The sequence below is a fragment of the Cavia porcellus genome, unplaced genomic scaffold, assembly GCF_034190915.1.
Source record: "Cavia porcellus strain 051 isolate PalLab524CR breed Dunkin Hartley unplaced genomic scaffold, mCavPor4.1 scaffold_82, whole genome shotgun sequence".
Taxonomy (NCBI): Eukaryota; Metazoa; Chordata; class Mammalia; order Rodentia; family Caviidae; genus Cavia; species Cavia porcellus.
The window spans coordinates 447410-591588 of record NW_026947565.1 but is presented as its reverse complement, the minus strand read 5'-3'; positions in this window follow the sequence as shown (position 1 = coordinate 591588).

The window sequence follows — 144179 nt, the reverse complement described above, 5'->3', positions numbered from 1 at the left end:
AGTCCAACACTGAATTTAGCCCAACACTGAATTTAGATGAAAAGTGGCAGAGTCTGTTAGTCTTTCAAGTTTTAATAGGAGAAACTTACAACATGTAATAGCTGTTACATGAATACCTTCAGAGCTTTTGGAGAGGTCTGAATCACTATGAGTGAGGGCTTCCCTGACTCACAAAGTTAAAAATAGTAAAACAAACAATTTTTAAAATAAATCAACCAATAAAATACAAACACTAAGTCCAAAGGGTTTCACTGGTTTTAAAACCACTTATGGAATGCACAACTATTGAACAGGCTTACTCTGCATTCTGCTTTACTCAGGCCCGGTACATGAGCAAGTGTGAAACCAAAATTCAAAATGTTATGTGAAGTGACCATTTCATTGTTGAAACCATGACCCAATAGACATTTTCTCTTTTGAAACTTCCTACATTATCCATATATGTTCTCAAAGGGAAGGAATACACAGGATTTAGGCTGATTTTTTTTTCAGTATTTTGTGTTCCACCAGATTTATTTGAAGATCTCCTGTCCTGCATCCACTGCCCAATGCAGAAGGCCACACATAGGACAACCAATATGAGGACTTCACTTCTACAGCCTGATTAAATCATCATGAGAATATACTTTTCCTTTCATCATCAAAGATTTTTACATCAGATTAAGCAGCTCTCTTGCTTTCCCATGTTTTTCCCTGGTTTTTGTACCTTGAAATGGGTGTGCACTCTTCTCAGTCTTGATCTCCGTCTTCCCCAATAGTTCCAAACATATTCATCTGGGAAACATGTAAAGATCTTATTCGGGGCTTGTTTCATTGTTGTCAAATATCTGCCCTTGAAATTCAACTTCCACCACTGTCTCTCATATCCAAAGCTATGGGCTTGCAGAGGATTTCTGCTGAGAAATTTCACCGAAAGCTCTTATACTGCAGGTGAATGATGCCAGCAAGTCTTGACTGAATAGCTTAGGGAACAGCACTCAGCCAAATGACAGACATGACAAGGGAAAAGGGTATGCTCAAGGATAGGACATGGCAGAGATCATCTGCCAGGCCCTGGCATATTTCATATCCCATTGAAAGTACATCCATTTGTAGATTGGCAAGCATTTCCATCCACAAATTCTGAGCAGTGAAGCCTTCAGAGAGAATATTGTGGCATACCAGGCCAAGAATATTCATCCTATTTAAATCTTGCCCTACAAGGTCCTCTGTGCCACTGAGGTCTCCATGGCAACGCCCAGCATTGTGACTCAGGTCTCCTACTGCACACTTGTATCCTAGAGCCTAAACTCCAGCTCACAATGGTGCTCTGCTAATCACAGCCCAGTGTGGTTGCCAGGCCACCACAAGCTTGTGGATTTCTGTGAACTGTTTCAGCCCAACTCTGCAGCTTTCCACCTCATACAACCAAAGCCATTCCAATCATGCAGTGTTTGATTAGCCTCTCTATGTTGCCTCAGAATGTTTTTTACAGTTGTAGTGATCAAGAAAATTTGACATATTTTGAGAAGTGGAGGGAAGTAATTGGAAAACCTTTCGGTATGTCTGAGGTCTATGGGGTCCAAACTTGACTACCCCAGTATTTTAAATTTTCACGCCTAGTGCCTAAAATCCACCTCACAGTGATATTCAGCCAATCTCAGCCCGGTGTGGTTGCCTGGCAACCACAAGCCTGTGGATTTCTGTGAACAGTTTCAGCCCAACTCTGCAGCTCTCCACCTCATACAACCACAGCCATTCCAATCATGCAGTATTTGATTAACCTCTCTAAGTTGCCCCCAAAATTTCTTTGAAGTTGTGGTGATCAAGCAAATTTGACATATTTTGACAAGTGGAGGGAAGTAATAGGCTCTGTCTTTAGCTCTGTTTGTGGTACATGGGGTCCTATCTTGACTATCCCAGTCTATTCAATTTTCAAACTTAGAAAGCCAAATGTTTCGGGGCAGGAAAGAAAATGCCACAATGATTTCGGTTCTGCCGAGTTTCTGGTGGCTTGGGAAGCAAACCTGCAAACCATACATGCAATCTCTGCTGGATTACTGCCACCATGGTAGTATCAGTTAGCATTAAAAGCCAGCAACCAGAAGATGAGTCCCCAAATCAAAGTGAATCCTTGCAGTGCATGAATATTTGGAGTGCCTGCTTCAACTATCCAGCTTCCTCGGGGTTCACATGTCTGCAATCGCTATTTCAAGGAGTTCTGCAGCCATTCCAGCATAACCCTGAACACTAAACATGAGATACTAGCTCAATACCAAACCAACATAATATTAGATAGCTTATCATCAGCAGGTTTTCCCAGAATTCAAATGTAACATGGTGAAATGGAAACCCTTAGAAACGGGATGCAATTGCCCCTTTCCCTAAAAATCCCAGGTATTTTCTCATGGCATGGAATATTTAGACTCCACAACTCATGTAGTGAACCCAGGGACCTGGACCAAGTGTGTCTAGTTTTCTGTTGTCCTCTTTTTGGAAACAGCATCTTATGTACTTGTTGAAAGAGGCCTTGAGATAAATTCGTAGCCCAAGATGGAGTGGAACTCCCAAGGATCCATCCACCTCAGCCCCCAGATGGCTGGGATTATAGGCATGAGCCACCATGCCAACCATGTGCACAGAGATTCTTACATAATTTGGTAAATCCCACTACTGGTCTATAGGTAGCTTCTGTGCTTCAGGCTTTAGGAATATGCCTCTCTTTGTTTTGGCTCCCCTTGTTCAGGTGTCCATTTCTATTGTGATAAGCTCCAAGGCCCGAGGCAAGGGGGTGGCTGCCCTTCCTCTGGTGTGTCCTTGGATCATTACTGCCCAGGTGAACAGGGTTCAAATATATTGGACCCTGTGTATTTGAAAAGGAAATGAGTAAAGATTCATGAGTTAATGTGGACATGCCAGGGAACTGAGGGGCCATGATAGAGACAAAACTTCAGGCCATGGGCTGAAGGCTGAGGCTTCTGTACCTCTAGCTTCTTGAATAGTGTTTACATGGGCCTGCTGAGCAATTGTGTACTCTCAAAAGGTATTTCATGGGTTTTGTTTTAATTTATTTTGTTTTTTGCTTTGGTTTTTTACATGAAAGGAACAGTACCGTGGTTTGAAGAAGCTGGAGTGTCTTACCTAAGAGAAATTTGAAAAAAGGGACAATTCAGCAGCCAAGAATTTCTCTAATGCCCTTGGCGTTTTCAAAAAAGTGACATAAAGTTGAGCGTGTCATGTCCATGTCTCTTTACCAAAGATTTTACCTCCTATTTGATAGGAATTACTGTTTCTTTGAAAGTTCAACCTGCACTGAAATAAAGATAATCCCTCCTTTCCTCATTCTGCTTGAAACCACATCCTTTGTTAGTTATATTTTCTTACGCAGCAACACTTGGACATGACTACAGCAAGAGTTTCCCTTTGGTGGAATTTCCATGGAGACACATGAAGTAATACTGCACAACTTCAAGTGAAGTCCACTGTCCCTTGACAATGGCAAGTCTGGCCAAACCTCTAGTAACTGAAAATCTTAGAAAGTCTGAAAGTGAGTGAATGAAAATGGGCCTCTCCACATTTGGACAGGGCCTCTCCTGAAGCACACATTTGTGGAAAAAGTAATTATGAGAGACGAATGAACGCCAAAAATGGAATGGAAATTTTCTTGTTTAGGCCTGGAACGCTATGGCCTGGAGCCCTGTGGTTCTAACTGGATGAGCAAAGTGTGAGCAGAGATCAAAATAAAACACACACCATTTAGGGAACTCGATACTTAACCAGGTGTGCAGAGTAGTGGCAAACTGTACTTGTGTCAATTTGCTCAAATCCTGTCTTCACAAGAAAGTAAATTCCAGCACGACCAGTGACTAGAGGAGGACACATTGCAAAGGACTTGTAAAAAGTCCAACACTGAATTTAGCCCAACACTGAATTTAGATGAAAAGTGGCAGAGTCTGTTAGTCTTTCAAGTTTTAATAGGAGAAACTTACAACATGTAATAGCTGTTACATGAATACCTTCAGAGCTTTTGGAGAGGTCTGAATCACTATGAGTGAGGGCTTCCCTGACTCACAAAGTTAAAAATAGTAAAACAAACAATTTTTAAAATAAATCAACCAATAAAATACAAACACTAAGTCCAAAGGGTTTCACTGGTTTTAAAACCACTTATGGAATGCACAACTATTGAACAGGCTTACTCTGCATTCTGCTTTACTCAGGCCCGGTACATGAGCAAGTGTGAAACCAAAATTCAAAATGTTATGTGAAGTGACCATTTCATTGTTGAAACCATGACCCAATAGACATTTTCTCTTTTGAAACTTCCTACATTATCCATATATGTTCTCAAAGGGAAGGAATACACAGGATTTAGGCTGATTTTTTTTTCAGTATTTTGTGTTCCACCAGATTTATTTGAAGATCTCCTGTCCTGCATCCACTGCCCAATGCAGAAGGCCACACATAGGACAACCAATATGAGGACTTCACTTCTACAGCCTGATTAAATCATCATGAGAATATACTTTTCCTTTCATCATCAAAGATTTTTACATCAGATTAAGCAGCTCTCTTGCTTTCCCATGTTTTTCCCTGGTTTTTGTACCTTGAAATGGGTGTGCACTCTTCTCAGTCTTGATCTCCGTCTTCCCCAATAGTTCCAAACATATTCATCTGGGAAACATGTAAAGATCTTATTCGGGGCTTGTTTCATTGTTGTCAAATATCTGCCCTTGAAATTCAACTTCCACCACTGTCTCTCATATCCAAAGCTATGGGCTTGCAGAGGATTTCTGCTGAGAAATTTCACCGAAAGCTCTTATACTGCAGGTGAATGATGCCAGCAAGTCTTGACTGAATAGCTTAGGGAACAGCACTCAGCCAAATGACAGACATGACAAGGGAAAAGGGTATGCTCAAGGATAGGACATGGCAGAGATCATCTGCCAGGCCCTGGCATATTTCATATCCCATTGAAAGTACATCCATTTGTAGATTGGCAAGCATTTCCATCCACAAATTCTGAGCAGTGAAGCCTTCAGAGAGAATATTGTGGCATACCAGGCCAAGAATATTCATCCTATTTAAATCTTGCCCTACAAGGTCCTCTGTGCCACTGAGGTCTCCATGGCAACGCCCAGCATTGTGACTCAGGTCTCCTACTGCACACTTGTATCCTAGAGCCTAAACTCCAGCTCACAATGGTGCTCTGCTAATCACAGCCCAGTGTGGTTGCCAGGCCACCACAAGCTTGTGGATTTCTGTGAACTGTTTCAGCCCAACTCTGCAGCTTTCCACCTCATACAACCAAAGCCATTCCAATCATGCAGTGTTTGATTAGCCTCTCTATGTTGCCTCAGAATGTTTTTTACAGTTGTAGTGATCAAGAAAATTTGACATATTTTGAGAAGTGGAGGGAAGTAATTGGAAAACCTTTCGGTATGTCTGAGGTCTATGGGGTCCAAACTTGACTACCCCAGTATTTTAAATTTTCACGCCTAGTGCCTAAAATCCACCTCACAGTGATATTCAGCCAATCTCAGCCCGGTGTGGTTGCCTGGCAACCACAAGCCTGTGGATTTCTGTGAACAGTTTCAGCCCAACTCTGCAGCTCTCCACCTCATACAACCACAGCCATTCCAATCATGCAGTATTTGATTAACCTCTCTAAGTTGCCCCCAAAATTTCTTTGAAGTTGTGGTGATCAAGCAAATTTGACATATTTTGACAAGTGGAGGGAAGTAATAGGCTCTGTCTTTAGCTCTGTTTGTGGTACATGGGGTCCTATCTTGACTATCCCAGTCTATTCAATTTTCAAACTTAGAAAGCCAAATGTTTCGGGGCAGGAAAGAAAATGCCACAATGATTTCGGTTCTGCCGAGTTTCTGGTGGCTTGGGAAGCAAACCTGCAAACCATACATGCAATCTCTGCTGGATTACTGCCACCATGGTAGTATCAGTTAGCATTAAAAGCCAGCAACCAGAAGATGAGTCCCCAAATGAAAGTGAATCCTTGCAGTGCATGAATATTTGGAGTGCCTGCTTCAACTATCCAGCTTCCTCGGGGTTCACATGTCTGCAATCGCTATTTCAAGGAGTTCTGCAGCCATTCCAGCATAACCCTGAACACTAAACATGAGATACTAGCTCAATACCAAACCAACATAATATTAGATAGCTTATCATCAGCAGGTTTTCCCAGAATTCAAATGTAACATGGTGAAATGGAAACCCTTAGAAACGGGATGCAATTGCCCCTTTCCCTAAAAATCCCAGGTATTTTCTCATGGCATGGAATATTTAGACTCCACAACTCATGTAGTGAACCCAGGGACCTGGACCAAGTGTGTCTAGTTTTCTGTTGTCCTCTTTTTGGAAACAGCATCTTATGTACTTGTTGAAAGAGGCCTTGAGATAAATTCGTAGCCCAAGATGGAGTGGAACTCCCAAGGATCCATCCACCTCAGCCCCCAGATGGCTGGGATTATAGGCATGAGCCACCATGCCAACCATGTGCACAGAGATTCTTACATAATTTGGTAAATCCCACTACTGGTCTATAGGTAGCTTCTGTGCTTCAGGCTTTAGGAATATGCCTCTCTTTGTTTTGGCTCCCCTTGTTCAGGTGTCCATTTCTATTGTGATAAGCTCCAAGGCCCGAGGCAAGGGGGTGGCTGCCCTTCCTCTGGTGTGTCCTTGGATCATTACTGCCCAGGTGAACAGGGTTCAAATATATTGGACCCTGTGTATTTGAAAAGGAAATGAGTAAAGATTCATGAGTTAATGTGGACATGCCAGGGAACTGAGGGGCCATGATAGAGACAAAACTTCAGGCCATGGGCTGAAGGCTGAGGCTTCTGTACCTCTAGCTTCTTGAATAGTGTTTACATGGGCCTGCTGAGCAATTGTGTACTCTCAAAAGGTATTTCATGGGTTTTGTTTTAATTTATTTTGTTTTTTGCTTTGGTTTTTTACATGAAAGGAACAGTACCGTGGTTTGAAGAAGCTGGAGTGTCTTACCTAAGAGAAATTTGAAAAAAGGGACAATTCAGCAGCCAAGAATTTCTCTAATGCCCTTGGCGTTTTCAAAAAAGTGACATAAAGTTGAGCGTGTCATGTCCATGTCTCTTTACCAAAGATTTTACCTCCTATTTGATAGGAATTACTGTTTCTTTGAAAGTTCAACCTGCACTGAAATAAAGATAATCCCTCCTTTCCTCATTCTGCTTGAAACCACATCCTTTGTTAGTTATATTTTCTTACGCAGCAACACTTGGACATGACTACAGCAAGAGTTTCCCTTTGGTGGAATTTCCATGGAGACACATGAAGTAATACTGCACAACTTCAAGTGAAGTCCACTGTCCCTTGACAATGGCAAGTCTGGCCAAACCTCTAGTAACTGAAAATCTTAGAAAGTCTGAAAGTGAGTGAATGAAAATGGGCCTCTCCACATTTGGACAGGGCCTCTCCTGAAGCACACATTTGTGGAAAAAGTAATTATGAGAGACGAATGAACGCCAAAAATGGAATGGAAATTTTCTTGTTTAGGCCTGGAACGCTATGGCCTGGAGCCCTGTGGTTCTAACTGGATGAGCAAAGTGTGAGCAGAGATCAAAATAAAACACACACCATTTAGGGAACTCGATACTTAACCAGGTGTGCAGAGTAGTGGCAAACTGTACTTGTGTCAATTTGCTCAAATCCTGTCTTCACAAGAAAGTAAATTCCAGCACGACCAGTGACTAGAGGAGGACACATTGCAAAGGACTTGTAAAAAGTCCAACACTGAATTTAGCCCAACACTGAATTTAGATGAAAAGTGGCAGAGTCTGTTAGTCTTTCAAGTTTTAATAGGAGAAACTTACAACATGTAATAGCTGTTACATGAATACCTTCAGAGCTTTTGGAGAGGTCTGAATCACTATGAGTGAGGGCTTCCCTGACTCACAAAGTTAAAAATAGTAAAACAAACAATTTTTAAAATAAATCAACCAATAAAATACAAACACTAAGTCCAAAGGGTTTCACTGGTTTTAAAACCACTTATGGAATGCACAACTATTGAACAGGCTTACTCTGCATTCTGCTTTACTCAGGCCTGGTACATGAGCAAGTGTGAAACCAAAATTCAAAATGTTATGTGAAGTGACCATTTCATTGTTGAAACCATGACCCAATAGACATTTTCTCTTTTGAAACTTCCTACATTATCCATATATGTTCTCAAAGGGAAGGAATACACAGGATTTAGGCTGATTTTTTTTTCAGTATTTTGTGTTCCACCAGATTTATTTGAAGATCTCCTGTCCTGCATCCACTGCCCAATGCAGAAGGCCACACATAGGACAACCAATATGAGGACTTCACTTCTACAGCCTGATTAAATCATCATGAGAATATACTTTTCCTTTCATCATCAAAGATTTTTACATCAGATTAAGCAGCTCTCTTGCTTTCCCATGTTTTTCCCTGGTTTTTGTACCTTGAAATGGGTGTGCACTCTTCTCAGTCTTGATCTCCGTCTTCCCCAATAGTTCCAAACATATTCATCTGGGAAACATGTAAAGATCTTATTCGGGGCTTGTTTCATTGTTGTCAAATATCTGCCCTTGAAATTCAACTTCCACCACTGTCTCTCATATCCAAAGCTATGGGCTTGCAGAGGATTTCTGCTGAGAAATTTCACCGAAAGCTCTTATACTGCAGGTGAATGATGCCAGCAAGTCTTGACTGAATAGCTTAGGGAACAGCACTCAGCCAAATGACAGACATGACAAGGGAAAAGGGTATGCTCAAGGATAGGACATGGCAGAGATCATCTGCCAGGCCCTGGCATATTTCATATCCCATTGAAAGTACATCCATTTGTAGATTGGCAAGCATTTCCATCCACAAATTCTGAGCAGTGAAGCCTTCAGAGAGAATATTGTGGCATACCAGGCCAAGAATATTCATCCTATTTAAATCTTGCCCTACAAGGTCCTCTGTGCCACTGAGGTCTCCATGGCAACGCCCAGCATTGTGACTCAGGTCTCCTACTGCACACTTGTATCCTAGAGCCTAAACTCCAGCTCACAATGGTGCTCTGCTAATCACAGCCCAGTGTGGTTGCCAGGCCACCACAAGCTTGTGGATTTCTGTGAACTGTTTCAGCCCAACTCTGCAGCTTTCCACCTCATACAACCAAAGCCATTCCAATCATGCAGTGTTTGATTAGCCTCTCTATGTTGCCTCAGAATGTTTTTTACAGTTGTAGTGATCAAGAAAATTTGACATATTTTGAGAAGTGGAGGGAAGTAATTGGAAAACCTTTCGGTATGTCTGAGGTCTATGGGGTCCAAACTTGACTACCCCAGTATTTTAAATTTTCACGCCTAGTGCCTAAAATCCACCTCACAGTGATATTCAGCCAATCTCAGCCCGGTGTGGTTGCCTGGCAACCACAAGCCTGTGGATTTCTGTGAACAGTTTCAGCCCAACTCTGCAGCTCTCCACCTCATACAACCACAGCCATTCCAATCATGCAGTATTTGATTAACCTCTCTAAGTTGCCCCCAAAATTTCTTTGAAGTTGTGGTGATCAAGCAAATTTGACATATTTTGACAAGTGGAGGGAAGTAATAGGCTCTGTCTTTAGCTCTGTTTGTGGTACATGGGGTCCTATCTTGACTATCCCAGTCTATTCAATTTTCAAACTTAGAAAGCCAAATGTTTCGGGGCAGGAAAGAAAATGCCACAATGATTTCGGTTCTGCCGAGTTTCTGGTGGCTTGGGAAGCAAACCTGCAAACCATACATGCAATCTCTGCTGGATTACTGCCACCATGGTAGTATCAGTTAGCATTAAAAGCCAGCAACCAGAAGATGAGTCCCCAAATCAAAGTGAATCCTTGCAGTGCATGAATATTTGGAGTGCCTGCTTCAACTATCCAGCTTCCTCGGGGTTCACATGTCTGCAATCGCTATTTCAAGGAGTTCTGCAGCCATTCCAGCATAACCCTGAACACTAAACATGAGATACTAGCTCAATACCAAACCAACATAATATTAGATAGCTTATCATCAGCAGGTTTTCCCAGAATTCAAATGTAACATGGTGAAATGGAAACCCTTAGAAACGGGATGCAATTGCCCCTTTCCCTAAAAATCCCAGGTATTTTCTCATGGCATGGAATATTTAGACTCCACAACTCATGTAGTGAACCCAGGGACCTGGACCAAGTGTGTCTAGTTTTCTGTTGTCCTCTTTTTGGAAACAGCATCTTATGTAGTTGTTGAAAGAGGCCTTGAGATAAATTCGTAGCCCAAGATGGAGTGGAACTCCCAAGGATCCATCCACCTCAGCCCCCAGATGGCTGGGATTATAGGCATGAGCCACCATGCCAACCATGTGCACAGAGATTCTTACATAATTTGTGAAATCCCACTACTGGTCTATAGGTAGCTTCTGTGCTTCAGGCTTTAGGAATATGCCTCTCTTTGTTTTGGCTCCCCTTGTTCAGGTGTCCATTTCTATTGTGATAAGCTCCAAGGCCCGAGGCAAGGGGGTGGCTGCCCTTCCTCTGGTGTGTCCTTGGATCATTACTGCCCAGGTGAACAGGGTTCAAATATATTGGACCCTGTGTATTTGAAAAGGAAATGAGTAAAGATTCATGAGTTAATGTGGACATGCCAGGGAACTGAGGGGCCATGATAGAGACAAAACTTCAGGCCATGGGCTGAAGGCTGAGGCTTCTGTACCTCTAGCTTCTTGAATAGTGTTTACATGGGCCTGCTGAGCAATTGTGTACTCTCAAAAGTTATTTCATGGGTTTTGTTTTAATTTATTTTGTTTTTTGCTTTGGTTTTTTACATGAAAGGAACAGTACCGTGGTTTGAAGAAGCTGGAGTGTCTTACCTAAGAGAAATTTGAAAAAAGGGACAATTCAGCAGCCAAGAATTTCTCTAATGCCCTTGGCGTTTTCAAAAAAGTGACATAAAGTTGAGCGTGTCATGTCCATGTCACTTTACCAAAGATTTTACCTCCTATTTGATAGGAATTACTGTTTCTTTGAAAGGTCAACCTGCACTGAAATAAAGATAATCCCTCCTTTCCTCATTCTTCTTGAAACCATATCCTTTGTTAGTTATATTTTCTTACGCAGCAACACTTGGACATGACTACAGCAAGAGTTTCCCTTTGGTGGATTTTCCATGGAGACACATGAAGTAATACTGCACAACTTCAAGTGAAGTGCACTGTCCCTTGACAATGGCAAGTCTGGGCAAACCTCTAGTAACTGAAAATCTTAGAAAGTCTGAAAGTGAGTGAATGAAAATGGGCCTCTCCACATTTGGACAGGGCCTCTCCTGAAGCACACATTTGTGGAAAAAGTAATTATGAGAGACGAATGAACTCCCAAAACGGAATGGAAATTTTCTGGTTTAGGCCTGGAACGCTATGGCCTGGAGCCCTGTGGTTCTAACTGGATGAGCAAAGTGTGAGCAGAGATCAAAATAAAACACACACCATTTAGGGAACTCGATACTTAACCAGGTGTGCAGAGTAGTGGCAAACTGTACTTGTGTCAATTTGCTCAAATCCTGTCTTCACAAGAAAGTAAATTCCAGCACGACCAGTGACTAGAGGAGGACACATTGCAAAGGACTTGTAAAAAGTCCAACACTGAATTTAGCCCAACACTGAATTTAGAAAAGTGGCAGAGTCTGTTAGTCTTTCAAGTTTTAATAGGAGAAACTTACAACATGTAATAGCTGTTACATGAATACCTTCAGAGCTTTTGGAGAGGTCTGAATCACTATGAGTGAGGGCTTCCCTGGCTCACAAAGTTAAAAATAGTAAAACAAACAATTTTAAAAATAAATCAACCAATAAAATACAAACACTAAGTCCAAAGGGTTTCACTGGTTTTAAAACCACTTATGGAATGCACAACTATTGAACAGGCTAACTCTGCATTCTGCTTTACTCAGGCCCGGTACATGAGCAAGTGTGAAACCAAAATTCAAAATGTTATGTGAAGTGACCATTTCATTGTTGAAACCATGACCCAATAGACATTTTCTCTTTTGAAACTTCCTACATTATCCATATATGTTCTCAAAGGGAAGGAATACACAGGATTTAGGCTGATTTTTTTTTCAGTATTTTGTGTTCCACCAGATTTATTTGAAGATCTCCTGTCCTGCATCCACTGCCCAATGCAGAAGGCCACACATAGGACAACCAATATGAGGACTTCACTTCTACAGCCTGATTAAATCATCATGAGAATATACTTTTCCTTTCATCATCAAAGATTTTTACATCAGATTAAGCAGCTCTCTTGCTTTCCCATGTTTTTCCCTGGTTTTTGTACCTTGAAATGGGTGTGCACTCTTCTCAGTCTTGATCTCCGTCTTCCCCAATAGTTCCAAACATATTCATCTGGGAAACATGTAAAGATCTTATTCGGGGCTTGTTTCATTGTTGTCAAATATCTGCCCTTGAAATTCAACTTCCACCACTGTCTCTCATATCCAAAGCTATGGGCTTGCAGAGGATTTCTGCTGAGAAATTTCACCGAAAGCTCTTATACTGCAGGTGAATGATGCCAGCAAGTCTTGACTGAATAGCTTAGGGAACAGCACTCAGCCAAATGACAGACATGACAAGGGAAAAGGGTATGCTCAAGGATAGGACATGGCAGAGATCATCTGCCAGGCCCTGGCATATTTCATATCCCATTGAAAGTACATCCATTTGTAGATTGGCAAGCATTTCCATCCACAAATTCTGAGCAGTGAAGCCTTCAGAGAGAATATTGTGGCATACCAGGCCAAGAATATTCATCCTATTTAAATCTTGCCCTACAAGGTCCTCTGTGCCACTGAGGTCTCCATGGCAACGCCCAGCATTGTGACTCAGGTCTCCTACTGCACACTTGTATCCTAGAGCCTAAACTCCAGCTCACAATGGTGCTCTGCTAATCACAGCCCAGTGTGGTTGCCAGGCCACCACAAGCTTGTGGATTTCTGTGAACTGTTTCAGCCCAACTCTGCAGCTTTCCACCTCATACAACCAAAGCCATTCCAATCATGCAGTGTTTGATTAGCCTCTCTATGTTGCCTCAGAATGTTTTTTACAGTTGTAGTGATCAAGAAAATTTGACATATTTTGAGAAGTGGAGGGAAGTAATTGGAAAAGCTTTCGGTATGTATGAGGTCTATGGGGTCCAAACTTGACTACCCCAGTATTTTAAATTTTCATGCCTAGTGCCTAAAATCCACCTCACAGTGATATTCAGCCAATCTCAGCCCGGTGTGGTTGCCTGGCAACCACAAGCCTGTGGATTTCTGTGAACAGTTTCAGCCCAACTCTGCAGCTCTCCACCTCATACAACCACAGCCATTCCAATCATGCAGTATTTGATTAACCTCTCTAAGTTGCCCCCAAAATTTCTTTGAAGTTGTGGTGATCAAGCAAATTTGACATATTTTGACAAGTGGAGGGAAGTAATAGGCTCTGTCTTTAGCTCTGTTTGTGGTACATGGGGTCCTAACTTGACTATCCCAGTCTATTCAATTTTCAAACTTAGAAAGCCAAATGTTTCGGGGCAGGAAAGAAAATGCCACAATGATTTCGGTTCTGCCGAGTTTCTGGTGGCTTGGGAAGCAAACCTGCAAACCATACATGCAATCTCTGCTGGATTACTGCCACCATGGTAGTATCAGTTAGCATTAAAAGCCAGCAACCAGAAGATGAGACCCCAAATCAAAGTGAATCCTTGCAGTGCATGAATATTTGGAGTGCCTGCTTCAACTATCCAGCTTCCTCGGGGTTCACATGTCTGCAATCGCTATTTCAAGGAGTTCTGCAGCCATTCCAGCATAACCCTGAACACTAAACATGAGATACTAGCTCAATACCAAACCAACATAATATTAGATAGCTTATCATCAGCAGGTTTTCCCAGAATTCAAATGTAACATGGTGAAATGGAAACCCTTAGAAACGGGATGCAATTGCCCCTTTCCCTAAAAATCCCAGGTATTTTCTCATGGCATGGAATATTTAGACTCCACAACTCATGTAGTGAACCCAGGGACCTGGACCAAGTGTGTCTAGTTTTCTGTTGTCCTCTTTTTGGAAACAGCATCTTATGTAGTTGTTGAAAGAGGCCTTGAGATAAATTCGTAGCCCAAGATGGAGTGGAACTCCCAAGGATCCATCCACCTCAGCCCCCAGATGGCTGGGATTATAGGCATGAGCCACCATGCCAAGCATGTGCACAGAGATTCTTACATAATTTGGTAAATCCCACTACTGGTCTATAGGTAGCTTCTGTGCTTCAGGCTTTAGGAATATGCCTCTCTTTGTTTTGGCTCCCCTTGTTCAGGTGTCCATTTCTATTGTGATAAGCTCCAAGGCCCGAGGCAAGGGGGTGGCTGCCCTTCCTCTGGTGTGTCCTTGGATCATTACTGCCCAGGTGAACAGGGTTCAAATATATTGGACCCTGTGTATTTGAAAAGGAAATGAGTAAAGATTCATGAGTTAATGTGGACATGCCAGGGAACTGAGGGGCCATGATAGAGACAAAACTTCAGGCCATGGGCTGAAGGCTGAGGCTTCTGTACCTCTAGCTTCTTGAATAGTGTTTACATGGGCCTGCTGAGCAATTGTGTACTCTCAAAAGGTATTTCATGGGTTTTGTTTTAATTTATTTTGTTTTTTGCTTTGGTTTTTTACATGAAAGGAACAGTACCGTGGTTTGAAGAAGCTGGAGTGTCTTACCTAAGAGAAATTTGAAAAAAGGGACAATTCAGCAGCCAAGAATTTCTCTAATGCCCTTGGCGTTTTCAAAAAAGTGACATAAAGTTGAGCGTGTCATGTCCATGTCTCTTTACCAAAGATTTTACCTCCTATTTGATAGGAATTACTGTTTCTTTGAAAGTTCAACCTGCACTGAAATAAAGATAATCCCTCCTTTCCTCATTCTGCTTGAAACCACATCCTTTGTTAGTTATATTTTCTTACGCAGCAACACTTGGACATGACTACAACAAGAGTTTCCCTTTGGTGGAATTTCCATGGAGACACATGAAGTAATACTGCACAACTTCAAGTGAAGTCCACTGTCCCTTGACAATGGCAAGTCTGGGCAAACCTCTAGTAACTGAAAATCTTAGAAAGTCTGAAAGTGAGTGAATGAAAATGGGCCTCTCCACATTTGGACAGGGCCTCTCCTGAAGCACACATTTGTGGAAAAAGTAATTATGAGAGACGAATGAACGCCAAAAACGGAATGGAAATTTTCTGGTTTAGGCCTGGAACGCTATGGCCTGGAGCCCTGTGGTTCTAACTGGATGAGCAAAGTGTGAGCAGAGATCAAAATAAAACACACACCATTTAGGGAACTCGATACTTAACCAGGTGTGCAGAGTAGTGGCAAACTGTACTTGTGTCAATTTGCTCAAATCCTGTCTTCACAAGAAAGTAAATTCCAGCACGACCAGTGACTAGAGGAGGACACATTGCAAAGGACTTGTAAAAAGTCCAACACTGAATTTAGCCCAACACTGAATTTAGATGAAAAGTGGCAGAGTCTGTTAGTCTTTCAAGTTTTAATAGGAGAAACTTACAACATGTAATAGCTGTTACATGAATACCTTCAGAGCTTTTGGAGAGGTCTGAATCACTATGAGTGAGGGCTTCCCTGACTCACAAAGTTAAAAATAGTAAAACAAACAATTTGAAAAATAAATCAACCAATAAAATACAAACACTAAGTCCAAAGGGTTTCACTGGTTTTAAAACCACTTATGGAATGCACAACTATTGAACAGGCTTACTCTGCATTCTGCTTTACTCAGGCCCGGTACATGAGCAAGTGTGAAACCAAAATTCAAAATGTTATGTGAAGTGACCATTTCACTGTTGAAACCATGACCCAATAGACATTTTCTCTTTTGAAACTTCCTACATTATCCATATATGTTCTCAAAGGGAAGGAATACACAGGATTTAGGCTGATTTTTTTTTCAGTATTTTGTGTTCCACCAGATTTATTTGAAGATCTCCTGTCCTGCATCCACTGCCCAATGCAGAAGGCCACACATAGGACAACCAATATGAGGACTTCACTTCTACAGCCTGATTAAATCATCATGAGAATATACTTTTCCTTTCATCATCAAAGATTTTTACATCAGATTAAGCAGCTCTCTTGCTTTCCCATGTTTTTCCCTGGTTTTTGTACCTTGAAATGGGTGTGCACTCTTCTCAGTCTTGATCTCCGTCTTCCCCAATAGTTCCAAACATATTCATCTGGGAAACATGTAAAGATCTTATTCGGGGCTTGTTTCATTGTTGTCAAATATCTGCCCTTGAAATTCAACTTCCACCACTGTCTCTCATATCCAAAGCTATGGGCTTGCAGAGGATTTCTGCTGAGAAATTTCACCGAAAGCTCTTATACTGCAGGTGAATGATGCCAGCAAGTCTTGACTGAATAGCTTAGGGAACAGCACTCAGCCAAATGACAGACATGACAAGGGAAAAGGGTATGCTCAAGGATAGGACATGGCAGAGATCATCTGCCAGGCCCTGGCATATTTCATATCCCATTGAAAGTACATCCATTTGTAGATTGGCAAGCATTTCCATCCACAAATTCTGAGCAGTGAAGCCTTCAGAGAGAATATTGTGGCATACCAGGCCAAGAATATTCATCCTATTTAAATCTTGCCCTACAAGGTCCTCTGTGCCACTGAGGTCTCCATGGCAACGCCCAGCATTGTGACTCAGGTCTCCTACTGCACACTTGTATCCTAGAGCCTAAACTCCAGCTCACAATGGTGCTCTGCTAATCACAGCCCAGTGTGGTTGCCAGGCCACCACAAGCTTGTGGATTTCTGTGAACTGTTTCAGCCCAACTCTGCAGCTTTCCACCTCATACAACCAAAGCCATTCCAATCATGCAGTGTTTGATTAGCCTCTCTATGTTGCCTCAGAATGTTTTTTACAGTTGTAGTGATCAAGAAAATTTGACATATTTTGAGAAGTGGAGGGAAGTAATTGGAAAACCTTTCGGTATGTCTGAGGTCTATGGGGTCCAAACTTGACTACCCCAGTATTTTAAATTTTCACGCCTAGTGCCTAAAATCCACCTCACAGTGATATTCAGCCAATCTCAGCCCGGTGTGGTTGCCTGGCAACCACAAGCCTGTGGATTTCTGTGAACAGTTTCAGCCCAACTCTGCAGCTCTCCACCTCATACAACCACAGCCATTCCAATCATGCAGTATTTGATTAACCTCTCTAAGTTGCCCCCAAAATTTCTTTGAAGTTGTGGTGATCAAGCAAATTTGACATATTTTGACAAGTGGAGGGAAGTAATAGGCTCTGCCTTTAGCTCTGTTTGTGGTACATGGGGTCCTAACTTGACTATCCCAGTCTATTCAATTTTCAAACTTAGAAAGCCAAATGTTTCGGGGCAGGAAAGAAAATGCCACAATGATTTCGGTTCTGCCGAGTTTCTGGTGGCTTGGGAAGCAAACCTGCAAACCATACATGCAATCTCTGCTGGATTACTGCCACCATGGTAGTATCAGTTAGCATTAAAAGCCAGCAATCAGAAGATGAGTCCCCAAATGAAAGTGAATCCTTGCAGTGCATGAATATTTGGAGTGCCTGCTTCAACTATCCAGCTTCCTCGGGGTTCACATGTCTGCAATCGCTATTTCAAGGAGTTCTGCAGCCATTCCAGCATAACCCTGAACACTAAACATGAGATACTAGCTCAATACCAAACCAACATAATATTAGATAGCTTATCATCAGCAGGTTTTCCCAGAATTCAAATGTAACATGGTGAAATGGAAACCCTTAGAAACGGGATGCAATTGCCCCTTTCCCTAAAAATCCCAGGTATTTTCTCATGGCATGGAATATTTAGAATCCACAACTCATGTAGTGAACCCAGGGACCTGGACCAAGTGTGTCTAGTTTTCTGTTGTCCTCTTTTTGGAAACAGCATCTTATGTAGTTGTTGAAAGAGGCCTTGAGATAAATTCGTAGCCCAAGATGGAGTGGAACTCCCAAGGATCCATCCACCTCAGCCCCCAGATGGCTGGGATTATAGGCATGAGCCACCATGCCAAGCATGTGCACAGAGATTCTTACATAATTTGGTAAATCCCACTACTGGTCTATAGGTAGCTTCTGTGCTTCAGGCTTTAGGAATATGCCTCTCTTTGTTTTGGCTCCCCTTGTTCAGGTGTCCATTTCTATTGTGATAAGCTCCAAAGCCCGAGGCAAGGGGGTGGCTGCCCTTCCTCTGGTGTGTCCTTGGATCATTACTGCCCAGGTGAACAGGGTTCAAATATATTGGACCCTGTGTATTTGAAAAGGAAATGAGTAAAGATTCATGAGTTAATGTGGACATGCCAGGGAACTGAGGGGCCATGATAGAGACAAAACTTCAGGCCATGGGCTGAAGGCTGAGGCTTCTGTACCTCTAGCTTCTTGAATAGTGTTTACATGGGCCTGCTGAGCAATTGTGTACTCTCAAAAGGTACTTCATGGGTTTTGTTTTAATTTATTTTGTTTTTTGCTTTGGTTTTTTACATGAAAGGAACAGTACCGTGGTTTGAAGAAGCTGGAGTGTCTTACCTAAGAGAAATTTGAAAAAAGGGACAATTCAGCAGCCAAGAATTTCTCTAATGCCCTTGGCGTTTTCAAAAAAGTGACATAAAGTTGAGCGTGTCATGTCCATGTCTCTTTACCAAAGATTTTACCTCCTATTTGATAGGAATTACTGTTTCTTTGAAAGTTCAACCTGCACTGAAATAAAGATAATCCCTCCTTTCCTCATTCTGCTTGAAACCACATCCTTTGTTAGTTATATTTTCTTACGCAGCAACACTTGGACATGACTACAGCAAGAGTTTCCCTTTGGTGGAATTTCCATGGAGACACATGAAGTAATACTGCACAACTTCAAGTGAAGTCCACTGTCCCTTGACAATGGCAAGTCTGGCCAAACCTCTAGTAACTGAAAATCTTAGAAAGTCTGAAAGTGAGTGAATGAAAATGGGCCTCTCCACATTTGGACAGGGCCTCTCCTGAAGCACACATTTGTGGAAAAAGTAATTATGAGAGACGAATGAACGCCAAAAATGGAATGGAAATTTTCTTGTTTAGGCCTGGAACGCTATGGCCTGGAGCCCTGTGGTTCTAACTGGATGAGCAAAGTGTGAGCAGAGATCAAAATAAAACACACACCATTTAGGGAACTCGATACTTAACCAGGTGTGCAGAGTAGTGGCAAACTGTACTTGTGTCAATTTGCTCAAATCCTGTCTTCACAAGAAAGTAAATTCCAGCACGACCAGTGACTAGAGGAGGACACATTGCAAAGGACTTGTAAAAAGTCCAACACTGAATTTAGCCCAACACTGAATTTAGATGAAAAGTGGCAGAGTCTGTTAGTCTTTCAAGTTTTAATAGGAGAAACTTACAACATGTAATAGCTGTTACATGAATACCTTCAGAGCTTTTGGAGAGGTCTGAATCACTATGAGTGAGGGCTTCCCTGACTCACAAAGTTAAAAATAGTAAAACAAACAATTTGAAAAATAAATCAACCAATAAAATACAAACACTAAGTCCAAAGGGTTTCACTGGTTTTAAAACCACTTATGGAATGCACAACTATTGAACAGGCTTACTCTGCATTCTGCTTTACTCAGGCCCGGTACATGAGCAAGTGTGAAACCAAAATTCAAAATGTTATGTGAAGTGACCATTTCATTGTTGAAACCATGACCCAATAGACATTTTCTCTTTTGAAACTTCCTACATTATCCATATATGTTCTCAAAGGGAAGGAATACACAGGATTTAGGCTGATTTTTTTTTCAGTATTTTGTGTTCCACCAGATTTATTTGAAGATCTCCTGTCCTGCATCCACTGCCCAATGCAGAAGGCCACACATAGGACAACCAATATGAGGACTTCACTTCTACAGCCTGATTAAATCATCATGAGAATATACTTTTCCTTTCATCATCAAAGATTTTTACATCAGATTAAGCAGCTCTCTTGCTTTCCCATGTTTTTCCCTGGTTTTTGTACCTTGAAATGTGTGTGCACTCTTCTCAGTCTTGATCTCCGTCTTCCCCAATAGTTCCAAACATATTCATCTGGGAAACATGTAAAGATCTTATTCGGGGCTTGTTTCATTGTTGTCAAATATCTGCCCTTGAAATTCAACTTCCACCACTGTCTCTCATATCCAAAGCTATGGGCTTGCAGAGGATTTCTGCTGAGAAATTTCACCGAAAGCTCTTATACTGCAGGTGAATGATGCCAGCAAGTCTTGACTGAATAGCTTAGGGAACAGCACTCAGCCAAATGACAGACATGACAAGGGAAAAGGGTATGCTCAAGGATAGGACATGGCAGAGATCATCTGCCAGGCCCTGGCATATTTCATATCCCATTGAAAGTACATCCATTTGTAGATTGGCAAGCATTTCCATCCACAAATTCTGAGCAGTGAAGCCTTCAGAGAGAATATTGTGGCATACCAGGCCAAGAATATTCATCCTATTTAAATCTTGCCCTACAAGGTCCTCTGTGCCACTGAGGTCTCCATGGCAACGCCCAGCATTGTGACTCAGGTCTCCTACTGCACACTTGTATCCTAGAGCCTAAACTCCAGCTCACAATGGTGCTCAGCTAATCACAGCCCAGTGTGGTTGCCAGGCCACCACAAGCTTGTGGATTTCTGTGAACTGTTTCAGCCCAACTCTGCAGCTTTCCACCTCATACAACCAAAGCCATTCCAATCATGCAGTGTTTGATTAGCCTCTCTATGTTGCCTCAGAATGTTTTTTACAGTTGTAGTGATCAAGAAAATTTGACATATTTTGAGAAGTGGAGGGAAGTAATTGGAAAACCTTTCGGTATGTCTGAGGTCTATGGGGTCCAAACTTGACTACCCCAGTATTTTAAATTTTCACGCCTAGTGCCTAAAATCCACCTCACAGTGATGTTCAGCCAATCTCAGCCCGGTGTGGTTGCCTGGCAACCACAAGCCTGTGGATTTCTGTGAACAGTTTCAGCCCAACTCTGCAGCTCTCCACCTCATACAACCACAGCCATTCCAATCATGCAGTATTTGATTAACCTCTCTAAGTTGCCCCCCAAAATTTCTTTGAAGTTGTGGTGATCAAGCAAATTTGACATATTTTGACAAGTGGAGGGAAGTAATAGGCTCTGTCTTTAGCTCTGTTTGTGGTACATGGGGTCCTATCTTGACTATCCCAGTCTATTCAATTTTCAAACTTAGAAAGCCAAATGTTTCGGGGCAGGAAAGAAAATGCCACAATGATTTCGGTTCTGCCGAGTTTCTGGTGGCTTGGGAAGCAAACCTGCAAACCATACATGCAATCTCTGCTGGATTACTGCCACCATGGTAGTATCAGTTAGCATTAAAAGCCAGCAACCAGAAGATGAGTCCCCAAATGAAAGTGAATCCTTGCAGTGCATGAATATTTGGAGTGCCTGCTTCAACTATCCAGCTTCCTCGGGGTTCACATGTCTGCAATCGCTATTTCAAGGAGTTCTGCAGCCATTCCAGCATAACCCTGAACACTAAACATGAGATACTAGCTCAATACCAAACCAACATAATATTAGATAGCTTATCATCAGCAGGTTTTCCCAGAATTCAAATGTAACATGGTGAAATGGAAACCCTTAGAAACGGGATGCAATTGCCCCTTTCCCTAAAAATCCCAGGTATTTTCTCATGGCATGGAATATTTAGACTCCACAACTCATGTAGTGAACCCAGGGACCTGGACCAAGTGTGTCTAGTTTTCTGTTGTCCTCTTTTTGGAAACAGCATCTTATGTACTTGTTGAAAGAGGCCTTGAGATAAATTCGTAGCCCAAGATGGAGTGGAACTCCCAAGGATCCATCCACCTCAGCCCCCAGATGGCTGGGATTATAGGCATGAGCCACCATGCCAACCATGTGCACAGAGATTCTTACATAATTTGGTAAATCCCACTACTGGTCTATAGGTAGCTTCTGTGCTTCAGGCTTTAGGAATATGCCTCTCTTTGTTTTGGCTCCCCTTGTTCAGGTGTCCATTTCTATTGTGATAAGCTCCAAGGCCCGAGGCAAGGGGGTGGCTGCCCTTCCTCTGGTGTGTCCTTGGATCATTACTGCCCAGGTGAACAGGGTTCAAATATATTGGACCCTGTGTATTTGAAAAGGAAATGAGTAAAGATTCATGAGTTAATGTGGACATGCCAGGGAACTGAGGGGCCATGATAGAGACAAAACTTCAGGCCATGGGCTGAAGGCTGAGGCTTCTGTACCTCTAGCTTCTTGAATAGTGTTTACATGGGCCTGCTGAGCAATTGTGTACTCTCAAAAGGTATTTCATGGGTTTTGTTTTAATTTATTTTGTTTTTTGCTTTGGTTTTTTACATGAAAGGAACAGTACCGTGGTTTGAAGAAGCTGGAGTGTCTTACCTAAGAGAAATTTGAAAAAAGGGACAATTCAGCAGCCAAGAATTTCTCTAATGCCCTTGGCGTTTTCAAAAAAGTGACATAAAGTTGAGCGTGTCATGTCCATGTCTCTTTACCAAAGATTTTACCTCCTATTTGATAGGAATTACTGTTTCTTTGAAAGTTCAACCTGCACTGAAATAAAGATAATCCCTCCTTTCCTCATTCTGCTTGAAACCACATCCTTTGTTAGTTATATTTTCTTACGCAGCAACACTTGGACATGACTACAGCAAGAGTTTCCCTTTGGTGGAATTTCCATGGAGACACATGAAGTAATACTGCACAACTTCAAGTGAAGTCCACTGTCCCTTGACAATGGCAAGTCTGGCCAAACCTCTAGTAACTGAAAATCTTAGAAAGTCTGAAAGTGAGTGAATGAAAATGGGCCTCTCCACATTTGGACAGGGCCTCTCCTGAAGCACACATTTGTGGAAAAAGTAATTATGAGAGACGAATGAACGCCAAAAATGGAATGGAAATTTTCTTGTTTAGGCCTGGAACGCTATGGCCTGGAGCCCTGTGGTTCTAACTGGATGAGCAAAGTGTGAGCAGAGATCAAAATAAAACACACACCATTTAGGGAACTCGATACTTAACCAGGTGTGCAGAGTAGTGGCAAACTGTACTTGTGTCAATTTGCTCAAATCCTGTCTTCACAAGAAAGTAAATTCCAGCACGACCAGTGACTAGAGGAGGACACATTGCAAAGGACTTGTAAAAAGTCCAACACTGAATTTAGCCCAACACTGAATTTAGATGAAAAGTGGCAGAGTCTGTTAGTCTTTCAAGTTTTAATAGGAGAAACTTACAACATGTAATAGCTGTTACATGAATACCTTCAGAGCTTTTGGAGAGGTCTGAATCACTATGAGTGAGGGCTTCCCTGACTCACAAAGTTAAAAATAGTAAAACAAACAATTTTTAAAATAAATCAACCAATAAAATACAAACACTAAGTCCAAAGGGTTTCACTGGTTTTAAAACCACTTATGGAATGCACAACTATTGAACAGGCTTACTCTGCATTCTGCTTTACTCAGGCCCGGTACATGAGCAAGTGTGAAACCAAAATTCAAAATGTTATGTGAAGTGACCATTTCATTGTTGAAACCATGACCCAATAGACATTTTCTCTTTTGAAACTTCCTACATTATCCATATATGTTCTCAAAGGGAAGGAATACACAGGATTTAGGCTGATTTTTTTTTCAGTATTTTGTGTTCCACCAGATTTATTTGAAGATCTCCTGTCCTGCATCCACTGCCCAATGCAGAAGGCCACACATAGGACAACCAATATGAGGACTTCACTTCTACAGCCTGATTAAATCATCATGAGAATATACTTTTCCTTTCATCATCAAAGATTTTTACATCAGATTAAGCAGCTCTCTTGCTTTCCCATGTTTTTCCCTGGTTTTTGTACCTTGAAATGGGTGTGCACTCTTCTCAGTCTTGATCTCCGTCTTCCCCAATAGTTCCAAACATATTCATCTGGGAAACATGTAAAGATCTTATTCGGGGCTTGTTTCATTGTTGTCAAATATCTGCCCTTGAAATTCAACTTCCACCACTGTCTCTCATATCCAAAGCTATGGGCTTGCAGAGGATTTCTGCTGAGAAATTTCACCGAAAGCTCTTATACTGCAGGTGAATGATGCCAGCAAGTCTTGACTGAATAGCTTAGGGAACAGCACTCAGCCAAATGACAGACATGACAAGGGAAAAGGGTATGCTCAAGGATAGGACATGGCAGAGATCATCTGCCAGGCCCTGGCATATTTCATATCCCATTGAAAGTACATCCATTTGTAGATTGGCAAGCATTTCCATCCACAAATTCTGAGCAGTGAAGCCTTCAGAGAGAATATTGTGGCATACCAGGCCAAGAATATTCATCCTATTTAAATCTTGCCCTACAAGGTCCTCTGTGCCACTGAGGTCTCCATGGCAACGCCCAGCATTGTGACTCAGGTCTCCTACTGCACACTTGTATCCTAGAGCCTAAACTCCAGCTCACAATGGTGCTCTGCTAATCACAGCCCAGTGTGGTTGCCAGGCCACCACAAGCTTGTGGATTTCTGTGAACTGTTTCAGCCCAACTCTGCAGCTTTCCACCTCATACAACCAAAGCCATTCCAATCATGCAGTGTTTGATTAGCCTCTCTATGTTGCCTCAGAATGTTTTTTACAGTTGTAGTGATCAAGAAAATTTGACATATTTTGAGAAGTGGAGGGAAGTAATTGGAAAACCTTTCGGTATGTCTGAGGTCTATGGGGTCCAAACTTGACTACCCCAGTATTTTAAATTTTCACGCCTAGTGCCTAAAATCCACCTCACAGTGATATTCAGCCAATCTCAGCCCGGTGTGGTTGCCTGGCAACCACAAGCCTGTGGATTTCTGTGAACAGTTTCAGCCCAACTCTGCAGCTCTCCACCTCATACAACCACAGCCATTCCAATCATGCAGTATTTGATTAACCTCTCTAAGTTGCCCCCAAAATTTCTTTGAAGTTGTGGTGATCAAGCAAATTTGACATATTTTGACAAGTGGAGGGAAGTAATAGGCTCTGTCTTTAGCTCTGTTTGTGGTACATGGGGTCCTATCTTGACTATCCCAGTCTATTCAATTTTCAAACTTAGAAAGCCAAATGTTTCGGGGCAGGAAAGAAAATGCCACAATGATTTCGGTTCTGCCGAGTTTCTGGTGGCTTGGGAAGCAAACCTGCAAACCATACATGCAATCTCTGCTGGATTACTGCCACCATGGTAGTATCAGTTAGCATTAAAAGCCAGCAACCAGAAGATGAGTCCCCAAATGAAAGTGAATCCTTGCAGTGCATGAATATTTGGAGTGCCTGCTTCAACTATCCAGCTTCCTCGGGGTTCACATGTCTGCAATCGCTATTTCAAGGAGTTCTGCAGCCATTCCAGCATAACCCTGAACACTAAACATGAGATACTAGCTCAATACCAAACCAACATAATATTAGATAGCTTATCATCAGCAGGTTTTCCCAGAATTCAAATGTAACATGGTGAAATGGAAACCCTTAGAAACGGGATGCAATTGCCCCTTTCCCTAAAAATCCCAGGTATTTTCTCATGGCATGGAATATTTAGACTCCACAACTCATGTAGTGAACCCAGGGACCTGGACCAAGTGTGTCTAGTTTTCTGTTGTCCTCTTTTTGGAAACAGCATCTTATGTACTTGTTGAAAGAGGCCTTGAGATAAATTCGTAGCCCAAGATGGAGTGGAACTCCCAAGGATCCATCCACCTCAGCCCCCAGATGGCTGGGATTATAGGCATGAGCCACCATGCCAAGCATGTGCACAGAGATTCTTACATAATTTGGTAAATCCCACTACTGGTCTATAGGTAGCTTCTGTGCTTCAGGCTTTAGGAATATGCCTCTCTTTGTTTTGGCTCCCCTTGTTCAGGTGTCCATTTCTATTGTGATAAGCTCCAAGGCCCGAGGCAAGGGGGTGGCTGCCCTTCCTCTGGTGTGTCCTTGGATCATTACTGCCCAGGTGAACAGGGTTCAAATATATTGGACCCTGTGTATTTGAAAAGGAAATGAGTAAAGATTCATGAGTTAATGTGGACATGCCAGGGAACTGAGGGGCCATGATAGAGACAAAACTTCAGGCCATGGGCTGAAGGCTGAGGCTTCTGTACCTCTAGCTTCTTGAATAGTGTTTACATGGGCCTGCTGAGCAATTGTGTACTCTCAAAAGGTATTTCATGGGTTTTGTTTTAATTTATTTTGTTTTTTGCTTTGGTTTTTTACATGAAAGGAACAGTACCGTGGTTTGAAGAAGCTGGAGTGTCTTACCTAAGAGAAATTTGAAAAAAGGGACAATTCAGCAGCCAAGAATTTCTCTAATGCCCTTGGCGTTTTCAAAAAAGTGACATAAAGTTGAGCGTGTCATGTCCATGTCTCTTTACCAAAGATTTTACCTCCTATTTGATAGGAATTACTGTTTCTTTGAAAGTTCAACCTGCACTGAAATAAAGATAATCCCTCCTTTCCTCATTCTGCTTGAAACCACATCCTTTGTTAGTTATATTTTCTTACGCAGCAACACTTGGACATGACTACAGCAAGAGTTTCCCTTTGGTGGAATTTCCATGGAGACACATGAAGTAATACTGCACAACTTCAAGTGAAGTCCACTGTCCCTTGACAATGGCAAGTCTGGCCAAACCTCTAGTAACTGAAAATCTTAGAAAGTCTGAAAGTGAGTGAATGAAAATGGGCCTCTCCACATTTGGACAGGGCCTCTCCTGAAGCACACATTTGTGGAAAAAGTAATTATGAGAGACGAATGAACGCCAAAAATGGAATGGAAATTTTCTTGTTTAGGCCTGGAACGCTATGGCCTGGAGCCCTGTGGTTCTAACTGGATGAGCAAAGTGTGAGCAGAGATCAAAATAAAACACACACCATTTAGGGAACTCGATACTTAACCAGGTGTGCAGAGTAGTGGCAAACTGTACTTGTGTCAATTTGCTCAAATCCTGTCTTCACAAGAAAGTAAATTCCAGCACGACCAGTGACTAGAGGAGGACACATTGCAAAGGACTTGTAAAAAGTCCAACACTGAATTTAGCCCAACACTGAATTTAGATGAAAAGTGGCAGAGTCTGTTAGTCTTTCAAGTTTTAATAGGAGAAACTTACAACATGTAATAGCTGTTACATGAATACCTTCAGAGCTTTTGGAGAGGTCTGAATCACTATGAGTGAGGGCTTCCCTGACTCACAAAGTTAAAAATAGTAAAACAAACAATTTTTAAAATAAATCAACCAATAAAATACAAACACTAAGTCCAAAGGGTTTCACTGGTTTTAAAACCACTTATGGAATGCACAACTATTGAACAGGCTTACTCTGCATTCTGCTTTACTCAGGCCCGGTACATGAGCAAGTGTGAAACCAAAATTCAAAATGTTATGTGAAGTGACCATTTCATTGTTGAAACCATGACCCAATAGACATTTTCTCTTTTGAAACTTCCTACATTATCCATATATGTTCTCAAAGGGAAGGAATACACAGGATTTAGGCTGATTTTTTTTTCAGTATTTTGTGTTCCACCAGATTTATTTGAAGATCTCCTGTCCTGCATCCACTGCCCAATGCAGAAGGCCACACATAGGACAACCAATATGAGGACTTCACTTCTACAGCCTGATTAAATCATCATGAGAATATACTTTTCCTTTCATCATCAAAGATTTTTACATCAGATTAAGCAGCTCTCTTGCTTTCCCATGTTTTTCCCTGGTTTTTGTACCTTGAAATGGGTGTGCACTCTTCTCAGTCTTGATCTCCGTCTTCCCCAATAGTTCCAAACATATTCATCTGGGAAACATGTAAAGATCTTATTCGGGGCTTGTTTCATTGTTGTCAAATATCTGCCCTTGAAATTCAACTTCCACCACTGTCTCTCATATCCAAAGCTATGGGCTTGCAGAGGATTTCTGCTGAGAAATTTCACCGAAAGCTCTTATACTGCAGGTGAATGATGCCAGCAAGTCTTGACTGAATAGCTTAGGGAACAGCACTCAGCCAAATGACAGACATGACAAGGGAAAAGGGTATGCTCAAGGATAGGACATGGCAGAGATCATCTGCCAGGCCCTGGCATATTTCATATCCCATTGAAAGTACATCCATGTGTAGATTGGCAAGCATTTCCATCCACAAATTCTGAGCAGTGAAGCCTTCAGAGAGAATATTGTGGCATACCAGGCCAAGAATATTCATCCTATTTAAATCTTGCCCTACAAGGTCCTCTGTGCCACTGAGGTCTCCATGGCAACGCCCAGCATTGTGACTCAGGTCTCCTACTGCACACTTGTATCCTAGAGCCTAAACTCCAGCTCACAATGGTGCTCTGCTAATCACAGCCCAGTGTGGTTGCCAGGCCACCACAAGCTTGTGGATTTCTGTGAACTGTTTCAGCCCAACTCTGCAGCTTTCCACCTCATACAACCAAAGCCATTCCAATCATGCAGTGTTTGATTAGCCTCTCTATGTTGCCTCAGAATGTTTTTTACAGTTGTAATGATCAAGAAAATTTGACATATTTTGAGAAGTGGAGGGAAGTAATTGGAAAACCTTTCGGTATGTCTGAGGTCTATGGGGTCCAAACTTGACTACCCCAGTATTTTAAATTTTCACGCCTAGTGCCTAAAATCCACCTCACAGTGATATTCAGCCAATCTCAGCCCGGTGTGGTTGCCTGGCAACCACAAGCCTGTGGATTTCTGTGAACAGTTTCAGCCCAACTCTGCAGCTCTCCACCTCATACAACCACAGCCATTCCAATCATGCAGTATTTGATTAACCTCTCTAAGTTGCCCCCAAAATTTCTTTGAAGTTGTGGTGATCAAGCAAATTTGACATATTTTGACAAGTGGAGGGAAGTAATAGGCTCTGTCTTTAGCTCTGTTTGTGGTACATGGGGTCCTATCTTGACTATCCCAGTCTATTCAATTTTCAAACTTAGAAAGCCAAATGTTTCGGGGCAGGAAAGAAAATGCCACAATGATTTCGGTTCTGCCGAGTTTCTGGTGGCTTGGGAAGCAAACCTGCAAACCATACATGCAATCTCTGCTGGATTACTGCCACCATGGTAGTATCAGTTAGCATTAAAAGCCAGCAACCAGAAGATGAGTCCCCAAATGAAAGTGAATCCTTGCAGTGCATGAATATTTGGAGTGCCTGCTTCAACTATCCAGCTTCCTCGGGGTTCACATGTCTGCAATCGCTATTTCAAGGAGTTCTGCAGCCATTCCAGCATAACCCTGAACACTAAACATGAGATACTAGCTCAATACCAAACCAACATAATATTAGATAGCTTATCATCAGCAGGTTTTCCCAGAATTCAAATGTAACATGGTGAAATGGAAACCCTTAGAAACGGGATGCAATTGCCCCTTTCCCTAAAAATCCCAGGTATTTTCTCATGGCATGGAATATTTAGACTCCACAACTCATGTAGTGAACCCAGGGACCTGGACCAAGTGTGTCTAGTTTTCTGTTGTCCTCTTTTTGGAAACAGCATCTTATGTACTTGTTGAAAGAGGCCTTGAGATAAATTCGTAGCCCAAGATGGAGTGGAACTCCCAAGGATCCATCCACCTCAGCCCCCAGATGGCTGGGATTATAGGCATGAGCCACCATGCCAAGCATGTGCACAGAGATTCTTACATAATTTGGTAAATCCCACTACTGGTCTATAGGTAGCTTCTGTGCTTCAGGCTTTAGGAATATGCCTCTCTTTGTTTTGGCTCCCCTTGTTCAGGTGTCCATTTCTATTGTGATAAGCTCCAAGGCCCGAGGCAAGGGGGTGGCTGCCCTTCCTCTGGTGTGTCCTTGGATCATTACTGCCCAGGTGAACAGGGTTCAAATATATTGGACCCTGTGTATTTGAAAAGGAAATGAGTAAAGATTCATGAGTTAATGTGGACATGCCAGGGAACTGAGGGGCCATGATAGAGACAAAACTTCAGGCCATGGGCTGAAGGCTGAGGCTTCTGTACCTCTAGCTTCTTGAATAGTGTTTACATGGGCCTGCTGAGCAATTGTGTACTCTCAAAAGGTATTTCATGGGTTTTGTTTTAATTTATTTTGTTTTTTGCTTTGGTTTTTTACATGAAAGGAACAGTACCGTGGTTTGAAGAAGCTGGAGTGTCTTACCTAAGAGAAATTTGAAAAAAGGGACAATTCAGCAGCCAAGAATTTCTCTAATGCCCTTGGCGTTTTCAAAAAAGTGACATAAAGTTGAGCGTGTCATGTCCATGTCTCTTTACCAAAGATTTTACCTCCTATTTGATAGGAATTACTGTTTCTTTGAAAGTTCAACCTGCACTGAAATAAAGATAATCCCTCCTTTCCTCATTCTGCTTGAAACCACATCCTTTGTTAGTTATATTTTCTTACGCAGCAACACTTGGACATGACTACAGCAAGAGTTTCCCTTTGGTGGAATTTCCATGGAGACACATGAAGTAATACTGCACAACTTCAAGTGAAGTCCACTGTCCCTTGACAATGGCAAGTCTGGCCAAACCTCTAGTAACTGAAAATCTTAGAAAGTCTGAAAGTGAGTGAATGAAAATGGGCCTCTCCACATTTGGACAGGGCCTCTCCTGAAGCACACATTTGTGGAAAAAGTAATTATGAGAGACGAATGAACGCCAAAAATGGAATGGAAATTTTCTTGTTTAGGCCTGGAACGCTATGGCCTGGAGCCCTGTGGTTCTAACTGGATGAGCAAAGTGTGAGCAGAGATCAAAATAAAACACACACCATTTAGGGAACTCGATACTTAACCAGGTGTGCAGAGTAGTGGCAAACTGTACTTGTGTCAATTTGCTCAAATCCTGTCTTCACAAGAAAGTAAATTCCAGCACGACCAGTGACTAGAGGAGGACACATTGCAAAGGACTTGTAAAAAGTCCAACACTGAATTTAGCCCAACACTGAATTTAGATGAAAAGTGGCAGAGTCTGTTAGTCTTTCAAGTTTTAATAGGAGAAACTTACAACATGTAATAGCTGTTACATGAATACCTTCAGAGCTTTTGGAGAGGTCTGAATCACTATGAGTGAGGGCTTCCCTGACTCACAAAGTTAAAAATAGTAAAACAAACAATTTTTAAAATAAATCAACCAATAAAATACAAACACTAAGTCCAAAGGGTTTCACTGGTTTTAAAACCACTTATGGAATGCACAACTATTGAACAGGCTTACTCTGCATTCTGCTTTACTCAGGCCCGGTACATGAGCAAGTGTGAAACCAAAATTCAAAATGTTATGTGAAGTGACCATTTCATTGTTGAAACCATGACCCAATAGACATTTTCTCTTTTGAAACTTCCTACATTATCCATATATGTTCTCAAAGGGAAGGAATACACAGGATTTAGGCTGATTTTTTTTTCAGTATTTTGTGTTCCACCAGATTTATTTGAAGATCTCCTGTCCTGCATCCACTGCCCAATGCAGAAGGCCACACATAGGACAACCAATATGAGGACTTCACTTCTACAGCCTGATTAAATCATCATGAGAATATACTTTTCCTTTCATCATCAAAGATTTTTACATCAGATTAAGCAGCTCTCTTGCTTTCCCATGTTTTTCCCTGGTTTTTGTACCTTGAAATGGGTGTGCACTCTTCTCAGTCTTGATCTCCGTCTTCCCCAATAGTTCCAAACATATTCATCTGGGAAACATGTAAAGATCTTATTCGGGGCTTGTTTCATTGTTGTCAAATATCTGCCCTTGAAATTCAACTTCCACCACTGTCTCTCATATCCAAAGCTATGGGCTTGCAGAGGATTTCTGCTGAGAAATTTCACCGAAAGCTCTTATACTGCAGGTGAATGATGCCAGCAAGTCTTGACTGAATAGCTTAGGGAACAGCACTCAGCCAAATGACAGACATGACAAGGGAAAAGGGTATGCTCAAGGATAGGACATGGCAGAGATCATCTGCCAGGCCCTGGCATATTTCATATCCCATTGAAAGTACATCCATTTGTAGATTGGCAAGCATTTCCATCCACAAATTCTGAGCAGTGAAGCCTTCAGAGAGAATATTGTGGCATACCAGGCCAAGAATATTCATCCTATTTAAATCTTGCCCTACAAGGTCCTCTGTGCCACTGAGGTCTCCATGGCAACGCCCAGCATTGTGACTCAGGTCTCCTACTGCACACTTGTATCCTAGAGCCTAAACTCCAGCTCACAATGGTGCTCAGCTAATCACAGCCCAGTGTGGTTGCCAGGCCACCACAAGCTTGTGGATTTCTGTGAACTGTTTCAGCCCAACTCTGCAGCTTTCCACCTCATACAACCAAAGCCATTCCAATCATGCAGTGTTTGATTAGCCTCTCTATGTTGCCTCAGAATGTTTTTTACAGTTGTAGTGATCAAGAAAATTTGACATATTTTGAGAAGTGGAGGGAAGTAATTGGAAAACCTTTCGGTATGTCTGAGGTCTATGGGGTCCAAACTTGACTACCCCAGTATTTTAAATTTTCACGCCTAGTGCCTAAAATCCACCTCACAGTGATATTCAGCCAATCTCAGCCCGGTGTGGTTGCCTGGCAACCACAAGCCTGTGGATTTCTGTGAACAGTTTCAGCCCAACTCTGCAGCTCTCCACCTCATACAACCACAGCCATTCCAATCATGCAGTATTTGATTAACCTCTCTAAGTTGCCCCCAAAATTTCTTTGAAGTTGTGGTGATCAAGCAAATTTGACATATTTTGACAAGTGGAGGGAAGTAATAGGCTCTGTCTTTAGCTCTGTTTGTGGTACATGGGGTCCTATCTTGACTATCCCAGTCTATTCAATTTTCAAACTTAGAAAGCCAAATGTTTCGGGGCAGGAAAGAAAATGCCACAATGATTTCGGTTCTGCCGAGTTTCTGGTGGCTTGGGAAGCAAACCTGCAAACCATACATGCAATCTCTGCTGGATTACTGCCACCATGGTAGTATCAGTTAGCATTAAAAGCCAGCAACCAGAAGATGAGTCCCCAAATGAAAGTGAATCCTTGCAGTGCATGAATATTTGGAGTGCCTGCTTCAACTATCCAGCTTCCTCGGGGTTCACATGTCTGCAATCGCTATTTCAAGGAGTTCTGCAGCCATTCCAGCATAACCCTGAACACTAAACATGAGATACTAGCTCAATACCAAACCAACATAATATTAGATAGCTTATCATCAGCAGGTTTTCCCAGAATTCAAATGTAACATGGTGAAATGGAAACCCTTAGAAACGGGATGCAATTGCCCCTTTCCCTAAAAATCCCAGGTATTTTCTCATGGCATGGAATATTTAGACTCCACAACTCATGTAGTGAACCCAGGGACCTGGACCAAGTGTGTCTAGTTTTCTGTTGTCCTCTTTTTGGAAACAGCATCTTATGTACTTGTTGAAAGAGGCCTTGAGATAAATTCGTAGCCCAAGATGGAGTGGAACTCCCAAGGATCCATCCACCTCAGCCCCCAGATGGCTGGGATTATAGGCATGAGCCACCATGCCAAGCATGTGCACAGAGATTCTTACATAATTTGGTAAATCCCACTACTGGTCTATAGGTAGCTTCTGTGCTTCAGGCTTTAGGAATATGCCTCTCTTTGTTTTGGCTCCCCTTGTTCAGGTGTCCATTTCTATTGTGATAAGCTCCAAGGCCCGAGGCAAGGGGGTGGCTGCCCTTCCTCTGGTGTGTCCTTGGATCATTACTGCCCAGGTGAACAGGGTTCAAATATATTGGACCCTGTGTATTTGAAAAGGAAATGAGTAAAGATTCATGAGTTAATGTGGACATGCCAGGGAACTGAGGGGCCATGATAGAGACAAAACTTCAGGCCATGGGCTGAAGGCTGAGGCTTCTGTACCTCTAGCTTCTTGAATAGTGTTTACATGGGCCTGCTGAGCAATTGTGTACTCTCAAAAGGTATTTCATGGGTTTTGTTTTAATTTATTTTGTTTTTTGCTTTGGTTTTTTACATGAAAGGAACAGTACCGTGGTTTGAAGAAGCTGGAGTGTCTTACCTAAGAGAAATTTGAAAAAAGGGACAATTCAGCAGCCAAGAATTTCTCTAATGCCCTTGGCGTTTTCAAAAAAGTGACATAAAGTTGAGCGTGTCATGTCCATGTCTCTTTACCAAAGATTTTACCTCCTATTTGATAGGAATTACTGTTTCTTTGAAAGTTCAACCTGCACTGAAATAAAGATAATCCCTCCTTTCCTCATTCTGCTTGAAACCACATCCTTTGTTAGTTATATTTTCTTACGCAGCAACACTTGGACATGACTACAGCAAGAGTTTCCCTTTGGTGGAATTTCCATGGAGACACATGAAGTAATACTGCACAACTTCAAGTGAAGTCCACTGTCCCTTGACAATGGCAAGTCTGGCCAAACCTCTAGTAACTGAAAATCTTAGAAAGTCTGAAAGTGAGTGAATGAAAATGGGCCTCTCCACATTTGGACAGGGCCTCTCCTGAAGCACACATTTGTGGAAAAAGTAATTATGAGAGACGAATGAACGCCAAAAATGGAATGGAAATTTTCTTGTTTAGGCCTGGAACGCTATGGCCTGGAGCCCTGTGGTTCTAACTGGATGAGCAAAGTGTGAGCAGAGATCAAAATAAAACACACACCATTTAGGGAACTCGATACTTAACCAGGTGTGCAGAGTAGTGGCAAACTGTACTTGTGTCAATTTGCTCAAATCCTGTCTTCACAAGAAAGTAAATTCCAGCACGACCAGTGACTAGAGGAGGACACATTGCAAAGGACTTGTAAAAAGTCCAACACTGAATTTAGCCCAACACTGAATTTAGATGAAAAGTGGCAGAGTCTGTTAGTCTTTCAAGTTTTAATAGGAGAAACTTACAACATGTAATAGCTGTTACATGAATACCTTCAGAGCTTTTGGAGAGGTCTGAATCACTATGAGTGAGGGCTTCCCTGACTCACAAAGTTAAAAATAGTAAAACAAACAATTTTTAAAATAAATCAACCAATAAAATACAAACACTAAGTCCAAAGGGTTTCACTGGTTTTAAAACCACTTATGGAATGCACAACTATTGAACAGGCTTACTCTGCATTCTGCTTTACTCAGGCCCGGTACATGAGCAAGTGTGAAACCAAAATTCAAAATGTTATGTGAAGTGACCATTTCATTGTTGAAACCATGACCCAATAGACATTTTCTCTTTTGAAACTTCCTACATTATCCATATATGTTCTCAAAGGGAAGGAATACACAGGATTTAGGCTGATTTTTTTTTCAGTATTTTGTGTTCCACCAGATTTATTTGAAGATCTCCTGTCCTGCATCCACTGCCCAATGCAGAAGGCCACACATAGGACAACCAATATGAGGACTTCACTTCTACAGCCTGATTAAATCATCATGAGAATATACTTTTCCTTTCATCATCAAAGATTTTTACATCAGATTAAGCAGCTCTCTTGCTTTCCCATGTTTTTCCCTGGTTTTTGTACCTTGAAATGGGTGTGCACTCTTCTCAGTCTTGATCTCCGTCTTCCCCAATAGTTCCAAACATATTCATCTGGGAAACATGTAAAGATCTTATTCGGGGCTTGTTTCATTGTTGTCAAATATCTGCCCTTGAAATTCAACTTCCACCACTGTCTCTCATATCCAAAGCTATGGGCTTGCAGAGGATTTCTGCTGAGAAATTTCACCGAAAGCTCTTATACTGCAGGTGAATGATGCCAGCAAGTCTTGACTGAATAGCTTAGGGAACAGCACTCAGCCAAATGACAGACATGACAAGGGAAAAGGGTATGCTCAAGGATAGGACATGGCAGAGATCATCTGCCAGGCCCTGGCATATTTCATATCCCATTGAAAGTACATCCATTTGTAGATTGGCAAGCATTTCCATCCACAAATTCTGAGCAGTGAAGCCTTCAGAGAGAATATTGTGGCATACCAGGCCAAGAATATTCATCCTATTTAAATCTTGCCCTACAAGGTCCTCTGTGCCACTGAGGTCTCCATGGCAACGCCCAGCATTGTGACTCAGGTCTCCTACTGCACACTTGTATCCTAGAGCCTAAACTCCAGCTCACAATGGTGCTCTGCTAATCACAGCCCAGTGTGGTTGCCAGGCCACCACAAGCTTGTGGATTTCTGTGAACTGTTTCAGCCCAACTCTGCAGCTTTCCACCTCATACAACCAAAGCCATTCCAATCATGCAGTGTTTGATTAGCCTCTCTATGTTGCCTCAGAATGTTTTTTACAGTTGTAGTGATCAAGAAAATTTGACATATTTTGAGAAGTGGAGGGAAGTAATTGGAAAACCTTTCGGTATGTCTGAGGTCTATGGGGTCCAAACTTGACTACCCCAGTATTTTAAATTTTCACGCCTAGTGCCTAAAATCCACCTCACAGTGATATTCAGCCAATCTCAGCCCGGTGTGGTTGCCTGGCAACCACAAGCCTGTGGATTTCTGTGAACAGTTTCAGCCCAACTCTGCAGCTCTCCACCTCATACAACCACAGCCATTCCAATCATGCAGTATTTGATTAACCTCTCTAAGTTGCCCCCAAAATTTCTTTGAAGTTGTGGTGATCAAGCAAATTTGACATATTTTGACAAGTGGAGGGAAGTAATAGGCTCTGTCTTTAGCTCTGTTTGTGGTACATGGGGTCCTATCTTGACTATCCCAGTCTATTCAATTTTCAAACTTAGAAAGCCAAATGTTTCGGGGCAGGAAAGAAAATGCCACAATGATTTCGGTTCTGCCGAGTTTCTGGTGGCTTGGGAAGCAAACCTGCAAACCATACATGCAATCTCTGCTGGATTACTGCCACCATGGTAGTATCAGTTAGCATTAAAAGCCAGCAACCAGAAGATGAGTCCCCAAATGAAAGTGAATCCTTGCAGTGCATGAATATTTGGAGTGCCTGCTTCAACTATCCAGCTTCCTCGGGGTTCACATGTCTGCAATCGCTATTTCAAGGAGTTCTGCAGCCATTCCAGCATAACCCTGAACACTAAACATGAGATACTAGCTCAATACCAAACCAACATAATATTAGATAGCTTATCATCAGCAGGTTTTCCCAGAATTCAAATGTAACATGGTGAAATGGAAACCCTTAGAAACGGGATGCAATTGCCCCTTTCCCTAAAAATCCCAGGTATTTTCTCATGGCATGGAATATTTAGACTCCACAACTCATGTAGTGAACCCAGGGACCTGGACCAAGTGTGTCTAGTTTTCTGTTGTCCTCTTTTTGGAAACAGCATCTTATGTACTTGTTGAAAGAGGCCTTGAGATAAATTCGTAGCCCAAGATGGAGTGGAACTCCCAAGGATCCATCCACCTCAGCCCCCAGATGGCTGGGATTATAGGCATGAGCCACCATGCCAACCATGTGCACAGAGATTCTTACATAATTTGGTAAATCCCACTACTGGTCTATAGGTAGCTTCTGTGCTTCAGGCTTTAGGAATATGCCTCTCTTTGTTTTGGCTCCCCTTGTTCAGGTGTCCATTTCTATTGTGATAAGCTCCAAGGCCCGAGGCAAGGGGGTGGCTGCCCTTCCTCTGGTGTGTCCTTGGATCATTACTGCCCAGGTGAACAGGGTTCAAATATATTGGACCCTGTGTATTTGAAAAGGAAATGAGTAAAGATTCATGAGTTAATGTGGACATGCCAGGGAACTGAGGGGCCATGATAGAGACAAAACTTCAGGCCATGGGCTGAAGGCTGAGGCTTCTGTACCTCTAGCTTCTTGAATAGTGTTTACATGGGCCTGCTGAGCAATTGTGTACTCTCAAAAGGTATTTCATGGGTTTTGTTTTAATTTATTTTGTTTTTTGCTTTGGTTTTTTACATGAAAGGAACAGTACCGTGGTTTGAAGAAGCTGGAGTGTCTTACCTAAGAGAAATTTGAAAAAAGGGACAATTCAGCAGCCAAGAATTTCTCTAATGCCCTTGGCGTTTTCAAAAAAGTGACATAAAGTTGAGCGTGTCATGTCCATGTCTCTTTACCAAAGATTTTACCTCCTATTTGATAGGAATTACTGTTTCTTTGAAAGTTCAACCTGCACTGAAATAAAGATAATCCCTCCTTTCCTCATTCTGCTTGAAACCACATCCTTTGTTAGTTATATTTTCTTACGCAGCAACACTTGGACATGACTACAGCAAGAGTTTCCCTTTGGTGGAATTTCCATGGAGACACATGAAGTAATACTGCACAACTTCAAGTGAAGTCCACTGTCCCTTGACAATGGCAAGTCTGGCCAAACCTCTAGTAACTGAAAATCTTAGAAAGTCTGAAAGTGAGTGAATGAAAATGGGCCTCTCCACATTTGGACAGGGCCTCTCCTGAAGCACACATTTGTGGAAAAAGTAATTATGAGAGACGAATGAACGCCAAAAATGGAATGGAAATTTTCTTGTTTAGGCCTGGAACGCTATGGCCTGGAGCCCTGTGGTTCTAACTGGATGAGCAAAGTGTGAGCAGAGATCAAAATAAAACACACACCATTTAGGGAACTCGATACTTAACCAGGTGTGCAGAGTAGTGGCAAACTGTACTTGTGTCAATTTGCTCAAATCCTGTCTTCACAAGAAAGTAAATTCCAGCACGACCAGTGACTAGAGGAGGACACATTGCAAAGGACTTGTAAAAAGTCCAACACTGAATTTAGCCCAACACTGAATTTAGATGAAAAGTGGCAGAGTCTGTTAGTCTTTCAAGTTTTAATAGGAGAAACTTACAACATGTAATAGCTGTTACATGAATACCTTCAGAGCTTTTGGAGAGGTCTGAATCACTATGAGTGAGGGCTTCCCTGACTCACAAAGTTAAAAATAGTAAAACAAACAATTTTTAAAATAAATCAACCAATAAAATACAAACACTAAGTCCAAAGGGTTTCACTGGTTTTAAAACCACTTATGGAATGCACAACTATTGAACAGGCTTACTCTGCATTCTGCTTTACTCAGGCCCGGTACATGAGCAAGTGTGAAACCAAAATTCAAAATGTTATGTGAAGTGACCATTTCATTGTTGAAACCATGACCCAATAGACATTTTCTCTTTTGAAACTTCCTACATTATCCATATATGTTCTCAAAGGGAAGGAATACACAGGATTTAGGCTGATTTTTTTTTCAGTATTTTGTGTTCCACCAGATTTATTTGAAGATCTCCTGTCCTGCATCCACTGCCCAATGCAGAAGGCCACACATAGGACAACCAATATGAGGACTTCACTTCTACAGCCTGATTAAATCATCATGAGAATATACTTTTCCTTTCATCATCAAAGATTTTTACATCAGATTAAGCAGCTCTCTTGCTTTCCCATGTTTTTCCCTGGTTTTTGTACCTTGAAATGGGTGTGCACTCTTCTCAGTCTTGATCTCCGTCTTCCCCAATAGTTCCAAACATATTCATCTGGGAAACATGTAAAGATCTTATTCGGGGCTTGTTTCATTGTTGTCAAATATCTGCCCTTGAAATTCAACTTCCACCACTGTCTCTCATATCCAAAGCTATGGGCTTGCAGAGGATTTCTGCTGAGAAATTTCACCGAAAGCTCTTATACTGCAGGTGAATGATGCCAGCAAGTCTTGACTGAATAGCTTAGGGAACAGCACTCAGCCAAATGACAGACATGACAAGGGAAAAGGGTATGCTCAAGGATAGGACATGGCAGAGATCATCTGCCAGGCCCTGGCATATTTCATATCCCATTGAAAGTACATCCATTTGTAGATTGGCAAGCATTTCCATCCACAAATTCTGAGCAGTGAAGCCTTCAGAGAGAATATTGTGGCATACCAGGCCAAGAATATTCATCCTATTTAAATCTTGCCCTACAAGGTCCTCTGTGCCACTGAGGTCTCCATGGCAACGCCCAGCATTGTGACTCAGGTCTCCTACTGCACACTTGTATCCTAGAGCCTAAACTCCAGCTCACAATGGTGCTCTGCTAATCACAGCCCAGTGTGGTTGCCAGGCCACCACAAGCTTGTGGATTTCTGTGAACTGTTTCAGCCCAACTCTGCAGCTTTCCACCTCATACAACCAAAGCCATTCCAATCATGCAGTGTTTGATTAGCCTCTCTATGTTGCCTCAGAATGTTTTTTACAGTTGTAGTGATCAAGAAAATTTGACATATTTTGAGAAGTGGAGGGAAGTAATTGGAAAACCTTTCGGTATGTCTGAGGTCTATGGGGTCCAAACTTGACTACCCCAGTATTTTAAATTTTCACGCCTAGTGCCTAAAATCCACCTCACAGTGATATTCAGCCAATCTCAGCCCGGTGTGGTTGCCTGGCAACCACAAGCCTGTGGATTTCTGTGAACAGTTTCAGCCCAACTCTGCAGCTCTCCACCTCATACAACCACAGCCATTCCAATCATGCAGTATTTGATTAACCTCTCTAAGTTGCCCCCAAAATTTCTTTGAAGTTGTGGTGATCAAGCAAATTTGACATATTTTGACAAGTGGAGGGAAGTAATAGGCTCTGTCTTTAGCTCTGTTTGTGGTACATGGGGTCCTATCTTGACTATCCCAGTCTATTCAATTTTCAAACTTAGAAAGCCAAATGTTTCGGGGCAGGAAAGAAAATGCCACAATGATTTCGGTTCTGGCGAGTTTCTGGTGGCTTGGGAAGCAAACCTGCAAACCATACATGCAATCTCTGCTGGATTACTGCCACCATGGTAGTATCAGTTAGCATTAAAAGCCAGCAACCAGAAGATGAGTCCCCAAATCAAAGTGAATCCTTGCAGTGCATGAATATTTGGAGTGCCTGCTTCAACTATCCAGCTTCCTCGGGGTTCACATGTCTGCAATCGCTATTTCAAGGAGTTCTGCAGCCATTCCAGCATAACCCTGAACACTAAACATGAGATACTAGCTCAATACCAAACCAACATAATATTAGATAGCTTATCATCAGCAGGTTTTCCCAGAATTCAAATGTAACATGGTGAAATGGAAACCCTTAGAAACGGGATGCAATTGCCCCTTTCCCTAAAAATCCCAGGTATTTTCTCATGGCATGGAATATTTAGACTCCACAACTCATGTAGTGAACCCAGGGACCTGGACCAAGTGTGTCTAGTTTTCTGTTGTCCTCTTTTTGGAAACAGCATCTTATGTAGTTGTTGAAAGAGGCCTTGAGATAAATTCGTAGCCCAAGATGGAGTGGAACTCCCAAGGATCCATCCACCTCAGCCCCCAGATGGCTGGGATTATAGGCATGAGCCACCATGCCAACCATGTGCACAGAGATTCTTACATAATTTGTGAAATCCCACTACTGGTCTATAGGTAGCTTCTGTGCTTCAGGCTTTAGGAATATGCCTCTCTTTGTTTTGGCTCCCCTTGTTCAGGTGTCCATTTCTATTGTGATAAGCTCCAAGGCCCGAGGCAAGGGGGTGGCTGCCCTTCCTCTGGTGTGTCCTTGGATCATTACTGCCCAGGTGAACAGGGTTCAAATATATTGGACCCTGTGTATTTGAAAAGGAAATGAGTAAAGATTCATGAGTTAATGTGGACATGCCAGGGAACTGAGGGGCCATGATAGAGACAAAACTTCAGGCCATGGGCTGAAGGCTGAGGCTTCTGTACCTCTAGCTTCTTGAATAGTGTTTACATGGGCCTGCTGAGCAATTGTGTACTCTCAAAAGTTATTTCATGGGTTTTGTTTTAATTTATTTTGTTTTTTGCTTTGGTTTTTTACATGAAAGGAACAGTACCGTGGTTTGAAGAAGCTGGAGTGTCTTACCTAAGAGAAATTTGAAAAAAGGGACAATTCAGCAGCCAAGAATTTCTCTAATGCCCTTGGCGTTTTCAAAAAAGTGACATAAAGTTGAGCGTGTCATGTCCATGTCACTTTACCAAAGATTTTACCTCCTATTTGATAGGAATTACTGTTTCTTTGAAAGGTCAACCTGCACTGAAATAAAGATAATCCCTCCTTTCCTCATTCTTCTTGAAACCATATCCTTTGTTAGTTATATTTTCTTACGCAGCAACACTTGGACATGACTACAGCAAGAGTTTCCCTTTGGTGGATTTTCCATGGAGACACATGAAGTAATACTGCACAACTTCAAGTGAAGTGCACTGTCCCTTGACAATGGCAAGTCTGGGCAAACCTCTAGTAACTGAAAATCTTAGAAAGTCTGAAAGTGAGTGAATGAAAATGGGCCTCTCCACATTTGGACAGGGCCTCTCCTGAAGCACACATTTGTGGAAAAAGTAATTATGAGAGACGAATGAACTCCCAAAACGGAATGGAAATTTTCTGGTTTAGGCCTGGAACGCTATGGCCTGGAGCCCTGTGGTTCTAACTGGATGAGCAAAGTGTGAGCAGAGATCAAAATAAAACACACACCATTTAGGGAACTCGATACTTAACCAGGTGTGCAGAGTAGTGGCAAACTGTACTTGTGTCAATTTGCTCAAATCCTGTCTTCACAAGAAAGTAAATTCCAGCACGACCAGTGACTAGAGGAGGACACATTGCAAAGGACTTGTAAAAAGTCCAACACTGAATTTAGCCCAACACTGAATTTAGAAAAGTGGCAGAGTCTGTTAGTCTTTCAAGTTTTAATAGGAGAAACTTACAACATGTAATAGCTGTTACATGAATACCTTCAGAGCTTTTGGAGAGGTCTGAATCACTATGAGTGAGGGCTTCCCTGGCTCACAAAGTTAAAAATAGTAAAACAAACAATTTTAAAAATAAATCAACCAATAAAATACAAACACTAAGTCCAAAGGGTTTCACTGGTTTTAAAACCACTTATGGAATGCACAACTATTGAACAGGCTAACTCTGCATTCTGCTTTACTCAGGCCCGGTACATGAGCAAGTGTGAAACCAAAATTCAAAATGTTATGTGAAGTGACCATTTCATTGTTGAAACCATGACCCAATAGACATTTTCTCTTTTGAAACTTCCTACATTATCCATATATGTTCTCAAAGGGAAGGAATACACAGGATTTAGGCTGATTTTTTTTTCAGTATTTTGTGTTCCACCAGATTTATTTGAAGATCTCCTGTCCTGCATCCACTGCCCAATGCAGAAGGCCACACATAGGACAACCAATATGAGGACTTCACTTCTACAGCCTGATTAAATCATCATGAGAATATACTTTTCCTTTCATCATCAAAGATTTTTACATCAGATTAAGCAGCTCTCTTGCTTTCCCATGTTTTTCCCTGGTTTTTGTACCTTGAAATGGGTGTGCACTCTTCTCAGTCTTGATCTCCGTCTTCCCCAATAGTTCCAAACATATTCATCTGGGAAACATGTAAAGATCTTATTCGGGGCTTGTTTCATTGTTGTCAAATATCTGCCCTTGAAATTCAACTTCCACCACTGTCTCTCATATCCAAAGCTATGGGCTTGCAGAGGATTTCTGCTGAGAAATTTCACCGAAAGCTCTTATACTGCAGGTGAATGATGCCAGCAAGTCTTGACTGAATAGCTTAGGGAACAGCACTCAGCCAAATGACAGACATGACAAGGGAAAAGGGTATGCTCAAGGATAGGACATGGCAGAGATCATCTGCCAGGCCCTGGCATATTTCATATCCCATTGAAAGTACATCCATTTGTAGATTGGCAAGCATTTCCATCCACAAATTCTGAGCAGTGAAGCCTTCAGAGAGAATATTGTGGCATACCAGGCCAAGAATATTCATCCTATTTAAATCTTGCCCTACAAGGTCCTCTGTGCCACTGAGGTCTCCATGGCAACGCCCAGCATTGTGACTCAGGTCTCCTACTGCACACTTGTATCCTAGAGCCTAAACTCCAGCTCACAATGGTGCTCTGCTAATCACAGCCCAGTGTGGTTGCCAGGCCACCACAAGCTTGTGGATTTCTGTGAACTGTTTCAGCCCAACTCTGCAGCTTTCCACCTCATACAACCAAAGCCATTCCAATCATGCAGTGTTTGATTAGCCTCTCTATGTTGCCTCAGAATGTTTTTTACAGTTGTAGTGATCAAGAAAATTTGACATATTTTGAGAAGTGGAGGGAAGTAATTGGAAAAGCTTTCGGTATGTATGAGGTCTATGGGGTCCAAACTTGACTACCCCAGTATTTTAAATTTTCATGCCTAGTGCCTAAAATCCACCTCACAGTGATATTCAGCCAATCTCAGCCCGGTGTGGTTGCCTGGCAACCACAAGCCTGTGGATTTCTGTGAACAGTTTCAGCCCAACTCTGCAGCTCTCCACCTCATACAACCACAGCCATTCCAATCATGCAGTATTTGATTAACCTCTCTAAGTTGCCCCCAAAATTTCTTTGAAGTTGTGGTGATCAAGCAAATTTGACATATTTTGACAAGTGGAGGGAAGTAATAGGCTCTGTCTTTAGCTCTGTTTGTGGTACATGGGGTCCTAACTTGACTATCCCAGTCTATTCAATTTTCAAACTTAGAAAGCCAAATGTTTCGGGGCAGGAAAGAAAATGCCACAATGATTTCGGTTCTGCCGAGTTTCTGGTGGCTTGGGAAGCAAACCTGCAAACCATACATGCAATCTCTGCTGGATTACTGCCACCATGGTAGTATCAGTTAGCATTAAAAGCCAGCAACCAGAAGATGAGACCCCAAATCAAAGTGAATCCTTGCAGTGCATGAATATTTGGAGTGCCTGCTTCAACTATCCAGCTTCCTCGGGGTTCACATGTCTGCAATCGCTATTTCAAGGAGTTCTGCAGCCATTCCAGCATAACCCTGAACACTAAACATGAGATACTAGCTCAATACCAAACCAACATAATATTAGATAGCTTATCATCAGCAGGTTTTCCCAGAATTCAAATGTAACATGGTGAAATGGAAACCCTTAGAAACGGGATGCAATTGCCCCTTTCCCTAAAAATCCCAGGTATTTTCTCATGGCATGGAATATTTAGACTCCACAACTCATGTAGTGAACCCAGGGACCTGGACCAAGTGTGTCTAGTTTTCTGTTGTCCTCTTTTTGGAAACAGCATCTTATGTAGTTGTTGAAAGAGGCCTTGAGATAAATTCGTAGCCCAAGATGGAGTGGAACTCCCAAGGATCCATCCACCTCAGCCCCCAGATGGCTGGGATTATAGGCATGAGCCACCATGCCAAGCATGTGCACAGAGATTCTTACATAATTTGGTAAATCCCACTACTGGTCTATAGGTAGCTTCTGTGCTTCAGGCTTTAGGAATATGCCTCTCTTTGTTTTGGCTCCCCTTGTTCAGGTGTCCATTTCTATTGTGATAAGCTCCAAGGCCCGAGGCAAGGGGGTGGCTGCCCTTCCTCTGGTGTGTCCTTGGATCATTACTGCCCAGGTGAACAGGGTTCAAATATATTGGACCCTGTGTATTTGAAAAGGAAATGAGTAAAGATTCATGAGTTAATGTGGACATGCCAGGGAACTGAGGGGCCATGATAGAGACAAAACTTCAGGCCATGGGCTGAAGGCTGAGGCTTCTGTACCTCTAGCTTCTTGAATAGTGTTTACATGGGCCTGCTGAGCAATTGTGTACTCTCAAAAGGTATTTCATGGGTTTTGTTTTAATTTATTTTGTTTTTTGCTTTGGTTTTTTACATGAAAGGAACAGTACCGTGGTTTGAAGAAGCTGGAGTGTCTTACCTAAGAGAAATTTGAAAAAAGGGACAATTCAGCAGCCAAGAATTTCTCTAATGCCCTTGGCGTTTTCAAAAAAGTGACATAAAGTTGAGCGTGTCATGTCCATGTCTCTTTACCAAAGATTTTACCTCCTATTTGATAGGAATTACTGTTTCTTTGAAAGTTCAACCTGCACTGAAATAAAGATAATCCCTCCTTTCCTCATTCTGCTTGAAACCACATCCTTTGTTAGTTATATTTTCTTACGCAGCAACACTTGGACATGACTACAACAAGAGTTTCCCTTTGGTGGAATTTCCATGGAGACACATGAAGTAATACTGCACAACTTCAAGTGAAGTCCACTGTCCCTTGACAATGGCAAGTCTGGGCAAACCTCTAGTAACTGAAAATCTTAGAAAGTCTGAAAGTGAGTGAATGAAAATGGGCCTCTCCACATTTGGACAGGGCCTCTCCTGAAGCACACATTTGTGGAAAAAGTAATTATGAGAGACGAATGAACGCCAAAAACGGAATGGAAATTTTCTGGTTTAGGCCTGGAACGCTATGGCCTGGAGCCCTGTGGTTCTAACTGGATGAGCAAAGTGTGAGCAGAGATCAAAATAAAACACACACCATTTAGGGAACTCGATACTTAACCAGGTGTGCAGAGTAGTGGCAAACTGTACTTGTGTCAATTTGCTCAAATCCTGTCTTCACAAGAAAGTAAATTCCAGCACGACCAGTGACTAGAGGAGGACACATTGCAAAGGACTTGTAAAAAGTCCAACACTGAATTTAGCCCAACACTGAATTTAGATGAAAAGTGGCAGAGTCTGTTAGTCTTTCAAGTTTTAATAGGAGAAACTTACAACATGTAATAGCTGTTACATGAATACCTTCAGAGCTTTTGGAGAGGTCTGAATCACTATGAGTGAGGGCTTCCCTGACTCACAAAGTTAAAAATAGTAAAACAAACAATTTGAAAAATAAATCAACCAATAAAATACAAACACTAAGTCCAAAGGGTTTCACTGGTTTTAAAACCACTTATGGAATGCACAACTATTGAACAGGCTTACTCTGCATTCTGCTTTACTCAGGCCCGGTACATGAGCAAGTGTGAAAGCAAAATTCAAAATGTTATGTGAAGTGACCATTTCATTGGTGAAACCATGACCCAATAGACATTTTCTCTTTTGAAACTTCCTACATTATCCATATATGTTCTCAAAGGGAAGGAATACACAGGATTTAGGCTGATTTTTTTTTCAGTATTTTGTGTTCCACCAGATTTATTTGAAGATCTCCTGTCCTGCATCCACTGCCCAATGCAGAAGGCCACACATAGGACAACCAATATGAGGACTTCACTTCTACAGCCTGATTAAATCATCATGAGAATATACTTTTCCTTTCATCATCAAAGATTTTTACATCAGATTAAGCAGCTCTCTTGCTTTCCCATGTTTTTCCCTGGTTTTTGTACCTTGAAATGGGTGTGCACTCTTCTCAGTCTTGATCTCCGTCTTCCCCAATAGTTCCAAACATATTCATCTGGGAAACATGTAAAGATCTTATTCGGGGCTTGTTTCATTGTTGTCAAATATCTGCCCTTGAAATTCAACTTCCACCACTGTCTCTCATATCCAAAGCTATGGGCTTGCAGAGGATTTCTGCTGAGAAATTTCACCGAAAGCTCTTATACTGCAGGTGAATGATGCCAGCAAGTCTTGACTGAATAGCTTAGGGAACAGCACTCAGCCAAATGACAGACATGACAAGGGAAAAGGGTATGCTCAAGGATAGGACATGGCAGAGATCATCTGCCAGGCCCTGGCATATTTCATATCCCATTGAAAGTACATCCATTTGTAGATTGGCAAGCATTTCCATCCACAAATTCTGAGCAGTGAAGCCTTCAGAGAGAATATTGTGGCATACCAGGCCAAGAATATTCATCCTATTTAAATCTTGCCCTACAAGGTCCTCTGTGCCACTGAGGTCTCCATGGCAACGCCCAGCATTGTGACTCAGGTCTCCTACTGCACACTTGTATCCTAGAGCCTAAACTCCAGCTCACAATGGTGCTCTGCTAATCACAGCCCAGTGTGGTTGCCAGGCCACCACAAGCTTGTGGATTTCTGTGAACTGTTTCAGCCCAACTCTGCAGCTTTCCACCTCATACAACCAAAGCCATTCCAATCATGCAGTGTTTGATTAGCCTCTCTATGTTGCCTCAGAATGTTTTTTACAGTTGTAGTGATCAAGAAAATTTGACATATTTTGAGAAGTGGAGGGAAGTAATTGGAAAAGCTTTCGGTATGTATGAGGTCTATGGGGTCCAAACTTGACTACCCCAGTATTTTAAATTTTCACGCCTAGTGCCTAAAATCCACCTCACAGTGATATTCAGCCAATCTCAGCCCGGTGTGGTTGCCTGGCAACCACAAGCCTGTGGATTTCTGTGAACAGTTTCAGCCCAACTCTGCAGCTCTCCACCTCATACAACCACAGCCATTCCAATCATGCAGTATTTGATTAACCTCTCTAAGTTGCCCCCAAAATTTCTTTGAAGTTGTGGTGATCAAGCAAATTTGACATATTTTGACAAGTGGAGGGAAGTAATAGGCTCTGTCTTTAGCTCTGTTTGTGGTACATGGGGTCCTAACTTGACTATCCCAGTCTATTCAATTTTCAAACTTAGAAAGCCAAATGTTTCGGGGCAGGAAAGAAAATGCCACAATGATTTCGGTTCTGCCGAGTTTCTGGTGGCTTGGGAAGCAAACCTGCAAACCATACATGCAATCTCTGCTGGATTACTGCCACCATGGTAGTATCAGTTAGCATTAAAAGCCAGCAACCAGAAGATGAGTCCCCAAATGAAAGTGAATCCTTGCAGTGCATGAATATTTGGAGTGCCTGCTTCAACTATCCAGCTTCCTCGGGGTTCACATGTCTGCAATCGCTATTTCAAGGAGTTCTGCAGCCATTCCAGCATAACCCTGAACACTAAACATGAGATACTAGCTCAATACCAAACCAACATAATATTAGATAGCTTATCATCAGCAGGTTTTCCCAGAATTCAAATGTAACATGGTGAAATGGAAACCCTTAGAAACGGGATGCAATTGCCCCTTTCCCTAAAAATCCCAGGTATTTTCTCATGGCATGGAATATTTAGACTCCACAACTCATGTAGTGAACCCAGGGACCTGGACCAAGTGTGTCTAGTTTTCTGTTGTCCTCTTTTTGGAAACAGCATCTTATGTAGTTGTTGAAAGAGGCCTTGAGATAAATTCGTAGCCCAAGATGGAGTGGAACTCCCAAGGATCCATCCACCTCAGCCCCCAGATGGCTGGGATTATAGGCATGAGCCACCATGCCAAGCATGTGCACAGAGATTCTTACATAATTTGGTAAATCCCACTACTGGTCTATAGGTAGCTTCTGTGCTTCAGGCTTTAGGAATATGCCTCTCTTTGTTTTGGCTCCCCTTGTTCAGGTGTCCATTTCTATTGTGATAAGCTCCAAGGCCCGAGGCAAGGGGGTGGCTGCCCTTCCTCTGGTGTGTCCTTGGATCATTACTGCCCAGGTGAACAGGGTTCAAATATATTGGACCCTGTGTATTTGAAAAGGAAATGAGTAAAGATTCATGAGTTAATGTGGACATGCCAGGGAACTGAGGGGCCATGATAGAGACAAAACTTCAGGCCATGGGCTGAAGGCTGAGGCTTCTGTACCTCTAGCTTCTTGAATAGTGTTTACATGGGCCTGCTGAGCAATTGTGTACTCTCAAAAGGTATTTCATGGGTTTTGTTTTAATTTATTTTGTTTTTTGCTTTGGTTTTTTACATGAAAGGAACAGTACCGTGGTTTGAAGAAGCTGGAGTGTCTTACCTAAGAGAAATTTGAAAAAAGGGACAATTCAGCAGCCAAGAATTTCTCTAATGCCCTTGGCGTTTTCAAAAAAGTGACATAAAGTTGAGCGTGTCATGTCCATGTCTCTTTACCAAAGATTTTACCTCCTATTTGATAGGAATTACTGTTTCTTTGAAAGTTCAACCTGCACTGAAATAAAGATAATCCCTCCTTTCCTCATTCTGCTTGAAACCACATCCTTTGTTAGTTATATTTTCTTACGCAGCAACTCTTGGACATGACTACAGCAAGAGTTTCCCTTTGGTGGAATTTCCATGGAGACACATGAAGTAATACTGCACAACTTCAAGTGAAGTGCACTGTCCCTTGACAATGGCAAGTCTGGCCAAACCTCTAGTAACTGAAAATCTTAGAAAGTCTGAAAGTGAGTGAATGAAAATGGGCCTCTCCACATTTGGACAGGGCCTCTCCTGAAGCACACATTTGTGGAAAAAGTAATTATGAGAGACGAATGAACACCAAAAATGGAATGGAAATTTTCTTGTTTAGGCCTGGAACGCTATGGCCTGGAGCCCTGTGGTTCTAACTGGATGAGCAAAGTGTGAGCAGAGATCAAAATAAAACACACACCATTTAGGGAACTCGATACTTAACCAGGTGTCCAGAGTAGTGGCAAACTGTACTTGTGTCAATTTGCTCAAATCCTGTCTTCACAAGAAAGTAAATTCCAGCACGACCAGTGACTAGAGGAGGACACATTGCAAAGGACTTGTAAAAAGTCCAACACTGAATTTAGCCCAACACTGAATTTAGATGAAAAGTGGCAGAGTCTGTTAGTCTTTCAAGTTTTAATAGGAGAAACTTACAACATGTAATAGCTGTTACATGAATACCTTCAGAGCTTTTGGAGAGGTCTGAATCACTATGAGTGAGGGCTTCCCTGACTCACAAAGTTAAAAATAGTAAAACAAACAATTTGAAAAATAAATCAACCAATAAAATACAAACACTAAGTCCAAAGGGTTTCACTGGTTTTAAAACCACTTATGGAATGCACAACTATTGAACAGGCTTACTCTGCATTCTGCTTTACTCAGGCCCGGTACATGAGCAAGTGTGAAACCAAAATTCAAAATGTTATGTGAAGTGACCATTTCATTGTTGAAACCATGACCCAATAGACATTTTCTCTTTTGAAACTTCCTACATTATCCATATATGTTCTCAAAGGGAAGGAATACACAGGATTTAGGCTGATTTTTTTTTCAGTATTTTGTGTTCCACCAGATTTATTTGAAGATCTCCTGTCCTGCATCCACTGCCCAATGCAGAAGGCCACACATAGGACAACCAATATGAGGACTTCACTTCTACAGCCTGATTAAATCATCATGAGAATATACTTTTCCTTTCATCATCAAAGATTTTTACATCAGATTAAGCAGCTCTCTTGCTTTCCCATGTTTTTCCCTGGTTTTTGTACCTTGAAATGGGTGTGCACTCTTCTCAGTCTTGATCTCCGTCTTCCCCAATAGTTCCAAACATATTCATCTGGGAAACATGTAAAGATCTTATTCGGGGCTTGTTTCATTGTTGTCAAATATCTGCCCTTGAAATTCAACTTCCACCACTGTCTCTCATATCCAAAGCTATGGGCTTGCAGAGGATTTCTGCTGAGAAATTTCACCGAAAGCTCTTATACTGCAGGTGAATGATGCCAGCAAGTCTTGACTGAATAGCTTAGGGAACAGCACTCAGCCAAATGACAGACATGACAAGGGAAAAGGGTATGCTCAAGGATAGGACATGGCAGAGATCATCTGCCAGGCCCTGGCATATTTCATATCCCATTGAAAGTACATCCATTTGTAGATTGGCAAGCATTTCCATCCACAAATTCTGAGCAGTGAAGCCTTCAGAGAGAATATTGTGGCATACCAGGCCAAGAATATTCATCCTATTTAAATCTTGCCCTACAAGGTCCTCTGTGCCACTGAGGTCTCCATGGCAACGCCCAGCATTGTGACTCAGGTCTCCTACTGCACACTTGTATCCTAGAGCCTAAACTCCAGCTCACAATGGTGCTCTGCTAATCACAGCCCAGTGTGGTTGCCAGGCCACCACAAGCTTGTGGATTTCTGTGAACTGTTTCAGCCCAACTCTGCAGCTTTCCACCTCATACAACCAAAGCCATTCCAATCATGCAGTGTTTGATTAGCCTCTCTATGTTGCCTCAGAATGTTTTTTACAGTTGTAGTGATCAAGAAAATTTGACATATTTTGAGAAGTGGAGGGAAGTAATTGGAAAAGCTTTCGGTATGTATGAGGTCTATGGGGTCCAAACTTGACTACCCCAGTATTTTAAATTTTCACGCCTAGTGCCTAAAATCCACCTCACAGTGATATTCAGCCAATCTCAGCCCGGTGTGGTTGCCTGGCAACCACAAGCCTGTGGATTTCTGTGAACAGTTTCAGCCCAACTCTGCAGCTCTCCACCTCATACAACCACAGCCATTCCAATCATGCAGTATTTGATTAACCTCTCTAAGTTGCCCCCAAAATTTCTTTGAAGTTGTGGTGATCAAGCAAATTTGACATATTTTGACAAGTGGAGGGAAGTAATAGGCTCTGTCTTTAGCTCTGTTTGTGGTACATGGGGTCCTAACTTGACTATCCCAGTCTATTCAATTTTCAAACTTAGAAAGCCAAATGTTTCGGGGCAGGAAAGAAAATGCCACAATGATTTCGGTTCTGCCGAGTTTCTGGTGGCTTGGGAAGCAAACCTGCAAACCATACATGCAATCTCTGCTGGATTACTGCCACCATGGTAGTATCAGTTAGCATTAAAAGCCAGCAACCAGAAGATGAGACCCCAAATCAAAGTGAATCCTTGCAGTGCATGAATATTTGGAGTGCCTGCTTCAACTATCCAGCTTCCTCGGGGTTCACATGTCTGCAATCGCTATTTCAAGGAGTTCTGCAGCCATTCCAGCATAACCCTGAACACTAAACATGAGATACTAGCTCAATACCAAACCAACATAATATTAGATAGCTTATCATCAGCAGGTTTTCCCAGAATTCAAATGTAACATGGTGAAATGGAAACCCTTAGAAACGGGATGCAATTGCCCCTTTCCCTAAAAATCCCAGGTATTTTCTCATGGCATGGAATATTTAGACTCCACAACTCATGTAGTGAACCCAGGGACCTGGACCAAGTGTGTCTAGTTTTCTGTTGTCCTCTTTTTGGAAACAGCATCTTATGTAGTTGTTGAAAGAGGCCTTGAGATAAATTCGTAGCCCAAGATGGAGTGGAACTCCCAAGGATCCATCCACCTCAGCCCCCAGATGGCTGGGATTATAGGCATGAGCCACCATGCCAAGCATGTGCACAGAGATTCTTACATAATTTGGTAAATCCCACTACTGGTCTATAGGTAGCTTCTGTGCTTCAGGCTTTAGGAATATGCCTCTCTTTGTTTTGGCTCCCCTTGTTCAGGTGTCCATTTCTATTGTGATAAGCTCCAAGGCCCGAGGCAAGGGGGTGGCTGCCCTTCCTCTGGTGTGTCCTTGGATCATTACTGCCCAGGTGAACAGGGTTCAAATATATTGGACCCTGTGTATTTGAAAAGGAAATGAGTAAAGATTCATGAGTTAATGTGGACATGCCAGGGAACTGAGGGGCCATGATAGAGACAAAACTTCAGGCCATGGGCTGAAGGCTGAGGCTTCTGTACCTCTAGCTTCTTGAATAGTGTTTACATGGGCCTGCTGAGCAATTGTGTACTCTCAAAAGGTATTTCATGGGTTTTGTTTTAATTTATTTTGTTTTTTGCTTTGGTTTTTTACATGAAAGGAACAGTACCGTGGTTTGAAGAAGCTGGAGTGTCTTACCTAAGAGAAATTTGAAAAAAGGGACAATTCAGCAGCCAAGAATTTCTCTAATGCCCTTGGCGTTTTCAAAAAAGTGACATAAAGTTGAGCGTGTCATGTCCATGTCTCTTTACCAAAGATTTTACCTCCTATTTGATAGGAATTACTGTTTCTTTGAAAGTTCAACCTGCACTGAAATAAAGATAATCCCTCCTTTCCTCATTCTGCTTGAAACCACATCCTTTGTTAGTTATATTTTCTTACGCAGCAACACTTGGACATGACTACAGCAAGAGTTTCCCTTTGGTGGAATTTCCATGGAGACACATGAAGTAATACTGCACAACTTCAAGTGAAGTCCACTGTCCCTTGACAATGGCAAGTCTGGCCAAACCTCTAGTAACTGAAAATCTTAGAAAGTCTGAAAGTGAGTGAATGAAAATGGGCCTCTCCACATTTGGACAGGGCCTCTCCTGAAGCACACATTTGTGGAAAAAGTAATTATGAGAGACGAATGAACGCCAAAAACGGAATGGAAATTTTCTGGTTTAGGCCTGGAACGCTATGGCCTGGAGCCCTGTGGTTCTAACTGGATGAGCAAAGTGTGAGCAGAGATCAAAATAAAACACACACCATTTAGGGAACTCGATACTTAACCAGGTGTGCAGAGTAGTGGCAAACTGTACTTGTGTCAATTTGCTCAAATCCTGTCTTCACAAGAAAGTAAATTCCAGCACGACCAGTGACTAGAGGAGGACACATTGCAAAGGACTTGTAAAAAGTCCAACACTGAATTTAGCCCAACACTGAATTTAGATGAAAAGTGGCAGAGTCTGTTAGTCTTTCAAGTTTTAATAGGAGAAACTTACAACATGTAATAGCTGTTACATGAATACCTTCAGAGCTTTTGGAGAGGTCTGAATCACTATGAGTGAGGGCTTCCCTGACTCACAAAGTTAAAAATAGTAAAACAAACAATTTGAAAAATAAATCAACCAATAAAATACAAACACTAAGTCCAAAGGGTTTCACTGGTTTTAAAACCACTTATGGAATGCACAACTATTGAACAGGCTTACTCTGCATTCTGCTTTACTCAGGCCCGGTACATGAGCAAGTGTGAAACCAAAATTCAAAATGTTATGTGAAGTGACCATTTCATTGTTGAAACCATGACCCAATAGACATTTTCTCTTTTGAAACTTCCTACATTATCCATATATGTTCTCAAAGGGAAGGAATACACAGGATTTAGGCTGATTTTTTTTTCAGTATTTTGTGTTCCACCAGATTTATTTGAAGATCTCCTGTCCTGCATCCACTGCCCAATGCAGAAGGCCACACATAGGACAACCAATATGAGGACTTCACTTCTACAGCCTGATTAAATCATCATGAGAATATACTTTTCCTTTCATCATCAAAGATTTTTACATCAGATTAAGCAGCTCTCTTGCTTTCCCATGTTTTTCCCTGGTTTTTGTACCTTGAAATGGGTGTGCACTCTTCTCAGTCTTGATCTCCGTCTTCCCCAATAGTTCCAAACATATTCATCTGGGAAACATGTAAAGATCTTATTCGGGGCTTGTTTCATTGTTGTCAAATATCTGCCCTTGAAATTCAACTTCCACCACTGTCTCTCATATCCAAAGCTATGGGCTTGCAGAGGATTTCTGCTGAGAAATTTCACCGAAAGCTCTTATACTGCAGGTGAATGATGCCAGCAAGTCTTGACTGAATAGCTTAGGGAACAGCACTCAGCCAAATGACAGACATGACAAGGGAAAAGGGTATGCTCAAGGATAGGACATGGCAGAGATCATCTGCCAGGCCCTGGCATATTTCATATCCCATTGAAAGTACATCCATTTGTAGATTGGCAAGCATTTCCATCCACAAATTCTGAGCAGTGAAGCCTTCAGAGAGAATATTGTGGCATACCAGGCCAAGAATATTCATCCTATTTAAATCTTGCCCTACAAGGTCCTCTGTGCCACTGAGGTCTCCATGGCAACGCCCAGCATTGTGACTCAGGTCTCCTACTGCACACTTGTATCCTAGAGCCTAAACTCCAGCTCACAATGGTGCTCTGCTAATCACAGCCCAGTGTGGTTGCCAGGCCACCACAAGCTTGTGGATTTCTGTGAACTGTTTCAGCCCAACTCTGCAGCTTTCCACCTCATACAACCAAAGCCATTCCAATCATGCAGTGTTTGATTAGCCTCTCTATGTTGCCTCAGAATGTTTTTTACAGTTGTAGTGATCAAGAAAATTTGACATATTTTGAGAAGTGGAGGGAAGTAATTGGAAAAGCTTTCGGTATGTATGAGGTCTATGGGGTCCAAACTTGACTACCCCAGTATTTTAAATTTTCACGCCTAGTGCCTAAAATCCACCTCACAGTGATATTCAGCCAATCTCAGCCCGGTGTGGTTGCCTGGCAACCACAAGCCTGTGGATTTCTGTGAACAGTTTCAGCCCAACTCTGCAGCTCTCCACCTCATACAACCACAGCCATTCCAATCATGCAGTATTTGATTAACCTCTCTAAGTTGCCCCCAAAATTTCTTTGAAGTTGTGGTGATCAAGCAAATTTGACATATTTTGACAAGTGGAGGGAAGTAATAGGCTCTGTCTTTAGCTCTGTTTGTGGTACATGGGGTCCTAACTTGACTATCCCAGTCTATTCAATTTTCAAACTTAGAAAGCCAAATGTTTCGGGGCAGGAAAGAAAATGCCACAATGATTTCGGTTCTGCCGAGTTTCTGGTGGCTTGGGAAGCAAACCTGCAAACCATACATGCAATCTCTGCTGGATTACTGCCACCATGGTAGTATCAGTTAGCATTAAAAGCCAGCAACCAGAAGATGAGACCCCAAATCAAAGTGAATCCTTGCAGTGCATGAATATTTGGAGTGCCTGCTTCAACTATCCAGCTTCCTCGGGGTTCACATGTCTGCAATCGCTATTTCAAGGAGTTCTGCAGCCATTCCAGCATAACCCTGAACACTAAACATGAGATACTAGCTCAATACCAAACCAACATAATATTAGATAGCTTATCATCAGCAGGTTTTCCCAGAATTCAAATGTAACATGGTGAAATGGAAACCCTTAGAAACGGGATGCAATTGCCCCTTTCCCTAAAAATCCCAGGTATTTTCTCATGGCATGGAATATTTAGACTCCACAACTCATGTAGTGAACCCAGGGACCTGGACCAAGTGTGTCTAGTTTTCTGTTGTCCTCTTTTTGGAAACAGCATCTTATGTAGTTGTTGAAAGAGGCCTTGAGATAAATTCGTAGCCCAAGATGGAGTGGAACTCCCAAGGATCCATCCACCTCAGCCCCCAGATGGCTGGGATTATAGGCATGAGCCACCATGCCAAGCATGTGCACAGAGATTCTTACATAATTTGGTAAATCCCACTACTGGTCTATAGGTAGCTTCTGTGCTTCAGGCTTTAGGAATATGCCTCTCTTTGTTTTGGCTCCCCTTGTTCAGGTGTCCATTTCTATTGTGATAAGCTCCAAGGCCCGAGGCAAGGGGGTGGCTGCCCTTCCTCTGGTGTGTCCTTGGATCATTACTGCCCAGGTGAACAGGGTTCAAATATATTGGACCCTGTGTATTTGAAAAGGAAATGAGTAAAGATTCATGAGTTAATGTGGACATGCCAGGGAACTGAGGGGCCATGATAGAGACAAAACTTCAGGCCATGGGCTGAAGGCTGAGGCTTCTGTACCTCTAGCTTCTTGAATAGTGTTTACATGGGCCTGCTGAGCAATTGTGTACTCTCAAAAGGTATTTCATGGGTTTTGTTTTAATTTATTTTGTTTTTTGCTTTGGTTTTTTACATGAAAGGAACAGTACCGTGGTTTGAAGAAGCTGGAGTGTCTTACCTAAGAGAAATTTGAAAAAAGGGACAATTCAGCAGCCAAGAATTTCTCTAATGCCCTTGGCGTTTTCAAAAAAGTGACATAAAGTTGAGCGTGTCATGTCCATGTCTCTTTACCAAAGATTTTACCTCCTATTTGATAGGAATTACTGTTTCTTTGAAAGTTCAACCTGCACTGAAATAAAGATAATCCCTCCTTTCCTCATTCTGCTTGAAACCACATCCTTTGTTAGTTATATTTTCTTACGCAGCAACACTTGGACATGACTACAGCAAGAGTTTCCCTTTGGTGGAATTTCCATGGAGACACATGAAGTAATACTGCACAACTTCAAGTGAAGTCCACTGTCCCTTGACAATGGCAAGTCTGGCCAAACCTCTAGTAACTGAAAATCTTAGAAAGTCTGAAAGTGAGTGAATGAAAATGGGCCTCTCCACATTTGGACAGGGCCTCTCCTGAAGCACACATTTGTGGAAAAAGTAATTATGAGAGACGAATGAACGCCAAAAACGGAATGGAAATTTTCTGGTTTAGGCCTGGAACGCTATGGCCTGGAGCCCTGTGGTTCTAACTGGATGAGCAAAGTGTGAGCAGAGATCAAAATAAAACACACACCATTTAGGGAACTCGATACTTAACCAGGTGTGCAGAGTAGTGGCAAACTGTACTTGTGTCAATTTGCTCAAATCCTGTCTTCACAAGAAAGTAAATTCCAGCACGACCAGTGACTAGAGGAGGACACATTGCAAAGGACTTGTAAAAAGTCCAACACTGAATTTAGCCCAACACTGAATTTAGATGAAAAGTGGCAGAGTCTGTTAGTCTTTCAAGTTTTAATAGGAGAAACTTACAACATGTAATAGCTGTTACATGAATACCTTCAGAGCTTTTGGAGAGGTCTGAATCACTATGAGTGAGGGCTTCCCTGACTCACAAAGTTAAAAATAGTAAAACAAACAATTTGAAAAATAAATCAACCAATAAAATACAAACACTAAGTCCAAAGGGTTTCACTGGTTTTAAAACCACTTATGGAATGCACAACTATTGAACAGGCTTACTCTGCATTCTGCTTTACTCAGGCCCGGTACATGAGCAAGTGTGAAAGCAAAATTCAAAATGTTATGTGAAGTGATCATTTCATTGTTGAAACCATGACCCAATAGACATTTTCTCTTTTGAAACTTCCTACATTATCCATATATGTTCTCAAAGGGAAGGAATACACAGGATTTAGGCTGATTTTTTTTTCAGTATTTTGTGTTCCACCAGATTTATTTGAAGATCTCCTGTCCTGCATCCACTGCCCAATGCAGAAGGCCACACATAGGACAACCAATATGAGGACTTCACTTCTACAGCCTGATTAAATCATCATGAGAATATACTTTTCCTTTCATCATCAAAGATTTTTACATCAGATTAAGCAGCTCTCTTGCTTTCCCATGTTTTTCCCTGGTTTTTGTACCTTGAAATGGGTGTGCACTCTTCTCAGTCTTGATCTCCGTCTTCCCCAATAGTTCCAAACATATTCATCTGGGAAACATGTAAAGATCTTATTCGGGGCTTGTTTCATTGTTGTCAAATATCTGCCCTTGAAATTCAACTTCCACCACTGTCTCTCATATCCAAAGCTATGGGCTTGCAGAGGATTTCTGCTGAGAAATTTCACCGAAAGCTCTTATACTGCAGGTGAATGATGCCAGCAAGTCTTGACTGAATAGCTTAGGGAACAGCACTCAGCCAAATGACAGACATGACAAGGGAAAAGGGTATGCTCAAGGATAGGACATGGCAGAGATCATCTGCCAGGCCCTGGCATATTTCATATCCCATTGAAAGTACATCCATTTGTAGATTGGCAAGCATTTCCATCCACAAATTCTGAGCAGTGAAGCCTTCAGAGAGAATATTGTGGCATACCAGGCCAAGAATATTCATCCTATTTAAATCTTGCCCTACAAGGTCCTCTGTGCCACTGAGGTCTCCATGGCAACGCCCAGCATTGTGACTCAGGTCTCCTACTGCACACTTGTATCCTAGAGCCTAAACTCCAGCTCACAATGGTGCTCTGCTAATCACAGCCCAGTGTGGTTGCCAGGCCACCACAAGCTTGTGGATTTCTGTGAACTGTTTCAGCCCAACTCTGCAGCTTTCCACCTCATACAACCAAAGCCATTCCAATCATGCAGTGTTTGATTAGCCTCTCTATGTTGCCTCAGAATGTTTTTTACAGTTGTAGTGATCAAGAAAATTTGACATATTTTGAGAAGTGGAGGGAAGTAATTGGAAAAGCTTTCGGTATGTATGAGGTCTATGGGGTCCAAACTTGACTACCCCAGTATTTTAAATTTTCACGCCTAGTGCCTAAAATCCACCTCACAGTGATATTCAGCCAATCTCAGCCCGGTGTGGTTGCCTGGCAACCACAAGCCTGTGGATTTCTGTGAACAGTTTCAGCCCAACTCTGCAGCTCTCCACCTCATACAACCACAGCCATTCCAATCATGCAGTATTTGATTAACCTCTCTAAGTTGCCCCCAAAATTTCTTTGAAGTTGTGGTGATCAAGCAAATTTGACATATTTTGACAAGTGGAGGGAAGTAATAGGCTCTGTCTTTAGCTCTGTTTGTGGTACATGGGGTCCTAACTTGACTATCCCAGTCTATTCAATTTTCAAACTTAGAAAGCCAAATGTTTCGGGGCAGGAAAGAAAATGCCACAATGATTTCGGTTCTGCCGAGTTTCTGGTGGCTTGGGAAGCAAACCTGCAAACCATACATGCAATCTCTGCTGGATTACTGCCACCATGGTAGTATCAGTTAGCATTAAAAGCCAGCAACCAGAAGATGAGTCCCCAAATGAAAGTGAATCCTTGCAGTGCATGAATATTTGGAGTGCCTGCTTCAACTATCCAGCTTCCTCGGGGTTCACATGTCTGCAATCGCTATTTCAAGGAGTTCTGCAGCCATTCCAGCATAACCCTGAACACTAAACATGAGATACTAGCTCAATACCAAACCAACATAATATTAGATAGCTTATCATCAGCAGGTTTTCCCAGAATTCAAATGTAACATGGTGAAATGGAAACCCTTAGAAACGGGATGCAATTGCCCCTTTCCCTAAAAATCCCAGGTATTTTCTCATGGCATGGAATATTTAGACTCCACAACTCATGTAGTGAACCCAGGGACCTGGACCAAGTGTGTCTAGTTTTCTGTTGTCCTCTTTTTGGAAACAGCATCTTATGTAGTTGTTGAAAGAGGCCTTGAGATAAATTCGTAGCCCAAGATGGAGTGGAACTCCCAAGGATCCATCCACCTCAGCCCCCAGATGGCTGGGATTATAGGCATGAGCCACCATGCCAAGCATGTGCACAGAGATTCTTACATAATTTGGTAAATCCCACTACTGGTCTATAGGTAGCTTCTGTGCTTCAGGCTTTAGGAATATGCCTCTCTTTGTTTTGGCTCCCCTTGTTCAGGTGTCCATTTCTATTGTGATAAGCTCCAAGGCCCGAGGCAAGGGGGTGGCTGCCCTTCCTCTGGTGTGTCCTTGGATCATTACTGCCCAGGTGAACAGGGTTCAAATATATTGGACCCTGTGTATTTGAAAAGGAAATGAGTAAAGATTCATGAGTTAATGTGGACATGCCAGGGAACTGAGGGGCCATGATAGAGACAAAACTTCAGGCCATGGGCTGAAGGCTGAGGCTTCTGTACCTCTAGCTTCTTGAATAGTGTTTACATGGGCCTGCTGAGCAATTGTGTACTCTCAAAAGGTATTTCATGGGTTTTGTTTTAATTTATTTTGTTTTTTGCTTTGGTTTTTTACATGAAAGGAACAGTACCGTGGTTTGAAGAAGCTGGAGTGTCTTACCTAAGAGAAATTTGAAAAAAGGGACAATTCAGCAGCCAAGAATTTCTCTAATGCCCTTGGCGTTTTCAAAAAAGTGACATAAAGTTGAGCGTGTCATGTCCATGTCTCTTTACCAAAGATTTTACCTCCTATTTGATAGGAATTACTGTTTCTTTGAAAGTTCAACCTGCACTGAAATAAAGATAATCCCTCCTTTCCTCATTCTGCTTGAAACCACATCCTTTGTTAGTTATATTTTCTTACGCAGCAACACTTGGACATGACTACAGCAAGAGTTTCCCTTTGGTGGAATTTCCATGGAGACACATGAAGTAATACTGCACAACTTCAAGTGAAGTCCACTGTCCCTTGACAATGGCAAGTCTGGCCAAACCTCTAGTAACTGAAAATCTTAGAAAGTCTGAAAGTGAGTGAATGAAAATGGGCCTCTCCACATTTGGACAGGGCCTCTCCTGAAGCACACATTTGTGGAAAAAGTAATTATGAGAGACGAATGAACGCCAAAAATGGAATGGAAATTTTCTTGTTTAGGCCTGGAACGCTATGGCCTGGAGCCCTGTGGTTCTAACTGGATGAGCAAAGTGTGAGCAGAGATCAAAATAAAACACACACCATTTAGGGAACTCGATACTTAACCAGGTGTGCAGAGTAGTGGCAAACTGTACTTGTGTCAATTTGCTCAAATCCTGTCTTCACAAGAAAGTAAATTCCAGCACGACAAGTGACTAGAGGAGGACACATTGCAAAGGACTTGTAAAAAGTCCAACACTGAATTTAGCCCAACACTGAATTTAGATGAAAAGTGGCAGAGTCTGTTAGTCTTTCAAGTTTTAATAGGAGAAACTTACAACATGTAATAGCTGTTACATGAATACCTTCAGAGCTTTTGGAGAGGTCTGAATCACTATGAGTGAGGGCTTCCCTGACTCACAAAGTTAAAAATAGTAAAACAAACAATTTGAAAAATAAATCAACCAATAAAATACAAACACTAAGTCCAAAGGGTTTCACTGGTTTTAAAACCACTTATGGAATGCACAACTATTGAACAGGCTTACTCTGCATTCTGCTTTACTCAGGCCCGGTACATGAGCAAGTGTGAAAGCAAAATTCAAAATGTTATGTGAAGTGATCATTTCATTGTTGAAACCATGACCCAATAGACATTTTCTCTTTTGAAACTTCCTACATTATCCATATATGTTCTCAAAGGGAAGGAATACACAGGATTTAGGCTGATTTTTTTTTCAGTATTTTGTGTTCCACCAGATTTATTTGAAGATCTCCTGTCCTGCATCCACTGCCCAATGCAGAAGGCCACACATAGGACAACCAATATGAGGACTTCACTTCTACAGCCTGATTAAATCATCATGAGAATATACTTTTCCTTTCATCATCAAAGATTTTTACATCAGATTAAGCAGCTCTCTTGCTTTCCCATGTTTTTCCCTGGTTTTTGTACCTTGAAATGGGTGTGCACTCTTCTCAGTCTTGATCTCCGTCTTCCCCAATAGTTCCAAACATATTCATCTGGGAAACATGTAAAGATCTTATTCGGGGCTTGTTTCATTGTTGTCAAATATCTGCCCTTGAAATTCAACTTCCACCACTGTCTCTCATATCCAAAGCTATGGGCTTGCAGAGGATTTCTGCTGAGAAATTTCACCGAAAGCTCTTATACTGCAGGTGAATGATGCCAGCAAGTCTTGACTGAATAGCTTAGGGAACAGCACTCAGCCAAATGACAGACATGACAAGGGAAAAGGGTATGCTCAAGGATAGGACATGGCAGAGATCATCTGCCAGGCCCTGGCATATTTCATATCCCATTGAAAGTACATCCATTTGTAGATTGGCAAGCATTTCCATCCACAAATTCTGAGCAGTGAAGCCTTCAGAGAGAATATTGTGGCATACCAGGCCAAGAATATTCATCCTATTTAAATCTTGCCCTACAAGGTCCTCTGTGCCACTGAGGTCTCCATGGCAACGCCCAGCATTGTGACTCAGGTCTCCTACTGCACACTTGTATCCTAGAGCCTAAACTCCAGCTCACAATGGTGCTCTGCTAATCACAGCCCAGTGTGGTTGCCAGGCCACCACAAGCTTGTGGATTTCTGTGAACTGTTTCAGCCCAACTCTGCAGCTTTCCACCTCATACAACCAAAGCCATTCCAATCATGCAGTGTTTGATTAGCCTCTCTATGTTGCCTCAGAATGTTTTTTACAGTTGTAGTGATCAAGAAAATTTGACATATTTTGAGAAGTGGAGGGAAGTAATTGGAAAAGCTTTCGGTATGTATGAGGTCTATGGGGTCCAAACTTGACTACCCCAGTATTTTAAATTTTCACGCCTAGTGCCTAAAATCCACCTCACAGTGATATTCAGCCAATCTCAGCCCGGTGTGGTTGCCTGGCAACCACAAGCCTGTGGATTTCTGTGAACAGTTTCAGCCCAACTCTGCAGCTCTCCACCTCATACAACCACAGCCATTCCAATCATGCAGTATTTGATTAACCTCTCTAAGTTGCCCCCAAAATTTCTTTGAAGTTGTGGTGATCAAGCAAATTTGACATATTTTGACAAGTGGAGGGAAGTAATAGGCTCTGTCTTTAGCTCTGTTTGTGGTACATGGGGTCCTAACTTGACTATCCCAGTCTATTCAATTTTCAAACTTAGAAAGCCAAATGTTTCGGGGCAGGAAAGAAAATGCCACAATGATTTCGGTTCTGCCGAGTTTCTGGTGGCTTGGGAAGCAAACCTGCAAACCATACATGCAATCTCTGCTGGATTACTGCCACCATGGTAGTATCAGTTAGCATTAAAAGCCAGCAACCAGAAGATGAGTCCCCAAATCAAAGTGAATCCTTGCAGTGCATGAATATTTGGAGTGCCTGCTTCAACTATCCAGCTTCCTCGGGGTTCACATGTCTGCAATCGCTATTTCAAGGAGTTCTGCAGCCATTCCAGCATAACCCTGAACACTAAACATGAGATACTAGCTCAATACCAAACCAACATAATATTAGATAGCTTATCATCAGCAGGTTTTCCCAGAATTCAAATGTAACATGGTGAAATGGAAACCCTTAGAAACGGGATGCAATTGCCCCTTTCCCTAAAAATCCCAGGTATTTTCTCATGGCATGGAATATTTAGACTCCACAACTCATGTAGTGAACCCAGGGACCTGGACCAAGTGTGTCTAGTTTTCTGTTGTCCTCTTTTTGGAAACAGCATCTTATGTAGTTGTTGAAAGAGGCCTTGAGATAAATTCGTAGCCCAAGATGGAGTGGAACTCCCAAGGATCCATCCACCTCAGCCCCCAGATGGCTGGGATTATAGGCATGAGCCACCATGCCAAGCATGTGCACAGAGATTCTTACATAATTTGGTAAATCCCACTACTGGTCTATAGGTAGCTTCTGTGCTTCAGGCTTTAGGAATATGCCTCTCTTTGTTTTGGCTCCCCTTGTTCAGGTGTCCATTTCTATTGTGATAAGCTCCAAGGCCCGAGGCAAGGGGGTGGCTGCCCTTCCTCTGGTGTGTCCTTGGATCATTACTGCCCAGGTGAACAGGGTTCAAATATATTGGACCCTGTGTATTTGAAAAGGAAATGAGTAAATATTCATGAGTTAATGTGGACATGCCAGGGAACTGAGGGGCCATGATAGAGACAAAACTTCAGGCCATGGGCTGAAGGCTGAGGCTTCTGTACCTCTAGCTTCTTGAATAGTGTTTACATGGGCCTGCTGAGCAATTGTGTACTCTCAAAAGGTATTTCATGGGTTTTGTTTTAATTTATTTTGTTTTTTGCTTTGGTTTTTTACATGAAAGGAACAGTACCGTGGTTTGAAGAAGCTGGAGTGTCTTACCTAAGAGAAATTTGAAAAAAGGGACAATTCAGCAGCCAAGAATTTCTCTAATGCCCTTGGCGTTTTCAAAAAAGTGACATAAAGTTGAGCGTGTCATGTCCATGTCTCTTTACCAAAGATTTTACCTCCTATTTGATAGGAATTACTGTTTCTTTGAAAGTTCAACCTGCACTGAAATAAAGATAATCCCTCCTTTCCTCATTCTGCTTGAAACCACATCCTTTGTTAGTTATATTTTCTTACGCAGCAACACTTGGACATGACTACAGCAAGAGTTTCCCTTTGGTGGAATTTCCATGGAGACACATGAAGTAATACTGCACAACTTCAAGTGAAGTCCACTGTCCCTTGACAATGGCAAGTCTGGCCAAACCTCTAGTAACTGAAAATCTTAGAAAGTCTGAAAGTGAGTGAATGAAAATGGGCCTCTCCACATTTGGACAGGGCCTCTCCTGAAGCACACATTTGTGGAAAAAGTAATTATGAGAGACGAATGAACGCCAAAAATGGAATGGAAATTTTCTTGTTTAGGCCTGGAACGCTATGGCCTGGAGCCCTGTGGTTCTAACTGGATGAGCAAAGTGTGAGCAGAGATCAAAATAAAACACACACCATTTAGGGAACTCGATACTTAACCAGGTGTGCAGAGTAGTGGCAAACTGTACTTGTGTCAATTTGCTCAAATCCTGTCTTCACAAGAAAGTAAATTCCAGCACGACCAGTGACTAGAGGAGGACACATTGCAAAGGACTTGTAAAAAGTCCAACACTGAATTTAGCCCAACACTGAATTTAGATGAAAAGTGGCAGAGTCTGTTAGTCTTTCAAGTTTTAATAGGAGAAACTTACAACATGTAATAGCTGTTACATGAATACCTTCAGAGCTTTTGGAGAGGTCTGAATCACTATGAGTGAGGGCTTCCCTGGCTCACAAAGTTAAAAATAGTAAAACAAACAATTTTAAAAATAAATCAACCAATAAAATACAAACACTAAGTCCAAAGGGTTTCACTGGTTTTAAAACCACTTATGGAATGCACAACTATTGAACAGGCTTACTCTGCATTCTGCTTTACTCAGGCCCGGTACATGAGCAAGTGTGAAACCAAAATTCAAAATGTTATGTGAAGTGACCATTTCATTGTTGAAACCATGACCCAATAGACATTTTCTCTTTTGAAACTTCCTACATTATCCATATATGTTCTCAAAGGGAAGGAATACACAGGATTTAGGCTGATTTTTTTTTCAGTATTTTGTGTTCCACCAGATTTATTTGAAGATCTCCTGTCCTGCATCCACTGCCCAATGCAGAAGGCCACACATAGGACAACCAATATGAGGACTTCACTTCTACAGCCTGATTAAATCATCATGAGAATATACTTTTCCTTTCATCATCAAAGATTTTTACATCAGATTAAGCAGCTCTCTTGCTTTCCCATGTTTTTCCCTGGTTTTTGTACCTTGAAATGGGAGTGCACTCTTCTCAGTCTTGATCTCCGTCTTCCCCAATAGTTCCAAACATATTCATCTGGGAAACATGTAAAGATCTTATTCGGGGCTTGTTTCATTGTTGTCAAATATCTGCCCTTGAAATTCAACTTCCACCACTGTCTCTCATATCCAAAGCTATGGGCTTGCAGAGGATTTCTGCTGAGAAATTTCACCGAAAGCTCTTATACTGCAGGTGAATGATGCCAGCAAGTCTTGACTGAATAGCTTAGGGAACAGCACTCAGCCAAATGACAGACATGACAAGGGAAAAGGGTATGCTCAAGGATAGGACATGGCAGAGATCATCTGCCAGGCCCTGGCATATTTCATATCCCATTGAAAGTACATCCATTTGTAGATTGGCAAGCATTTCCATCCACAAATTCTGAGCAGTGAAGCCTTCAGAGAGAATATTGTGGCATACCAGGCCAAGAATATTCATCCTATTTAAATCTTGCCCTACAAGGTCCTCTGTGCCACTGAGGTCTCCATGGCAACGCCCAGCATTGTGACTCAGGTCTCCTACTGCACACTTGTATCCTAGAGCCTAAACTCCAGCTCACAATGGTGCTCTGCTAATCACAGCCCAGTGTGGTTGCCAGGCCACCACAAGCTTGTGGATTTCTGTGAACTGTTTCAGCCCAACTCTGCAGCTTTCCACCTCATACAACCAAAGCCATTCCAATCATGCAGTGTTTGATTAGCCTCTCTATGTTGCCTCAGAATGTTTTTTACAGTTGTAGTGATCAAGAAAATTTGACATATTTTGAGAAGTGGAGGGAAGTAATTGGAAAACCTTTCGGTATGTCTGAGGTCTATGGGGTCCAAACTTGACTACCCCAGTATTTTAAATTTTCACGCCTAGTGCCTAAAATCCACCTCACAGTGATATTCAGCCAATCTCAGCCCGGTGTGGTTGCCTGGCAACCACAAGCCTGTGGATTTCTGTGAACAGTTTCAGCCCAACTCTGCAGCTCTCCACCTCATACAACCACAGCCATTCCAATCATGCAGTATTTGATTAACCTCTCTAAGTTGCCCCCAAAATTTCTTTGAAGTTGTGGTGATCAAGCAAATTTGACATATTTTGACAAGTGGAGGGAAGTAATAGGCTCTGTCTTTAGCTCTGTTTGTGGTACATGGGGTCCTAACTTGACTATCCCAGTCTATTCAATTTTCAAACTTAGAAAGCCAAATGTTTCGGGGCAGGAAAGAAAATGCCACAATGATTTCGGTTCTGCCGAGTTTCTGGTGGCTTGGGAAGCAAACCTGCAAACCATACATGCAATCTCTGCTGGATTACTGCCACCATGGTAGTATCAGTTAGCATTAAAAGCCAGCAACCAGAAGATGAGTCCCCAAATCAAAGTGAATCCTTGCAGTGCATGAATATTTGGAGTGCCTGCTTCAACTATCCAGCTTCCTCGGGGTTCACATGTCTGCAATCGCTATTTCAAGGAGTTCTGCAGCCATTCCAGCATAACCCTGAACACTAAACATGAGATACTAGCTCAATACCAAACCAACATAATATTAGATAGCTTATCATCAGCAGGTTTTCCCAGAATTCAAATGTAACATGGTGAAATGGAAACCCTTAGAAACGGGATGCAATTGCCCCTTTCCCTAAAAATCCCAGGTATTTTCTCATGGCATGGAATATTTAGACTCCACAACTCATGTAGTGAACCCAGGGACCTGGACCAAGTGTGTCTAGTTTTCTGTTGTCCTCTTTTTGGAAACAGAATCTTATGTAGTTGTTGAAAGAGGCCTTGAGATAAATTCGTAGCCCAAGATGGAGTGGAACTCCCAAGGATCCATCCACCTCAGCCCCCAGATGGCTGGGATTATAGGCATGAGCCACCATGCCAAGCATGTGCACAGAGATTCTTACATAATTTGTGAAATCCCACTACTGGTCTATAGGTAGCTTCTGTGCTTCAGGCTTTAGGAATATGCCTCTCTTTGTTTTGGCTCCCCTTGTTCAGGTGTCCATTTCTATTGTGATAAGCTCCAAGGCCCGAGGCAAGGGGGTGGCTGCCCTTCCTCTGGTGTGTCCTTGGATCATTACTGCCCAGGTGAACAGGGTTCAAATATATTGGACCCTGTGTATTTGAAAAGGAAATGAGTAAAGATTCATGAGTTAATGTGGACATGCCAGGGAACTGAGGGGCCATGATAGAGACAAAACTTCAGGCCATGGGCTGAAGGCTGAGGCTTCTGTACCTCTAGCTTCTTGAATAGTGTTTACATGGGCCTGCTGAGCAATTGTGTACTCTCAAAAGGTATTTCATGGGTTTTGTTTTAATTTATTTTGTTTTTTGCTTTGGTTTTTTACATGAAAGGAACAGTACCGTGGTTTGAAGAAGCTGGAGTGTCTTACCTAAGAGAAATTTGAAAAAAGGGACAATTCAGCAGCCAAGAATTTCTCTAATGCCCTTGGCGTTTTCAAAAAAGTGACATAAAGTTGAGCGTGTCATGTCCATGTCTCTTTACCAAAGATTTTACCTCCTATTTGATAGGAATTACTGTTTCTTTGAAAGTTCAACCTGCACTGAAATAAAGATAATCCCTCCTTTCCTCATTCTGCTTGAAACCACATCCTTTGTTAGTTATATTTTCTTACGCAGCAACACTTGGACATGACTACAGCAAGAGTTTCCCTTTGGTGGAATTTCCATGGAGACACATGAAGTAATACTGCACAACTTCAAGTGAAGTCCACTGTCCCTTGACAATGGCAAGTCTGGCCAAACCTCTAGTAACTGAAAATCTTAGAAAGTCTGAAAGTGAGTGAATGAAAATGGGCCTCTCCACATTTGGACAGGGCCTCTCCTGAAGCACACATTTGTGGAAAAAGTAATTATGAGAGACGAATGAACACCAAAAATGGAATGGAAATTTTCTTGTTTAGGCCTGGAACGCTATGGCCTGGAGCCCTGTGGTTCTAACTGGATGAGCAAAGTGTGAGCAGAGATCAAAATAAAACACACACCATTTAGGGAACTCGATACTTAACCAGGTGTGCAGAGTAGTGGCAAACTGTACTTGTGTCAATTTGCTCAAATCCTGTCTTCACAAGAAAGTAAATTCCAGCACGACCAGTGACTAGAGGAGGACACATTGCAAAGGACTTGTAAAAAGTCCAACACTGAATTTAGCCCAACACTGAATTTAGATGAAAAGTGGCAGAGTCTGTTAGTCTTTCAAGTTTTAATAGGAGAAACTTACAACATGTAATAGCTGTTACATGAATACCTTCAGAGCTTTTGGAGAGGTCTGAATCACTATGAGTGAGGGCTTCCCTGACTCACAAAGTTAAAAATAGTAAAACAAACAATTTTAAAAATAAATCAACCAATAAAATACAAACACTAAGTCCAAAGGGTTTCACTGGTTTTAAAACCACTTATGGAATGCACAACTATTGAACAGGCTTACTCTGCATTCTGCTTTACTCAGGCCCGGTACATGAGCAAGTGTGAAACCAAAATTCAAAATGTTATGTGAAGTGACCATTTCATTGTTGAAACCATGACCCAATAGACATTTTCTCTTTTGAAACTTCCTACATTATCCATATATGTTCTCAAAGGGAAGGAATACACAGGATTTAGGCTGATTTTTTTTTCAGTATTTTGTGTTCCACCAGATTTATTTGAAGATCTCCTGTCCTGCATCCACTGCCCAATGCAGAAGGCCACACATAGGACAACCAATATGAGGACTTCACTTCTACAGCCTGATTAAATCATCATGAGAATATACTTTTCCTTTCATCATCAAAGATTTTTACATCAGATTAAGCAGCTCTCTTGCTTTCCCATGTTTTTCCCTGGTTTTTGTACCTTGAAATGGGTGTGCACTCTTCTCAGTCTTGATCTCCGTCTTCCCCAATAGTTCCAAACATATTCATCTGGGAAACATGTAAAGATCTTATTCGGGGCTTGTTTCATTGTTGTCAAATATCTGCCCTTGAAATTCAACTTCCACCACTGTCTCTCATATCCAAAGCTATGGGCTTGCAGAGGATTTCTGCTGAGAAATTTCACCGAAAGCTCTTATACTGCAGGTGAATGATGCCAGCAAGTCTTGACTGAATAGCTTAGGGAACAGCACTCAGCCAAATGACAGACATGACAAGGGAAAAGGGTATGCTCAAGGATAGGACATGGCAGAGATCATCTGCCAGGCCCTGGCATATTTCATATCCCATTGAAAGTACATCCATTTGTAGATTGGCAAGCATTTCCATCCACAAATTCTGAGCAGTGAAGCCTTCAGAGAGAATATTGTGGCATACCAGGCCAAGAATATTCATCCTATTTAAATCTTGCCCTACAAGGTCCTCTGTGCCACTGAGGTCTCCATGGCAACGCCCAGCATTGTGACTCAGGTCTCCTACTGCACACTTGTATCCTAGAGCCTAAACTCCAGCTCACAATGGTGCTCTGCTAATCACAGCCCAGTGTGGTTGCCAGGCCACCACAAGCTTGTGGATTTCTGTGAACTGTTTCAGCCCAACTCTGCAGCTTTCCACCTCATACAACCAAAGCCATTCCAATCATGCAGTGTTTGATTAGCCTCTCTATGTTGCCTCAGAATGTTTTTTACAGTTGTAGTGATCAAGAAAATTTGACATATTTTGAGAAGTGGAGGGAAGTAATTGGAAAACCTTTCGGTATGTCTGAGGTCTATGGGGTCCAAACTTGACTACCCCAGTATTTTAAATTTTCACGCCTAGTGCCTAAAATCCACCTCACAGTGATATTCAGCCAATCTCAGCCCGGTGTGGTTGCCTGGCAACCACAAGCCTGTGGATTTCTGTGAACAGTTTCAGCCCAACTCTGCAGCTCTCCACCTCATACAACCACAGCCATTCCAATCATGCAGTATTTGATTAACCTCTCTAAGTTGCCCCCAAAATTTCTTTGAAGTTGTGGTGATCAAGCAAATTTGACATATTTTGACAAGTGGAGGGAAGTAATAGGCTCTGTCTTTAGCTCTGTTTGTGGTACATGGGGTCCTAACTTGACTATCCCAGTCTATTCAATTTTCAAACTTAGAAAGCCAAATGTTTCGGGGCAGGAAAGAAAATGCCACAATGATTTCGGTTCTGCCGAGTTTCTGGTGGCTTGGGAAGCAAACCTGCAAACCATACATGCAATCTCTGCTGGATTACTGCCACCATGGTAGTATCAGTTAGCATTAAAAGCCAGCAACCAGAAGATGAGTCCCCAAATCAAAGTGAATCCTTGCAGTGCATGAATATTTGGAGTGCCTGCTTCAACTATCCAGCTTCCTCGGGGTTCACATGTCTGCAATCGCTATTTCAAGGAGTTCTGCAGCCATTCCAGCATAACCCTGAACACTAAACATGAGATACTAGCTCAATACCAAACCAACATAATATTAGATAGCTTATCATCAGCAGGTTTTCCCAGAATTCAAATGTAACATGTTGAAATGGAAACCCTTAGAAACGGGATGCAATTGCCCCTTTCCCTAAAAATCCCAGGTATTTTCTCATGGCATGGAATATTTAGACTCCACAACTCATGTAGTGAACCCAGGGACCTGGACCAAGTGTGTCTAGTTTTCTGTTGTCCTCTTTTTGGAAACAGCATCTTATGTAGTTGTTGAAAGAGGCCTTGAGATAAATTCGTAGCCCAAGATGGAGTGGAACTCCCAAGGATCCATCCACCTCAGCCCCCAGATGGCTGGGATTATAGGCATGAGCCACCATGCCAAGCATGTGCACAGAGATTCTTACATAATTTGGTAAATCCCACTACTGGTCTATAGGTAGCTTCTGTGCTTCAGGCTTTAGGAATATGCCTCTCTTTGTTTTGGCTCCCCTTGTTCAGGTGTCCATTTCTATTGTGATAAGCTCCAAGGCCCGAGGCAAGGGGGTGGCTGCCCTTCCTCTGGTGTGTCCTTGGATCATTACTGCCCAGGTGAACAGGGTTCAAATATATTGGACCCTGTGTATTTGAAAAGGAAATGAGTAAAGATTCATGAGTTAATGTGGACATGCCAGGGAACTGAGGGGCCATGATAGAGACAAAACTTCAGGCCATGGGCTGAAGGCTGAGGCTTCTGTACCTCTAGCTTCTTGAATAGTGTTTACATGGGCCTGCTGAGCAATTGTGCACTCTCAAAAGGTATTTCATGGGTTTTGTTTTAATTTATTTTGTTTTTTGCTTTGGTTTTTTACATGAAAGGAACAGTACCGTGGTTTGAAGAAGCTGGAGTGTCTTACCTAAGAGAAATTTGAAAAAAGGGACAATTCAGCAGCCAAGAATTTCTCTAATGCCCTTGGCGTTTTCAAAAAAGTGACATAAAGTTGAGCGTGTCATGTCCATGTCTCTTTACCAAAGATTTTACCTCCTATTTGATAGGAATTACTGTTTCTTTGAAAGTTCAACCTGCACTGAAATAAAGATAATCCCTCCTTTCCTCATTCTTCTTGAAACCATATCCTTTGTTAGTTATATTTTCTTACGCAGCAACACTTGGACATGACTACAGCAAGAGTTTCCCTTTGGTGGAATTTCCATGGAGACACATGAAGTAATACTGCACAACTTCAAGTGAAGTGCACTGTCCCTTGACAATGGCAAGTCTGGGCAAACCTCTAGTAACTGAAAATCTTAGAAAGTCTGAAAGTGAGTGAATGAAAATGGGCCTCTCCACATTTGGACAGGGCCTCTCCTGAAGCACACATTTGTGGAAAAAGTAATTATGAGAGACGAATGAACTCCCAAAACGGAATGGAAATTTTCTGGTTTAGGCCTGGAACGCTATGGCCTGGAGCCCTGTGGTTCTAACTGGATGAGCAAAGTGTGAGCAGAGATCAAAATAAAACACACACCATTTAGGGAACTCGATACTTAACCAGGTGTGCAGAGTAGTGGCAAACTGTACTTGTCTCAATTTGCTCAAATCCTGTCTTCACAAGAAAGTAAATTCCAGCACGACCAGTGACTAGAGGAGGACACATTGCAAAGGACTTGTAAAAAGTCCAACACTGAATTTAGCCCAACACTGAATTTAGATGAAAAGTGGCAGAGTCTGTTAGTCTTTCAAGTTTTAATAGGAGAAACTTACAACATGTAATAGCTGTTACATGAATACCTTCAGAGCTTTTGGAGAGGTCTGAATCACTATGAGTGAGGGCTTCCCTGACTCAAAAAGTTAAAAATAGTAAAACAAACAATTTTAAAAATAAATCAACCAATAAAATACAAACACTAAGTCCAAAGGGTTTCACTGGTTTTAAAACCACTTATGGAATGCACAACTATTGAACAGGCTTACTCTACATTCTGCTTTACTCAGGCCCGGTACATGAGCAAGTGTGAAAGCAAAATTCAAAATGTTATGTGAAGTGACCATTTCATTGTTGAAACCATGACCCAATAGACATTTTCTCTTTTGAAGCTTCCTACATTATCCATATATGTTCTCAAAGGGAAGGAATACACAGGATTTAGGCTGATTTTTTTTTTCAGTATTTTGTGTTCCACCAGATTTATTTGAAGATCTCCTGTCCTGCATCCACTGCCCAATGCAGAAGGCCACACATAGGACAACCAATATGAGGACTTCACTTCTACAGCCTGATTAAATCATCATGAGAATATACTTTTCCTTTCATCATCAAAGATTTTTACATCAGATTAAGCAGCTCTCTTGCTTTCCCATGTTTTTCCCTGGTTTTTGTACCTTGAAATGGGTGTGCACTCTTCTCAGTCTTGATCTCCGTCTTCCCCAATAGTTCCAAACATATTCATCTGGGAAACATGTAAAGATCTTATTCGGGGCTTGTTTCATTGTTGTCAAATATCTGCCCTTGAAATTCAACTTCCACCACTGTCTCTCATATCCAAAGCTATGGGCTTGCAGAGGATTTCTGCTGAGAAATTTCACCGAAAGCTCTTATACTGCAGGTGAATGATGCCAGCAAGTCTTGACTGAATAGCTTAGGGAACAGCACTCAGCCAAATGACAGACATGACAAGGGAAAAGGGTATGCTCAAGGATAGGACATGGCAGAGATCATCTGCCAGGCCCTGGCATATTTCATATCCCATTGAAAGTACATCCATTTGTAGATTGGCAAGCATTTCCATCCACAAATTCTGAGCAGTGAAGCCTTCAGAGAGAATATTGTGGCATACCAGGCCAAGAATATTCATCCTATTTAAATCTTGCCCTACAAGGTCCTCTGTGCCACTGAGGTCTCCATGGCAACGCCCAGCATTGTGACTCAGGTCTCCTACTGCACACTTGTATCCTAGAGCCTAAACTCCAGCTCACAATGGTGCTCTGCTAATCACAGCCCAGTGTGGTTGCCAGGCCACCACAAGCTTGTGGATTTCTGTGAACTGTTTCAGCCCAACTCTGCAGCTTTCCACCTCATACAACCAAAGCCATTCCAATCATGCAGTGTTTGATTAGCCTCTCTATGTTGCCTCAGAATGTTTTTTACAGTTGTAGTGATCAAGAAAATTTGACATATTTTGAGAAGTGGAGGGAAGTAATTGGAAAACCTTTCGGTATGTCTGAGGTCTATGGGGTCCAAACTTGACTACCCCAGTATTTTAAATTTTCACGCCTAGTGCCTAAAATCCACCTCACAGTGATATTCAGCCAATCTCAGCCCGGTGTGGTTGCCTGGCAACCACAAGCCTGTGGATTTCTGTGAACAGTTTCAGCCCAACTCTGCAGCTCTCCACCTCATACAACCACAGCCATTCCAATCATGCAGTATTTGATTAACCTCTCTAAGTTGCCCCCAAAATTTCTTTGAAGTTGTGGTGATCAAGCAAATTTGACATATTTTGACAAGTGGAGGGAAGTAATAGGCTCTGTCTTTAGCTCTGTTTGTGGTACATGGGGTCCTAACTTGACTATCCCAGTCTATTCAATTTTCAAACTTAGAAAGCCAAATGTTTCGGGGCAGGAAAGAAAATGCCACAATGATTTCGGTTCTGCCGAGTTTCTGGTGGCTTGGGAAGCAAACCTGCAAACCATACATGCAATCTCTGCTGGATTACTGCCACCATGGTAGTATCAGTTAGCATTAAAAGCCAGCAACCAGAAGATGAGTCCCCAAATCAAAGTGAATCCTTGCAGTGCATGAATATTTGGAGTGCCTGCTTCAACTATCCAGCTTCCTCGGGGTTCACATGTCTGCAATCGCTATTTCAAGGAGTTCTGCAGCCATTCCAGCATAACCCTGAACACTAAACATGAGATACTAGCTCAATACCAAACCAACATAATATTAGATAGCTTATCATCAGCAGGTTTTCCCAGAATTCAAATGTAACATGGTGAAATGGAAACCCTTAGAAACGGGATGCAATTGCCCCTTTCCCTAAAAATCCCAGGTATTTTCTCATGGCATGGAATATTTAGACTCCACAACTCATGTAGTGAACCCAGGGACCTGGACCAAGTGTGTCTAGTTTTCTGTTGTCCTCTTTTTGGAAACAGCATCTTATGTAGTTGTTGAAAGAGGCCTTGAGATAAATTCGTAGCCCAAGATGGAGTGGAACTCCCAAGGATCCATCCACCTCAGCCCCCAGATGGCTGGGATTATAGGCATGAGCCACCATGCCAAGCATGTGCACAGAGATTCTTACATAATTTGGTAAATCCCACTACTGGTCTATAGGTAGCTTCTGTGCTTCAGGCTTTAGGAATATGCCTCTCTTTGTTTTGGCTCCCCTTGTTCAGGTGTCCATTTCTATTGTGATAAGCTCCAAGGCCCGAGGCAAGGGGGTGGCTGCCCTTCCTCTGGTGTGTCCTTGGATCATTACTGCCCAGGTGAACAGGGTTCAAATATATTGGACCCTGTGTATTTGAAAAGGAAATGAGTAAAGATTCATGAGTTAATGTGGACATGCCAGGGAACTGAGGGGCCATGATAGAGACAAAACTTCAGGCCATGGGCTGAAGGCTGAGGCTTCTGTACCTCTAGCTTCTTGAATAGTGTTTACATGGGCCTGCTGAGCAATTGTGCACTCTCAAAAGGTATTTCATGGGTTTTGTTTTAATTTATTTTGTTTTTTGCTTTGGTTTTTTACATGAAAGGAACAGTACCGTGGTTTGAAGAAGCTGGAGTGTCTTACCTAAGAGAAATTTGAAAAAAGGGACAATTCAGCAGCCAAGAATTTCTCTAATGCCCTTGGCGTTTTCAAAAAAGTGACATAAAGTTGAGCGTGTCATGTCCATGTCTCTTTACCAAAGATTTTACCTCCTATTTGATAGGAATTACTGTTTCTTTGAAAGTTCAACCTGCACTGAAATAAAGATAATCCCTCCTTTCCTCATTCTTCTTGAAACCATATCCTTTGTTAGTTATATTTTCTTACGCAGCAACACTTGGACATGACTACAGCAAGAGTTTCCCTTTGGTGGAATTTCCATGGAGACACATGAAGTAATACTGCACAACTTCAAGTGAAGTGCACTGTCCCTTGACAATGGCAAGTCTGGGCAAACCTCTAGTAACTGAAAATCTTAGAAAGTCTGAAAGTGAGTGAATGAAAATGGGCCTCTCCACATTTGGACAGGGCCTCTCCTGAAGCACACATTTGTGGAAAAAGTAATTATGAGAGACGAATGAACTCCCAAAACGGAATGGAAATTTTCTGGTTTAGGCCTGGAACGCTATGGCCTGGAGCCCTGTGGTTCTAACTGGATGAGCAAAGTGTGAGCAGAGATCAAAATAAAACACACACCATTTAGGGAACTCGATACTTAACCAGGTGTGCAGAGTAGTGGCAAACTGTACTTGTCTCAATTTGCTCAAATCCTGTCTTCACAAGAAAGTAAATTCCAGCACGACCAGTGACTAGAGGAGGACACATTGCAAAGGACTTGTAAAAAGTCCAACACTGAATTTAGCCCAACACTGAATTTAGATGAAAAGTGGCAGAGTCTGTTAGTCTTTCAAGTTTTAATAGGAGAAACTTACAACATGTAATAGCTGTTACATGAATACCTTCAGAGCTTTTGGAGAGGTCTGAATCACTATGAGTGAGGGCTTCCCTGACTCAAAAAGTTAAAAATAGTAAAACAAACAATTTTAAAAATAAATCAACCAATAAAATACAAACACTAAGTCCAAAGGGTTTCACTGGTTTTAAAACCACTTATGGAATGCACAACTATTGAACAGGCTTACTCTACATTCTGCTTTACTCAGGCCCGGTACATGAGCAAGTGTGAAAGCAAAATTCAAAATGTTATGTGAAGTGACCATTTCATTGTTGAAACCATGACCCAATAGACATTTTCTCTTTTGAAGCTTCCTACATTATCCATATATGTTCTCAAAGGGAAGGAATACACAGGATTTAGGCTGATTTTTTTTTTCAGTATTTTGTGTTCCACCAGATTTATTTGAAGATCTCCTGTCCTGCATCCACTGCCCAATGCAGAAGGCCACACATAGGACAACCAATATGAGGACTTCACTTCTACAGCCTGATTAAATCATCATGAGAATATACTTTTCCTTTCATCATCAAAGATTTTTACATCAGATTAAGCAGCTCTCTTGCTTTCCCATGTTTTTCCCTGGTTTTTGTACCTTGAAATGGGTGTGCACTCTTCTCAGTCTTGATCTCCGTCTTCCCCAATAGTTCCAAACATATTCATCTGGGAAACATGTAAAGATCTTATTCGGGGCTTGTTTCATTGTTGTCAAATATCTGCCCTTGAAATTCAACTTCCACCACTGTCTCTCATATCCAAAGCTATGGGCTTGCAGAGGATTTCTGCTGAGAAATTTCACCGAAAGCTCTTATACTGCAGGTGAATGATGCCAGCAAGTCTTGACTGAATAGCTTAGGGAACAGCACTCAGCCAAATGACAGACATGACAAGGGAAAAGGGTATGCTCAAGGATAGGACATGGCAGAGATCATCTGCCAGGCCCTGGCATATTTCATATCCCATTGAAAGTACATCCATTTGTAGATTGGCAAGCATTTCCATCCACAAATTCTGAGCAGTGAAGCCTTCAGAGAGAATATTGTGGCATACCAGGCCAAGAATATTCATCCTATTTAAATCTTGCCCTACAAGGTCCTCTGTGCCACTGAGGTCTCCATGGCAACGCCCAGCATTGTGACTCAGGTCTCCTACTGCACACTTGTATCCTAGAGCCTAAACTCCAGCTCACAATGGTGCTCTGCTAATCACAGCCCAGTGTGGTTGCCAGGCCACCACAAGCTTGTGGATTTCTGTGAACTGTTTCAGCCCAACTCTGCAGCTTTCCACCTCATACAACCAAAGCCATTCCAATCATGCAGTGTTTGATTAGCCTCTCTATGTTGCCTCAGAATGTTTTTTACAGTTGTAGTGATCAAGAAAATTTGACATATTTTGAGAAGTGGAGGGAAGTAATTGGAAAACCTTTCGGTATGTCTGAGGTCTATGGGGTCCAAACTTGACTACCCCAGTATTTTAAATTTTCACGCCTAGTGCCTAAAATCCACCTCACAGTGATATTCAGCCAATCTCAGCCCGGTGTGGTTGCCTGGCAACCACAAGCCTGTGGATTTCTGTGAACAGTTTCAGCCCAACTCTGCAGCTCTCCACCTCATACAACCACAGCCATTCCAATCATGCAGTATTTGATTAACCTCTCTAAGTTGCCCCCAAAATTTCTTTGAAGTTGTGGTGATCAAGCAAATTTGACATATTTTGACAAGTGGAGGGAAGTAATAGGCTCTGTCTTTAGCTCTGTTTGTGGTACATGGGGTCCTAACTTGACTATCCCAGTCTATTCAATTTTCAAACTTAGAAAGCCAAATGTTTCGGGGCAGGAAAGAAAATGCCACAATGATTTCGGTTCTGCCGAGTTTCTGGTGGCTTGGGAAGCAAACCTGCAAACCATACATGCAATCTCTGCTGGATTACTGCCACCATGGTAGTATCAGTTAGCATTAAAAGCCAGCAACCAGAAGATGAGTCCCCAAATGAAAGTGAATCCTTGCAGTGCATGAATATTTGGAGTGCCTGCTTCAACTATCCAGCTTCCTCGGGGTTCACATGTCTGCAATCGCTATTTCAAGGAGTTCTGCAGCCATTCCAGCATAACCCTGAACACTAAACATGAGATACTAGCTCAATACCAAACCAACATAATATTAGATAGCTTATCATCAGCAGGTTTTCCCAGAATTCAAATGTAACATGGTGAAATGGAAACCCTTAGAAACGGGATGCAATTGCCCCTTTCCCTAAAAATCCCAGGTATTTTCTCATGGCATGGAATATTTAGACTCCACAACTCATGTAGTGAACCCAGGGACCTGGACCAAGTGTGTCTAGTTTTCTGTTGTCCTCTTTTTGGAAACAGCATCTTATGTAGTTGTTTAAAGAGGCCTTGAGATAAATTCGTAGCCCAAGATGGAGTGGAACTCCCAAGGATCCATCCACCTCAGCCCCCAGATGGCTGGGATTATAGGCATGAGCCACCATGCCAACCATGTGCACAGAGATTCTTACATAATTTGTGAAATCCCACTACTGGTCTATAGGTAGCTTCTGTGCTTCAGGCTTTAGGAATATGCCTCTCTTTGTTTTGGCTCCCCTTGTTCAGGTGTCCATTTCTATTGTGATAAGCTCCAAGGCCCGAATCAAGGGCGTGGCTGCCCTTCCTCTGGTGTGTCCTTGGATCATTACTGCCCAGGTGAACAGGGTTCAAATATATTGGACCCTGTGTATTTGAAAAGGAAATGAGTAAAGATTCATGAGTTAATGTGGACATGCCAGGGAACTGAGGGGCCATGATAGAGACAAAACTTCAGGCCATGGGCTGAAGGCTGAGGCTTCTGTACCTCTAGCTTCTTGAATAGTGTTTACATGGGCCTGCTGAACAATTGTGTACTCTCAAAAGGTATTTCATGGGTTTGTTTTAATTTATTTTGTTTTTTGCTTTGGTTTTTTACATGAAAGGAACAGTACCGTGGTTTGAAGAAGCTGGAGTGTCTTACCTAAGAGAAATTTGAAAAAAGGGACAATTCAGCAGCCAAGAATTTCTCAAATGCCCTTGGCGTTTTCAAAAAAGTGACATAAAGTTGAGCGTGTCATGTCCATGTCACTTTACCAAAGATTTTACCTCCTATTTGATAGGAATTACTGTTTCTTTGAAAGGTCAACCTGCACTGAAATAAAGATAATCCCTCCTTTCCTCATTCTTCTTGAAACCACATCCTTTGTTAGTTATATTTTCTTACGCAGCAACACTTTGACATGACTACAGCAAGAGTTTCCCTTTGGTGGAATTTCCATGGAGACACATGAAGTAATACTGCACAACTTCAAGTGAAGTGCACTGTCCCTTGACAATGGCAAGTCTGGGCAAACCTCTAGTAACTGAAAATCTTAGAAAGTCTGAAAGTGAGTGAATGAAAATGGGCCTCTCCACATTTGGACAGGGCCTCTCCTGAAGCACACATTTGTGGAAAAAGTAATTATGAGAGACGAATGAACTCCCAAAACGGAATGGAAATTTTCTGGTTTAGGCCTGGAACGCTATGGCCTGGAGCCCTGTGGTTCTAACTGGATGAGCAAAGTGTGAGCAGAGATCAAAATAAAACACACACCATTTAGGGAACTCGATACTTAACCAGGTGTGCAGAGTAGTGGCAAACTGTACTTGTGTCAATTTGCTCAAATCCTGTCTTCACAAGAAAGTAAATTCCAGCACGACCAGTGACTAGAGGAGGACACATTGCAAAGGACTTGTAAAAAGTCCAACACTGAATTTAGCCCAACACTGAATTTAGATGAAAAGTGGCAGAGTCTGTTAGTCTTTCAAGTTTTAATAGGAGAAACTTACAACATGTAATAGCTGTTACATGAATACCTTCAGAGCTTTTGGAGAGGTCTGAATCACTATGAGTGAGGGCTTCCCTGACTCAAAAAGTTAAAAATAGTAAAACAAACAATTTTAAAAATAAATCAACCAATAAAATACAAACACTAAGTCCAAAGGGTTTCACTGGTTTTAAAACCACTTATGGAATGCACAACTATTGAACAGGCTTACTCTGCATTCTGCTATACTCAGGCCCGGTACATGAGCAAGTGTGAAAGCAAAATTCAAAATGTTATGTGAAGTGACCATTTCATTGGTGAAACCATGACCCAATAGACATTTTCTCTTTTGAAACTTCGTACATTATCCATATATATTCTCAAAGGAAGGAATACACAGGATTTAGGCTGATTTTTTTTTCAGTATTTTGTGTTCCACCAGATTTATTTGAAGATCTCCTGTCCTGCATCCACTGCCCAATGCAGAAGGCCACACATAGGACAACCAATATGAGGACTTCACTTCTACAGCCTGATTAAATCATCATGAGAATATACTTTTCCTTTCATCATCAAAGATTTTTACAACAGATTAAGCAGCTCTCTTGCTTTCCCATGTTTTTCCCTGGTTTTTGTACCTTGAAATGGGTGTCACTCTTCTCAGTCTTGATCTCCGTCTTCCCCAATAGTTCCAAACATATTCATCTGGGAAACATGTAAAGATCTTATTCGGGGCTTGTTTCATTGTTGTCAAATATCTGCCCTGGAAATTCAACTTCCACCACTGTCTCTCATATCCAAAGCTATGTGCTTGCAGAGGATTTCTGCTGAGAAATTTCACCGAAAGCTCTTATACTGCAGGTGAATGATGCCAGCAAGTCTTGACTGAATAGCTTAGGGAACAGCACTCAGCAAAATGACAGACATGACAAGGGAAAAGGTTATGCTCAAGGATAGGACATGGCAGAGATCATCTCCCAGGCCCTGGCATATTTCATATCCCATTGAAAGTACATCCATTTGTAGATTGGCAAGCATTTCCATCCACAAATTCTGAGCAGTGAAGCCTTCAGAGAGAATATTGTGGCATACCAGGCCAAGAATATTCATCCTATTTAAATCTTGCCCTACAAGGTCCTCTGTGCCACTGAGGTCTCCATGGCAACGCCCAGCATTGTGACTCAGGTCTCCTACTGCACTCTTGTATCCTAGAGCCTAAACTCCAGCTCAAAATGGTGCTCAGCTAATCACAGCCCAGTGTGGTTGCCAGGCCACCACAAGCTTGTGGATTTCTGTGAACTGTTTCAGCCCAACTCTGCAGCTTTCCACCTCATACAACCAAAGCCATTCCAATCATGCAGTGTTTGATTAGCCTCTCTATGTTGCCTCAGAATGTTTTTTACAGTTGTAGTGATCAAGAAAATTTGACATATTTTGAGAAGTGGAGGGAAGTAATTGGAAAACCTTTCGGTATGTCTGAGGTCTATGGGGTCCAAACTTGACTACCCCAGTATTTTAAATTTTCACGCCTAGTGCCTAAAATCCACCTCACAGTGATGTTCAGCCAATCTCAGCCCGGTGTGGTTGCCTGGCAACCACAAGCCTGTGGATTTCTGTGAACAGTTTCAGCCCAACTCTGCAGCTCTCCACCTCATACAACCACAGCCATTCCAATCATGCAGTATTTGATTAACCTCTCTAAGTTGCCCCCAAAATTCCTTTGAAGTTGTGGTGATCAAGCAAATTTGACATATTTTGACAAGTGGAGGGAAGTAATAGGCTCTGTCTTTAGCTCTGTTTGTGGTACATGGGATTCTAACTTGACGATCCCAATCTATTCAATTTTCAAACTTAGAAAGCCAAATGTTTCGGGGCAGGAAAGAAAATGCCACAATGATTTCAGTTCTGCCGAGTTTCTGGTGGCTTGGGAAGCAAACCTGCAAACCATACATGCAATCTCTGCTGGATTACTGCCACCATGGTAGTATCAGTTAGCATTAAAAGCCAGCAACCAGAAGATGAGTCCCCAAATGAAAGTGAATCCTTGCAGTGCATGAATATTTGGAGTGCCTGCTTCAACTATCCAGCTTCCTCGGGGTTCACATGTCTGCAATCGCTATTTCAAGGAGTTCTGCAGCCATTCCAGCATAACCCTGAACACTAAACATGAGATACTAGCTCAATACCAAACCAACATAATATTAGATAGCTTATCATCAGCAGGTTTTCCCAGAATTCAAATGTAACATGGTGAAATGGAAACCCTTAGAAACGGGATGCAATTGCCCCTTTCCCTAAAAATCCCAGGTATTTTCTCATGGCATGGAATATTTAGACTCCACAACTCATGTAGTGAACCCAGGGACCTGGACCAAGTGTGTCTAGTTTTCTGTTGTCCTCTTTTTGGAAACAGCATCTTATGTAGTTGTTGAAAGAGGCCTTGAGATAAATTCGTAGCCCAAGATGGAGTGGAACTCCCAAGGATCCATCCACCTCAGCCCCCAGATGGCTGGGATTATAGGCATGAGCCACCATGCCAAGCATGTGCACAGAGATTCTTACATAATTTGGTAAATCCCACTACTGGTCTATAGGTAGCTTCTGTGCTTCAGGCTTTAGGAATATGCCTCTCTTTGTTTTGGCTCCCCTTGTTCAGGTGTCCATTTCTATTGTGATAAGCTCCAAGGCCCGAGGCAAGGGGGTGGCTGCCCTTCCTCTGGTGTGTCCTTGGATCATTACTGCCCAGGTGAACAGGGTTCAAATATATTGGACCCTGTGTATTTGAAAAGGAAATGAGTAAAGATTCATGAGTTAATGTGGACATGCCAGGGAACTGAGGGGCCATGATAGAGACAAAACTTCAGGCCATGGGCTGAAGGCTGAGGCTTCTGTACCTCTAGCTTCTTGAATAGTGTTTACATGGGCCTGCTGAGCAATTGTGCACTCTCAAAAGGTATTTCATGGGTTTTGTTTTAATTTATTTTGTTTTTTGCTTTGGTTTTTTACATGAAAGGAACAGTACCGTGGTTTGAAGAAGCTGGAGTGTCTTACCTAAGAGAAATTTGAAAAAAGGGACAATTCAGCAGCCAAGAATTTCTCTAATGCCCTTGGCGTTTTCAAAAAAGTGACATAAAGTTGAGCGTGTCATGTCCATGTCTCTTTACCAAAGATTTTACCTCCTATTTGATAGGAATTACTGTTTCTTTGAAAGTTCAACCTGCACTGAAATAAAGATAATCCCTCCTTTCCTCATTCTTCTTGAAACCATATCCTTTGTTAGTTATATTTTCTTACGCAGCAACACTTGGACATGACTACAGCAAGAGTTTCCCTTTGGTGGAATTTCCATGGAGACACATGAAGTAATACTGCACAACTTCAAGTGAAGTGCACTGTCCCTTGACAATGGCAAGTCTGGGCAAACCTCTAGTAACTGAAAATCTTAGAAAGTCTGAAAGTGAGTGAATGAAAATGGGCCTCTCCACATTTGGACAGGGCCTCTCCTGAAGCACACATTTGTGGAAAAAGTAATTATGAGAGACGAATGAACTCCCAAAACGGAATGGAAATTTTCTGGTTTAGGCCTGGAACGCTATGGCCTGGAGCCCTGTGGTTCTAACTGGATGAGCAAAGTGTGAGCAGAGATCAAAATAAAACACACACCATTTAGGGAACTCGATACTTAACCAGGTGTGCAGAGTAGTGGCAAACTGTACTTGTCTCAATTTGCTCAAATCCTGTCTTCACAAGAAAGTAAATTCCAGCACGACCAGTGACTAGAGGAGGACACATTGCAAAGGACTTGTAAAAAGTCCAACACTGAATTTAGCCCAACACTGAATTTAGATGAAAAGTGGCAGAGTCTGTTAGTCTTTCAAGTTTTAATAGGAGAAACTTACAACATGTAATAGCTGTTACATGAATACCTTCAGAGCTTTTGGAGAGGTCTGAATCACTATGAGTGAGGGCTTCCCTGACTCAAAAAGTTAAAAATAGTAAAACAAACAATTTTAAAAATAAATCAACCAATAAAATACAAACACTAAGTCCAAAGGGTTTCACTGGTTTTAAAACCACTTATGGAATGCACAACTATTGAACAGGCTTACTCTACATTCTGCTTTACTCAGGCCCGGTACATGAGCAAGTGTGAAAGCAAAATTCAAAATGTTATGTGAAGTGACCATTTCATTGTTGAAACCATGACCCAATAGACATTTTCTCTTTTGAAGCTTCCTACATTATCCATATATGTTCTCAAAGGGAAGGAATACACAGGATTTAGGCTGATTTTTTTTTTCAGTATTTTGTGTTCCACCAGATTTATTTGAAGATCTCCTGTCCTGCATCCACTGCATAATGCAGAAGGCCACACATAGGACAACCAATATGAGGACTTCACTTCTACAGCCTGATTAAATCATCATGAGAATATACTTTTCCTTTCATCATCAAAGATTTTTACATCAGATTAAGCAGCTCTCTTGCTTTCCCATGTTTTTCCCTGGTTTTTGTACCTTGAAATGGGTGTGCACTCTTCTCAGTCTTGATCTCCGTCTTCCCCAATAGTTCCAAACATATTCATCTGGGAAACATGTAAAGATCTTATTCGGGGCTTGTTTCATTGTTGTCAAATATCTGCCCTTGAAATTCAACTTCCACCACTGTCTCTCATATCCAAAGCTATGGGCTTGCAGAGGATTTCTGCTGAGAAATTTCACCGAAAGCTCTTATACTGCAGGTGAATGATGCCAGCAAGTCTTGACTGAATAGCTTAGGGAACAGCACTCAGCCAAATGACAGACATGACAAGGGAAAAGGGTATGCTCAAGGATAGGACATGGCAGAGATCATCTGCCAGGCCCTGGCATATTTCATATCCCATTGAAAGTACATCCATTTGTAGATTGGCAAGCATTTCCATCCACAAATTCTGAGCAGTGAAGCCTTCAGAGAGAATATTGTGGCATACCAGGCCAAGAATATTCATCCTATTTAAATCTTGCCCTACAAGGTCCTCTGTGCCACTGAGGTCTCCATGGCAACGCCCAGCATTGTGACTCAGGTCTCCTACTGCACACTTGTATCCTAGAGCCTAAACTCCAGCTCACAATGGTGCTCTGCTAATCACAGCCCAGTGTGGTTGCCAGGCCACCACAAGCTTGTGGATTTCTGTGAACTGTTTCAGCCCAACTCTGCAGCTTTCCACCTCATACAACCAAAGCCATTCCAATCATGCAGTGTTTGATTAGCCTCTCTATGTTGCCTCAGAATGTTTTTTACAGTTGTAGTGATCAAGAAAATTTGACATATTTTGAGAAGTGGAGGGAAGTAATTGGAAAACCTTTCGGTATGTCTGAGGTCTATGGGGTCCAAACTTGACTACCCCAGTATTTTAAATTTTCACGCCTAGTGCCTAAAATCCACCTCACAGTGATATTCAGCCAATCTCAGCCCGGTGTGGTTGCCTGGCAACCACAAGCCTGTGGATTTCTGTGAACAGTTTCAGCCCAACTCTGCAGCTCTCCACCTCATACAACCACAGCCATTCCAATCATGCAGTATTTGATTAACCTCTCTAAGTTGCCCCCAAAATTTCTTTGAAGTTGTGGTGATCAAGCAAATTTGACATATTTTGACAAGTGGAGGGAAGTAATAGGCTCTGTCTTTAGCTCTGTTTGTGGTACATGGGGTCCTAACTTGACTATCCCAGTCTATTCAATTTTCAAACTTAGAAAGCCAAATGTTTCGGGGCAGGAAAGAAAATGCCACAATGATTTCGGTTCTGCCGAGTTTCTGGTGGCTTGGGAAGCAAACCTGCAAACCATACATGCAATCTCTGCTGGATTACTGCCACCATGGTAGTATCAGTTAGCATTAAAAGCCAGCAACCAGAAGATGAGTCCCCAAATCAAAGTGAATCCTTGCAGTGCATGAATATTTGGAGTGCCTGCTTCAACTATCCAGCTTCCTCGGGGTTCACATGTCTGCAATCGCTATTTCAAGGAGTTCTGCAGCCATTCCAGCATAACCCTGAACACTAAACATGAGATACTAGCTCAATACCAAACCAACATAATATTAGATAGCTTATCATCAGCAGGTTTTCCCAGAATTCAAATGTAACATGGTGAAATGGAAACCCTTAGAAACGGGATGCAATTGCCCCTTTCCCTAAAAATCCCAGGTATTTTCTCATGGCATGGAATATTTAGACTCCACAACTCATGTAGTGAACCCAGGGACCTGGACCAAGTGTGTCTAGTTTTCTGTTGTCCTCTTTTTGGAAACAGCATCTTATGTAGTTGTTGAAAGAGGCCTTGAGATAAATTCGTAGCCCAAGATGGAGTGGAACTCCCAAGGATCCATCCACCTCAGTCCCCAGATGGCTGGGATTATAGGCATGAGCCACCATGCCAACCATGTGCACAGAGATTCTTACATAATTTGTGAAATCCCACTACTGGTCTATAGGTAGCTTCTGTGCTTCAGGCTTTAGGAATATGCCTCTCTTTGTTTTGGCTCCCCTTGTTCAGGGGTCCATTTCTATTGTGATAAGCTCCAAGGCCCGAGGCAAGGGCGTGGCTGCCCTTCCTCTGGTGTGTCCTTGGATCATTACTGCCCAGGTGAACAGGGTTCAAATATATTGGACCCTGTGTATTTGAAAAGGAAATGAGTAAAGATTCATGAGTTAATGTGGACATGCCAGGGAACTGAGGGGCCATGATAGAGACAAAACTTCAGGCCATGGGCTGAAGGCTGAGGCTTCTGTACCTCTAGCTTCTTAAATAGTGTTTACATGGGCCTGCTGAGCAATTGTGTACTCTCAAAAGGTATTTCATGGGTTTGTTTTAATTTATTTTGTTTTTTGCTTTGGTTTTTTACATGAAAGGAACAGTACCATGGTTTGAAGAAGCTGGAGTGTCTTACCTAAGAGAAATTTGAAAAAAGGGACAATTCAGCAGCCAAGAATTTCTCAAATGCCCTTGGCGTTTTCAAAAAAGTGACATAAAGTTGAGCGTGTCATGTCCATGTCACTTTACCAAAGATTTTACCTCCTATTTGATAGGAATTACTGTTTCTTTGAAAGGTCAACCTGCACTGAAATAAAGATAATCCCTCCTTTCCTCATTCTTCTTGAAACCACATCCTTTGTTAGTTATATTTTCTTACGCAGCAACACTTGGACATGACTACAGCAAGAGTTTCCCTTTGGTGGAATTTCCATGGAGACACATGAAGTAATACTGCACAACTTCAAGTGAAGTGCACTGTCCCTTGACAATGGCAAGTCTGGGCAAACCTCTAGTAACTGAAAATCTTAGAAAGTCTGAAAGTGAGTGAATGAAAATGGGCCTCTCCACATTTGGACAGGGCCTCTCCTGAAGCACACATTTGTGGAAAAAGTAATTATGAGAGACGAATGAACTCCCAAAACGGAATGGAAATTTTCTGGTTTAGGCCTGGAACGCTATGGCCTGGAGCCCTGTGGTTCTAACTGGATGAGCAAAGTGTGAGCAGAGATCAAAATAAAACACACACCATTTAGGGAACTCGATACTTAACCAGGTGTGCAGAGTAGTGGCAAACTGTACTTGTGTCAATTTGCTCAAATCCTGTCTTCACAAGAAAGTAAATTCCAGCACGACCAGTGACTAGAGGAGGACACATTGCAAAGGACTTGTAAAAAGTCCAACACTGAATTTAGCCCAACACTGAATTTAGATGAAAAGTGGCAGAGTCTGTTAGTCTTTCAAGTTTTAATAGGAGAAACTTACAACATGTAATAGCTGTTACATGAATACCTTCAGAGCTTTTGGAGAGGTCTGAATCACTATGAGTGAGGGCTTCCCTGACTCAAAAAGTTAAAAATAGTAAAACAAACAATTTTAAAAATAAATCAACCAATAAAATACAAACACTAAGTCCAAAGGGTTTCACTGGTTTTAAAACCACTTATGGAATGCACAACTATTGAACAGGCTTACTCTGCATTCTGCTTTACTCAGGCCCGGTACATGAGCAAGTGTGAAAGCAAAATTCAAAATGTTATGTGAAGTGACCATTTCATTGGTGAAACCATGACCCAATAGACATTTTCTCTTTTGAAACTTCGTACATTATCCATATATATTCTCAAAGGAAGGATTACACAGGATTTAGGCTGATTTTTTTTTCAGTATTTTGTGTTCCACCAGATTTATTTGAAGATCTCCTGTCCTGCATCCACTGCCCAATGCAGAAGGCCACACATAGGACAACCAATATGAGGACTTCACTTCTACAGCCTGATTAAATCATCATGAGAATATACTTTTCCTTTCATCATCAAAGATTTTTACAACAGATTAAGCAGCTCTCTTGCTTTCCCATGTTTTTCCCTGGTTTTTGTACCTTGAAATGGGTGTGCACTCTTCTCAGTCTTGATCTCCGTCTTCCCCAATAGTTCCAAACATATTCATCTGGGAAACATGTAAAGATCTTATTCGGGGCTTGTTTCATTGTTGTCAAATATCTGCCCTGGAAATTCAACTTCCACCACTGTCTCTCATATCCAAAGCTATGTGCTTGCAGAGGATTTCTGCTGAGAAATTTCACAGAAAACTCTTATACTGCAGGTGAATGATGCCAGCAAGTCTTGACTGAATAGCTTAGGGAACAGCACTCAGCCAAATGACAGACATGACAAGGGAAAAGGTTATGCTCAAGGATAGGACATGGCAGAGATCATCTCCCAGGCCCTGGCATATTTCATATCCCATTGAAAGTACATCCATTTGTAGATTGGCAAGCATTTCCATCCACAAATTCTGAGCAGTGAAGCCTTCAGAGAGAATATTGTGGCATACCAGGCCAAGAATATTCATCCTATTTAAATCTTGCCCTACAAGGTCCTCTGTGCCACTGAGGTCTCCATGGCAACGCCCAGCATTGTGACTCAGGTCTCCTACTGCACACTTGTATCCTAGAGCCTAAACTCCAGCTCACAATGGTGCTCAGCTAATCACAGCCCAGTGTGGTTGCCAGGCCACCACAAGCTTGTGGATTTCTGTGAACTGTTTCAGCCCAACTCTGCAGCTTTCCACCTCATACAACCAAAGCCATTCCAATCATGCAGTGTTTGATTAGCCTCTCTATGTTGCCTCAGAATGTTTTTTACAGTTGTAGTGATCAAGAAAATTTGACATATTTTGAGAAGTGGAGGGAAGTAATGGGAAAACCTTTCGGTATGTCTGAGGTCTATGGGGTCCAAACTTGACTACCCCAGTATTTTAAATTTTCACGCCTAGTGCCTAAAATCCACCTCACAGTGATGTTCAGCCAATCTCAGCCCGGTGTGGTTGCCTGGCAACCACAAGCCTGTGGATTTCTGTGAACAGTTTCAGCCCAACTCTGCAGCTCTCCACCTCATACAACCACAGCCATTCCAATCATGCAGTATTTGATTAACCTCTCTAAGTTGCCCCCAAAATTCCTTTGAAGTTGTGGTGATCAAGCAAATTTGACATATTTTGACAAGTGGAGGGAAGTAATAGGCTCTGTCTTTAGCTCTGTTTGTGGTACATGGGATTCTAACTTGACTATCCCAGTCTATTCAATTTTCAAACTTAGAAAGCCAAATGTTTCGGGGCAGGAAAGAAAATGCCACAATGATTTCAGTTCTGCCGAGTTTCTGGTGGCTTGGGAAGCAAAGCTGCAAACCATACATGCAATCTCTGCTGGATTACTGCCACCATGGTAGTATCAGTTAGCATTAAAAGCCAGCAACCAGAAGATGAGTCCCCAAATGAAAGTGAATCCTTGCAGTGCATGAATATTTGGAGTGCCTGCTTCAACTATCCAGCTTCCTCGGGGTTCACATGTCTGCAATCGCTATTTCAAGGAGTTCTGCAGCCATTCCAGCATAACCCTGAACACTAAACATGAGATACTAGCTCAATACCAAACCAACATAATATTAGATAGCTTATCATCAGCAGGTTTTCCCAGAATTCAAATGTAACATGGTGAAATGGAAACCCTTAGAAACGGGATGCAATTGCCCCTTTCCCTAAAAATCCCAGGTATTTTCTCATGGCATGGAATATTTAGACTCCACAACTCATGTAGTGAACCCAGGGACCTGGACCAAGTGTGTCTAGTTTTCTGTTGTCCTCTTTTTGGAAACAGCATCTTATGTAGTTGTTGAAAGAGGCCTTGAGATAAATTCGTAGCCCAAGATGGAGTGGAACTCCCAAGGATCCATCCACCTCAGCCCCCAGATGGCTGGGATTATAGGCATGAGCCACCATGCCAAGCATGTGCACAGAGATTCTTACATAATTTGTGAAATCAAACTACTGGTCTATAGGTAGCTTCTGTGCTTCAGGCTTTAGGAATATGCCTCTCTTTGTTTTGGCTCCCCTTGTTCAGGTGTCCATTTCTATTGTGATAAGCTCCAAGGCCCGAGGCAAGGAGGTGGCTGCCCTTCCTCTGGTGTGTCCTTGGATCATTACTGCCCAGGTGAACAGGGTTCAAATATATTGGACCCTGTGTATTTGAAAAGGAAATGAGTAAAGATTCATGAGTTAATGTGGACATGCCAGGGAACTGAGGGGCCATGATAGAGACAAAACTTCAGGCCATGGGCTGAAGGCTGAGGCTTCTGTACCTCTAGCTTCTTGAATAGTGTTTACATGGGCCTGCTGAGCAATTGTGTACTCTCAAAAGGTATTTCATGGGTTTTGTTTTAATTTATTTTGTTTTTTGCTTTGGTTTTTTACATGGAAGGAACAGTACCGTGGTTTGAAGAAGCTGGAGTGTCTTACCTAAGAGAAATTTGAAAAAAGGGACAATTCAGCAGCCAAGAATTTCTCAAATGCCCTTCGCGTTTTAAAAAAAGTGACATAAAGTTGAGCGTGTCATGTCCATGTCTCTTTACCAAACATTTTACCTCCTATTTGATAGGAATTACTGTTTCTTTGAAAGGTCAAACTGCACTGAAATAAAGATAATCCCTCCTTTCCTCATTCTGCTTGAAACCACATCCTTTGTTAGTTATATTTTCTTACGCAGCAACACTTGGAGATGACTACAGTGTTAGGGCCGACGCCACAGGGAAAGAGACCCCAAGGACTCAACTCTTGGTGAGGGGAAAAAGTTTATTACCATGGGCATGGGGTCCCCCAGGCAAACAAGTGCGGCGGGCCCCGAGGGGGAATTGTGCAGGGTTTTTAAGGGCGCAAACGGGAGGCAAGTGAGTTTACAGAAGCAGATTGCATTGGTTAATTTTGAGCAGCATAGGATTTGGCAGAAATTGATTGGAGGGGTTTGGGGTTGAGTAACCATGGAGACTGGGGGTCCTAGCCCCGTCACTATGTGCCCAGAACAGAACAGTTACTTGTCTTACTTATCTCTTTGAGACAGAACAACCTTGCAGGTGCATTCTTTCTTTTTTTTTTCTCTGCTCTGATAGCTCTGGGGAGTTAGGCATTTCTTTTTGCTCTGCTCTGATAGCTCTGGGGAGTTAGGGAGTTAACCCTTTCATTCCCCGCTCTGGGGAGTTAGGGAGTTAACCCTTTTATTCCCCGCTCTGGGGAGTTAGGGAGTGAAACATTTTTTGCTGCTTTTTATAACTCGGGGAGGGGGTTATAGCAGGGGGGTCAACTCTCACATTCCCCCCCTTTTTTTTTTCGATGACTTTTAATCTTAAAGGTCCTGTATGGGTAAGGGATCATATTGTTGACGTAGCACCATAACTTTTACTTGAGAGATCTGAGCCCTTACAAACTGGGTTACTCGGTTAATGAGGTAAGGGGCTATAGCCATGACTATAATGAATCTAGCCAGGGGTCCCAGTAAAGGGAGAATATAGGGCAGGATTGATTCCCAGAAGGAGAACATTTTGGCTTTACTTGAAGGGGGCTCTCGAGATTTAATTTTTTTTTTCTTAGCTTTTTTATTGTATCTGTTTATAACCTTGTATGTGTCTTTAAAATCACAAGCTTTTAAGAACTTTGACATAGTTTATCAACTTGTTTACAACATAAGGCCCAGTAGGAGGATTAACAAAGGTTTTGTAGCTGTCATTAAAGCTGTTAACCAAAAGGAGAAAGAAAACCAACATTTAAATTTACTCTGTTTTATCATACAAGTAACAATTTTTAAGTCAGACAGAGGCCTCCTTGGGGTTTTTATAAAGGAGGAGAACACAAAATTATCAGTTATATTCGACAATCTTAAGTTTTAAAGTGTCTTTGGAAGAAATGACAGTTTACTTATTTGTAGGCTGACGGTCTTTTGAAGTTGGGACTTGTCTGCATTGGGAACGTTGAATCTAGGCAGGCTTTTAGCTATTTTGACAATCTATTGCGGCTCAAGAGATTTACGGTGAGGTCGCTCTCAAGAGATTTACGGTGAGGTCGCTTGTCCAGGTGTCTAGGCTCTTTAGCTGCAGTGGGCAGCAGCGAAGTAATCAGTGGATGGAAGTCACAGCTAGCTGAAAAGTCTGGGGAGACTTAATAAGATCTTGATTAGTTAAATTAGCTAATTTTTAGAAACCTCACATAAAACCTCAAAAGAGGAAATATCTGTAACATAGGGGGTGTATCACGCATGTAAAGGGGCAGAAGGAAAAGAGACTCACCCAGTTTTTGCCAGTTTTTAAGGCCATTAGTAATTATAGTCTTTAAAATCTAACTTATCTTTTTATCTTTTTTGAACTCTGAGGCTGGTAAGCCCAATCGAGTTTTTTTTTAATTGATCTGTAAAGCTTAGGTTAATTTGAGTTACTAGGCTATAAAAGCCAGGCCATTGTTGGACCCCACGGATAAAAAGGGAGACCAAATCAGAGAAACTGCTATCAGAGCTGACTCAGACTAAGTAGAAAACACTTATATTTTTGAAGTTTAGGCTTTTTATTTGTAAAATCTATTTTTTAGTGTTTTTAGGCATAGTCCACGATAACCAGTGGTTTTTATTTGTTGCAGTACTTTTAGATTTATCAATTGGCACTGAGGGCATCTGAAGCTCACAGACTGGGCTAGCTTGATATTAGCCCCCGGAATCTCTTGGAAGCTGAGCTGCCAGATGCTGGTCTTTTTAAGTGCAAATGGGCTCTTGAGAGACATAACTGTTTTCTTCAGAGAAGTAGGATGGAACTGTAGACAGTAGCTTATCAACTAGATAAGGTCGATGTTCCGTGAGGTGATCAATGAGGCAACGAGGGGTCATCCTCAGGCAGCAAAGTAGCCGAGTTTGAAGCTGTTGTTTCCAGAAATAGTGCCTGATAATGTATGGCTCAGGAATTAGACATCTATCAGTCTGGTGGGACCTTGATGAGAGTCTCCAGTGAATAGGAGGAAACAATTAAGAGTTTGTGTCCAAAAGTCAATTTTTAAGCCTCCTTTATGAGGGGGCCATTGAAGAAATCACCGCAGACAGGGTGGCCATCTGGTTGCCATAGAACCAAGTTTCTTGGAAAGGTAGACAACAGGCCTCTGTCAGGGTCCCAAACTCTGGATCAGTCCTGTGGCTCTTAGAAATTTTGTACTTGTCTTTTAGTCACAGGGACTGGAATCCGTTAGATGGCTCACAACAACCAGTGTAGTCTTTTTTTGTGTGTAGACTGGTTCTGATAAGGTCGGGGGGACTCGCATCAGAGCAGTTACTTTTTTTTGGCTGGCCTCTCTGATGTGATTGGTACTCTTTTAGCGGCCTGATCTGCCAAATTGTTTTTTCAGGTGAATAGCAGCAATCTGCTGACAGCCAGACTGCTGCCAGCAAATTTAGGATTTGTGGAGCCCTCTTTTTTTTTTTTTTTTTTTTTTTTTAATCTTCGCTCTGGCCAAGGTTAAGAGACCTCGCTCTTAATAGATGGCTCTATGTATATGTATAGTAGCAAAAGCATATCTACTATCAGTATAGATGTTTACCCTCTTTTTTGTGGCTAGTTTTAGTACATCAGTCAAAGCAATGAGCTCCGCCTTTTGGGCAGAGGTGCCAGGCTCTAACCCTTTAACCCAGAGTACCTCCTTTTTGGTGGTCACTGTTGTCCTGGCCACTCATCTGTCTCTGTCGTTCTGGATGAAGCTGTTTTCATCGAACAGTTGTCGGCATTTTCCAAAAGCTGGTCAGTAAGTTCAGCCTGTAGGTTCTGCTGCAGTTTGAGGATGTCAGCACACTCATGGAGAGGTGTCCTTTGTTCTTTCAGGTCATCATCAGGCATAACGGTGGCTGGGTTTAAAGCTGAAGAAGTCTTGAATATCATTGACTCTGGGTCTAGAAGCAGGGCTTGACAGTAGAATTCTGGCATTGGAGAGCCTTTTTTTTTTTTTTTAGGAGGGGTTTTGATAAGAGTCTCTAAACTGTGAGAGGTTACCATAGAAATCACTTGTCCAAAGCGTGTTTTTTTTGCTTCCTTAAGTAACATTGTCACAGTAGCTAGTATTTTAAGGCAGGGGGCCATATTCCTGTTATTGGATTAAGTCTTTTGGAGAGGTAGGCTATAGGCCTCTTTTAAGAGCCAATGTCCTGAGTTAGGACTCCTTTGGCAATGTCCCTGAGTTTATCTATGAACAAGATGAAAGGCTTGGTAACGTCAGGGAGTCCCAGGGCTGGGGCCTCTGTCAAGGCCCGCTTGAGCTGTTGGAAGGCCTGTTTACATTTATCAGTCCAGTTCAGCGAATTTTGAGTTTTTCCCTTATGGGAGTCATAGAGGCAAGCTTTTTAGTAAAATTTAGCCTACAGTATCTAATTGCCCCCAGAAACTCTCGTCTGTTTTTTTAAAAGTTTTTTCTCATAGAGCAATTTTAACATCTTGGCTATCTTTTTGTAAATTTTTTAGTTTTTAAAGACCTTTTTGTGTTATCTTTATTAACTGGCTGAGGGGCATTTTTTTTAAACCTCTCAAACCTTTGTAATTTTTGTCTAACATGTGGGGCCGACTGAGTTACAAAGAGAACAACTGGCAATACTGGGAAACCTCCTTACCTCTGGATGTCCAGTCAGGGTAGCACAAAAGGAGAACATGGTTTTGGCATTCCGGATCAGAGAGCCGGCTTTATCAGGATGGCACACTGCTTTTTGTCCAAGGGTGTCACGTGGCAGGCCATCATTTTACTAAAATTATATTTTTAACAACAAGGGCTTTTTTACAGGTAACAAAATTGTGCTGTATAATCTCCCAGATGTTTACAGCACATGTAAGAATTTGTATCTTATTTGTAGTATCACCTATAATCTCATTTTAATGGAAACATTTTGCAGCAAAGTACAATCTTATGTATAGTTTTACCAAAACTGATCTAATACTGTCAAATTCTGAACACATTTACTTTTTGTCAAACCTGTTATTTGTAGTACTATAAACCAAGACAAATAAAATTTACATCCTCTTGAGCCTTTTATAACTTACAATAATACCTCTCAAACTAAGCTTTAATCTTTTTCTACATTCTGACATAGCCAGATACCTTTACTTGAAGACCACTCTCTGTGTCCCTCTTTTTATTATTACCAGTCAATTACCTTTTTTTTTGTTCTCAGACAACATTAAAACTCACAACAGAACCCTTGAAGTCACCTTCTAGTAGTCTAAATCATATTTAATTATTTTATGTTTTTTTACCACATTAAAAATGTTGTATTTTAAAAACAAAACTGTAACCTTTTAATTGGCTCAAACATAGTACCGCCTGGTTTTTACTTGGCAAAGTTGATAAGATTTTTAATAACCATAGATATACATATATATTTATGTGTACATGTTTACATTTTCACCAGAGAGAAAAAATACTCCTTTTAAAAGGCATGTCAAGGTTGCAAGCAATCAATTGTAGTCTTACATATTAAACAAGGTGCCATAACATTAAAGACACAAACAAAGGGAGCTTCTTGTATAGTTTGGTCAGCTAAAGGAAATAATTTTTTTTATCATGAACCTTGAATCTAATAAGCCATATGGATCCTGTAACAGAAATGGGCAACAAGCCCCTAATTTAGTAACAAGTTTAAACAGGCAATCAAGGAGAGGGTGGAGGAAGGAAGGGTTTTACCCATGGTGGGGGCTCTTCCCTGAGGTTTTGCCATGCCAAGATGTAGGCGACCTGGTGGCCCTCTGGTCCGGGGCGGAAGATGATGTTCTTAACTGCTAAGATGAGGGGATGGTGGAAAGTCCCCTCCGGTGGCCAACCCACAGAGAATGTGGGCCACTCAGACAAGCAGAAAGTCTGTCATTTACTTTTTTAACCTGTAAGGAGAGATTGTGAGCCCTCTCTCGAACCTCCGACCAATGGTCGAGGGTGAGGGACAATGGGGATGATGTCGTCTGTCTCATGATGTTCTGAAGACAAAGAGTGGTTAGCATACGTGCGACACAACAAATAACCGATCACAACAGTCACAACACACAGGACAAACAGGCCGGCCACCTCACTCTCACGCATTAGTTTCACATCAAACGAGTCACCTTAGGGGTGCCTCCAGATTGGCCCGGACGGACCACAGATTGGGAATGAAATTCCCCGAACGAGTCACCTCAGAGGGTGTCTCCAAATTGGCCCAGATGGACCACAGATTGGGAATGAAATTCCCCGAACGAGTCACCTCAGAGGGTGTCTCCGAATTGGCCCTGAGGGACCACAGATTGGGAATGAAATTCCCCAAACCGATAGGAAAATCCTATCGCAAACAGTGAGTCACGGAAAACCGTGTGGGGCGTCCCCCGGTCAGCAGAGAACAGAGAACAGATAACAGATAACAAAAACTGGTAACAAAAATTGCCCGGTTGCCTCGGGGTGTAAAATACCAGTAGATTGATCCTCAGAGTAAAAATAAGAAGCGACCAGTCATACTCACCCACCGCAGAGCCGTTGAGGTCACCTCCCGTGAGTCGTGTTATCTCGGTGGGGCCTCCAAGATGTTAGGGTCGATGCCGCAGGGAAAGAGACCCCAAGGACTCAACTCTTGGTGAGGGGAAAAAGTTTATTACCATGCGCATGGGGTCCCCCAGGCAAAAAAGTGCGGAGGGCCCGAGGGGGAATTGTGCAGGGTTTTTAAGGGCGCAAACGGGAGGCAAGCGAGTTTATAGAAGTAGATTGCATTGGTTAATTTTGAGCAGCATAGGATTTGGCAGAAATTGATTGGAGGGGTTTGGGGTTGAGTAACCATGGAGACTGGGGGTCCTAGCCCAGTCACTATGTGCCCAGAACAGAGCAGTTACTTGTCTTACTTATCTCGTTGAGACAGAACAACCTTGCAGGTGCATTCTTTCTTTTTTTTTTCTCTGCTCTGATAGCTCTGGGGAGTTAGGCATTTCTCTTTGCTCTGCTCTGATAGCTCTGGGGAGTTATGGAGTTAACCCTTTCATTCCCCGCTCTGGGGAGTTAGGGAGTTAACCCTTTTATTCTCCGTACTGGGGAGTTAGGGAGTGAAACATTTTTTGCTGCTTTTTATAATTCGGGGAGGGGGTTATAGCAGGGGGGTCAACTCTCACAACAGCAAGAGTTTCCCTTTGGTGGAATTTCCATGGAGACACATGAAGTAATACTGCACAATTTCAAGTGAAGTGCACTGTCCCTTGACAATGGCAAGTCTGGCCAAACCTCTAGTAACTGAAAATCTTAGAAAGTCTGAAAGTGAGTGAATGAAAATGGGCCTCTCCACATTTGAACAGGGCCTCTCCTGAAGCACACATTTGTGGAAAAAGTAATTATGAGAGACTAATGAACTCCAAAAATGGAATGGAAATTTTCTTGTTTAGGCCTGGAATGCTATGGCCTGGAGCCCTGTGGTTCTAACTGGATGAGCAAAATGTGAGCAGAGATCAAAATAAAACACACACCATTTAGGGAACTCGATACTTAAGCATGTGTGCAGAGTAGTGGCAAACTGTACTTGTGTCAATTTGCTCAAATCCTGTCTTCACAAGAAAGTAAATTCCAGCATGACAAGTGACTAGAGGAGGACACATTGCAAAGGACTTGTAAAAAGTCCAACACTGAATTTAGCCCAACACTGAATTTAGATGAAAAGTGGCAGAGTCTATTAGTCTTTCAAGTTTTAATAGGAGAAGCTTACAACATGTAATAGCTGTTACATGAAAACCTTCAGAGCTTTTGGAGAGGTCTGAATCACTATGAGTGAGGGCTTCCCTGACTCACAAAGTTAAAAATAGTAAAACAAACAATTTTAAAAATAAATCAACCAATAAAATACAAACACTAAGTCCAAAGGGTTTCACTGGTTTTAAAACCACTTATGGAATGCACAACTATTGAACAGGCTTACTCTGCATTCTGCTTTACTCAGGCCCGGTACATGAGCAAGTGTGAAAGCAAAATTCAAAATGTTATGTGAAGTGACCATTTCATTGGTGAAACCATGACGCAATAGACATTTTCTCTTTTGAAACTTCGTACATTATCCATATATGTTCTCAAAGGGAAGGAATACACAGGATTTAGGCTGAATTTTTTTCAGTATTTTGTGTTCCACCAGATTTATTAGAAGATCTCCTGTCCTGCATCCACTGCCCAATGCAGAAGGCCACACATAGGACAACCAACATGAGACCTTCACTTCTACAGCCTGATTAAATCATCATGAGAATATACTTTTCCTTTCATCATCAAAGATTTTTACATCAGATTAAGCAGCTCTCTTGCTTTCCCATGTTTTTCCCTGGTTTTTGTACCTTGAAATGGGTGTGCACTCTTCTCAGTCTTGATCTGCATCTTCCCCAATAGTTCCAAACATATTCATCTGGGAAACATGTAAAGATCTTATTCGGGGCTTGTTTCATTGTTTTCAAATATCTGCCCTTGAAATTCAACTTCCACCACTGTCTCTCATATCCAAAGCTATGTGCTTGCGGAGGATTTCTGCTGAGAAATTTCACCGAAAGCTCTTATACTGCAGGTGAATGATGCCAGCCAGTCTTGACTGAATAGCTTAGGGAACAGCACTCAGCCAAATGACAGACATGACAAGGGAAAAGGGTATGCTCAAGGATAGCACATGGCAGAGATCATCTGCCAGGCCCTGGCATATTTCATATCCCATTGAAAGTACATCCATGTGTAGATTGGCAAGCATTTCCATCCACAAATTCTGAGCAGTGAAGCCTTCAGAGAGAATATTGTGGCATACCAGGCCAAGAATATTCATCCTATTTAAATCTTGCCCTACAAGGTCCTCTGTGCCACTGAGGTCTCCATGGCAACACCCAGCATTGTGAATCAGGTCTCCTACTGCACACTTGTATCCTAGAGCCTAAAGTCCAGCTCACAATGGTGCTCAGCTAATAACAGCCCAGTAGTGGTTGCCAGGCCACCACAAGCTTGTGGATTTCTGTGAACTGTTTCAGCCCAACTCTGCAGCTTTCCAGCTCATACAACCAAAGCCATTCCAATCATGCAGTGTTTGATTAGCCTCTCTATGTTGCCTCAGAATGTTTTCTACAGTTGTAGTGATCAAGAAAATTTGACATATTTTGAGAGGTGGAGGGAAGTAATTGGAAAACCTTTTGGTATGTCTGAGCTCTATGGGTTCCAAACTTGACTACCCCAGTATTTTAAATTTTCACGCCTAGAGCCTAAAATCCACCTCACAGTGATGTTCAGCCAATCTCAGCACGGTGTGGTTGCCTGGCAACCACAAGCCTGTGGATTTCTGTGAACAGTTTCAGCCCAACTCTGCAGCTCTCCACCTCATACAACCACAGCCATTCCAATCATGCAGTATTTGATTCACCTCTCTAAGTTGCCCCCGAAATTTCTTTGAAGTTGTGGTGATCAAGCAAATTTGACATATTTTGACAAGTGGAGGGAAGTAATTGGCTCTGTCTTTAGCTCTGTTTGTGGTACATGGGGTCCAAACTTGACTACCCCAGTCTATTCAATTTTCAAACTTAGAAAGCCAAATGTTTCGGGGCAGGAAAGAAAATGCCACAATTATTTCGGTTCTGCCGAGTTTCTGGTGGCTTGGGAAGCAAACCTGCAAACCATACATGCAATCTCTGCTGGATTATTGCCACAATGGTAGTATCAGTTAGCACTAAAAGCCAGCAACCAGAAGATGAGTCCCCAAATGAAAGTGAATCCTTGCAGTGCATGAATATTTGGAGTGCCTGCTTCAACTATACAGCTTCCTCGGGGTTCACATGTCTGCAATCGCTATTTCAAGGAGGTCTGCAGCCATTCCAGCATAACCCTGAACACTAAACATGAGGTACTAGCTCAATACCTAACCAACAGAATACTAGTTAGCTTATCACCAGCAGGTCTTCCCAGAATTCAAATGTAACATGGTGAAAGGGAAAGCCTTAGAAACGGGATGCAAATGCCCCTTTCCCTAAAAATCCCAGGTATTTTCTCATGGCATGGAATATTTAGACTCCACAACTCATGTAGTGAACCCAGGGACCTGGACCAAGTGTGTCTAGTTTTCTGTTGTCCTCTTTTTGGAAACAGCATCTTATGTAGTTGTTGAAAGAGGCCTTGAGATAAATTCGTAGCCCAAGATGGAGTGGAACTCGCAAGGATCCATCCACCTCAGCCCCCAGATGGCTGGGATTATAGGCATGAGCAACCATGCCAAGCATGTGCACAGAGATTCTTACATAATTTGTGAAATCCCACTACTGGTCTATAGGTAGCTTCTGTGCTTCAGGCTTTAGGAATATGCCTCTCTTTGTTTTGGCTCCCCTTGTTCAGGTGTCCATTTCTATTGTTATAAGCTCCAAGGCCTGAGGCAAGGGGGTGGCTGCCCTTCCTCTGGTGTGTCCTTGGATCATTACTGCCCAGGTGAACAGGGTTCAAATATATTGGACCCTGTGTATTTGAAAAGGAAATGAGTAAAGATTCATGAGTTAATGTGGACATGCCAGGGAACTGAGGGGCCATGATAGAGACAAAAGTTCAGGCCATGGGCTGAAGGCTGAGGCTTCTGTACCTCTAGCTTCTTGAATAGTGTTTACATAGGCCTGCTGAGCAATTGTGTGCTCTCAAATGTTATTTCATGGGTTTGTTTTAATTGATTTTGTTTTTTGCTTTGGTTTTTTACATGAAAGGAACAGTACCATGGTTTGAAGAAGCTGGAGTGTCTTACCTAAGAGAAATTTGAAAAAAGGGACAATTCAGCAGCCAAGAATTTCTCAAATGCCCTTGGCGTTTTAAAAAAAGTGACATAAAGTTGAGCGTGTCATGTCCATGTCTCTTTACCAAAGATTTTACCTCCTATTTGATAGGAATTGCTGTTTCTTTGAAAGGTCAAACTGCACTGAAATAAAGATAATCCCTCCTTTCCTCATTCTGCTTGAAACCACATCCTTTGTTAGTTATATTTTCTTATGCAGCAACACTTGGAGATGACTACAGCAAGAGTTTCCCTTTGGTGGAATTTCCACGGAGACACATGAAGTAATACTGCACAACTTCAAGTGAAGTCCACTGTCCCTTGACAATGGCAAGTCTGGCCAAACCTCTAGTAACTGAAAATCTTAGAAAGTATGAAAGTGAGTGAATGAAAATGGGCCTCTCCACATTTGGATAGGGCCTCTCCTGAAGCACACATTTGTGGAAAAAGTAATAATATGAGACTAATAAACTCCAAAAACGGAATGGAAATTTTCTTGTTTAGACCTGGAACGCTATGGCCTGGAGCCCTGTGGTTCTAACTGGATGAGGAAAGTGTGAGCAGAGATCAAAATAAAACACACACCATTTAGGAACTCGATACTTAACCAGGTGTGCAGAGTAGTGGCAAACTGTACTTGTGTTAATTTCCTCAAATCCTGTCTTCACAAGAAAGTAAATTCCAGCACGACCAGTGACTAGAGGAGGACACATTTCAAAGGACTTGTAAAAAGTCCAACACTGAATTTAGCCCAACACTGAATTTAGATGAAAAGTGGCAGAGTCTGTTAGTCTTTCAAGTTTTAATAGGAGAAACTTACAACATGTAATAGCTGTTACATGAATACCTTCAGAGCTTTTGGAGAGGTCTGAATCACTATGAGTGAGGGCTTCCCTGACTCACAAAGTTAAAAATAGTAAAACAAACAATTTGAAAAATAAATCAACCAATAAAATACAAACACTAAGTCCAAAGGGTTTCACTGGTTTTAAAACCACTTATGGAATGCACAACTATTGAACAGGCTTACTCTGCATTGTGCTTTACTCAGGCCCGGTACATGAGCAAGTGTGAAAGCAAAATTCAAAATGTTATGTGAAGTGACCATTTCATTGGTGAAACCATGACCCAATAGACATTTTCTCTTTTGAAACTTCGTACATTATCCATATATGTTCTCAAACGGAAGGAATACACAGGATTTAGGCTGAATTTTTTTCAGTATTTTGTGTTCCACCAGATTTATTTGAAGATCTCCTGTCCTGCATCCACTGCCCAATGCAGAAAGCCACACATAGGACAACCAACATGAGAACTTCACTTCTACAGCCTGATTAAATCATCATGAGAATATACTTTTCCTTTCATCATCAAAGATTTTTACATCAGATTAACCAGCTCTCTTGCTTTCTCATGTTTTTCCCTGGTTTTTGTACCTTGAAATGGGTGTGCACTCTTCTCAGTCTTGATCTCCATCTTCCCCAATAGTTCCAAACATATTCATCTGGGAAACATGTAAAGATCTTATTCGGGGCTTGTTTCATTGCTTTCAAATATCTGCCCTTGAAATTCAACTTCCACCACTGTCTCTCATATCTAAAGCTATGTGCTTGCAGAGGATTTCTGCTGAGAAATTTCACCGAAAGCTCTTATACTGCAGGTGAATGACGCCAGCAAGTCTTGACTGAATAGCTTAGGGAACAGCACTCAGCCAAATGACAGACATGACAAGGGAAAAGGGTATGCTCAAGGATAGCACATGGCAGAGATCATCTGCCAGGCCCTGGCATATTTCATATCCCATTGAAAGTACATCCATGTGTAGATTGGCAAGCATTTCCATCCACAAATTCTGAGCAGTGAAGCCTTCAGAGAGAATATTGTGGCATACCAGGCCAAGAATATTCATCCTATTTAAATCTTGCCCTACAAGGTCCTCTGTGCCACTGAGGTCTCCATGGCAACACCCAGCATTGTGAATCAGGTCTCCTACTGCACACTTGTATCCTAGAGCCTAAAGTCCAGCTCACAATGGTGCTCAGCTAATAACAGCCCAGTAGTGGTTGCCAGGCCACCACAAGCTTGTGGATTTCTGTGAACTGTTTCAGCCCAACTCTGCAGCTTTCCAGCTCATACAACCAAAGCCATTCCAATCATGCAGTGTTTGATTAGCCTCTCTATGTTGCCTCAGAATGTTTTCTACAGTTGTAGTGATCAAGAAAATTTGACATATTTTGAGAGGTGGAGGGAAGTAATTGGAAAACCTTTTGGTATGTCTGAGCTCTATGGGTTCCAAACTTGACTACCCCAGTATTTTAAATTTTCACGCCTAGAGCCTAAAATCCACCTCACAGTGATGTTCAGCCAATCTCAGCACGGTGTGGTTGCCTGGCAACCACAAGCCTGTGGATTTCTGTGAACAGTTTCAGCCCAACTCTGCAGCTCTCCACCTCATACAACCACAGCCATTCCAATCATGCAGTATTTGATTCACCTCTCTAAGTTGCCCCCGAAATTTCTTTGAAGTTGTGGTGATCAAGCAAATTTGACATATTTTGACAAGTGGAGGGAAGTAATTGGCTCTGTCTTTAGCTCTGTTTGTGGTACATGGGGTCCAAACTTGACTACCCCAGTCTATTCAATTTTCAAACTTAGAAAGCCAAATGTTTCGGGGCAGGAAAGAAAATGCCACAATTATTTCGGTTCTGCCGAGTTTCTGGTGGCTTGGGAAGCAAACCTGCAAACCATACATGCAATCTCTGCTGGATTATTGCCACAATGGTAGTATCAGTTAGCACTAAAAGCCAGCAACCAGAAGATGAGTCCCCAAATGAAAGTGAATCCTTGCAGTGCATGAATATTTGGAGTGCCTGCTTCAACTATACAGCTTCCTCGGGGTTCACATGTCTGCAATCGCTATTTCAAGGAGGTCTGCAGCCATTCCAGCATAACCCTGAACACTAAACATGAGGTACTAGCTCAATACCTAACCAACAGAATACTAGTTAGCTTATCACCAGCAGGTCTTCCCAGAATTCAAATGTAACATGGTGAAAGGGAAAGCCTTAGAAACGGGATGCAAATGCCCCTTTCCCTAAAAATCCCAGGTATTTTCTCATGGCATGGAATATTTAGACTCCACAACTCATGTAGTGAACCCAGGGACCTGGACCAAGTGTGTCTAGTTTTCTGTTGTCCTCTTTTTGGAAACAGCATCTTATGTAGTTGTTGAAAGAGGCCTTGAGATAAATTCGTAGCCCAAGATGGAGTGGAACTCGCAAGGATCCATCCACCTCAGCCCCCAGATGGCTGGGATTATAGGCATGAGCAACCATGCCAAGCATGTGCACAGAGATTCTTACATAATTTGTGAAATCCCACTACTGGTCTATAGGTAGCTTCTGTGCTTCAGGCTTTAGGAATATGCCTCTCTTTGTTTTGGCTCCCCTTGTTCAGGTGTCCATTTCTATTGTTATAAGCTCCAAGGCCTGAGGCAAGGGGGTGGCTGCCCTTCCTCTGGTGTGTCCTTGGATCATTACTGCCCAGGTGAACAGGGTTCAAATATATTGGACCCTGTGTATTTGAAAAGGAAATGAGTAAAGATTCATGAGTTAATGTGGACATGCCAGGGAACTGAGGGGCCATGATAGAGACAAAAGTTCAGGCCATGGGCTGAAGGCTGAGGCTTCTGTACCTCTAGCTTCTTGAATAGTGTTTACATAGGCCTGCTGAGCAATTGTGTGCTCTCAAATGTTATTTCATGGGTTTGTTTTAATTGATTTTGTTTTTTGCTTTGGTTTTTTACATGAAAGGAACAGTACCATGGTTTGAAGAAGCTGGAGTGTCTTACCTAAGAGAAATTTGAAAAAAGGGACAATTCAGCAGCCAAGAATTTCTCAAATGCCCTTGGCGTTTTAAAAAAAGTGACATAAAGTTGAGCGTGTCATGTCCATGTCTCTTTACCAAAGATTTTACCTCCTATTTGATAGGAATTGCTGTTTCTTTGAAAGGTCAAACTGCACTGAAATAAAGATAATCCCTCCTTTCCTCATTCTGCTTGAAACCACATCCTTTGTTAGTTATATTTTCTTATGCAGCAACACTTGGAGATGACTACAGCAAGAGTTTCCCTTTGGTGGAATTTCCACGGAGACACATGAAGTAATACTGCACAACTTCAAGTGAAGTCCACTGTCCCTTGACAATGGCAAGTCTGGCCAAACCTCTAGTAACTGAAAATCTTAGAAAGTATGAAAGTGAGTGAATGAAAATGGGCCTCTCCACATTTGGATAGGGCCTCTCCTGAAGCACACATTTGTGGAAAAAGTAATAATATGAGACTAATAAACTCCAAAAACGGAATGGAAATTTTCTTGTTTAGACCTGGAACGCTATGGCCTGGAGCCCTGTGGTTCTAACTGGATGAGGAAAGTGTGAGCAGAGATCAAAATAAAACACACACCATTTAGGAACTCGATACTTAACCAGGTGTGCAGAGTAGTGGCAAACTGTACTTGTGTTAATTTCCTCAAATCCTGTCTTCACAAGAAAGTAAATTCCAGCACGACCAGTGACTAGAGGAGGACACATTTCAAAGGACTTGTAAAAAGTCCAACACTGAATTTAGCCCAACACTGAATTTAGATGAAAAGTGGCAGAGTCTGTTAGTCTTTCAAGTTTTAATAGGAGAAACTTACAACATGTAATAGCTGTTACATGAATACCTTCAGAGCTTTTGGAGAGGTCTGAATCACTATGAGTGAGGGCTTCCCTGACTCACAAAGTTAAAAATAGTAAAACAAACAATTTGAAAAATAAATCAACCAATAAAATACAAACACTAAGTCCAAAGGGTTTCACTGGTTTTAAAACCACTTATGGAATGCACAACTATTGAACAGGCTTACTCTGCATTGTGCTTTACTCAGGCCCGGTACATGAGCAAGTGTGAAAGCAAAATTCAAAATGTTATGTGAAGTGACCATTTCATTGGTGAAACCATGACCCAATAGACATTTTCTCTTTTGAAACTTCGTACATTATCCATATATGTTCTCAAACGGAAGGAATACACAGGATTTAGGCTGAATTTTTTTCAGTATTTTGTGTTCCACCAGATTTATTTGAAGATCTCCTGTCCTGCATCCACTGCCCAATGCAGAAAGCCACACATAGGACAACCAACATGAGAACTTCACTTCTACAGCCTGATTAAATCATCATGAGAATATACTTTTCCTTTCATCATCAAAGATTTTTACATCAGATTAACCAGCTCTCTTGCTTTCTCATGTTTTTCCCTGGTTTTTGTACCTTGAAATGGGTGTGCACTCTTCTCAGTCTTGATCTCCATCTTCCCCAATAGTTCCAAACATATTCATCTGGGAAACATGTAAAGATCTTATTCGGGGCTTGTTTCATTGCTTTCAAATATCTGCCCTTGAAATTCAACTTCCACCACTGTCTCTCATATCTAAAGCTATGTGCTTGCAGAGGATTTCTGCTGAGAAATTTCACCGAAAGCTCTTATACTGCAGGTGAATGACGCCAGCAAGTCTTGACTGAATAGCTTAGGGAACAGCACTCAGACAAATGACAGACATGACAAGGGAAAAGGGTATGCTCAAGGATAGCACTTGGCAGAGATCATCTGCCAGGCCCTGGCCTATTTCATATCCCATTGAAAGTACATCCATTTGTAGATTGGCAAGCATTTCCATCCACAAATTCTGAGCAGTGAAGCCTTCAGAGAGAATATTGTGGCACACCAGGCCAAGAATATTCATCCTATTTAAATCTTGCCCTACAAGGTCCTCTGTGCCACTGAGGTCTCCATGGCAACGCCTAGCATTGTGACTCAGGTCTCCTACTGCACACTTGTATCCTAGAGGAGCCTAAAGTCCAGGTCACAATGGTGCTCAGCTAATCACAGCCCAGTAGTGGTTGCCAGGCCACCACAAGCTTGTGGATTTCTGTGAACTGTTTCAGCCCAACTCTGCAGCTTTCCACCTCATACAACCACAGCGATTCCAATCATGCAGTGTTTGATTAGCCTCTCTATGTTGCCTCAGAATGTTTTTTACAGTTGTAGTGATCAAGAAAATTTGACATATTTTGAGAGGTGGAGGGAAGTAATTGGAAAAACTTTTGGTATGTCTGAGGTCTATGGGTTCCAAACTTGACTACACCAGTCTTTAAAATTTTCACTCCTAGAGCCTAAATTCCACCTCACAGTGATGTTCAGCCAATCTCAGCCCAGTGTGGTTGACTGGCAACCACAAACCTGTGGATTTCTGTGAAAAGTTTCAGCCCAACTCTGCAGCTCTCTACCTCATACAACCACAGCCATTCCAATCATGCAGTATTTGATTCACCTCTCTAAGTTGCCCCCGAAATTGCTTTGAAGTTGTGGTGATCAAGCAAATTTGACATATTTTGACAAGTGGAGGGAAGTAATTCCTCTGTCTTTAGCTCTGTTTGTGGTACATGGGGTCCTAACTTGACTATCCCAGTCTATTCAATTTTCAAACTTAGAAAGCCAAATGTTTCGGGGCAGGAAAGAAAATGCCACAATGATTTCGGTTCTGCCGAGTTTCTGGTGGCTTGGGAAGCAAACCTGCAAACCATACATGCAATCTCTGCTGGATTACTGCCACCATGGTAGTATCAGTTAGCACTAAAAGCCAGCAACCAGAAGATGACTCCCAAAATGAAAGTGAATCCTTGCAGTGCATGAATATTTGGAGTGCCTGCTTCAACTATCCAGCTTCCTCGGGGTTCATATGTCTGCAATCGCTATTTCAAGGAGTTCTGCAGCCATTGCAGCATAACCCTGAATGATAACCATGAGGTACTAGCTCAATACCTAAAGCAACAGAATACTAGATAGCTTATCATCAGCAGGTCTTCCCAGAATTCAAATGTAACTTGGTGAAAGGGAAAGCCTTAGAAACGGGATGCAAATGCCCCTTTCCCTAAAAATCCCAGGTATTTTCTCATGGCATGGAATATTTAGACTCCACAACTCATGTAGTGAACCCAGGGACCTGGACCAAGTGTGTCTAGTTTTCTGTTGTCCTCTTTTTGGAAACAGCATCTTATGTAGTTGTTGAAAGAGGCCTTGAGATAAATTCGTAGCCCAAGATGGAGTGGAACTCCCAAGGATCCATCCACCTCAGCCCCCAGATGGCTGGGATTATAGACAAGAGCCACCATGCCAAGCATGTGAACAGAGATTCTTACATAATTTGTGAAATCCCACTACTGTTCTATAGGTAGCTTCTGTGCTTCAGGCTTTAGGAATATGCCTCTCTTTGTTTTGGCTCCCCTTGTTCAGGTGTCCATTTCTATTGTGATAAGCTCCAAGGCCCGAGGCAAGGGGGTGGCTGCCCTTCCTCTGGTGTGTCCTTGGATCATTACTGCCCAGGTGAACAGGGTTCAAATATATTGGACCCTGTGTATTTGAAAAGGAAATGAGTAAAGATTCATGAGTTAATGTGGACATGCCAGGGAACTGAGGGGCCATGATAGAGACAAAACTTCAGGCCATGGGCTGAAGGCTGAGGCTTCTGTAGCTCTAGCTTCTTGAATAGTGTTTACATGGGCCTGCTGAGGAATTGTGGGCTCTCAAATGGTATTTCATGTGTTGTGTTTTAATTTATTTTGTTTTTTGCTTTGGTTTTTTACATGGAAGGAACAGTACCATGGTTTGAAGAAGCTGGAGTGTCTTGCCTAAGAGAAATTTGAAAAAAGGGACAATTCAGCAGCCAAGAATTTCTCAAATTCCCTTGCCATTTTAAAAAAAGTGACATAAAGTTGAGCGTGTCATGTCCATGTCTCTTTACCAAAGATTTTACCTCCTATTTGATAGGAATTACTGTTTCTTTGAAAGGTCAGACTGCACTGAAATAATGATATTCCCTCCTTTCCTCATTCTGCTTGAAACCACATCCTTTGTTAGTTATATTTTCTTATGCAGCAACACTTGGAAATGACTACAGCAAGAGTTTCCCTTTGGTGGAATTTCCATGGAGACACATGAAGTAATACTGCACAACTTCAAGTGAAGTGCACTGTCCCTTGACAATGGCAAGTCTGGCCAAACCTCTAGTAACTGAAAATCTTAGAAAGTCTGAAAGTGAGTGAATGAAAATGAGCCTCTCCACATTTAGACAGGGCCTCTCCTGAAGCACACATTTGTGGAAAAATTAATTATGAAAGACGAATGAACTCCAAAAATGGAATGGAAATTTTCTTGTTTAGGCCTGGAACGCTATGGCCTGGAGCCCTGTGGTTCTTACTGGATGAGCAAAGTGTGAGCAGAGATCAAAATAAAACACACACCATTTAGGGAACTCGATACTTAAGCATGTGTGCAGAGTAGTGGCAAACTGTACTTGTGTCAATTTGCTCAAATCCTGTCTTCACAAGAAAGTAAATTCCAGCATGGCCAGTGACTAGAGGAGGACACATTTCAAAGGACTTGTAAAAAGTCCAACACTGAATTTAGCCCAAGACTGAATTTAGATGAAAAGTGGCAGAGTCTGTTAGTCTTTCAAGTTTTAATAGGAGAAACTTACAACATGTAATAGCTGTTACATGAATACCTTCAGAGCTTTTGGAGAGGTCTGAATCACTATGAGTGAGGGCTTCCCTGACTCACAAAGTTAAAAATAGTAAAACAAACAATTTGATAAATAAATCAACCAATAAAATACAAACACTAAGTCCAAAGGGTTTCACTGGTTTTAAAACCACTTATGGAATGCACAACTATTGAACAGGCTTACTCTGCATTCTGCTTTACTCAGGCCCGGTACATGAGCAAGTGTGAAAGCAAAATTCAAAATGTTATGTGAAGTGACAATTTCATTGGTGAAACCATGACCCAATAGACATTTTCTCTTTTGAAACTTCGTACATTATCCATATATGTTCTCAAAGGGAAGGAATACACAGTATTTAGGCTGATATTTTTTTTCAGTCTTTTGTGTTCGACCAGATTTATTTGAAGATCTCCTGTCCTGCATCCACTGCCCAATGCAGAAGGCCACACATAGGACAACCAATATGAGGACTTCACTTCTACAGCCTGATTAAATCATCATGAGAATATACTTTTCCTTTCATCATCAAAGATTTTTACATCAGATTAAGCAGCTCTCTTGCTTTCCCATGTTTTTCCCTGGTTTTTGTACCTTGAAATGTGTGTGCACTCTTCTCAGTCTTGATCTCCGTCTTCAACAATAGTTCCAATCATGTTCATCTGGGAAACATGTAAAGATCTTATTCGGGGCTTGTTTCATTGTTGTCAAATATCTGCCCTTGAAATTCAACTTCCACCACTGTCTCTCATATCCAAAGCTATGTGCTTGCAGAGGATTTCTGCTGAGAAATTTCACTGAAAGCTCTTATACTGCAGGTGAATGATGCCAGCAAGTCTTGACTGAATAGCTTAGGGAACAGTACTCAGCCAAATGACAGACATGACAAGGGAAAAGGGTATGCTCAAGGATAGGACATGGCAGAGATCATCTGCCAGGCCCTGGCATATTTCATATCCCATTGAAAGTACATCCATTTGTAGATTGGCAAGCATTTCCATCCACAAATTCTGAGCAGTGAAGCCTTCAGAGAGAATATTGTGGCATACCAGGCCAAGAATATTCATCCTACTTAAATCTTGCCCTACAAGGTCCTCTGTGCCACTGAGGTCTCCATGGCAACGCCCAGCATTGTGACTCAGGTCTCCTACTGCACACTTGTATCCTAGAGCCTAAACTCCAGCTCACAATGGTGCTCAGCTAATCACAGCCCAGTGTGGTTTCCAGGCCACCACAAGCTTGTGGATTTCTGTGAACTGATTCAGCCCAACTCTGCAGCTTTCCACCTCATACAACCAAAGCCATTCCAATCATGCAGTATTTGATTAACCTCTCTATGTTGCCTCAGAATGTTTTTTACAGTTGTAGTGATCAAGAAAATTTGACATATTTTGAGAAGTGGAGGGAAGTAATTGGAAAACCTTTCGGTATGTCTGATGTCTATGGGTTCCAAACTTGACTACCCCAATATTTCAAATTTTCACGCCTAGTGCCTAAAATCCACCTCACAGTGATGTTCAGCCAATCTCAGCACGGTGTGGTTGCCTGGCAACCACAAGCCTGTGGATTTCTGTGAACAGTTTCAGCCCAACTCTGCAGCTCTCCACCTCATACAACCACAGCCATTCCAATCATGCAGTATTTGATTCACCTCTCTAAGTTGCCCCCAAAATTTCTTTGAAGTTGTGGTGATCAAGCAAATTTGACATATTTTGACAAGTGGAGGGAAGTAATTGGCTCTGTCTTTAGCTCTGTTTGTGGTACATGGGGTCCAAACTTGACTATCCCAGTCTATTCAAATTTCAAACTTAGAAAGCCAAAAGTTTCTGGGCAGGAAAGAAAATGCCACAATGATTTCGGTTCTGCCGAGTTTCTGGTGGCTTGGGAAGCAAACCTGCAAACCATACATGCAATCTCTGCTGGATTACTGCCACCATGGTAGTATCAGTTAGCATTAAAAGCCAGCAACCAGAAGATGAGTCCCCAAATGAAAGTGAATCCTTGCAGTGCATGAATATTTGGAGTGCCTGCTTCAACTATCCAGCTTCCTCGGAGTTCACATGTCTGCAATCGCTATTTCAAGGAGTTCTGCAGCCATTCCAGCATAACCCTGAACACTAAACATGAGATACTAGCTCAATACCAAACCAACATAATATTAGATAGCTTATCATCAGCAGGTTTTTCCAGAATTCAAATGTAACATGGTGAAATGGAAACCCTTAGAAACGGGATGCAATTGCCCCTTTCCCTAAAAATCCCAGGTATTTTCTCATGGCATGGAATATTTAGACTCCACAACTCATGTAGTGAACCCAGGGACCTGGACCAAGTGTGTCTAGTTTTCTGTTGTCCTCTTTTTGGAAACAGCATCTTATGTAGTTGTTGAAAGAGGCCTTGAGATAAATTCGTAGCCCAAGATGGAGTGGAACTCCCAAGGATCCATCCACCTCAGCCCCCAGATGGCTGGGATTATAGGCATGAGCCACCATGCCAACCATGTGCACAGAGATTCTTACATAATTTGTGAAATCCCACTACTGGTCTATAGGTAGCTTCTGTGCTTCAGGCTTTAGGAATATGCCTCTCTTTGTTTTGGCTCCCCTTGTTCAGGTGTCCATTTCTATTGTGATAAGCTCCAAGGCCCGAGGCAAGGGGGTGGCTGCCCTTCCTCTGGTGTGTCCTTGGATCATTACTGCCCAGGTGAACAGGGTTCAAATATATTGGACCCTGTGTATTTGAAAAGGAAATGAGTAAAGATTCATGAGTTAATGTGGACATGCCAGGGAACTGAGGGGCCATGATAGAGACAAAACTTCAGGCCATGGGCTGAAGGCTGAGGCTTCTGTACCTCTAGCTTCTTGAATAGTGTTTACATGGGCCTGCTGAGCAATTGTGTACTCTCAAAAGGTATTTCATGTGTTTTGTTTTAATTTATTTTGTTTTTTGCTTTGGTTTTTTACATGAAAGGAACAGTACCGTGGTTTGAAGAAGCTGGAGTGTCTTACCTAAGAGAAATTTAAAAAAAGGGACAATTCAGCAGCCAAGAATTTCTCAAATGCCCTTGGCGTTTTAAAAAAAGTGACATAAGTTGACCGTGTCATGTCCATGTCTCTTTACCAAAGATTTTACCTCCTATTTGATAGGAATTACTGTTTCTTTGAAAGGTCAACCTGCACTGAAATAAAGATAATCCCTCCTTTCCTCATTCTTCTTGAAACCACATCCTTTGTTAGTTATATTTTCTTACGCAGCAACACTTGGACATGACTACGGCAAGAGTTTCCCTTTGGTGGAATTTCCATGGAGACACATGAAGTAATACTGCACAACTTCAAGTGAAGTCCACTGTCCCTTGACAATGGCAAGTCTGGGCAAACCTCTAGTAACTGAAAATCTTAGAAAGTCTGAAAGTGAGTGAATGAAAATGGGCCTCTCCACATTTGGACAGGGCCTCTCCTGAAGCACACATTTGTGGAAAAAGTAATTATGAGAGACGAATGAACTCCCAAAACGGAATGGAAATTTTCTTGTTTAGGCCTGGAACGCTATGGCCTGGAGCCCTGTGGTTCTAACTGGATGAGCAAAGTGTGAGCAGAGATCAAAATAAAACACACACCATTTAGGGAACTCGATACTTAACCAGGTGTGCAGAGTAGTGGCAAACTGTACTTGTGTCAATTTGCTCAAATCCTGTCTTCACAAGAAAGTAAATTCCAGCACGACCAGTGACTAGAGGAGGACACATTGCAAAGGACATGTAAAAAGTCCAACACTGAATTTAGCCCAACACTGAATTTAGATGAAAAGTGGCAGAGTCTGTTAGTCTTTCAAGTTTTAATAGGAGAAACTTACAACATGTAATAGCTGTTACATGAATACCTTCAGAGCTTTTGGAGAGGTCTGAATCACTATGAGTGAGGGCTTCCCTGACTCACAAAGTTAAAAATAGTAAAACAAACAATTTTAAAAATAAATCAACCAATAAAATACAAAGACTAAGTCCAAAGGGTTTCACTGGTTTTAAAACCACTTATGGAATGCACAACTATTGAACAGGCTTACTCTGCATTCTGCTTTACTCAGGCCCGGTACATGAGCAAGTGTGAAAGCAAAATTCAAAATGTTATGTGAAGTGACCATTTCATTGGTGAAACCATGACCCAATAGACATTTTCTCTTTTGAAACTTCGTACATTATCCATATATGTTCTCAAAGGGAAGGAATACACAGGATTTAGGCTGATGTTTTTTTCAGTATTTTGTGTTCCACCAGATTTATTTGAAGATCTCCTGTCCTGCATCCACTGCCCAATGCAGGAGGCCACACATAGGACAACCAATATGAGGACTTCACTTCTACAGCCTGATTAAATCATCATGAGAATATACTTTTCCTTTCATCATCAAAGATTTTTACATCAGATTAAGCAGCTCTCTTGCTTTCCCATGTTTTTCCCTGGTTTTTGTACCTTGAAATGGGTGTGCACTCTTCTCAGTCTTGATCTCCATCTTCCCCAATAGTTCCAAACATATTCATCTGGGAAACATGTAAAGATCTTATTCGGGGCTTGTTTCATTGTTGTCAAATATCTGCCCTTGAAATTCAACTTCCACCACTGTCTCTCATATCCAAAGCTATGTGCTTGCAGAGGATTTCTGCTGAGAAATTTCACCGAAAGCTCTTATACTGCAGGTGAATGATGCCAGCAAGTCTTGACTGAATAGCTTAGGGAACAGCACTCAGCCAAATGACAGACATGACAAGGGAAAAGGGTATGCTCAAGGATAGGACATGGCAGAGATCATCTGCCAGGCCCTGGCATATTTCATATCCCATTGAAAGTACATCCATGTGTAGATTGGCAAGCATTTCCATCCACAAATTCTGAGCAGTGAAGCCTTCAGAGAGAATATTGTGGCATACCAGGCCAAGAATATTCATCCTACTTAAATCTTGCCCTACAAGGTCCTCTGTGCCACTGAGGTCTCCATGGCAACGCCCAGCATTGTGACTCAGGTCTCCTACTGCACACTTGTATCCTAGAGCCTAAACTCCAGCTCACAATGGTGCTCAGCTAATCACAGCCCAGTGTGGTGTCCAGGCCACCACAAGCTTGTGGATTTCTGTGAACTGATTCAGCCCAACTCTGCAGCTTTCCACCTCATACAACCAAAGCCATTCCAATCATGCAGTATTTGATTAACCTCTCTATGTTGCCTCAGAATGTTTTTTACAGTTGTAGTGATCAAGAAAATTTGACATATTTTGAGAAGTGGAGGGAAGTAATTGGAAAACCTTTCGGTATGTCTGAGGTCTATGGGTTCCAAACTTGACTACCCCAATATTTCAAATTTTCACGCCTAGTGCCTAAAATCCACCTCACAGTGATGTTCAGCCAATCTCAGCACGGTGTGGTTGCCTGGCAACCACAAGCCTGTGGATTTCTGTGAACAGTTTCAGCCCAACTCTGCAGCTCTCCACCTCATACAACCACAGCCATTCCAATCATGCAGTATTTGATTCACCTCTCTAAGTTGCCCCCAAAATTTCTTTGAAGTTGTGGTGATCAAGCAAATTTGACATATTTTGACAAGTGGAGGGAAGTAATTGGCTCTGTCTTTAGCTCTGTTTGTGGTACATGGGGTCCAAACTTGACTATCCCAGTCTATTCAAATTTCAAACTTAGAAAGCCAAAAGTTTCTGGGCAGGAAAGAAAATGCCACAATGATTTCGGTTCTGCCGAGTTTCTGGTGGCTTGGGAAGCAAACCTGCAAACCATACATGCAATCTCTGCTGGATTACTGCCACCATGGTAGTATCAGTTAGCACTAAAAGGCAGCAACCAGAAGATGAGTCCCCAAATGAAAGTGAATCCTTGCAGTGCATGAATATTTGGAGTGCCTGCTTCAACTATCCAGCTTCCTCGGAGTTCACATGTCTGCAATCGCTATTTCAAGGAGTTCTGCAGCCATTCCAGCATAACCCTGAACACTAAACATGAGATACTAGCTCAATACCAAACCAACATAATATTAGATAGCTTATCATCAGCAGGTTTTCCCAGAATTCAAATGTAACATGGTGAAATGGAAACCCTTAGAAACGGGATGCAATTGCCCCTTTCCCTAAAAATCCCAGGTATTTTCTCATGGCATGGAATATTTAGACTCCACAACTCATGTAGTGAACCCAGGGACCTGGACCAAGTGTGTCTAGTTTTCTGTTGTCCTCTTTTTGGAAACAGCATCTTATGTAGTTGTTGAAAGAGGCCTTGAGATAAATTCGTAGCCCAAGATGGAGTGGAACTCCCAAGGATCCATCCACCTCAGCCCCCAGATGGCTGGGAATATAGGCATGAGCCACCATGCCAACCATGTGCACAGAGATTCTTACATAATTTGTGAAATCCCACTACTGGTCTATAGGTAGCTTCTGTGCTTCAGGCTTTAGGAATATGCCTCTCTTTGTTTTGGCTCCCCTTGTTCAGGTGTCCATTTCTATTGTGATAAGCTCCAAGGCCCGAGGCAAGGGGGTGGCCGCCCTTCCTCTGGTGTGTCCTTGGATCATTACTGCCCAGGTGAACAGGGTTCAAATATATTGGACCCTGTGTATTTGAAAAGGAAATGAGTAAAGATTCATGAGTTAATGTGGACATGCCAGGGAACTGAGGGGCCATGATAGAGACAAAACTTCAGGCCATGGGCTGAAGGCTGAGGCTTCTGTACCTCTAGCTTCTTGAATAGTGTTTACATGGGCCTGCTGAGCAATTGTGTACTCTCAAAAGGTATTTCATGTGTTTTGTTTTAATTTATTTTGTTTTTTGCTTTGGTTTTTTACATGAAAGGAACAGTACTGTGGTTTGAAGAAGCTGGAGTGTCTTACCTAAGAGAAATTTAAAAAAAGGGACAATTCAGCAGCCAAGAATTTCTCAAATGCCCTTGGCGTTTTAAAAAAAGTGACATAAGTTGACCGTGTCATGTCCATGTCTCTTTACCAAAGATTTTACCTCCTATTTGATAGGAATTACTGTTTCTTTGAAAGGTCAACCTGCACTGAAATAAAGATAATCCCTCCTTTCCTCATTCTTCTTGAATTCACATCCTTTGTTAGTTATATTTTGTTACTCAGCAACACTTGGACATGACTACGGCAAGAGTTTCCCTTTGGTGGAATTTCCATGGAGACACATGAAGTAATACTGCACAACTTCAAGTGAAGTGCACTGTCCCTTGACAATGGCAAGTCTGGGCAAACCTCTAGTAACTGAAAATCTTAGAAAGTCTGAAAGTGAGTGAATGAAAATGGGCCTCTCCACATTTGGACAGGGCCTCTCCTGAAGCACACATTTGTGGAAAAAGTAATTATGAGAGACGAATGAACTCCCAAAACGGAATGGAAATTTTCTTGTTTAGGCCTGGAACGCTATGGCCTGGAGCCCTGTGGTTCTAACTGGATGAGCAAAGTGTGAGCAGAGATCAAAATAAAACACACACCATTTAGGGAACTCGATACTTAACCAGGTGTGCAGAGTAGTGGCAAACTGTACTTGTGTCAATTTGCTCAAATCCTGTCTTCACAAGAAAGTAAATTCCAGCACGACCAGTGACTAGAGGAGGACACATTGCAAAGGACTTGTAAAAAGTCCAACACTGAATTTAGCCCAACACTGAATTTAGATGAAAAGTGGCAGAGTCTGTTAGTCTTTCAAGTTTTAATAGGAGAAACTTACAACATGTAATAGCTGTTACATGAATACCTTCAGAGCTTTTGGAGAGGTCTGAATCACTATGAGTGAGGGCTTCCCTGACTCACAAAGTTAAAAATAGTAAAACAAACAATTTTAAAAATAAATCAACCAATAAAATACAAAGACTAAGTCCAAAGGGTTTCACTGGTTTTAAAACCACTTATGGAATGCACAACTATTGAACAGGCTTACTCTGCATTCTGCTTTACTCAGGCCCGGTACATGAGCAAGTGTGAAAGCAAAATTCTAAATGTTATGTGAAGTGACCATTTCATTGGTGAAACCATGACCCAATAGACATTTTCTCTTTTGAAACTTCGTACATTATCCATATATGTTCTCAAAGGGAAGGAATACACAGGATTTAGGCTGATGTTTTTTTCAGTATTTTGTGTTCCACCAGATTTATTTGAAGATCTCCTGTCCTGCATCCACTGCCCAATGCAGGAGGCCACACATAGGACAACCAATATGAGGACTTCACTTCTACAGCCTGATTAAATCATCATGAGAATATACTTTTCCTTTCATCATCAAAGATTTTTACATCAGATTAAGCAGCTCTCTTGCTTTCCCATGTTTTTCCCTGGTTTTTGTACCTTGAAATGGGTGTGCACTCTTCTCAGTCTTGATCTCCATCTTCCCCAATAGTTCCAAACATATTCATCTGGGAAACATGTAAAGATCTTATTCGGGGCTTGTTTCATTGTTGTCAAATATCTGCCCTTGAAATTCAACTTCCACCACTGTCTCTCATATCCAAAGCTATGTGCTTGCAGAGGATTTCTGCTGAGAAATTTCACCGAAAGCTCTTATACTGCAGGTGAATGATGCCAGCAAGTCTTGACTGAATAGCTTAGGGAACAGCACTCAGCCAAATGACAGACATGACAAGGGAAAAGGGTATGCTCAAGGATAGGACATGGCAGAGATCATCTGCCAGGCCCTGGCATATTTCATATCCCATTGAAAGTACATCCATGTGTAGATTGGCAAGCATTTCCATCCACAAATTCTGAGCAGTGAAGCCTTCAGAGAGAATATTGTGGCATACCAGGCCAAGAATATTCATCCTACTTAAATCTTGCCCTACAAGGTCCTCTGTGCCACTGAGGTCTCCATGGCAACGCCCAGCATTGTGACTCAGGTCTCCTACTGCACACTTGTATCCTAGAGCCTAAACTCCAGCTCACAATGGTGCTCAGCTAATCACAGCCCAGTGTGGTGTCCAGGCCACCACAAGCTTGTGGATTTCTGTGAACTGATTCAGCCCAACTCTGCAGCTTTCCACCTCATACAACCAAAGCCATTCCAATCATGCAGTATTTGATTAACCTCTCTATGTTGCCTCAGAATGTTTTTTACAGTTGTAGTGATCAAGAAAATTTGACATATTTTGAGAAGTGGAGGGAAGTAATTGGAAAACCTTTCGGTATGTCTGAGGTCTATGGGTTCCAAACTTGACTACCCCAATATTTCAAATTTTCACGCCTAGTGCCTAAAATCCACCTCACAGTGATGTTCAGCCAATCTCAGCACGGTGTGGTTGCCTGGCAACCACAAGCCTGTGGATTTCTGTGAACAGTTTCAGCCCAACTCTGCAGCTCTCCACCTCATACAACCACAGCCATTCCAATCATGCAGTATTTGATTCACCTCTCTAAGTTGCCCCCAAAATTTCTTTGAAGTTGTGGTGATCAAGCAAATTTGACATATTTTGACAAGTGGAGGGAAGTAATTGGCTCTGTCTTTAGCTCTGTTTGTGGTACATGGGGTCCAAACTTGACTATCCCAGTCTATTCAAATTTCAAACTTAGAAAGCCAAAAGTTTCTGGGCAGGAAAGAAAATGCCACAATGATTTCGGTTCTGCCGAGTTTCTGGTGGCTTGGGAAGCAAACCTGCAAACCATACATGCAATCTCTGCTGGATTACTGCCACCATGGTAGTATCAGTTAGCACTAAAAGGCAGCAACCAGAAGATGAGTCCCCAAATGAAAGTGAATCCTTGCAGTGCATGAATATTTGGAGTGCCTGCTTCAACTATCCAGCTTCCTCGGAGTTCACATGTCTGCAATCGCTATTTCAAGGAGTTCTGCAGCCATTCCAGCATAACCCTGAACACTAAACATGAGATACTAGCTCAATACCAAACCAACATAATATTAGATAGCTTATCATCAGCAGGTTTTCCCAGAATTCAAATGTAACATGGTGAAATGGAAACCCTTAGAAACGGGATGCAATTGCCCCTTTCCCTAAAAATCCCAGGTATTTTCTCATGGCATGGAATATTTAGACTCCACAACTCATGTAGTGAACCCAGGGACCTGGACCAAGTGTGTCTAGTTTTCTGTTGTCCTCTTTTTGGAAACAGCATCTTATGTAGTTGTTGAAAGAGGCCTTGAGATAAATTCGTAGCCCAAGATGGAGTGGAACTCCCAAGGATCCATCCACCTCAGCCCCCAGATGGCTGGGAATATAGGCATGAGCCACCATGCCAACCATGTGCACAGAGATTCTTACATAATTTGTGAAATCCCACTACTGGTCTATAGGTAGCTTCTGTGCTTCAGGCTTTAGGAATATGCCTCTCTTTGTTTTGGCTCCCCTTGTTCAGGTGTCCATTTCTATTGTGATAAGCTCCAAGGCCCGAGGCAAGGGGGTGGCCGCCCTTCCTCTGGTGTGTCCTTGGATCATTACTGCCCAGGTGAACAGGGTTCAAATATATTGGACCCTGTGTATTTGAAAAGGAAATGAGTAAAGATTCATGAGTTAATGTGGACATGCCAGGGAACTGAGGGGCCATGATAGAGACAAAACTTCAGGCCATGGGCTGAAGGCTGAGGCTTCTGTACCTCTAGCTTCTTGAATAGTGTTTACATGGGCCTGCTGAGCAATTGTGTACTCTCAAAAGGTATTTCATGTGTTTTGTTTTAATTTATTTTGTTTTTTGCTTTGGTTTTTTACATGAAAGGAACAGTACTGTGGTTTGAAGAAGCTGGAGTGTCTTACCTAAGAGAAATTTAAAAAAAGGGACAATTCAGCAGCCAAGAATTTCTCAAATGCCCTTGGCGTTTTAAAAAAAGTGACATAAGTTGACCGTGTCATGTCCATGTCTCTTTACCAAAGATTTTACCTCCTATTTGATAGGAATTACTGTTTCTTTGAAAGGTCAACCTGCACTGAAATAAAGATAATCCCTCCTTTCCTCATTCTTCTTGAATTCACATCCTTTGTTAGTTATATTTTGTTACTCAGCAACACTTGGACATGACTACGGCAAGAGTTTCCCTTTGGTGGAATTTCCATGGAGACACATGAAGTAATACTGCACAACTTCAAGTGAAGTGCACTGTCCCTTGACAATGGCAAGTCTGGGCAAACCTCTAGTAACTGAAAATCTTAGAAAGTCTGAAAGTGAGTGAATGAAAATGGGCCTCTCCACATTTGGACAGGGCCTCTCCTGAAGCACACATTTGTGGAAAAAGTAATTATGAGAGACGAATGAACTCCCAAAACGGAATGGAAATTTTCTTGTTTAGGCCTGGAACGCTATGGCCTGGAGCCCTGTGGTTCTAACTGGATGAGCAAAGTGTGAGCAGAGATCAAAATAAAACACACACCATTTAGGGAACTCGATACTTAACCAGGTGTGCAGAGTAGTGGCAAACTGTACTTGTGTCAATTTGCTCAAATCCTGTCTTCACAAGAAAGTAAATTCCAGCACGACCAGTGACTAGAGGAGGACACATTGCAAAGGACTTGTAAAAAGTCCAACACTGAATTTAGCCCAACACTGAATTTAGATGAAAAGTGGCAGAGTCTGTTAGTCTTTCAAGTTTTAATAGGAGAAACTTACAACATGTAATAGCTGTTACATGAATACCTTCAGAGCTTTTGGAGAGGTCTGAATCACTATGAGTGAGGGCTTCCCTGACTCACAAAGTTAAAAATAGTAAAACAAACAATTTTAAAAATAAATCAACCAATAAAATACAAAGACTAAGTCCAAAGGGTTTCACTGGTTTTAAAACCACTTATGGAATGCACAACTATTGAACAGGCTTACTCTGCATTCTGCTTTACTCAGGCCCGGTACATGAGCAAGTGTGAAAGCAAAATTCTAAATGTTATGTGAAGTGACCATTTCATTGGTGAAACCATGACCCAATAGACATTTTCTCTTTTGAAACTTCGTACATTATCCATATATGTTCTCAAAGGGAAGGAATACACAGGATTTAGGCTGATGTTTTTTTCAGTATTTTGTGTTCCACCAGATTTATTTGAAGATCTCCTGTCCTGCATCCACTGCCCAATGCAGGAGGCCACACATAGGACAACCAATATGAGGACTTCACTTCTACAGCCTGATTAAATCATCATGAGAATATACTTTTCCTTTCATCATCAAAGATTTTTACATCAGATTAAGCAGCTCTCTTGCTTTCCCATGTTTTTCCCTGGTTTTTGTACCTTGAAATGGGTGTGCACTCTTCTCAGTCTTGATCTCCGTCTTCCCCAATAGTTCCAAACATATTCATCTGGGAAACATGTAAAGATCTTATTCGGGGCTTGTTTCATTGTTGTCAAATATCTGCCCTTGAAATTCAACTTCCACCACTGTCTCTCATATCCAAAGCTATGGGCTTGCAGAGGATTTCTGCTGAGAAATTTCACCGAAAGCTCTTATACTGCAGGTGAATGATGCCAGCAAGTCTTGACTGAATAGCTTAGGGAACAGCACTCAGCCAAATGACAGACATGACAAGGGAAAAGGGTATGCTCAAGGATAGGACATGGCAGAGATCATCTGCCAGGCCCTGGCATATTTCATATCCCATTGAAAGTACATCCATGTGTAGATTGGCAAGCATTTCCATCCACAAATTCTGAGCAGTGAAGCCTTCAGAGAGAATATTGTGGCATACCAGGCCAAGAATATTCATCCTATTTAAATCTTGCCCTACAAGGTCCTCTGTGCCACTGAGGTCTCCATGGCAACGCCCAGCATTGTGACTCAGGTCTCCTACTGCACACTTGTATCCTAGAGCCTAAACTCCAGCTCACAATGGTGCTCAGCTAATCACAGCCCAGTGTGGTTTCCAGGCCACCACAAGCTTGTGGATTTCTGTGAACTGTTTCAGCCCAACTCTGCAGCTTTCCACCTCATACAACCAAAGCCATTCCAATCATGCAGTGTTTGATTAGCCTCTCTATGTTGCCTCAGAATGTTTTTTACAGTTGTAGTGATCAAGAAAATTTGACATATTTTGAGAAGTGGAGGGAAGTAATTGGAAAACCTTTCGGTATGTCTGAGGTTTATGGGGTCCAAACTTGACTACCCCAGTATTTTAAATTTTCACGCCTAGTGCCTTAAATCCACCTCACAGTGATGTTCAGCCAATCTCAGCCCGGTGTGGTTGCCTGGCAACCACAAGCCTGTGGATTTCTGTGAACTGTTTCAGCCCAACTCTGCAGCTCTCCACCTCATACAACCACAGCCATTCCAATCATGCAGTATTTGATTAACCTCTAAGTTGCCCCCAAAATTTCTTTGAAGTTGTGGTGATCAAGCAAATTTGACATATTTTGACAAGTGGAGGGAAGTAATAGGCTCTGTCTTTAGCTCTGTTTGTGGTACATGGGGTCCTAACTTGACTATCCCAGTCTATTCAATTTTCAAACTTAGAAAGCCAAATGTTTCGGGGCAGGAAAGAAAATGCCACAATGATTTCGGTTCTGCCGAGTTTCTGGTGGCTTGGGAAGCAAACCTGCAAACCATACATGCAATCTCTGCTGGATTACTGCCACCATGGTAGTATCAGTTAGCATTAAAAGCCAGCAACCAGAAGATGAGTCCCCAAATGAAAGTGAATCCTTGCAGTGCATGAATATTTGGAGTGTCTGCTTCAACTATCCAGCTTCCTCGGGGTTCACATGTCTGCAATCGCTATTTCAAGGAGTTCTGCAGCCACTCCAGCATAACCCTGAACACTAAACATGAGGTACTAGCTCAATACCAAACCAACATAATATTAGATAGCTTATCATCAGCAGGTTTTTCCAGAATTCAAATGTAACATGGTGAAATGGAAACCCTTAGAAACGGGATGCAATTGCCCCTTTCCCTAAAAATCCCAGGTATTTTCTCATGGCATGGAATATTTAGACTCCACAACTCATGTAGTGAACCCAGGGACCTGGACCAAGTGTGTCTAGTTTTCTGTTGTCCTCTTTTTGGAAACAGCATCTTATGTAGTTGTTGAAAGAGGCCTTGAGATAAATTCGTAGCCCAAGATGGAGTGGAACTCCCAAGGATCCATCCACCTCAGCCCCCAGATGGCTGGGATTATAGGCATGAGCCACCATGCCAACCATGTGCACAGAGATTCTTACATAATTTGTGAAATCCCACTACTGGTCTATAGGTAGCTTCTGTGCTTCAGGCTTTAGGAATATGCCTCTCTTTGTTTTGGCTCCCCTTGTTCAGGTGTCCATTTCTATTGTGATAAGCTCCAAGGCCCGAGGCAAGGGGGTGGCTGCCCTTCCTCCGGTGTGTCCTTGGATCATTACTGCCCAGGTGAACAGGGTTCAAATATATTGGACCCTGTGTATTTGAAAAGGAAATGAGTAAAGATTCATGAGTTAATGTGGACATGCCAGGGAACTGAGGGGCCATAATAGAGACAAAACTTCAGGCCATGGGCTGAAGGCTGAGGCTTCTGTACCTCTAGCTTCTTGAATAGTGTTTACATGGGCCTGCTGAGCAATTGTGTACTCTCAAAAGGTATTTCATGTGTTTTGTTTTAATTTATTTTGTTTTTTGCTTTGGTTTTTTACATGAAAGGAACAGTACCGTGGTTTGAAGAAGCTGGAGTGCCTTACCTAAGAGAAATTTAAAAAAAGGGACAATTCAGCAGCCAAGAATTTCTCAAATGCCCTTGGCGTTTTAAAAAAAGTGACATAAGTTGACCGTGTCATGTCCATGTCTCTTTACCAAAGATTTTACCTCCTATTTGATAGGAATTACTGTTTCTTTGAAAGGTCAACCTGCACTGAAATAAAGATAATCCCTCCTTTCCTCATTCTTCTTGAATTCACATCCTTTGTTAGTTATATTTTGTTACTCAGCAACACTTGGACATGACTACGGCAAGAGTTTCCCTTTGGTGGAATTTCCATGGAGACACATGAAGTAATACTGCACAACTTCAAGTGAAGTGCACTGTCCCTTGACAATGGCAAGTCTGGGCAAACCTCTAGTAACTGAAAATCTTAGAAAGTCTGAAAGTGAGTGAATGAAAATGGGCCTCTCCACATTTGGACAGGGCCTCTCCTGAAGCACACATTTGTGGAAAAAGTAATTATGAGAGACGAATGAACTCCCAAAACGGAATGGAAATTTTCTTGTTTAGGCCTGGAACGCTATGGCCTGGAGCCCTGTGGTTCTAACTGGATGAGCAAAGTGTGAGCAGAGATCAAAATAAAACACACACCATTTAGGGAACTCGATACTTAACCAGGTGTGCAGAGTAGTGGCAAACTGTACTTGTGTCAATTTGCTCAAATCCTGTCTTCACAAGAAAGTAAATTCCAGCACGACCAGTGACTAGAGGAGGACACATTGCAAAGGACATGTAAAAAGTCCAACACTGAATTTAGCCCAACACTGAATTTAGATGAAAAGTGGCAGAGTCTGTTAGTCTTTCAAGTTTTAATAGGAGAAACTTACAACATGTAATAGCTGTTACATGAATACCTTCAGAGCTTTTGGAGAGGTCTGAATCACTATGAGTGAGGGCTTCCCTGACTCACAAAGTTAAAAATAGTAATACAAACAATTTTAAAAATAAATCAACCAATAAAATACAAAGACTAAGTCCAAAGGGTTTCACTGGTTTTAAAACCACTTATGGAATGCACAACTATTGAACAGGCTTACTCTGCATTCTGCTTTACTCAGGCCCGGTACATGAGCAAGTGTGAAAGCAAAATTCAAAATGTTATGTGAAGTGACCATTTCATTGGTGAAACAATGACCCAATAGACATTTTCTCTTTTGAAACTTCGTACATTATCCATATATGTTCTCAAAGGGAAGGAATACACAGGATTTAGGCTGATTTTTTTTTCAGTATTTTGTGTTCCACCAGATTTATTTGAAGATCTCCTGTCCTGCATCCACTGCCCAATGCAGAAGGCCACACATAGGACAACCAACATAAAAACTTCACATCTACAGCCTGATTAAATCATCATGAGAATATACTTTTCCTTTCATCATCAAAGATTTTTACATCAGATTAAACAGCTCTCTTGCTTTCCCATGTTTTTCCCTGGTTTTTGTACCTTGAAATGGGTGTGCACTCTTCTCAGTCTTGATCTCCGTCTTCCCCAATAGTTCCAAACATATTCATCTGGGAAACATGTAAAGATCTTATTCGGGGCTTGTTTCATTGTTTTCAAATATCTGCCCTTGAAATTCAACTTCCACCACTGTCTCTCATATCCAAAGCTATGTGCTTGCAGAGGATTTCTGCTGAGAAATTTCACCGAAAGCTCTTATACTGCAGGTGAATGATGCCAGCAAGTCTTGACTGAATAGCTTAGGGAACAGCACTCAGCCAAATGACAGACATGACAAGGGAAAAGGGTATGCTCAAGGATAGGACATGGCAGAGATCATCTGCCAGGCCCTGGCATATTTCATATCCCATTGAAAGTACATCCATTTGTAGATTGGCAAGCATTTCCATCCACAAATTCTGAGCAGTGAAGCCTTCAGAGAGAATATTGTGGCATACCAGGCCAAGAATATTCATCCTATTTAAATCTTGCCCTACAAGGTCCTCTGTGCCACTGAGGTCTCCATGGCAACGCCCAGCATTGTGACTCAGGTCTCCTACTGCACACTTGTATCCTAGAGCCTAAACTCCAGCTCACAATGGTGCTCAGCTAATCACAGCCCAGTGTGGTTTCCAGGCCACCACAAGCTTGTGGATTTCTGTGAACTGTTTCAGCCCAACTCTGCAGCTTTCCACCTCATACAACCAAAGCCATTCCAATCATGCAGTGTTTGATTAGCCTCTCTATGTTGCCTCAGAATGTTTTTTACAGTTGTAGTGATCAAGAAAATTTGACATATTTTGAGAAGTGGAGGGAAGTAATTGGAAAACCTTTCGGTATGTCTGAGGTTTATGGGGTCCAAACTTGACTACCCCAGTATTTTAAATTTTCACGCCTAGTGCCTAAAATCCACCTCACAGTGATGTTCAGCCAATCTCAGCCCGGTGTGGTTGCCTGGCAACCACAAGCCTGTGGATTTCTGTGAACTGTTTCAGCCCAACTCTGCAGCTCTCCACCTCATACAACCACAGCCATTCCAATCATGCAGTATTTGATTCACCTCTCTAAGTTGCCCCCAAAATTTCTTTGAAGTTGTGGTGATCAAGCAAATTTGACATATTTTGACAAGTGGAGGGAAGTAATAGGCTCTGTCTTTAGCTCTGTTTGTGGTACATGGGGTCCTAACTTGACTATCCCAGTCTATTCAATTTTCAAACTTAGAAAGCCAAATGTTTCGGGGCAGGAAAGAAAATGCCACAATGATTTCGGTTCTGCCGAGTTTCTGGTGGCTTGGGAAGCAAACCTGCAAACCATACATGCAATCTCTGCTGGATTACTGCCACCATGGTAGTATCAGTTAGCATTAAAAGCCAGCAACCAGAAGATGAGTCCCCAAATGAAAGTGAATCCTTGCAGTGCATGAATATTTGGAGTGCCTGCTTCAACTATCCAGCTTCCTCGGGGTTCACATGTCTGCAATCGCTATTTCAAGGAGTTCTGCAGCCACTCCAGCATAACCCTGAACACTAAACATGAGGTACTAGCTCAATACCAAACCAACATAATATTAGATAGCTTATCATCAGCAGGTTTTTCCAGAATTCAAATGTAACATGGTGAAATGGAAACCCTTAGAAACGGGATGCAATTGCCCCTTTCCCTAAAAATCCCAGGTATTTTCTCATGGCATGGAATATTTAGACTCCACAACTCATGTAGTGAACCCAGGGACCTGGACCAAGTGTGTCTAGTTTTCTGTTGTCCTCTTTTTGGAAACAGCATCTTATGTAGTTGTTGAAAGAGGCCTTGAGATAAATTCGTAGCCCAAGATGGAGTGGAACTCCCAAGGATCCATCCACCTCAGCCCCCAGATGGCTGGGATTATAGGCATGAGCCACCATGCCAACCATGTGCACAGAGATTCTTACATAATTTGTGAAATCCCACTACTGGTCTATAGGTAGCTTCTGTGCTTCAGGCTTTAGGAATATGCCTCTTTTTGTTTTGGCTCCCCTTGTTCAGGTGTCCATTTCTATTGTGATAAGCTCCAAGGCCCGAGGCAAGGGGGTGGCTGCCCTTCCTCTGGTGTGTCCTTGGATCATTACTGCCCAGGTGAACAGGGTTCAAATATATTGGACCCTGTGTATTTGAAAAGGAAATGAGTAAAGATTCATGAGTTAATGTGGACATGCCAGGGAACTGAGGGGCCATGATAGAGACAAAACTTCAGGCCATGGGCTGAAGGCTGAGGCTTCTGTACCTCTAGCTTCTTGAATAGTGTTTACATGGGCCTGCTGAGCAATTGTGGGCTCTCAAATGGTATTTCATGTGTTTTGTTTTAATTTATTTTGTTTTTTGCTTTGGTTTTTTACATGGAAGGAACAGTACCATGGTTTGAAGAAGCTGGAGTGTCTTGCCTAAGAGAAATTTGAAAAAAGGGACAATTAAGCAGCTAAGAATTTCTCAAATTCCCTTGCCATTTTAAAAAAAGTGACATAAAGTTGAGCGTGTCATGTCCATGTCTCTTTACCAAAGATTTTACCTCCTATTTGATAGGAATTACTGTTTCTTTGAAAGGTCAAACTGCACTGAAATAATGATAATCCCTCCTTTCCTCATTCTGCTTGAAACGACATCCTTTGTTAGTTATATTTTCTTAGGCAGCAACACTTGGAAATGACTACAGCAAGAGTTTCCCTTTGGTGGAATTTCCATGGAGACACATGAAGTAATACTGCACAACTTCAAGTGAAGTGCACTGTCCCTTGACAATGGCAAGTCTGGCCAAACCTCTAGTAACTGAAAATCTTAGAAAGTCTGAAAGTGAGTGAATGAAAATGAGCCTCTCCACATTTAGACAGGGCCTCTCCTGAAGCACACATTTGTGGAAAAATTAATTATGAAAGACGAATGAACTCCAAAAATGGAATGGAAATTTTCTTGTTTAGGCCTGGAACGCTATGGCCTGGAGCCCTATGGTTCTTACTGGATGAGCAAAGTGTGAGCAGAGATCAAAATAAAACACACACCATTTAGGGAACTCGATACTTAAGCATGTGTGCAGAGTAGTGGCAAACTGTACTTGTGTCAATTTGCTCAAATCCTGTCTTCACAAGAAAGTAAATTCCAGCATGACCAGTGACTAGAGGAGGACACATTGCAAAGGACATGTAAAAAGTCCAACACTGAATTTAGCCCAAGACTGAATTTAGATGAAAAGTGGCAGAGTCTGTTAGTCTTTCAAGTTTTAATAGGAGAAACTTACAACATGTAATAGCTGTTACATGAATACCTTCAGAGCTTTTGGAGAGGTCTGAATCACTATGAGTGAGGGCTTCCCTGACTCACAAAGTTAAAAATAGTAAAACAAACAATTTTAAAAATAAATCAACCAATAAAATACAAACACTAAGTCCAAAGGGTTTCACTGGTTTTAAAACCACTTATGGAATGCACAACTATTGAACAGGCTTACTCTGCATTCTGCTTTACTCAGGCCCGGTACATGAGCAAGTGTGAAAGCAAAATTCAAAATGTTATGTGAAGTGACCATTTCATTGGTGAAACCATGACCCAGTAGACATTTTCTCTTTTGAAACTTCCTACATTATCCATATACGTTCTCAAAGGGAAGGAATACACAGGATTTAGGCTGATTTTTTTTCAGTATTTTGTGTTCCACCAGATTTATTTGAAGATCTCCTGTCCTGCATCCACTGCCCAATGCAGAAGGCCACACATAGGACAACCAATATGAGGACTTCACTTCTACAGCCTGATTAAATCATCATGAGAATATACTTTTCCTTTCATCATCAAAGATTTTTACATCAGATTAAGCAGCTCTCTTGCTTTCCCATGTTTTTCCCTGGTTTTTGTACCTTGAAATGTGTGTGCACTCTTCTCAGTCTTGATCTCCGTCTTCAACAATAGTTCCAATCATGTTCATCTGGGAAACATGTAAAGATCTTATTCGGGGCTTGTTTCATTGTTGTCAAATATCTGCCTTTGAAATTCAACTTCCACCACTGTCTCTCATATCCAAAGCTATGTGCTTGCAGAGGATTTCTGCTGAGAAATTTCACCGAAAGCTCTTATACTGCAGGTGAATGATGCCAGCAAGTCTTGACTGAATAGCTTAGGGAACAGCACTCAGCCAAATGACAGACATGACAAGGGAAAAGGGTATGCTCAAGGATAGGACATGGCAGAGATCATCTGCCAGGCCCTGGCATATTTCATATCCCATTGAAAGTACATCCATTTGTAGATTGGCAAGCATTTCCATCCACAAATTCTGAGCAGTGAAGCCTTCAGAGAGAATATTGTGGCATACCAGGCCAAGAATATTCATCCTACTTAAATCTTGTCCTACAAGGTCCTCTGTGCCACTGAGGTCTCCATGGCAACGCCCAGCATTGTGACTCAGGTCTCCTACTGCACACTTGTACCCTAGAGCCTAAACTCCAGCTCACAATGGTGCTCAGCTAATCACAGCCCAGTGTGGTTTCCAGGCCACCACAAGCTTGTGGATTTCTGTGAACTGTTTCAGCCCAACTCTGCAGCTTTCCACCTCATACAACCAAAGCCATTCCAATCATGCAGTATTTGATTAACCTCTCTATGTTGCCTCAGAATGTTTTTTACAGTTGTAGTGATCAAGAAAATTTGACATATTTTGAGAAGTGGAGGGAAGTAATTGGAAAACCTTTCGGTATGTCTGAGGTCTATGGGTTCCAAACTTGACTACCCCAGTATTTCAAATTTTCACGCCTAGTGCCTAAAATCCACCTCACAGTGATGTTCAGCCAATCTCAGCAGGGTGTGGTTGCCTGGCAACCACAAGCCTGTGGATTTCTGTGAACACTTTCAGCCCAACTCTGCAGCTCTCCACCTCATACAACCACAGCCATTCCAATCATGCAGTATTTGATTCACCTCTCTAAGTTGCCCCCAAAATTTCTTTGAAGATGTGGTGATCAAGCAAATTTGACATATTTTGACAAGTGGAGGGAAGTAATTGGCTCTGTCTTTAGCTCTGTTTGTGGTACATGGTGTCCAAACTTGACTATCCCAGTCTATTCAAATTTCAAACTTAGAAAGCCAAAAGTTTCTGGGCAGGAAAGAAAATGCCACAATGATTTCGGTTCTGCCGAGTTTCTGGTGGCTTGGGAAGCAAACCTGCAAACCATACATGCAATCTCTGCTGGATTACTGCCACCATGGTAGTATCAGTTAGCATTAAAAGCCAGCAACCAGAAGATGAGTCCCCAAATGAAAGTGAATCCTTGCAGTGCATGAATATTTGGAGTGCCTGCTTCAACTATCCAGCTTCCTCGGGGTTCACATGTCTGCAATCGCTATTTCAAGGAGTTCTGCAGCCACTCCAGCATAACCCTGAACACTAAACATGAGGTACTAGCTCAATACCAAACCAACATAATATTAGATAGCTTATCATCAGCAGGTTTTTCCAGAATTCAAATGTAACATGGTGAAATGGAAACCCTTAGAAACGGGATGCAATTGCCCCTTTCCCTAAAAATCCCAGGTATTTTCTCATGGCATGGAATATTTAGACTCCACAACTCATGTAGTGAACCCAGGGACCTGGACCAAGTGTGTCTAGTTTTCTGTTGTCCTCTTTTTGGAAACAGCATCTTATGTAGTTGTTGAAAGAGGCCTTGAGATAAATTCGTAGCCCAAGATGGAGTGGAACTCCCAAGGATCCATCCACCTCAGCCCCCAGATGGCTGGGATTATAGGCATGAGCCACCATGCCAACCATGTGCACAGAGATTCTTACATAATTTGTGAAATCCCACTACTGGTCTATAGGTAGCTTCTGTGCTTCAGGCTTTAGGAATATGCCTCTCTTTGTTTTGGCTCCCCTTGTTCAGGTGTCCATTTCTATTGTGATAAGCTCCAAGGCCCGAGGCAAGGGGGTGGCTGCCCTTCCTCTGGTGTGTCCTTGGATCATTACTGCCCAGGTGAACAGGGTTCAAATATATTGGACCCTGTGTATTTGAAAAGGAAATGAGTAAAGATTCATGAGTTAATGTGGACATGCCAGGGAACTGAGGGGCCATGATAGAGACAAAACTTCAGGCCATGGGCTGAAGGCTGAGGCTTCTGTACCTCTAGCTTCTTGAATAGTGTTTACATGGGCCTGCTGAGCAATTGTGTACTCTCAAAAGGTATTTCATGGGTTTTGTTTTAATTTATTTTGTTTTTTGCTTTGGTTTTTTACATGAAAGGAACAGTACCGTGGTTTGAAGAAGCTGGAGTGCCTTACCTAAGAGAAATTTAAAAAAAGGGACAATTCAGCAGCCAAGAATTTCTCAAATGCCCTTGGCGTTTTAAAAAAAGTGACATAAGTTGACCGTGTCATGTCCATGTCTCTTTACCAAAGATTTTACCTCCTATTTGATAGGAATTACTGTTTCTTTGAAAGGTCAACCTGCACTGAAATAAAGATAATCCCTCCTTTCCTCATTCTTCTTGAATTCACATCCTTTGTTAGTTATATTTTGTTACTCAGCAACACTTGGACATGACTACGGCAAGAGTTTCCCTTTGGTGGAATTTCCATGGAGACACATGAAGTAATACTGCACAACTTCAAGTGAAGTGCACTGTCCCTTGACAATGGCAAGTCTGGGCAAACCTCTAGTAACTGAAAATCTTAGAAAGTCTGAAAGTGAGTGAATGAAAATGGGCCTCTCCACATTTGGACAGGGCCTCTCCTGAAGCACACATTTGTGGAAAAAGTAATTATGAGAGACGAATGAACTCCCAAAACGGAATGGAAATTTTCTTGTTTAGGCCTGGAACGCTATGGCCTGGAGCCCTGTGGTTCTAACTGGATGAGCAAAGTGTGAGCAGAGATCAAAATAAAACACACACCATTTAGGGAACTCGATACTTAACCAGGTGTGCAGAGTAGTGGCAAACTGTACTTGTGTCAATTTGCTCAAATCCTGTCTTCACAAGAAAGTAAATTCCAGCACGACCAGTGACTAGAGGAGGACACATTGCAAAGGACATGTAAAAAGTCCAACACTGAATTTAGCCCAACACTGAATTTAGATGAAAAGTGGCAGAGTCTGTTAGTCTTTCAAGTTTTAATAGGAGAAACTTACAACATGTAATAGCTGTTACATGAATACCTTCAGAGCTTTTGGAGAGGTCTGAATCACTATGAGTGAGGGCTTCCCTGACTCACAAAGTTAAAAATAGTAATACAAACAATTTTAAAAATAAATCAACCAATAAAATACAAAGACTAAGTCCAAAGGGTTTCACTGGTTTTAAAACCACTTATGGAATGCACAATTATTGAACAGGCTTACTCTGCATTCTGCTTTACTCAGGCCCGGTACATGAGCAAGTGTGAAACCAAAATTCAAAATGTTATGTGAAGTGACCATTTCATTGGTGAAACAATGACCCAATAGACATTTTCTCTTTTGAAACTTCGTACATTATCCATATATGTTCTCAAAGGGAAGGAATACACAGGATTTAGGCTGATGTTTTTTTCAGTATTTTGTGTTCCACCAGATTTATTTGAAGATCTCCTGTCCTGCATCCACTGCCCAATGCAGGAGGCCACACATAGGACAACCAATATGAGGACTTCACTTCTACAGCCTGATTAAATCATCATGAGAATATACTTTTCCTTTCATCATCAAAGATTTTTACATCAGATTAAGCAGCTCTCTTGCTTTCCCATGTTTTTCCCTGGTTTTTGTACCTTGAAATGGGTGTGCACTCTTCTCAGTCTTGATCTCCGTCTTCCCCAATAGTTCCAAACATATTCATCTGGGAAACATGTAAAGATCTTATTCGGGGCTTGTTTCATTGTTTTCAAATATCTGCCCTTGAAATTCAACTTCCACCACTGTCTCTCATATCCAAAGCTATGTGCTTGCAGAGGATTTCTGCTGAGAAATTTCACCGAAAGCTCTTATACTGCAGGTGAATGATGCCAGCAAGTCTTGACTGAATAGCTTAGGGAACAGCACTCAGCCAAATGACAGACATGACAAGGGAAAAGGGTATGCTCAAGGATAGGACATGGCAGAGATCATCTGCCAGGCCCTGGCATATTTCATATCCCATTGAAAGTACATCCATTTGTAGATTGGCAAGCATTTCCATCCACAAATTCTGAGCAGTGAAGCCTTCAGAGAGAATATTGTGGCATACCAGGCCAAGAATATTCATCCTATTTAAATCTTGCCCTACAAGGTCCTCTGTGCCACTGAGGTCTCCATGGCAACGCCCAGCATTGTGACTCAGGTCTCCTACTGCACACTTGTATCCTAGAGCCTAAACTCCAGCTCACAATGGTGCTCAGCTAATCACAGCCCAGTGTGGTTTCCAGGCCACCACAAGCTTGTGGATTTCTGTGAACTGTTTCAGCCCAACTCTGCAGCTTTCCACCTCATACAACCAAAGCCATTCCAATCATGCAGTGTTTGATTAGCCTCTCTATGTTGCCTCAGAATGTTTTTTACAGTTGTAGTGATCAAGCAAATTTGACATATTTTGAGAAGTGGAGGGAAGTAATTGGAAAACCTTTCGGTATGTCTGAGGTTTATGGGGTCCAAACGTGACTACCCCAGTATTTTAAATTTTCACGCCTAGTGCCTAAAATCCACCTCACAGTGATGTTCAGCCAATCTCAGCCCGGTGTGGTTGCCTGGCAACCACAAGCCTGTGGATTTCTGTGAACTGTTTCAGCCCAACTCTGCAGCTCTCCACCTCATACAACCACAGCCATTCCAATCATGCAGTATTTGATTAAGCTCTCTAAGTTGCCCCCAAAATTTCTTTGAAGTTGTGGTGATCAAGCAAATTTGACATATTTTGACAAGTGGAGGGAAGTAATTGGCTCTGTCTTTAGCTCTGTTTGTGGTACATGGTGTCCAAACTTGACTATCCCAGTCTATTCAAATTTCAAACTTAGAAAGCCAAAAGTTTCTGGGCAGGAAAGAAAATGCCACAATGATTTCGGTTCTGCCGAGTTTCTGGTGGCTTGGGAAGCAAACCTGCAAACCATACATGCAATCTCTGCTGGATTACTGCCACCATGGTAGTATCAGTTAGCATTAAAAGCCAGCAACCAGAAGATGAGTCCCCAAATGAAAGTGAATCCTTGCAGTGCATGAATATTTGGAGTGCCTGCTTCAACTATCCAGCTTCCTCGGGGTTCACATGTCTGCAATCGCTATTTCAAGGAGTTCTGCAGCCACTCCAGCATAACCCTGAACACTAAACATGAGGTACTAGCTCAATACCAAACCAACATAATATTAGATAGCTTATCATCAGCAGGTTTTTCCAGAATTCAAATGTAACATGGTGAAATGGAAACCCTTAGAAACGGGATGCAATTGCCCCTTTCCCTAAAAATCCCAGGTATTTTCTCATGGCATGGAATATTTAGACTCCACAACTCATGTAGTGAACCCAGGGACCTGGACCAAGTGTGTCTAGTTTTCTGTTGTCCTCTTTTTGGAAACAGCATCTTATGTAGTTGTTGAAAGAGGCCTTGAGATAAATTCGTAGCCCAAGATGGAGTGGAACTCCCAAGGATCCATCCACCTCAGCCCCCAGATGGCTGGGATTATAGGCATGAGCCACCATGCCAACCATGTGCACAGAGATTCTTACATAATTTGTGAAATCCCACTACTGGTCTATAGGTAGCTTCTGTGCTTCAGGCTTTAGGAATATGCCTCTCTTTGTTTTGGCTCCCCTTGTTCAGGTGTCCATTTCTATTGTGATAAGCTCCAAGGCCCGAGGCAAGGGGGTGGCTGCCCTTCCTCTGGTGTGTCCTTGGATCATTACTGCCCAGGTGAACAGGGTTCAAATATATTGGACCCTGTGTATTTGAAAAGGAAATGAGTAAAGATTCATGAGTTAATGTGGACATGCCAGGGAACTGAGGGGCCATGATAGAGACAAAACTTCAGGCCATGGGCTGAAGGCTGAGGCTTCTGTACCTCTAGCTTCTTGAATAGTGTTTACATGGGCCTGCTGAGCAATTGTGTACTCTCAAAAGGTATTTCATGTGTTTTGTTTTAATTTATTTTGTTTTTTGCTTTGGTTTTTTACATGAAAGGAACAGTACCGTGGTTTGAAGAAGCTGGAGTGCCTTACCTAAGAGAAATTTAAAAAAAGGGACAATTCAGCAGCCAAGAATTTCTCAAATGCCCTTGGCGTTTTAAAAAAAGTGTCATAAGTTGACCGTGTCATGTCCATGTCTCTTTACCAAAGATTTTACCTCCTATTTGATAGGAATTACTGTTTCTTTGAAAGGTCAACCTGCACTGAAATAAAGATAATCCCTCCTTTCCTCATTCTTCTTGAATTCACATCCTTTGTTAGTTATATTTTGTTACTCAGCAACACTTGGACATGACTACGGCAAGAGTTTCCCTTTGGTGGAATTTCCATGGAGACACATGAAGTAATACTGCACAACTTCAAGTGAAGTGCACTGTCCCTTGACAATGGCAAGTCTGGGCAAACCTCTAGTAACTGAAAATCTTAGAAAGTCTGAAAGTGAGTGAATGAAAATGGGCCTCTCCACATTTGGACAGGGCCTCTCCTGAAGCACACATTTGTGGAAAAAGTAATTATGAGAGACGAATGAACTCCCAAAACGGAATGGAAATTTTCTTGTTTAGGCCTGGAACGCTATGGCCTGGAGCCCTGTGGTTCTAACTGGATGAGCAAAGTGTGAGCAGAGATCAAAATAAAACACACACCATTTAGGGAACTCGATACTTAACCAGGTGTGCAGAGTAGTGGCAAACTGTACTTGTGTCAATTTGCTCAAATCCTGTCTTCACAAGAAAGTAAATTCCAGCACGACCAGTGACTAGAGGAGGACACATTGCAAAGGACATGTAAAAAGTCCAACACTGAATTTAGCCCAACACTGAATTTAGATGAAAAGTGGCAGAGTCTGTTAGTCTTTCAAGTTTTAATAGGAGAAACTTACAACATGTAATAGCTGTTACATGAATACCTTCAGAGCTTTTGGAGAGGTCTGAATCACTATGAGTGAGGGCTTCCCTGACTCACAAAGTTAAAAATAGTAATACAAACAATTTTAAAAATAAATCAACCAATAAAATACAAACACTAAGTCCAAAGGGTTTCACTGGTTTTAAAACCACTTATGGAATGCACAACTATTGAACAGGCTTACTCTGCATTCTGCTTTACTCAGGCCCGGTACATGAGCAAGTGTGAAAGCAAAATTCAAAATGTTATGTGAAGTGACCATTTCATTGGTGAAACCATGACCCAATAGACATTTTCTCTTTTGAAACTTCGTACATTATCCATATATGTTCTCAAAGGGAAGGAATACACAGGTGTTGGGAGCCGCAGCCCCGAGCCCGGTCGCCTCACTTGGCGGACGTGAGGCCTGTAGTAAAGAGTGAGGCCTGAGGTAGATTACCCCTCCCATCGAATATGCTAGTTTCCTGCTTACCGCGTAAACAACCCGCTCAACAATATAGTCTGCCTGGCAACTGATGATGTTAGCCAATCAGCTTGCCTTGCTTACTTTAACATGATTGGACACTGTACCCGTATATATACTGGTGCCACCCCTGGGAGGAAGTAGAAGCCAGGTAGAAGCCCGGAAGTAGAAGCCCAGAAGGAGCCGCAGAGAGCGGACCGATAGAGGCTTCGGGGCAGACTGAAGCACAAGAGGAGCCGCGGAGAGCGGACCAAAGGAGGCTTTAGCTGGGAGAACCCAGGGCAGGCTGTACGGAGAAAGAAGAATAAAAAGAAAAGGTTGTCCACTACCAGACTGTGTCGTGTGTCCTTCCTGCCGGCCGGGAGCGGACATCGACATTTGGAGGCCCGCCCGGGGACTGATCACCCCCGAGACGTGGAAGTGGACAACGCTCCAGTACAGAGCTGCGAGACAGGTGAGTTGGGGATAAGCCTGGGCTCTGGGTGGCGCGCACCTACAGGGCTTTTAGACTCCCCTCAGGCTCACGCGTAAGTGGCGGATTCCTTGGGCCTCACGCGGTGAGTAACATATTAAAAAATGGGAAACATGCTAGGTAGCAACACTAAGAGCGAGGGTGGTTGTGGAGAAAGCTCTCAAGAGCTTACAAAAGTATGCAGGGTATCTGAGCAGGCCCAGTCAGGGAGCTCCCGAGAGGGGTCCGTCAAGGGGAACAAGGATGCTAAGGAGGAGGACGGGGCTCTAGCCTCGGAGTCGTCTGACTCCGAGGACGAGGGAAAGTTGAATGGCAAGGAGGCCAAAGAGACCAGCTGTCAGGAGCCTAAGTCGCTCAATAAGGAGTCGCAGGGTTCTTTTCCAGCGTTGCCCCGCGAATTGCGCTCTGCTCAACCTGGTCTGCGGAGGAGTAGAGAGCTCCTGAGTGCGCCCCGGCGCGAGAGGGAGGCGAAGCCTTCCGCCCCACCTTGGGGGCCGTTTCCGGAGGCGATCCCTCGCCGCGGGGCGGCCGCCCGGGAGCTCCCTTCCTCTTCGCCAGAACAGGAAGTGATGCACGGGCCCCCATTTTCCGCCCAATCACGGCCGTTGTTTTATGCTCCGCCGCCGGCGGATCGGTATTTTCACAGGTGGCTTTGGCAGGGGAGACGCTTGTTTCATGAGGTACATCCACCACCTGGGATGGATAGTGACCCCTATGGGATATTTCCTGTACAAGTGGCTATAGGCCAGGGACGCAATGTACGGGAGCCTTTTGAGATAAAGCAGATTAGAGAACTTAAAAATGCAGTTACAACTTTTGGGCCGACTGCGCCTTACACCATTGCCATGCTGGAGAATCTGTCTTCTGGGCCCCTCACCCCCGCGGACTGGATTCAGCTGGCGGGGGCGTGTCTGCCCTCGGGTGGTTACCTGGATTGGCGAGCCTGGTATGCAGAGTCCTCTGCAGAGCAGGCTGAGAGAAACGCCAATCGGGGAGACCGGGGGTGGAACAAGAGAATGCTTGTGGGAGAGGGTCGGCGCGCTGATGGTCAGACTCGGTTCCCCGGCGCTCTCTGGCGGGGAGGAGATAGAGAGCCATCCGCTCCGCCCTGGAGCTCTTTTCTAAAAGCGGCTCCCCGCCGAGAGGCCGCCACAGGAAACCCTCCCTTCCCTCAGCCGGCACAGGAAGTGACGCCCCGTTTCACTCTGTCGCGACCGCAGTCTTATGACGTCGCGCCGCTAGGCAGACGGTATTTTCATGGGCGGCTACTCTGCCGAGCAGGCTGAGAAAAACGCCGGTCGAGGAAAAAGGGGCTGGGGATTTAGCTCAGCGGCTTAAGCGCCTGCCTTGCAAGTGTGCAGTTGTTAGTTCGATCCCTGGTACCAATAAAAAAAAAAAAAAAAAAAAAAAAAAAAAAAAACGAAAAAGATAAAAATAAAAAATAAAAAATAAAAAACAAAAAGGGGGAGTAAACCCTCGAGGTTTGATCCCTGGTGATGTTTGGCAGATGGACATCACACATATACAGGAGTTTGGGACTCTTAAATATGTTCATGTTTCCACAGACACCTGTTCTCGCGTCATATTTGCAACAGCAGAAACAGGTGAAAAAGTGTCTAATGTGATCAATCATTGCCTGGCGGCTTGGGCCGCATGGGGCAAACCAAAAATATTAAAAACTGATAATGGACCAGCCTATATAGGCAAAGCTTTCAATGAGTTCTGCAAAATGATGGAGGTTCAATTAAAACATGGTATCCCATACAATCCCCAAGGTCAAGGAATCATTGAGAGGGCTCATAGAAGCCTCAAAGAAATTTTACAAAAACAAAAAGGGGGAGTAGGCCAAGGCCTGGCCCCAAAGGCACGATTATCCATGGCACTATTCACACACAATTTTTTAAATTTAAATAATGATAATCGCTCCCCAGCTGTGGAGCACTGCAACCCTTCCCCCAACCATAAAGGGTGGGTGAAGTGGAAAGATGTCCTGACAGGACAATGGATGGGCCCGGATCCAGTGGTCAGCTGGAACCGAGGCGCGGTTTGTGTTTTCCCACAGGAACCGGGACGAGAACCACTGTGGATACCGGAGAGACTGACACGGACAACAAAGCCCTCGACTAAAGATCAGACCTGCCCTACTGGAGATCCATCACAGACCAACCAACAAGATGAATAGAAATAGCGGTAGCCCGAAATGGACAAAAAGATCCTCAGGCATATGCATGGCTTGCTCGATTGGCCCACGACCGAGTCTAGATATGGCGGGCATCCTTCATTCTCCTCCATAAGGTGACAATACACAGCAGGGTAGATGAGTCAATGACGGGTAAGAGCGTGCCTCCCCAGCATGACTCGACCTAAGCCAGGCCCTACCCCATCCTGCACGTAAGCCGCTGGACTGTTAGATGCTGCCCAGGTCTAAATTTCTCTCCGAGGGGATTTCTTTACGGAGAGGAAATGAGTGCAAGCTTGTGTGCATCCAGGTTCCGTCCAGTTTGTGCCTGGCCCTAGAAAAAGGACGAGGGCCTCAGGGCCTTGGCAGACCATGGGACGGCCGACCAGGGTCTAAGCCAAGGACCTACGGTGGGCCTACGCATAGGGCATAAGCCTCTGCACCCAGTCCAGGAAGGGCTACGATGCGCACATTCATAAAAAATAAAAAAGGGGGAGATGTTGGGAGCCGCAGCCCCGAGCCCGGTCGCCTCACTTGGCGGACGTGAGGCCTGTAGTAAAGAGTGAGGCCTGAGGTAGATTACCCCTCCCATCGAATATGCTAGTTTCCTGCTTACCGCGTAAACAACCCGCTCAACAATATAGTCTGCCTGGCAACTGATGATGTTAGCCAATCAGCTTGCCTTGCTTACTTTAACATGATTGGACACTGTACCCGTATATATACTGGTGCCACCCCTGGGAGGAAGTAGAAGCCAGGTAGAAGCCCGGAAGTAGAAGCCCAGAAGGAGCCGCAGAGAGCGGACCGATAGAGGCTTCGGGGCAGACTGAAGCACAAGAGGAGCCGCGGAGAGCGGACCAAAGGAGGCTTCAGCTGGGAGAACCCAGGGCAGGCTGTACGGAGAAGGAAAATAAAAAGAAAAGGTTGTCCACTACCAGACTGTGTCGTGTGTCCTTCCTGCCGGCCGGGAGCGGACATCGACACACAGGATTTAGGCTGATGTTTTTTTCAGTATTTTGTGTTCCACCAGATTTATTTGAAGATCTCCTGTCCTGCATCCACTGCCCAATGCAGGAGGCCACACATAGGACAACCAATATGAGGACTTCACTTCTACAGCCTCATTAAATCATCATGAGAATATACTTTTCCTTTCATCATCAAAGATTTTTACATCAGATTAAGCAGCTCTCTTGCTTTCCCATGTTTTTCCCTGGTTTTTGTACCTTGAAATGGGTGTGCACTCTTCTCAGTCTTGATCTCCGTCTTCCCCAATAGTTCCAAACATATTCATCTGGGAAACATGTAAAGATCTTATTCGGGGCTTGTTTCATTGTTGTCAAATATCTGCCCTTGAAATTCAACTTCCACCACTGTCTCTCATATCCAAAGCTATGGGCTTGCAGAGGATTTCTGCTGAGAAATTTCACCGAAAGCTCTTATACTGCAGGTGAATGATGCCAGCAAGTCTTGACTGAATAGCTTAGGGAACAGCACTCAGCCAAATGACAGACATGACAAGGGAAAAGGGTATGCTCAAGGATAGGACATGGCAGAGATCATCTGCCAGGCCCTGGCATATTTCATATCCCATTGAAAGTACATCCATTTGTAGATTGGCAAGCATTTCCATCCACAAATTCTGAGCAGTGAAGCCTTCAGAGAGAATATTGTGGCATACCAGGCCAAGAATATTCATCCTATTTAAATCTTGCCCTACAAGGTCCTCTGTGCCACTGAGGTCTCCATGGCAACGCCCAGCATTGTGACTCAGGTCTCCTACTGCACACTTGTATCCTAGAGCCTAAACTCCAGCTCACAATGGTGCTCTGCTAATCACAGCCCAGTGTGGTTGCCAGGCCACCACAAGCTTGTGGATTTCTGTGAACTGTTTCAGCCCAACTCTGCAGCTTTCCACCTCATACAACCAAAGCCATTCCAATCATGCAGTGTTTGATTAGCCTCTCTATGTTGCCTCAGAATGTTTTTTACAGTTGTAGTGATCAAGAAAATTTGACATATTTTGAGAAGTGGAGGGAAGTAATTGGAAAAGCTTTCGGTATGTATGAGGTCTATGGGGTCCAAACTTGACTACCCCAGTATTTTAAATTTTCACGCCTAGTGCCTAAAATCCACCTCACAGTGATATTCAGCCAATCTCAGCCCGGTGTGGTTGCCTGGCAACCACAAGCCTGTGGATTTCTGTGAACAGTTTCAGCCCAACTCTGCAGCTCTCCACCTCATACAACCACAGCCATTCCAATCATGCAGTATTTGATTAACCTCTCTAAGTTGCCCCCAAAATTTCTTTGAAGTTGTGGTGATCAAGCAAATTTGACATATTTTGACAAGTGGAGGGAAGTAATAGGCTCTGTCTTTAGCTCTGTTTGTGGTACATGGTGTCCTAACTTGACTATCCCAGTCTATTCAATTTTCAAACTTAGAAAGCCAAATGTTTCGGGGCAGGAAAGAAAATGCCACAATGATTTCGGTTCTGCCGAGTTTCTGGTGGCTTGGGAAGCAAACCTGCAAACCATACATGCAATCTCTGCTGGATTACTGCCACCATGGTAGTATCAGTTAGCATTAAAAGCCAGCAACCAGAAGATGAGTCCCCAAATGAAAGTGAATCCTTGCAGTGCATGAATATTTGGAGTGCCTGCTTCAACTATCCAGCTT